Here is a 139,090-nt window from a genome sequence, read left to right as displayed (position 1 = left end):
TGCTGGACATCAGGCGAGGCAGGCACCAGGCTCCCCAAGGCTCCCTTCACCCTGCTTGCGTGCAGGGGATTGCCCTGGCTCGAGAATCCCTCCAAACAGCTCCCCTTGTGTGGAGAAGCCCGATGTGGTTCGGCAATGCACACGTTTCCCAAGGGCGATACAGCCACACGGTGCCGAGCCGGGGGCGATCTGGGACGTTAACTGGCCCACAACCTCCACAATGCCAGAGCCTGGAAGCGGCCTCCTGTCAAAGGATATGCTAATCCGTGGAGGAACACCTGCCCCGAGGCGGGTTTGCTCCGGAAAGCGGCCCTAGCCTAGTTCCCGCCTGGGCCTCTCCTATAAGGCGTGGGAAGCAGGCCCCGGGCTCCCGGACGCGCCCTTGGCCCTGGTTGTGACGCAGGGCAGGGCGTGTCCATCGCTTGAAAATCCCTCCAAAGGCGTCCTCGCGTGTGGAGAAGCCTGGTTTGGCTTGGAAAAAGCATACCTTTCCCGCGTGAGGTCGAGCCGCATACACTGCCCAAGGGTGCTCTTGGCCTGGGACCTGCCTCACGCTCATGGCCAAACAAGGGTCTGGACGCTGCCTCCTGGCCACTACCAGCCCCAATGTGGGACTCCTCCGGAAAGCAACCCTAGCCTTTGTCCCACAGGGCCTTTCTTATGCCTGGGGCGAGGCAGCCCCTCGGCTGACCAAAATTCCCTATGCCCTGGTGGTGTGCCGGCGGCCGCCGTGGCTTGGAACTCACGCCAAACGGACTCACCCGGGGGGAGCACCCCGGTTGGGCCCCCAAAGGCCTTCTTCCCAAAGTAGGAAACATCCTCTCTAAGCAAGGTAAGGGCCCTCAGTGCCTGGTGGCTGTCTCACAAACCCCACAACCACGGAGGCTGGAAGCTCCCTCCAGGCAAATTCCCTTCTCCTCATCGAGTGAACACCAGCCACACACTGCGCGCGTGCCTCGGAAGGCAAGCCTAGCCTCCTCCCCAGCTAGGCCTCTCCGAAGAGTCAGGCGGGGCAAGCAAGCCCCTGGCTGCCCAATGCGGCCTTGGCCCCAGTGGTGTGCAGGGGCTTTCCCCTGCTTTCCACTCATGCCAAAGGCGTCCTCGTGTGTGGAGGAGCCTGCTTTGGCATCCAAGGGCATCCGTTTCACAGGTGGGATCGAGCCACATATACATACTGAGCTTCGGCGCTCTTGGCCTGGGAGCTCTCGCTCACACACACGACAAGGCAAGGCTCTGGAAGCTGCCCCCCTGGCAAATGACGGTGTACCAGTGAACGAACGCCAGCCCCAACGTGGGTTTGCTCTGGACATCGCCTACAGCCTTTTGCCACCTCGGCCACTCCTCGGCCTCGGGCGGGGAGCCGCCTCGGCTCCCCCAGAGCTCCCTTGGCCCTGGTTGTGTGCAGGGGGTTGCCATTGCTTGAAAATCACTCCAAACGGACTCACCTGCGGGGAGCCCCCGGATGTGGCCCCCCAAAGGCCTTCTTTCGAAAGTCGGACGCATCATCGCTTAGCAAGGGAAGGGCGAGCCACACCTGGTGGCGGTCTCACAAACGCCACACACCCAGAGAGAGGGTGGAAGCGTCCTCTTGGCCAATTTTACATTCTGCTCAGCCAACGAACACCCGCCGCAGTGGGGGGCGTGCTTCCGAGCGCAAGCCTAGCCTTTGGCCCAGCCAGGCCTCTCCGAAGACTCAGGCGAAGCGGGCAGCCGGCTGCCCAATGCACCCTTTGCCCCGGTGGTGTGCCAGGGCCTCCCCGGGTTTGAAAATCCCTCCAAACCTGTCCTCTTGGGGGGGAGAAGCCTGATTTGGTGTGAAAACCCATACGTGTCCCAAGCGGCCTGCAGGGGCCTCTGCTGAGCCAGGGCAATCCTGGCCTGGGGGCACTCTGACACACTCGACCAAAGAAGAGGCGGACGGCTGTCTCCTGGCGAGCGCTGGCCTACTCAGGGAACCAACGCCAGCCCCAATGTGGTTGTGATGTGCCAAGCCACCCTAGCCGTGGTCGCACGTAGGCCTCTGGCAAGCTCAGGCCAGACAGGCCCCTGGCTCCCCAGGGCTCCCTTGGCCCCGGGTGTGTGCAAGGGATTTCCCACTGCGTGCAAGGCACTCCAAGCGCGGGCTCTTGTGTGGGGAAGCCTGGCTTGGTTTGAAAATGCTGACACTTCCCAGGCGGGATGCAGCAGGTTACACCGAGCCAGGGCCGTCTTGGCCTGCTACCCAGCTCACGCACTCAAGCGAAACAGGAGCCCGCACTCTGCCTCGTGGAAACCTATGTTCGGCTCGGAGGCCAAACACCAGCCTCAATGGGGCTTTGCTCCCGAAAGCCACCCTAGACTTTTTCCCAGCTAGGCTTCTCCTATAGCTGCGGCAACGACGGCGCCAGCCTGCCCAATGCGCCCTTGGCCGCGGTTGTCGGCCGGGGGTGGCCAGGGCTTGATCTGCACTCCAAACGTGCCCACGAGTGTGGCGAGGCCTGGTGTGGGCGGAAAAAGCATGCACTTCCCAAGCAGGGGACAACACCACACAGCAAGCTTGGGTGCTCTTGGCCTGGTCGATCCCCCACTCACTGGACCCCAGAAGAGACTGGCAGATGCCTCCGGGCCACGGGCAGTCTACTCCGTGAATGAACCCCAGCCTCCGTGTGGGGTTGCTCCGGACAGCGGCCCTGGCCTTTTCTCCAGCAAGGCCTCTGCTGGACATCAGGCGAGGCAGGCACCAGGCTCCCCAAGGCTCCCTTCACCCTGCTTGCGTGCAGGGGATTGCCCTGGCTCGAGAATCCCTCCAAACAGCTCCCCTTGTGTGGAGAAGCCCGATGTGGTTCGGCAATGCACACGTTTCCCAAGGGCGATACAGCCACACGGTGCCGAGCCGGGGGCGATCTGGGACGTTAACTGGCCCACAACCTCCACAATGCCAGAGCCTGGAAGCGGCCTCCTGTCAAAGGATATGCTAATCCGTGGAGGAACACCTGCCCCGAGGCGGGTTTGCTCCGGAAAGCGGCCCTAGCCTAGTTCCCGCCTGGGCCTCTCCTATAAGGCGTGGGAAGCAGGCCCCGGGCTCCCGGACGCGCCCTTGGCCCTGGTTGTGACGCAGGGCAGGGCGTGTCCATCGCTTGAAAATCCCTCCAAAGGCGTCCTCGCGTGTGGAGAAGCCTGGTTTGGCTTGGAAAAAGCATACCTTTCCCGCGTGAGGTCGAGCCGCATACACTGCCCAAGGGTGCTCTTGGCCTGGGACCTGCCTCACGCTCATGGCCAAACAAGGGTCTGGACGCTGCCTCCTGGCCACTACCAGCCCCAATGTGGGACTCCTCCGGAAAGCAACCCTAGCCTTTGTCCCACAGGGCCTTTCTTATGCCTGGGGCGAGGCAGCCCCTCGGCTGACCAAAATTCCCTATGCCCTGGTGGTGTGCCGGCGGCCGCCGTGGCTTGGAACTCACGCCAAACGGACTCACCCGGGGGGAGCACCCCGGTTGGGCCCCCAAAGGCCTTCTTCCCAAAGTAGGAAACATCCTCTCTAAGCAAGGTAAGGGCCCTCAGTGCCTGGTGGCTGTCTCACAAACCCCACAACCACGGAGGCTGGAAGCTCCCTCCAGGCAAATTCCCTTCTCCTCATCGAGTGAACACCAGCCACACACTGCGCGCGTGCCTCGGAAGGCAAGCCTAGCCTCCTCCCCAGCTAGGCCTCTCCGAAGAGTCAGGCGGGGCAAGCAAGCCCCTGGCTGCCCAATGCGGCCTTGGCCCCAGTGGTGTGCAGGGGCTTTCCCCTGCTTTCCACTCATGCCAAAGGCGTCCTCGTGTGTGGAGGAGCCTGCTTTGGCATCCAAGGGCATCCGTTTCACAGGTGGGATCGAGCCACATATACATACTGAGCTTCGGCGCTCTTGGCCTGGGAGCTCTCGCTCACACACACGACAAGGCAAGGCTCTGGAAGCTGCCCCCCTGGCAAATGACGGTGTACCAGTGAACGAACGCCAGCCCCAACGTGGGTTTGCTCTGGACATCGCCTACAGCCTTTTGCCACCTCGGCCACTCCTCGGCCTCGGGCGGGGAGCCGCCTCGGCTCCCCCAGAGCTCCCTTGGCCCTGGTTGTGTGCAGGGGGTTGCCATTGCTTGAAAATCACTCCAAACGGACTCACCTGCGGGGAGCCCCCGGATGTGGCCCCCCAAAGGCCTTCTTTCGAAAGTCGGACGCATCATCGCTTAGCAAGGGAAGGGCGAGCCACACCTGGTGGCGGTCTCACAAACGCCACACACCCAGAGAGAGGGTGGAAGCGTCCTCTTGGCCAATTTTACATTCTGCTCAGCCAACGAACACCCGCCGCAGTGGGGGGCGTGCTTCCGAGCGCAAGCCTAGCCTTTGGCCCAGCCAGGCCTCTCCGAAGACTCAGGCGAAGCGGGCAGCCGGCTGCCCAATGCACCCTTTGCCCCGGTGGTGTGCCAGGGCCTCCCCGGGTTTGAAAATCCCTCCAAACCTGTCCTCTTGGGGGGGAGAAGCCTGATTTGGTGTGAAAACCCATACGTGTCCCAAGCGGCCTGCAGGGGCCTCTGCTGAGCCAGGGCAATCCTGGCCTGGGGGCACTCTGACACACTCGACCAAAGAAGAGGCGGACGGCTGTCTCCTGGCGAGCGCTGGCCTACTCAGGGAACCAACGCCAGCCCCAATGTGGTTGTGATGTGCCAAGCCACCCTAGCCGTGGTCGCACGTAGGCCTCTGGCAAGCTCAGGCCAGACAGGCCCCTGGCTCCCCAGGGCTCCCTTGGCCCCGGGTGTGTGCAAGGGATTTCCCACTGCGTGCAAGGCACTCCAAGCGCGGGCTCTTGTGTGGGGAAGCCTGGCTTGGTTTGAAAATGCTGACACTTCCCAGGCGGGATGCAGCAGGTTACACCGAGCCAGGGCCGTCTTGGCCTGCTACCCAGCTCACGCACTCAAGCGAAACAGGAGCCCGCACTCTGCCTCGTGGAAACCTATGTTCGGCTCGGAGGCCAAACACCAGCCTCAATGGGGCTTTGCTCCCGAAAGCCACCCTAGACTTTTTCCCAGCTAGGCTTCTCCTATAGCTGTGGCAACGACGGCGCCAGCCTGCCCAATGCGCCCTTGGCCGCGGTTGTCGGCCGGGGGTGGCCAGGGCTTGATCTGCACTCCAAACGTGCCCACGAGTGTGGCGAGGCCTGGTGTGGGCGGAAAAAGCATGCACTTCCCAAGCAGGGGACAACACCACACAGCAAGCTTGGGTGCTCTTGGCCTGGTCGATCCCCCACTCACTGGACCCCAGAAGAGACTGGCAGATGCCTCCGGGCCACGGGCAGTCTACTCCGTGAATGAACCCCAGCCTCCGTGTGGGGTTGCTCCGGACAGCGGCCCTGGCCTTTTCTCCAGCAAGGCCTCTGCTGGACATCAGGCGAGGCAGGCACCAGGCTCCCCAAGGCTCCCTTCACCCTGCTTGCGTGCAGGGGATTGCCCTGGCTCGAGAATCCCTCCAAACAGCTCCCCTTGTGTGGAGAAGCCCGATGTGGTTCGGCAATGCACACGTTTCCCAAGGGCGATACAGCCACACGGTGCCGAGCCGGGGGCGATCTGGGACGTTAACTGGCCCACAACCTCCACAATGCCAGAGCCTGGAAGCGGCCTCCTGTCAAAGGATATGCTAATCCGTGGAGGAACACCTGCCCCGAGGCGGGTTTGCTCCGGAAAGCGGCCCTAGCCTAGTTCCCGCCTGGGCCTCTCCTATAAGGCGTGGGAAGCAGGCCCCGGGCTCCCGGACGCGCCCTTGGCCCTGGTTGTGACGCAGGGCAGGGCGTGTCCATCGCTTGAAAATCCCTCCAAAGGCGTCCTCGCGTGTGGAGAAGCCTGGTTTGGCTTGGAAAAAGCATACCTTTCCCGCGTGAGGTCGAGCCGCATACACTGCCCAAGGGTGCTCTTGGCCTGGGACCTGCCTCACGCTCATGGCCAAACAAGGGTCTGGACGCTGCCTCCTGGCCACTACCAGCCCCAATGTGGGACTCCTCCGGAAAGCAACCCTAGCCTTTGTCCCACAGGGCCTTTCTTATGCCTGGGGCGAGGCAGCCCCTCGGCTGACCAAAATTCCCTATGCCCTGGTGGTGTGCCGGCGGCCGCCGTGGCTTGGAACTCACGCCAAACGGACTCACCCGGGGGGAGCACCCCGGTTGGGCCCCCAAAGGCCTTCTTCCCAAAGTAGGAAACATCCTCTCTAAGCAAGGTAAGGGCCCTCAGTGCCTGGTGGCTGTCTCACAAACCCCACAACCACGGAGGCTGGAAGCTCCCTCCAGGCAAATTCCCTTCTCCTCATCGAGTGAACACCAGCCACACACTGCGCGCGTGCCTCGGAAGGCAAGCCTAGCCTCCTCCCCAGCTAGGCCTCTCCGAAGAGTCAGGCGGGGCAAGCAAGCCCCTGGCTGCCCAATGCGGCCTTGGCCCCAGTGGTGTGCAGGGGCTTTCCCCTGCTTTCCACTCATGCCAAAGGCGTCCTCGTGTGTGGAGGAGCCTGCTTTGGCATCCAAGGGCATCCGTTTCACAGGTGGGATCGAGCCACATATACATACTGAGCTTCGGCGCTCTTGGCCTGGGAGCTCTCGCTCACACACACGACAAGGCAAGGCTCTGGAAGCTGCCCCCCTGGCAAATGACGGTGTACCAGTGAACGAACGCCAGCCCCAACGTGGGTTTGCTCTGGACATCGCCTACAGCCTTTTGCCACCTCGGCCACTCCTCGGCCTCGGGCGGGGAGCCGCCTCGGCTCCCCCAGAGCTCCCTTGGCCCTGGTTGTGTGCAGGGGGTTGCCATTGCTTGAAAATCACTCCAAACGGACTCACCTGCGGGGAGCCCCCGGATGTGGCCCCCCAAAGGCCTTCTTTCGAAAGTCGGACGCATCATCGCTTAGCAAGGGAAGGGCGAGCCACACCTGGTGGCGGTCTCACAAACGCCACACACCCAGAGAGAGGGTGGAAGCGTCCTCTTGGCCAATTTTACATTCTGCTCAGCCAACGAACACCCGCCGCAGTGGGGGGCGTGCTTCCGAGCGCAAGCCTAGCCTTTGGCCCAGCCAGGCCTCTCCGAAGACTCAGGCGAAGCGGGCAGCCGGCTGCCCAATGCACCCTTTGCCCCGGTGGTGTGCCAGGGCCTCCCCGGGTTTGAAAATCCCTCCAAACCTGTCCTCTTGGGGGGGAGAAGCCTGATTTGGTGTGAAAACCCATACGTGTCCCAAGCGGCCTGCAGGGGCCTCTGCTGAGCCAGGGCAATCCTGGCCTGGGGGCACTCTGACACACTCGACCAAAGAAGAGGCGGACGGCTGTCTCCTGGCGAGCGCTGGCCTACTCAGGGAACCAACGCCAGCCCCAATGTGGTTGTGATGTGCCAAGCCACCCTAGCCGTGGTCGCACGTAGGCCTCTGGCAAGCTCAGGCCAGACAGGCCCCTGGCTCCCCAGGGCTCCCTTGGCCCCGGGTGTGTGCAAGGGATTTCCCACTGCGTGCAAGGCACTCCAAGCGCGGGCTCTTGTGTGGGGAAGCCTGGCTTGGTTTGAAAATGCTGACACTTCCCAGGCGGGATGCAGCAGGTTACACCGAGCCAGGGCCGTCTTGGCCTGCTACCCAGCTCACGCACTCAAGCGAAACAGGAGCCCGCACTCTGCCTCGTGGAAACCTATGTTCGGCTCGGAGGCCAAACACCAGCCTCAATGGGGCTTTGCTCCCGAAAGCCACCCTAGACTTTTTCCCAGCTAGGCTTCTCCTATAGCTGCGGCAACGACGGCGCCAGCCTGCCCAATGCGCCCTTGGCCGCGGTTGTCGGCCGGGGGTGGCCAGGGCTTGATCTGCACTCCAAACGTGCCCACGAGTGTGGCGAGGCCTGGTGTGGGCGGAAAAAGCATGCACTTCCCAAGCAGGGGACAACACCACACAGCAAGCTTGGGTGCTCTTGGCCTGGTCGATCCCCCACTCACTGGACCCCAGAAGAGACTGGCAGATGCCTCCGGGCCACGGGCAGTCTACTCCGTGAATGAACCCCAGCCTCCGTGTGGGGTTGCTCCGGACAGCGGCCCTGGCCTTTTCTCCAGCAAGGCCTCTGCTGGACATCAGGCGAGGCAGGCACCAGGCTCCCCAAGGCTCCCTTCACCCTGCTTGCGTGCAGGGGATTGCCCTGGCTCGAGAATCCCTCCAAACAGCTCCCCTTGTGTGGAGAAGCCCGATGTGGTTCGGCAATGCACACGTTTCCCAAGGGCGATACAGCCACACGGTGCCGAGCCGGGGGCGATCTGGGACGTTAACTGGCCCACAACCTCCACAATGCCAGAGCCTGGAAGCGGCCTCCTGTCAAAGGATATGCTAATCCGTGGAGGAACACCTGCCCCGAGGCGGGTTTGCTCCGGAAAGCGGCCCTAGCCTAGTTCCCGCCTGGGCCTCTCCTATAAGGCGTGGGAAGCAGGCCCCGGGCTCCCGGACGCGCCCTTGGCCCTGGTTGTGACGCAGGGCAGGGCGTGTCCATCGCTTGAAAATCCCTCCAAAGGCGTCCTCGCGTGTGGAGAAGCCTGGTTTGGCTTGGAAAAAGCATACCTTTCCCGCGTGAGGTCGAGCCGCATACACTGCCCAAGGGTGCTCTTGGCCTGGGACCTGCCTCACGCTCATGGCCAAACAAGGGTCTGGACGCTGCCTCCTGGCCACTACCAGCCCCAATGTGGGACTCCTCCGGAAAGCAACCCTAGCCTTTGTCCCACAGGGCCTTTCTTATGCCTGGGGCGAGGCAGCCCCTCGGCTGACCAAAATTCCCTATGCCCTGGTGGTGTGCCGGCGGCCGCCGTGGCTTGGAACTCACGCCAAACGGACTCACCCGGGGGGAGCACCCCGGTTGGGCCCCCAAAGGCCTTCTTCCCAAAGTAGGAAACATCCTCTCTAAGCAAGGTAAGGGCCCTCAGTGCCTGGTGGCTGTCTCACAAACCCCACAACCACGGAGGCTGGAAGCTCCCTCCAGGCAAATTCCCTTCTCCTCATCGAGTGAACACCAGCCACACACTGCGCGCGTGCCTCGGAAGGCAAGCCTAGCCTCCTCCCCAGCTAGGCCTCTCCGAAGAGTCAGGCGGGGCAAGCAAGCCCCTGGCTGCCCAATGCGGCCTTGGCCCCAGTGGTGTGCAGGGGCTTTCCCCTGCTTTCCACTCATGCCAAAGGCGTCCTCGTGTGTGGAGGAGCCTGCTTTGGCATCCAAGGGCATCCGTTTCACAGGTGGGATCGAGCCACATATACATACTGAGCTTCGGCGCTCTTGGCCTGGGAGCTCTCGCTCACACACACGACAAGGCAAGGCTCTGGAAGCTGCCCCCCTGGCAAATGACGGTGTACCAGTGAACGAACGCCAGCCCCAACGTGGGTTTGCTCTGGACATCGCCTACAGCCTTTTGCCACCTCGGCCACTCCTCGGCCTCGGGCGGGGAGCCGCCTCGGCTCCCCCAGAGCTCCCTTGGCCCTGGTTGTGTGCAGGGGGTTGCCATTGCTTGAAAATCACTCCAAACGGACTCACCTGCGGGGAGCCCCCGGATGTGGCCCCCCAAAGGCCTTCTTTCGAAAGTCGGACGCATCATCGCTTAGCAAGGGAAGGGCGAGCCACACCTGGTGGCGGTCTCACAAACGCCACACACCCAGAGAGAGGGTGGAAGCGTCCTCTTGGCCAATTTTACATTCTGCTCAGCCAACGAACACCCGCCGCAGTGGGGGGCGTGCTTCCGAGCGCAAGCCTAGCCTTTGGCCCAGCCAGGCCTCTCCGAAGACTCAGGCGAAGCGGGCAGCCGGCTGCCCAATGCACCCTTTGCCCCGGTGGTGTGCCAGGGCCTCCCCGGGTTTGAAAATCCCTCCAAACCTGTCCTCTTGGGGGGGAGAAGCCTGATTTGGTGTGAAAACCCATACGTGTCCCAAGCGGCCTGCAGGGGCCTCTGCTGAGCCAGGGCAATCCTGGCCTGGGGGCACTCTGACACACTCGACCAAAGAAGAGGCGGACGGCTGTCTCCTGGCGAGCGCTGGCCTACTCAGGGAACCAACGCCAGCCCCAATGTGGTTGTGATGTGCCAAGCCACCCTAGCCGTGGTCGCACGTAGGCCTCTGGCAAGCTCAGGCCAGACAGGCCCCTGGCTCCCCAGGGCTCCCTTGGCCCCGGGTGTGTGCAAGGGATTTCCCACTGCGTGCAAGGCACTCCAAGCGCGGGCTCTTGTGTGGGGAAGCCTGGCTTGGTTTGAAAATGCTGACACTTCCCAGGCGGGATGCAGCAGGTTACACCGAGCCAGGGCCGTCTTGGCCTGCTACCCAGCTCACGCACTCAAGCGAAACAGGAGCCCGCACTCTGCCTCGTGGAAACCTATGTTCGGCTCGGAGGCCAAACACCAGCCTCAATGGGGCTTTGCTCCCGAAAGCCACCCTAGACTTTTTCCCAGCTAGGCTTCTCCTATAGCTGCGGCAACGACGGCGCCAGCCTGCCCAATGCGCCCTTGGCCGCGGTTGTCGGCCGGGGGTGGCCAGGGCTTGATCTGCACTCCAAACGTGCCCACGAGTGTGGCGAGGCCTGGTGTGGGCGGAAAAAGCATGCACTTCCCAAGCAGGGGACAACACCACACAGCAAGCTTGGGTGCTCTTGGCCTGGTCGATCCCCCACTCACTGGACCCCAGAAGAGACTGGCAGATGCCTCCGGGCCACGGGCAGTCTACTCCGTGAATGAACCCCAGCCTCCGTGTGGGGTTGCTCCGGACAGCGGCCCTGGCCTTTTCTCCAGCAAGGCCTCTGCTGGACATCAGGCGAGGCAGGCACCAGGCTCCCCAAGGCTCCCTTCACCCTGCTTGCGTGCAGGGGATTGCCCTGGCTCGAGAATCCCTCCAAACAGCTCCCCTTGTGTGGAGAAGCCCGATGTGGTTCGGCAATGCACACGTTTCCCAAGGGCGATACAGCCACACGGTGCCGAGCCGGGGGCGATCTGGGACGTTAACTGGCCCACAACCTCCACAATGCCAGAGCCTGGAAGCGGCCTCCTGTCAAAGGATATGCTAATCCGTGGAGGAACACCTGCCCCGAGGCGGGTTTGCTCCGGAAAGCGGCCCTAGCCTAGTTCCCGCCTGGGCCTCTCCTATAAGGCGTGGGAAGCAGGCCCCGGGCTCCCGGACGCGCCCTTGGCCCTGGTTGTGACGCAGGGCAGGGCGTGTCCATCGCTTGAAAATCCCTCCAAAGGCGTCCTCGCGTGTGGAGAAGCCTGGTTTGGCTTGGAAAAAGCATACCTTTCCCGCGTGAGGTCGAGCCGCATACACTGCCCAAGGGTGCTCTTGGCCTGGGACCTGCCTCACGCTCATGGCCAAACAAGGGTCTGGACGCTGCCTCCTGGCCACTACCAGCCCCAATGTGGGACTCCTCCGGAAAGCAACCCTAGCCTTTGTCCCACAGGGCCTTTCTTATGCCTGGGGCGAGGCAGCCCCTCGGCTGACCAAAATTCCCTATGCCCTGGTGGTGTGCCGGCGGCCGCCGTGGCTTGGAACTCACGCCAAACGGACTCACCCGGGGGGAGCACCCCGGTTGGGCCCCCAAAGGCCTTCTTCCCAAAGTAGGAAACATCCTCTCTAAGCAAGGTAAGGGCCCTCAGTGCCTGGTGGCTGTCTCACAAACCCCACAACCACGGAGGCTGGAAGCTCCCTCCAGGCAAATTCCCTTCTCCTCATCGAGTGAACACCAGCCACACACTGCGCGCGTGCCTCGGAAGGCAAGCCTAGCCTCCTCCCCAGCTAGGCCTCTCCGAAGAGTCAGGCGGGGCAAGCAAGCCCCTGGCTGCCCAATGCGGCCTTGGCCCCAGTGGTGTGCAGGGGCTTTCCCCTGCTTTCCACTCATGCCAAAGGCGTCCTCGTGTGTGGAGGAGCCTGCTTTGGCATCCAAGGGCATCCGTTTCACAGGTGGGATCGAGCCACATATACATACTGAGCTTCGGCGCTCTTGGCCTGGGAGCTCTCGCTCACACACACGACAAGGCAAGGCTCTGGAAGCTGCCCCCCTGGCAAATGACGGTGTACCAGTGAACGAACGCCAGCCCCAACGTGGGTTTGCTCTGGACATCGCCTACAGCCTTTTGCCACCTCGGCCACTCCTCGGCCTCGGGCGGGGAGCCGCCTCGGCTCCCCCAGAGCTCCCTTGGCCCTGGTTGTGTGCAGGGGGTTGCCATTGCTTGAAAATCACTCCAAACGGACTCACCTGCGGGGAGCCCCCGGATGTGGCCCCCCAAAGGCCTTCTTTCGAAAGTCGGACGCATCATCGCTTAGCAAGGGAAGGGCGAGCCACACCTGGTGGCGGTCTCACAAACGCCACACACCCAGAGAGAGGGTGGAAGCGTCCTCTTGGCCAATTTTACATTCTGCTCAGCCAACGAACACCCGCCGCAGTGGGGGGCGTGCTTCCGAGCGCAAGCCTAGCCTTTGGCCCAGCCAGGCCTCTCCGAAGACTCAGGCGAAGCGGGCAGCCGGCTGCCCAATGCACCCTTTGCCCCGGTGGTGTGCCAGGGCCTCCCCGGGTTTGAAAATCCCTCCAAACCTGTCCTCTTGGGGGGGAGAAGCCTGATTTGGTCTGAAAACCCATACGTGTCCCAAGCGGCCTGCAGGGGCCTCTGCTGAGCCAGGGCAATCCTGGCCTGGGGGCACTCTGACACACTCGACCAAAGAAGAGGCGGACGGCTGTCTCCTGGCGAGCGCTGGCCTACTCAGGGAACCAACGCCAGCCCCAATGTGGTTGTGATGTGCCAAGCCACCCTAGCCGTGGTCGCACGTAGGCCTCTGGCAAGCTCAGGCCAGAGAGGCCCCTGGCTCCCCAGGGCTCCCTTGGCCCCGGGTGTGTGCAAGGGCTTTCCCACTGCGTGCAAGGCACTCCAAGCGCGGGCTCTTGTGTGGGGAAGCCTGGCTTGGTTTGAAAATGCTGACACTTCCCAGGCGGGATGCAGCAGGTTACACCGAGCCAGGGCCGTCTTGGCCTGCTACCCAGCTCACGCACTCAAGCGAAACAGGAGCCCGCACTCTGCCTCGTGGAAACCTATGTTCGGCTCGGAGGCCAAACACCAGCCTCAATGGGGCTTTGCTCCCGAAAGCCACCCTAGACTTTTTCCCAGCTAGGCTTCTCCTATAGCTGCGGCAACGACGGCGCCAGCCTGCCCAATGCGCCCTTGGCCGCGGTTGTCGGCCGGGGGTGGCCAGGGCTTGATCTGCACTCCAAACGTGCCCACGAGTGTGGCGAGGCCTGGTGTGGGCGGAAAAAGCATGCACTTCCCAAGCAGGGGACAACACCACACAGCAAGCTTGGGTGCTCTTGGCCTGGTCGATCCCCCACTCACTGGACCCCAGAAGAGACTGGCAGATGCCTCCGGGCCACGGGCAGTCTACTCCGTGAATGAACCCCAGCCTCCGTGTGGGGTTGCTCCGGACAGCGGCCCTGGCCTTTTCTCCAGCAAGGCCTCTGCTGGACATCAGGCGAGGCAGGCACCAGGCTCCCCAAGGCTCCCTTCACCCTGCTTGCGTGCAGGGGATTGCCCTGGCTCGAGAATCCCTCCAAACAGCTCCCCTTGTGTGGAGAAGCCCGATGTGGTTCGGCAATGCACACGTTTCCCAAGGGCGATACAGCCACACGGTGCCGAGCCGGGGGCGATCTGGGACGTTAACTGGCCCACAACCTCCACAATGCCAGAGCCTGGAAGCGGCCTCCTGTCAAAGGATATGCTAATCCGTGGAGGAACACCTGCCCCGAGGCGGGTTTGCTCCGGAAAGCGGCCCTAGCCTAGTTCCCGCCTGGGCCTCTCCTATAAGGCGTGGGAAGCAGGCCCCGGGCTCCCGGACGCGCCCTTGGCCCTGGTTGTGACGCAGGGCAGGGCGTGTCCATCGCTTGAAAATCCCTCCAAAGGCGTCCTCGCGTGTGGAGAAGCCTGGTTTGGCTTGGAAAAAGCATACCTTTCCCGCGTGAGGTCGAGCCGCATACACTGCCCAAGGGTGCTCTTGGCCTGGGACCTGCCTCACGCTCATGGCCAAACAAGGGTCTGGACGCTGCCTCCTGGCCACTACCAGCCCCAATGTGGGACTCCTCCGGAAAGCAACCCTAGCCTTTGTCCCACAGGGCCTTTCTTATGCCTGGGGCGAGGCAGCCCCTCGGCTGACCAAAATTCCCTATGCCCTGGTGGTGTGCCGGCGGCCGCCGTGGCTTGGAACTCACGCCAAACGGACTCACCCGGGGGGAGCACCCCGGTTGGGCCCCCAAAGGCCTTCTTCCCAAAGTAGGAAACATCCTCTCTAAGCAAGGTAAGGGCCCTCAGTGCCTGGTGGCTGTCTCACAAACCCCACAACCACGGAGGCTGGAAGCTCCCTCCAGGCAAATTCCCTTCTCCTCATCGAGTGAACACCAGCCACACACTGCGCGCGTGCCTCGGAAGGCAAGCCTAGCCTCCTCCCCAGCTAGGCCTCTCCGAAGAGTCAGGCGGGGCAAGCAAGCCCCTGGCTGCCCAATGCGGCCTTGGCCCCAGTGGTGTGCAGGGGCTTTCCCCTGCTTTCCACTCATGCCAAAGGCGTCCTCGTGTGTGGAGGAGCCTGCTTTGGCATCCAAGGGCATCCGTTTCACAGGTGGGATCGAGCCACATATACATACTGAGCTTCGGCGCTCTTGGCCTGGGAGCTCTCGCTCACACACACGACAAGGCAAGGCTCTGGAAGCTGCCCCCCTGGCAAATGACGGTGTACCAGTGAACGAACGCCAGCCCCAACGTGGGTTTGCTCTGGACATCGCCTACAGCCTTTTGCCACCTCGGCCACTCCTCGGCCTCGGGCGGGGAGCCGCCTCGGCTCCCCCAGAGCTCCCTTGGCCCTGGTTGTGTGCAGGGGGTTGCCATTGCTTGAAAATCACTCCAAACGGACTCACCTGCGGGGAGCCCCCGGATGTGGCCCCCCAAAGGCCTTCTTTCGAAAGTCGGACGCATCATCGCTTAGCAAGGGAAGGGCGAGCCACACCTGGTGGCGGTCTCACAAACGCCACACACCCAGAGAGAGGGTGGAAGCGTCCTCTTGGCCAATTTTACATTCTGCTCAGCCAACGAACACCCGCCGCAGTGGGGGGCGTGCTTCCGAGCGCAAGCCTAGCCTTTGGCCCAGCCAGGCCTCTCCGAAGACTCAGGCGAAGCGGGCAGCCGGCTGCCCAATGCACCCTTTGCCCCGGTGGTGTGCCAGGGCCTCCCCGGGTTTGAAAATCCCTCCAAACCTGTCCTCTTGGGGGGGAGAAGCCTGATTTGGTCTGAAAACCCATACGTGTCCCAAGCGGCCTGCAGGGGCCTCTGCTGAGCCAGGGCAATCCTGGCCTGGGGGCACTCTGACACACTCGACCAAAGAAGAGGCGGACGGCTGTCTCCTGGCGAGCGCTGGCCTACTCAGGGAACCAACGCCAGCCCCAATGTGGTTGTGATGTGCCAAGCCACCCTAGCCGTGGTCGCACGTAGGCCTCTGGCAAGCTCAGGCCAGACAGGCCCCTGGCTCCCCAGGGCTCCCTTGGCCCCGGGTGTGTGCAAGGGATTTCCCACTGCGTGCAAGGCACTCCAAGCGCGGGCTCTTGTGTGGGGAAGCCTGGCTTGGTTTGAAAATGCTGACACTTCCCAGGCGGGATGCAGCAGGTTACACCGAGCCAGGGCCGTCTTGGCCTGCTACCCAGCTCACGCACTCAAGCGAAACAGGAGCCCGCACTCTGCCTCGTGGAAACCTATGTTCGGCTCGGAGGCCAAACACCAGCCTCAATGGGGCTTTGCTCCCGAAAGCCACCCTAGACTTTTTCCCAGCTAGGCTTCTCCTATAGCTGCGGCAACGACGGCGCCAGCCTGCCCAATGCGCCCTTGGCCGCGGTTGTCGGCCGGGGGTGGCCAGGGCTTGATCTGCACTCCAAACGTGCCCACGAGTGTGGCGAGGCCTGGTGTGGGCGGAAAAAGCATGCACTTCCCAAGCAGGGGACAACACCACACAGCAAGCTTGGGTGCTCTTGGCCTGGTCGATCCCCCACTCACTGGACCCCAGAAGAGACTGGCAGATGCCTCCGGGCCACGGGCAGTCTACTCCGTGAATGAACCCCAGCCTCCGTGTGGGGTTGCTCCGGACAGCGGCCCTGGCCTTTTCTCCAGCAAGGCCTCTGCTGGACATCAGGCGAGGCAGGCACCAGGCTCCCCAAGGCTCCCTTCACCCTGCTTGCGTGCAGGGGATTGCCCTGGCTCGAGAATCCCTCCAAACAGCTCCCCTTGTGTGGAGAAGCCCGATGTGGTTCGGCAATGCACACGTTTCCCAAGGGCGATACAGCCACACGGTGCCGAGCCGGGGGCGATCTGGGACGTTAACTGGCCCACAACCTCCACAATGCCAGAGCCTGGAAGCGGCCTCCTGTCAAAGGATATGCTAATCCGTGGAGGAACACCTGCCCCGAGGCGGGTTTGCTCCGGAAAGCGGCCCTAGCCTAGTTCCCGCCTGGGCCTCTCCTATAAGGCGTGGGAAGCAGGCCCCGGGCTCCCGGACGCGCCCTTGGCCCTGGTTGTGACGCAGGGCAGGGCGTGTCCATCGCTTGAAAATCCCTCCAAAGGCGTCCTCGCGTGTGGAGAAGCCTGGTTTGGCTTGGAAAAAGCATACCTTTCCCGCGTGAGGTCGAGCCGCATACACTGCCCAAGGGTGCTCTTGGCCTGGGACCTGCCTCACGCTCATGGCCAAACAAGGGTCTGGACGCTGCCTCCTGGCCACTACCAGCCCCAATGTGGGACTCCTCCGGAAAGCAACCCTAGCCTTTGTCCCACAGGGCCTTTCTTATGCCTGGGGCGAGGCAGCCCCTCGGCTGACCAAAATTCCCTATGCCCTGGTGGTGTGCCGGCGGCCGCCGTGGCTTGGAACTCACGCCAAACGGACTCACCCGGGGGGAGCACCCCGGTTGGGCCCCCAAAGGCCTTCTTCCCAAAGTAGGAAACATCCTCTCTAAGCAAGGTAAGGGCCCTCAGTGCCTGGTGGCTGTCTCACAAACCCCACAACCACGGAGGCTGGAAGCTCCCTCCAGGCAAATTCCCTTCTCCTCATCGAGTGAACACCAGCCACACACTGCGCGCGTGCCTCGGAAGGCAAGCCTAGCCTCCTCCCCAGCTAGGCCTCTCCGAAGAGTCAGGCGGGGCAAGCAAGCCCCTGGCTGCCCAATGCGGCCTTGGCCCCAGTGGTGTGCAGGGGCTTTCCCCTGCTTTCCACTCATGCCAAAGGCGTCCTCGTGTGTGGAGGAGCCTGCTTTGGCATCCAAGGGCATCCGTTTCACAGGTGGGATCGAGCCACATATACATACTGAGCTTCGGCGCTCTTGGCCTGGGAGCTCTCGCTCACACACACGACAAGGCAAGGCTCTGGAAGCTGCCCCCCTGGCAAATGACGGTGTACCAGTGAACGAACGCCAGCCCCAACGTGGGTTTGCTCTGGACATCGCCTACAGCCTTTTGCCACCTCGGCCACTCCTCGGCCTCGGGCGGGGAGCCGCCTCGGCTCCCCCAGAGCTCCCTTGGCCCTGGTTGTGTGCAGGGGGTTGCCATTGCTTGAAAATCACTCCAAACGGACTCACCTGCGGGGAGCCCCCGGATGTGGCCCCCCAAAGGCCTTCTTTCGAAAGTCGGACGCATCATCGCTTAGCAAGGGAAGGGCGAGCCACACCTGGTGGCGGTCTCACAAACGCCACACACCCAGAGAGAGGGTGGAAGCGTCCTCTTGGCCAATTTTACATTCTGCTCAGCCAACGAACACCCGCCGCAGTGGGGGGCGTGCTTCCGAGCGCAAGCCTAGCCTTTGGCCCAGCCAGGCCTCTCCGAAGACTCAGGCGAAGCGGGCAGCCGGCTGCCCAATGCACCCTTTGCCCCGGTGGTGTGCCAGGGCCTCCCCGGGTTTGAAAATCCCTCCAAACCTGTCCTCTTGGGGGGGAGAAGCCTGATTTGGTGTGAAAACCCATACGTGTCCCAAGCGGCCTGCAGGGGCCTCTGCTGAGCCAGGGCAATCCTGGCCTGGGGGCACTCTGACACACTCGACCAAAGAAGAGGCGGACGGCTGTCTCCTGGCGAGCGCTGGCCTACTCAGGGAACCAACGCCAGCCCCAATGTGGTTGTGATGTGCCAAGCCACCCTAGCCGTGGTCGCACGTAGGCCTCTGGCAAGCTCAGGCCAGACAGGCCCCTGGCTCCCCAGGGCTCCCTTGGCCCCGGGTGTGTGCAAGGGCTTTCCCACTGCGTGCAAGGCACTCCAAGCGCGGGCTCTTGTGTGGGGAAGCCTGGCTTGGTTTGAAAATGCTGACACTTCCCAGGCGGGATGCAGCAGGTTACACCGAGCCAGGGCCGTCTTGGCCTGCTACCCAGCTCACGCACTCAAGCGAAACAGGAGCCCGCACTCTGCCTCGTGGAAACCTATGTTCGGCTCGGAGGCCAAACACCAGCCTCAATGGGGCTTTGCTCCCGAAAGCCACCCTAGACTTTTTCCCAGCTAGGCTTCTCCTATAGCTGCGGCAACGACGGCGCCAGCCTGCCCAATGCGCCCTTGGCCGCGGTTGTCGGCCGGGGGTGGCCAGGGCTTGATCTGCACTCCAAACGTGCCCACGAGTGTGGCGAGGCCTGGTGTGGGCGGAAAAAGCATGCACTTCCCAAGCAGGGGACAACACCACACAGCAAGCTTGGGTGCTCTTGGCCTGGTCGATCCCCCACTCACTGGACCCCAGAAGAGACTGGCAGATGCCTCCGGGCCACGGGCAGTCTACTCCGTGAATGAACCCCAGCCTCCGTGTGGGGTTGCTCCGGACAGCGGCCCTGGCCTTTTCTCCAGCAAGGCCTCTGCTGGACATCAGGCGAGGCAGGCACCAGGCTCCCCAAGGCTCCCTTCACCCTGCTTGCGTGCAGGGGATTGCCCTGGCTCGAGAATCCCTCCAAACAGCTCCCCTTGTGTGGAGAAGCCCGATGTGGTTCGGCAATGCACACGTTTCCCAAGGGCGATACAGCCACACGGTGCCGAGCCGGGGGCGATCTGGGACGTTAACTGGCCCACAACCTCCACAATGCCAGAGCCTGGAAGCGGCCTCCTGTCAAAGGATATGCTAATCCGTGGAGGAACACCTGCCCCGAGGCGGGTTTGCTCCGGAAAGCGGCCCTAGCCTAGTTCCCGCCTGGGCCTCTCCTATAAGGCGTGGGAAGCAGGCCCCGGGCTCCCGGACGCGCCCTTGGCCCTGGTTGTGACGCAGGGCAGGGCGTGTCCATCGCTTGAAAATCCCTCCAAAGGCGTCCTCGCGTGTGGAGAAGCCTGGTTTGGCTTGGAAAAAGCATACCTTTCCCGCGTGAGGTCGAGCCGCATACACTGCCCAAGGGTGCTCTTGGCCTGGGACCTGCCTCACGCTCATGGCCAAACAAGGGTCTGGACGCTGCCTCCTGGCCACTACCAGCCCCAATGTGGGACTCCTCCGGAAAGCAACCCTAGCCTTTGTCCCACAGGGCCTTTCTTATGCCTGGGGCGAGGCAGCCCCTCGGCTGACCAAAATTCCCTATGCCCTGGTGGTGTGCCGGCGGCCGCCGTGGCTTGGAACTCACGCCAAACGGACTCACCCGGGGGGAGCACCCCGGTTGGGCCCCCAAAGGCCTTCTTCCCAAAGTAGGAAACATCCTCTCTAAGCAAGGTAAGGGCCCTCAGTGCCTGGTGGCTGTCTCACAAACCCCACAACCACGGAGGCTGGAAGCTCCCTCCAGGCAAATTCCCTTCTCCTCATCGAGTGAACACCAGCCACACACTGCGCGCGTGCCTCGGAAGGCAAGCCTAGCCTCCTCCCCAGCTAGGCCTCTCCGAAGAGTCAGGCGGGGCAAGCAAGCCCCTGGCTGCCCAATGCGGCCTTGGCCCCAGTGGTGTGCAGGGGCTTTCCCCTGCTTTCCACTCATGCCAAAGGCGTCCTCGTGTGTGGAGGAGCCTGCTTTGGCATCCAAGGGCATCCGTTTCACAGGTGGGATCGAGCCACATATACATACTGAGCTTCGGCGCTCTTGGCCTGGGAGCTCTCGCTCACACACACGACAAGGCAAGGCTCTGGAAGCTGCCCCCCTGGCAAATGACGGTGTACCAGTGAACGAACGCCAGCCCCAACGTGGGTTTGCTCTGGACATCGCCTACAGCCTTTTGCCACCTCGGCCACTCCTCGGCCTCGGGCGGGGAGCCGCCTCGGCTCCCCCAGAGCTCCCTTGGCCCTGGTTGTGTGCAGGGGGTTGCCATTGCTTGAAAATCACTCCAAACGGACTCACCTGCGGGGAGCCCCCGGATGTGGCCCCCCAAAGGCCTTCTTTCGAAAGTCGGACGCATCATCGCTTAGCAAGGGAAGGGCGAGCCACACCTGGTGGCGGTCTCACAAACGCCACACACCCAGAGAGAGGGTGGAAGCGTCCTCTTGGCCAATTTTACATTCTGCTCAGCCAACGAACACCCGCCGCAGTGGGGGGCGTGCTTCCGAGCGCAAGCCTAGCCTTTGGCCCAGCCAGGCCTCTCCGAAGACTCAGGCGAAGCGGGCAGCCGGCTGCCCAATGCACCCTTTGCCCCGGTGGTGTGCCAGGGCCTCCCCGGGTTTGAAAATCCCTCCAAACCTGTCCTCTTGGGGGGGAGAAGCCTGATTTGGTGTGAAAACCCATACGTGTCCCAAGCGGCCTGCAGGGGCCTCTGCTGAGCCAGGGCAATCCTGGCCTGGGGGCACTCTGACACACTCGACCAAAGAAGAGGCGGACGGCTGTCTCCTGGCGAGCGCTGGCCTACTCAGGGAACCAACGCCAGCCCCAATGTGGTTGTGATGTGCCAAGCCACCCTAGCCGTGGTCGCACGTAGGCCTCTGGCAAGCTCAGGCCAGACAGGCCCCTGGCTCCCCAGGGCTCCCTTGGCCCCGGGTGTGTGCAAGGGATTTCCCACTGCGTGCAAGGCACTCCAAGCGCGGGCTCTTGTGTGGGGAAGCCTGGCTTGGTTTGAAAATGCTGACACTTCCCAGGCGGGATGCAGCAGGTTACACCGAGCCAGGGCCGTCTTGGCCTGCTACCCAGCTCACGCACTCAAGCGAAACAGGAGCCCGCACTCTGCCTCGTGGAAACCTATGTTCGGCTCGGAGGCCAAACACCAGCCTCAATGGGGCTTTGCTCCCGAAAGCCACCCTAGACTTTTTCCCAGCTAGGCTTCTCCTATAGCTGCGGCAACGACGGCGCCAGCCTGCCCAATGCGCCCTTGGCCGCGGTTGTCGGCCGGGGGTGGCCAGGGCTTGATCTGCACTCCAAACGTGCCCACGAGTGTGGCGAGGCCTGGTGTGGGCGGAAAAAGCATGCACTTCCCAAGCAGGGGACAACACCACACAGCAAGCTTGGGTGCTCTTGGCCTGGTCGATCCCCCACTCACTGGACCCCAGAAGAGACTGGCAGATGCCTCCGGGCCACGGGCAGTCTACTCCGTGAATGAACCCCAGCCTCCGTGTGGGGTTGCTCCGGACAGCGGCCCTGGCCTTTTCTCCAGCAAGGCCTCTGCTGGACATCAGGCGAGGCAGGCACCAGGCTCCCCAAGGCTCCCTTCACCCTGCTTGCGTGCAGGGGATTGCCCTGGCTCGAGAATCCCTCCAAACAGCTCCCCTTGTGTGGAGAAGCCCGATGTGGTTCGGCAATGCACACGTTTCCCAAGGGCGATACAGCCACACGGTGCCGAGCCGGGGGCGATCTGGGACGTTAACTGGCCCACAACCTCCACAATGCCAGAGCCTGGAAGCGGCCTCCTGTCAAAGGATATGCTAATCCGTGGAGGAACACCTGCCCCGAGGCGGGTTTGCTCCGGAAAGCGGCCCTAGCCTTGTTCCCGCCTGGGCCTCTCCTATAAGGCGTGGGAAGCAGGCCCCGGGCTCCCGGACGCGCCCTTGGCCCTGGTTGTGACGCAGGGCAGGGCGTGTCCATCGCTTGAAAATCCCTCCAAAGGCGTCCTCGCGTGTGGAGAAGCCTGGTTTGGCTTGGAAAAAGCATACCTTTCCCGCGTGAGGTCGAGCCGCATACACTGCCCAAGGGTGCTCTTGGCCTGGGACCTGCCTCACGCTCATGGCCAAACAAGGGTCTGGACGCTGCCTCCTGGCCACTACCAGCCCCAATGTGGGACTCCTCCGGAAAGCAACCCTAGCCTTTGTCCCACAGGGCCTTTCTTATGCCTGGGGCGAGGCAGCCCCTCGGCTGACCAAAATTCCCTATGCCCTGGTGGTGTGCCGGCGGCCGCCGTGGCTTGGAACTCACGCCAAACGGACTCACCCGGGGGGAGCACCCCGGTTGGGCCCCCAAAGGCCTTCTTCCCAAAGTAGGAAACATCCTCTCTAAGCAAGGTAAGGGCCCTCAGTGCCTGGTGGCTGTCTCACAAACCCCACAACCACGGAGGCTGGAAGCTCCCTCCAGGCAAATTCCCTTCTCCTCATCGAGTGAACACCAGCCACACACTGCGCGCGTGCCTCGGAAGGCAAGCCTAGCCTCCTCCCCAGCTAGGCCTCTCCGAAGAGTCAGGCGGGGCAAGCAAGCCCCTGGCTGCCCAATGCGGCCTTGGCCCCAGTGGTGTGCAGGGGCTTTCCCCTGCTTTCCACTCATGCCAAAGGCGTCCTCGTGTGTGGAGGAGCCTGCTTTGGCATCCAAGGGCATCCGTTTCACAGGTGGGATCGAGCCACATATACATACTGAGCTTCGGCGCTCTTGGCCTGGGAGCTCTCGCTCACACACACGACAAGGCAAGGCTCTGGAAGCTGCCCCCCTGGCAAATGACGGTGTACCAGTGAACGAACGCCAGCCCCAACGTGGGTTTGCTCTGGACATCGCCTACAGCCTTTTGCCACCTCGGCCACTCCTCGGCCTCGGGCGGGGAGCCGCCTCGGCTCCCCCAGAGCTCCCTTGGCCCTGGTTGTGTGCAGGGGGTTGCCATTGCTTGAAAATCACTCCAAACGGACTCACCTGCGGGGAGCCCCCGGATGTGGCCCCCCAAAGGCCTTCTTTCGAAAGTCGGACGCATCATCGCTTAGCAAGGGAAGGGCGAGCCACACCTGGTGGCGGTCTCACAAACGCCACACACCCAGAGAGAGGGTGGAAGCGTCCTCTTGGCCAATTTTACATTCTGCTCAGCCAACGAACACCCGCCGCAGTGGGGGGCGTGCTTCCGAGCGCAAGCCTAGCCTTTGGCCCAGCCAGGCCTCTCCGAAGACTCAGGCGAAGCGGGCAGCCGGCTGCCCAATGCACCCTTTGCCCCGGTGGTGTGCCAGGGCCTCCCCGGGTTTGAAAATCCCTCCAAACCTGTCCTCTTGGGGGGGAGAAGCCTGATTTGGTGTGAAAACCCATACGTGTCCCAAGCGGCCTGCAGGGGCCTCTGCTGAGCCAGGGCAATCCTGGCCTGGGGGCACTCTGACACACTCGACCAAAGAAGAGGCGGACGGCTGTCTCCTGGCGAGCGCTGGCCTACTCAGGGAACCAACGCCAGCCCCAATGTGGTTGTGATGTGCCAAGCCACCCTAGCCGTGGTCGCACGTAGGCCTCTGGCAAGCTCAGGCCAGACAGGCCCCTGGCTCCCCAGGGCTCCCTTGGCCCCGGGTGTGTGCAAGGGATTTCCCACTGCGTGCAAGGCACTCCAAGCGCGGGCTCTTGTGTGGGGAAGCCTGGCTTGGTTTGAAAATGCTGACACTTCCCAGGCGGGATGCAGCAGGTTACACCGAGCCAGGGCCGTCTTGGCCTGCTACCCAGCTCACGCACTCAAGCGAAACAGGAGCCCGCACTCTGCCTCGTGGAAACCTATGTTCGGCTCGGAGGCCAAACACCAGCCTCAATGGGGCTTTGCTCCCGAAAGCCACCCTAGACTTTTTCCCAGCTAGGCTTCTCCTATAGCTGCGGCAACGACGGCGCCAGCCTGCCCAATGCGCCCTTGGCCGCGGTTGTCGGCCGGGGGTGGCCAGGGCTTGATCTGCACTCCAAACGTGCCCACGAGTGTGGCGAGGCCTGGTGTGGGCGGAAAAAGCATGCACTTCCCAAGCAGGGGACAACACCACACAGCAAGCTTGGGTGCTCTTGGCCTGGTCGATCCCCCACTCACTGGACCCCAGAAGAGACTGGCAGATGCCTCCGGGCCACGGGCAGTCTACTCCGTGAATGAACCCCAGCCTCCGTGTGGGGTTGCTCCGGACAGCGGCCCTGGCCTTTTCTCCAGCAAGGCCTCTGCTGGACATCAGGCGAGGCAGGCACCAGGCTCCCCAAGGCTCCCTTCACCCTGCTTGCGTGCAGGGGATTGCCCTGGCTCGAGAATCCCTCCAAACAGCTCCCCTTGTGTGGAGAAGCCCGATGTGGTTCGGCAATGCACACGTTTCCCAAGGGCGATACAGCCACACGGTGCCGAGCCGGGGGCGATCTGGGACGTTAACTGGCCCACAACCTCCACAATGCCAGAGCCTGGAAGCGGCCTCCTGTCAAAGGATATGCTAATCCGTGGAGGAACACCTGCCCCGAGGCGGGTTTGCTCCGGAAAGCGGCCCTAGCCTAGTTCCCGCCTGGGCCTCTCCTATAAGGCGTGGGAAGCAGGCCCCGGGCTCCCGGACGCGCCCTTGGCCCTGGTTGTGACGCAGGGCAGGGCGTGTCCATCGCTTGAAAATCCCTCCAAAGGCGTCCTCGCGTGTGGAGAAGCCTGGTTTGGCTTGGAAAAAGCATACCTTTCCCGCGTGAGGTCGAGCCGCATACACTGCCCAAGGGTGCTCTTGGCCTGGGACCTGCCTCACGCTCATGGCCAAACAAGGGTCTGGACGCTGCCTCCTGGCCACTACCAGCCCCAATGTGGGACTCCTCCGGAAAGCAACCCTAGCCTTTGTCCCACAGGGCCTTTCTTATGCCTGGGGCGAGGCAGCCCCTCGGCTGACCAAAATTCCCTATGCCCTGGTGGTGTGCCGGCGGCCGCCGTGGCTTGGAACTCACGCCAAACGGACTCACCCGGGGGGAGCACCCCGGTTGGGCCCCCAAAGGCCTTCTTCCCAAAGTAGGAAACATCCTCTCTAAGCAAGGTAAGGGCCCTCAGTGCCTGGTGGCTGTCTCACAAACCCCACAACCACGGAGGCTGGAAGCTCCCTCCAGGCAAATTCCCTTCTCCTCATCGAGTGAACACCAGCCACACACTGCGCGCGTGCCTCGGAAGGCAAGCCTAGCCTCCTCCCCAGCTAGGCCTCTCCGAAGAGTCAGGCGGGGCAAGCAAGCCCCTGGCTGCCCAATGCGGCCTTGGCCCCAGTGGTGTGCAGGGGCTTTCCCCTGCTTTCCACTCATGCCAAAGGCGTCCTCGTGTGTGGAGGAGCCTGCTTTGGCATCCAAGGGCATCCGTTTCACAGGTGGGATCGAGCCACATATACATACTGAGCTTCGGCGCTCTTGGCCTGGGAGCTCTCGCTCACACACACGACAAGGCAAGGCTCTGGAAGCTGCCCCCCTGGCAAATGACGGTGTACCAGTGAACGAACGCCAGCCCCAACGTGGGTTTGCTCTGGACATCGCCTACAGCCTTTTGCCACCTCGGCCACTCCTCGGCCTCGGGCGGGGAGCCGCCTCGGCTCCCCCAGAGCTCCCTTGGCCCTGGTTGTGTGCAGGGGGTTGCCATTGCTTGAAAATCACTCCAAACGGACTCACCTGCGGGGAGCCCCCGGATGTGGCCCCCCAAAGGCCTTCTTTCGAAAGTCGGACGCATCATCGCTTAGCAAGGGAAGGGCGAGCCACACCTGGTGGCGGTCTCACAAACGCCACACACCCAGAGAGAGGGTGGAAGCGTCCTCTTGGCCAATTTTACATTCTGCTCAGCCAACGAACACCCGCCGCAGTGGGGGGCGTGCTTCCGAGCGCAAGCCTAGCCTTTGGCCCAGCCAGGCCTCTCCGAAGACTCAGGCGAAGCGGGCAGCCGGCTGCCCAATGCACCCTTTGCCCCGGTGGTGTGCCAGGGCCTCCCCGGGTTTGAAAATCCCTCCAAACCTGTCCTCTTGGGGGGGAGAAGCCTGATTTGGTGTGAAAACCCATACGTGTCCCAAGCGGCCTGCAGGGGCCTCTGCTGAGCCAGGGCAATCCTGGCCTGGGGGCACTCTGACACACTCGACCAAAGAAGAGGCGGACGGCTGTCTCCTGGCGAGCGCTGGCCTACTCAGGGAACCAACGCCAGCCCCAATGTGGTTGTGATGTGCCAAGCCACCCTAGCCGTGGTCGCACGTAGGCCTCTGGCAAGCTCAGGCCAGAGAGGCCCCTGGCTCCCCAGGGCTCCCTTGGCCCCGGGTGTGTGCAAGGGCTTTCCCACTGCGTGCAAGGCACTCCAAGCGCGGGCTCTTGTGTGGGGAAGCCTGGCTTGGTTTGAAAATGCTGACACTTCCCAGGCGGGATGCAGCAGGTTACACCGAGCCAGGGCCGTCTTGGCCTGCTACCCAGCTCACGCACTCAAGCGAAACAGGAGCCCGCACTCTGCCTCGTGGAAACCTATGTTCGGCTCGGAGGCCAAACACCAGCCTCAATGGGGCTTTGCTCCCGAAAGCCACCCTAGACTTTTTCCCAGCTAGGCTTCTCCTATAGCTGCGGCAACGACGGCGCCAGCCTGCCCAATGCGCCCTTGGCCGCGGTTGTCGGCCGGGGGTGGCCAGGGCTTGATCTGCACTCCAAACGTGCCCACGAGTGTGGCGAGGCCTGGTGTGGGCGGAAAAAGCATGCACTTCCCAAGCAGGGGACAACACCACACAGCAAGCTTGGGTGCTCTTGGCCTGGTCGATCCCCCACTCACTGGACCCCAGAAGAGACTGGCAGATGCCTCCGGGCCACGGGCAGTCTACTCCGTGAATGAACCCCAGCCTCCGTGTGGGGTTGCTCCGGACAGCGGCCCTGGCCTTTTCTCCAGCAAGGCCTCTGCTGGACATCAGGCGAGGCAGGCACCAGGCTCCCCAAGGCTCCCTTCACCCTGCTTGCGTGCAGGGGATTGCCCTGGCTCGAGAATCCCTCCAAACAGCTCCCCTTGTGTGGAGAAGCCCGATGTGGTTCGGCAATGCACACGTTTCCCAAGGGCGATACAGCCACACGGTGCCGAGCCGGGGGCGATCTGGGACGTTAACTGGCCCACAACCTCCACAATGCCAGAGCCTGGAAGCGGCCTCCTGTCAAAGGATATGCTAATCCGTGGAGGAACACCTGCCCCGAGGCGGGTTTGCTCCGGAAAGCGGCCCTAGCCTAGTTCCCGCCTGGGCCTCTCCTATAAGGCGTGGGAAGCAGGCCCCGGGCTCCCGGACGCGCCCTTGGCCCTGGTTGTGACGCAGGGCAGGGCGTGTCCATCGCTTGAAAATCCCTCCAAAGGCGTCCTCGCGTGTGGAGAAGCCTGGTTTGGCTTGGAAAAAGCATACCTTTCCCGCGTGAGGTCGAGCCGCATACACTGCCCAAGGGTGCTCTTGGCCTGGGACCTGCCTCACGCTCATGGCCAAACAAGGGTCTGGACGCTGCCTCCTGGCCACTACCAGCCCCAATGTGGGACTCCTCCGGAAAGCAACCCTAGCCTTTGTCCCACAGGGCCTTTCTTATGCCTGGGGCGAGGCAGCCCCTCGGCTGACCAAAATTCCCTATGCCCTGGTGGTGTGCCGGCGGCCGCCGTGGCTTGGAACTCACGCCAAACGGACTCACCCGGGGGGAGCACCCCGGTTGGGCCCCCAAAGGCCTTCTTCCCAAAGTAGGAAACATCCTCTCTAAGCAAGGTAAGGGCCCTCAGTGCCTGGTGGCTGTCTCACAAACCCCACAACCACGGAGGCTGGAAGCTCCCTCCAGGCAAATTCCCTTCTCCTCATCGAGTGAACACCAGCCACACACTGCGCGCGTGCCTCGGAAGGCAAGCCTAGCCTCCTCCCCAGCTAGGCCTCTCCGAAGAGTCAGGCGGGGCAAGCAAGCCCCTGGCTGCCCAATGCGGCCTTGGCCCCAGTGGTGTGCAGGGGCTTTCCCCTGCTTTCCACTCATGCCAAAGGCGTCCTCGTGTGTGGAGGAGCCTGCTTTGGCATCCAAGGGCATCCGTTTCACAGGTGGGATCGAGCCACATATACATACTGAGCTTCGGCGCTCTTGGCCTGGGAGCTCTCGCTCACACACACGACAAGGCAAGGCTCTGGAAGCTGCCCCCCTGGCAAATGACGGTGTACCAGTGAACGAACGCCAGCCCCAACGTGGGTTTGCTCTGGACATCGCCTACAGCCTTTTGCCACCTCGGCCACTCCTCGGCCTCGGGCGGGGAGCCGCCTCGGCTCCCCCAGAGCTCCCTTGGCCCTGGTTGTGTGCAGGGGGTTGCCATTGCTTGAAAATCACTCCAAACGGACTCACCTGCGGGGAGCCCCCGGATGTGGCCCCCCAAAGGCCTTCTTTCGAAAGTCGGACGCATCATCGCTTAGCAAGGGAAGGGCGAGCCACACCTGGTGGCGGTCTCACAAACGCCACACACCCAGAGAGAGGGTGGAAGCGTCCTCTTGGCCAATTTTACATTCTGCTCAGCCAACGAACACCCGCCGCAGTGGGGGGCGTGCTTCCGAGCGCAAGCCTAGCCTTTGGCCCAGCCAGGCCTCTCCGAAGACTCAGGCGAAGCGGGCAGCCGGCTGCCCAATGCACCCTTTGCCCCGGTGGTGTGCCAGGGCCTCCCCGGGTTTGAAAATCCCTCCAAACCTGTCCTCTTGGGGGGGAGAAGCCTGATTTGGTCTGAAAACCCATACGTGTCCCAAGCGGCCTGCAGGGGCCTCTGCTGAGCCAGGGCAATCCTGGCCTGGGGGCACTCTGACACACTCGACCAAAGAAGAGGCGGACGGCTGTCTCCTGGCGAGCGCTGGCCTACTCAGGGAACCAACGCCAGCCCCAATGTGGTTGTGATGTGCCAAGCCACCCTAGCCGTGGTCGCACGTAGGCCTCTGGCAAGCTCAGGCCAGAGAGGCCCCTGGCTCCCCAGGGCTCCCTTGGCCCCGGGTGTGTGCAAGGGCTTTCCCACTGCGTGCAAGGCACTCCAAGCGTGGGCTCTTGTGTGGGGAAGCCTGGCTTGGTTTGAAAATGCTGACACTTCCCAGGCGGGATGCAGCAGGTTACACCGAGCCAGGGCCGTCTTGGCCTGCTACCCAGCTCACGCACTCAAGCGAAACAGGAGCCCGCACTCTGCCTCGTGGAAACCTATGTTCGGCTCGGAGGCCAAACACCAGCCTCAATGGGGCTTTGCTCCCGAAAGCCACCCTAGACTTTTTCCCAGCTAGGCTTCTCCTATAGCTGCGGCAACGACGGCGCCAGCCTGCCCAATGCGCCCTTGGCCGCGGTTGTCGGCCGGGGGTGGCCAGGGCTTGATCTGCACTCCAAACGTGCCCACGAGTGTGGCGAGGCCTGGTGTGGGCGGAAAAAGCATGCACTTCCCAAGCAGGGGACAACACCACACAGCAAGCTTGGGTGCTCTTGGCCTGGTCGATCCCCCACTCACTGGACCCCAGAAGAGACTGGCAGATGCCTCCGGGCCACGGGCAGTCTACTCCGTGAATGAACCCCAGCCTCCGTGTGGGGTTGCTCCGGACAGCGGCCCTGGCCTTTTCTCCAGCAAGGCCTCTGCTGGACATCAGGCGAGGCAGGCACCAGGCTCCCCAAGGCTCCCTTCACCCTGCTTGCGTGCAGGGGATTGCCCTGGCTCGAGAATCCCTCCAAACAGCTCCCCTTGTGTGGAGAAGCCCGATGTGGTTCGGCAATGCACACGTTTCCCAAGGGCGATACAGCCACACGGTGCCGAGCCGGGGGCGATCTGGGACGTTAACTGGCCCACAACCTCCACAATGCCAGAGCCTGGAAGCGGCCTCCTGTCAAAGGATATGCTAATCCGTGGAGGAACACCTGCCCCGAGGCGGGTTTGCTCCGGAAAGCGGCCCTAGCCTAGTTCCCGCCTGGGCCTCTCCTATAAGGTGTGGGAAGCAGGCCCCGGGCTCCCGGACGCGCCCTTGGCCCTGGTTGTGACGCAGGGCAGGGCGTGTCCATCGCTTGAAAATCCCTCCAAAGGCGTCCTCGCGTGTGGAGAAGCCTGGTTTGGCTTGGAAAAAGCATACCTTTCCCGCGTGAGGTCGAGCCGCATACACTGCCCAAGGGTGCTCTTGGCCTGGGACCTGCCTCACGCTCATGGCCAAACAAGGGTCTGGACGCTGCCTCCTGGCCACTACCAGCCCCAATGTGGGACTCCTCCGGAAAGCAACCCTAGCCTTTGTCCCACAGGGCCTTTCTTATGCCTGGGGCGAGGCAGCCCCTCGGCTGACCAAAATTCCCTATGCCCTGGTGGTGTGCCGGCGGCCGCCGTGGCTTGGAACTCACGCCAAACGGACTCACCCGGGGGGAGCACCCCGGTTGGGCCCCCAAAGGCCTTCTTCCCAAAGTAGGAAACATCCTCTCTAAGCAAGGTAAGGGCCCTCAGTGCCTGGTGGCTGTCTCACAAACCCCACAACCACGGAGGCTGGAAGCTCCCTCCAGGCAAATTCCCTTCTCCTCATCGAGTGAACACCAGCCACACACTGCGCGCGTGCCTCGGAAGGCAAGCCTAGCCTCCTCCCCAGCTAGGCCTCTCCGAAGAGTCAGGCGGGGCAAGCAAGCCCCTGGCTGCCCAATGCGGCCTTGGCCCCAGTGGTGTGCAGGGGCTTTCCCCTGCTTTCCACTCATGCCAAAGGCGTCCTCGTGTGTGGAGGAGCCTGCTTTGGCATCCAAGGGCATCCGTTTCACAGGTGGGATCGAGCCACATATACATACTGAGCTTCGGCGCTCTTGGCCTGGGAGCTCTCGCTCACACACACGACAAGGCAAGGCTCTGGAAGCTGCCCCCCTGGCAAATGACGGTGTACCAGTGAACGAACGCCAGCCCCAACGTGGGTTTGCTCTGGACATCGCCTACAGCCTTTTGCCACCTCGGCCACTCCTCGGCCTCGGGCGGGGAGCCGCCTCGGCTCCCCCAGAGCTCCCTTGGCCCTGGTTGTGTGCAGGGGGTTGCCATTGCTTGAAAATCACTCCAAACGGACTCACCTGCGGGGAGCCCCCGGATGTGGCCCCCCAAAGGCCTTCTTTCGAAAGTCGGACGCATCATCGCTTAGCAAGGGAAGGGCGAGCCACACCTGGTGGCGGTCTCACAAACGCCACACACCCAGAGAGAGGGTGGAAGCGTCCTCTTGGCCAATTTTACATTCTGCTCAGCCAACGAACACCCGCCGCAGTGGGGGGCGTGCTTCCGAGCGCAAGCCTAGCCTTTGGCCCAGCCAGGCCTCTCCGAAGACTCAGGCGAAGCGGGCAGCCGGCTGCCCAATGCACCCTTTGCCCCGGTGGTGTGCCAGGGCCTCCCCGGGTTTGAAAATCCCTCCAAACCTGTCCTCTTGGGGGGGAGAAGCCTGATTTGGTCTGAAAACCCATACGTGTCCCAAGCGGCCTGCAGGGGCCTCTGCTGAGCCAGGGCAATCCTGGCCTGGGGGCACTCTGACACACTCGACCAAAGAAGAGGCGGACGGCTGTCTCCTGGCGAGCGCTGGCCTACTCAGGGAACCAACGCCAGCCCCAATGTGGTTGTGATGTGCCAAGCCACCCTAGCCGTGGTCGCACGTAGGCCTCTGGCAAGCTCAGGCCAGAGAGGCCCCTGGCTCCCCAGGGCTCCCTTGGCCCCGGGTGTGTGCAAGGGCTTTCCCACTGCGTGCAAGGCACTCCAAGCGCGGGCTCTTGTGTGGGGAAGCCTGGCTTGGTTTGAAAATGCTGACACTTCCCAGGCGGGATGCAGCAGGTTACACCGAGCCAGGGCCGTCTTGGCCTGCTACCCAGCTCACGCACTCAAGCGAAACAGGAGCCCGCACTCTGCCTCGTGGAAACCTATGTTCGGCTCGGAGGCCAAACACCAGCCTCAATGGGGCTTTGCTCCCGAAAGCCACCCTAGACTTTTTCCCAGCTAGGCTTCTCCTATAGCTGCGGCAACGACGGCGCCAGCCTGCCCAATGCGCCCTTGGCCGCGGTTGTCGGCCGGGGGTGGCCAGGGCTTGATCTGCACTCCAAACGTGCCCACGAGTGTGGCGAGGCCTGGTGTGGGCGGAAAAAGCATGCACTTCCCAAGCAGGGGACAACACCACACAGCAAGCTTGGGTGCTCTTGGCCTGGTCGATCCCCCACTCACTGGACCCCAGAAGAGACTGGCAGATGCCTCCGGGCCACGGGCAGTCTACTCCGTGAATGAACCCCAGCCTCCGTGTGGGGTTGCTCCGGACAGCGGCCCTGGCCTTTTCTCCAGCAAGGCCTCTGCTGGACATCAGGCGAGGCAGGCACCAGGCTCCCCAAGGCTCCCTTCACCCTGCTTGCGTGCAGGGGATTGCCCTGGCTCGAGAATCCCTCCAAACAGCTCCCCTTGTGTGGAGAAGCCCGATGTGGTTCGGCAATGCACACGTTTCCCAAGGGCGATACAGCCACACGGTGCCGAGCCGGGGGCGATCTGGGACGTTAACTGGCCCACAACCTCCACAATGCCAGAGCCTGGAAGCGGCCTCCTGTCAAAGGATATGCTAATCCGTGGAGGAACACCTGCCCCGAGGCGGGTTTGCTCCGGAAAGCGGCCCTAGCCTAGTTCCCGCCTGGGCCTCTCCTATAAGGCGTGGGAAGCAGGCCCCGGGCTCCCGGACGCGCCCTTGGCCCTGGTTGTGACGCAGGGCAGGGCGTGTCCATCGCTTGAAAATCCCTCCAAAGGCGTCCTCGCGTGTGGAGAAGCCTGGTTTGGCTTGGAAAAAGCATACCTTTCCCGCGTGAGGTCGAGCCGCATACACTGCCCAAGGGTGCTCTTGGCCTGGGACCTGCCTCACGCTCATGGCCAAACAAGGGTCTGGACGCTGCCTCCTGGCCACTACCAGCCCCAATGTGGGACTCCTCCGGAAAGCAACCCTAGCCTTTGTCCCACAGGGCCTTTCTTATGCCTGGGGCGAGGCAGCCCCTCGGCTGACCAAAATTCCCTATGCCCTGGTGGTGTGCCGGCGGCCGCCGTGGCTTGGAACTCACGCCAAACGGACTCACCCGGGGGGAGCACCCCGGTTGGGCCCCCAAAGGCCTTCTTCCCAAAGTAGGAAACATCCTCTCTAAGCAAGGTAAGGGCCCTCAGTGCCTGGTGGCTGTCTCACAAACCCCACAACCACGGAGGCTGGAAGCTCCCTCCAGGCAAATTCCCTTCTCCTCATCGAGTGAACACCAGCCACACACTGCGCGCGTGCCTCGGAAGGCAAGCCTAGCCTCCTCCCCAGCTAGGCCTCTCCGAAGAGTCAGGCGGGGCAAGCAAGCCCCTGGCTGCCCAATGCGGCCTTGGCCCCAGTGGTGTGCAGGGGCTTTCCCCTGCTTTCCACTCATGCCAAAGGCGTCCTCGTGTGTGGAGGAGCCTGCTTTGGCATCCAAGGGCATCCGTTTCACAGGTGGGATCGAGCCACATATACATACTGAGCTTCGGCGCTCTTGGCCTGGGAGCTCTCGCTCACACACACGACAAGGCAAGGCTCTGGAAGCTGCCCCCCTGGCAAATGACGGTGTACCAGTGAACGAACGCCAGCCCCAACGTGGGTTTGCTCTGGACATCGCCTACAGCCTTTTGCCACCTCGGCCACTCCTCGGCCTCGGGCGGGGAGCCGCCTCGGCTCCCCCAGAGCTCCCTTGGCCCTGGTTGTGTGCAGGGGGTTGCCATTGCTTGAAAATCACTCCAAACGGACTCACCTGCGGGGAGCCCCCGGATGTGGCCCCCCAAAGGCCTTCTTTCGAAAGTCGGACGCATCATCGCTTAGCAAGGGAAGGGCGAGCCACACCTGGTGGCGGTCTCACAAACGCCACACACCCAGAGAGAGGGTGGAAGCGTCCTCTTGGCCAATTTTACATTCTGCTCAGCCAACGAACACCCGCCGCAGTGGGGGGCGTGCTTCCGAGCGCAAGCCTAGCCTTTGGCCCAGCCAGGCCTCTCCGAAGACTCAGGCGAAGCGGGCAGCCGGCTGCCCAATGCACCCTTTGCCCCGGTGGTGTGCCAGGGCCTCCCCGGGTTTGAAAATCCCTCCAAACCTGTCCTCTTGGGGGGGAGAAGCCTGATTTGGTCTGAAAACCCATACGTGTCCCAAGCGGCCTGCAGGGGCCTCTGCTGAGCCAGGGCAATCCTGGCCTGGGGGCACTCTGACACACTCGACCAAAGAAGAGGCGGACGGCTGTCTCCTGGCGAGCGCTGGCCTACTCAGGGAACCAACGCCAGCCCCAATGTGGTTGTGATGTGCCAAGCCACCCTAGCCGTGGTCGCACGTAGGCCTCTGGCAAGCTCAGGCCAGAGAGGCCCCTGGCTCCCCAGGGCTCCCTTGGCCCCGGGTGTGTGCAAGGGCTTTCCCACTGCGTGCAAGGCACTCCAAGCGCGGGCTCTTGTGTGGGGAAGCCTGGCTTGGTTTGAAAATGCTGACACTTCCCAGGCGGGATGCAGCAGGTTACACCGAGCCAGGGCCGTCTTGGCCTGCTACCCAGCTCACGCACTCAAGCGAAACAGGAGCCCGCACTCTGCCTCGTGGAAACCTATGTTCGGCTCGGAGGCCAAACACCAGCCTCAATGGGGCTTTGCTCCCGAAAGCCACCCTAGACTTTTTCCCAGCTAGGCTTCTCCTATAGCTGCGGCAACGACGGCGCCAGCCTGCCCAATGCGCCCTTGGCCGCGGTTGTCGGCCGGGGGTGGCCAGGGCTTGATCTGCACTCCAAACGTGCCCACGAGTGTGGCGAGGCCTGGTGTGGGCGGAAAAAGCATGCACTTCCCAAGCAGGGGACAACACCACACAGCAAGCTTGGGTGCTCTTGGCCTGGTCGATCCCCCACTCACTGGACCCCAGAAGAGACTGGCAGATGCCTCCGGGCCACGGGCAGTCTACTCCGTGAATGAACCCCAGCCTCCGTGTGGGGTTGCTCCGGACAGCGGCCCTGGCCTTTTCTCCAGCAAGGCCTCTGCTGGACATCAGGCGAGGCAGGCACCAGGCTCCCCAAGGCTCCCTTCACCCTGCTTGCGTGCAGGGGATTGCCCTGGCTCGAGAATCCCTCCAAACAGCTCCCCTTGTGTGGAGAAGCCCGATGTGGTTCGGCAATGCACACGTTTCCCAAGGGCGATACAGCCACACGGTGCCGAGCCGGGGGCGATCTGGGACGTTAACTGGCCCACAACCTCCACAATGCCAGAGCCTGGAAGCGGCCTCCTGTCAAAGGATATGCTAATCCGTGGAGGAACACCTGCCCCGAGGCGGGTTTGCTCCGGAAAGCGGCCCTAGCCTAGTTCCCGCCTGGGCCTCTCCTATAAGGCGTGGGAAGCAGGCCCCGGGCTCCCGGACGCGCCCTTGGCCCTGGTTGTGACGCAGGGCAGGGCGTGTCCATCGCTTGAAAATCCCTCCAAAGGCGTCCTCGCGTGTGGAGAAGCCTGGTTTGGCTTGGAAAAAGCATACCTTTCCCGCGTGAGGTCGAGCCGCATACACTGCCCAAGGGTGCTCTTGGCCTGGGACCTGCCTCACGCTCATGGCCAAACAAGGGTCTGGACGCTGCCTCCTGGCCACTACCAGCCCCAATGTGGGACTCCTCCGGAAAGCAACCCTAGCCTTTGTCCCACAGGGCCTTTCTTATGCCTGGGGCGAGGCAGCCCCTCGGCTGACCAAAATTCCCTATGCCCTGGTGGTGTGCCGGCGGCCGCCGTGGCTTGGAACTCACGCCAAACGGACTCACCCGGGGGGAGCACCCCGGTTGGGCCCCCAAAGGCCTTCTTCCCAAAGTAGGAAACATCCTCTCTAAGCAAGGTAAGGGCCCTCAGTGCCTGGTGGCTGTCTCACAAACCCCACAACCACGGAGGCTGGAAGCTCCCTCCAGGCAAATTCCCTTCTCCTCATCGAGTGAACACCAGCCACACACTGCGCGCGTGCCTCGGAAGGCAAGCCTAGCCTCCTCCCCAGCTAGGCCTCTCCGAAGAGTCAGGCGGGGCAAGCAAGCCCCTGGCTGCCCAATGCGGCCTTGGCCCCAGTGGTGTGCAGGGGCTTTCCCCTGCTTTCCACTCATGCCAAAGGCGTCCTCGTGTGTGGAGGAGCCTGCTTTGGCATCCAAGGGCATCCGTTTCACAGGTGGGATCGAGCCACATATACATACTGAGCTTCGGCGCTCTTGGCCTGGGAGCTCTCGCTCACACACACGACAAGGCAAGGCTCTGGAAGCTGCCCCCCTGGCAAATGACGGTGTACCAGTGAACGAACGCCAGCCCCAACGTGGGTTTGCTCTGGACATCGCCTACAGCCTTTTGCCACCTCGGCCACTCCTCGGCCTCGGGCGGGGAGCCGCCTCGGCTCCCCCAGAGCTCCCTTGGCCCTGGTTGTGTGCAGGGGGTTGCCATTGCTTGAAAATCACTCCAAACGGACTCACCTGCGGGGAGCCCCCGGATGTGGCCCCCCAAAGGCCTTCTTTCGAAAGTCGGACGCATCATCGCTTAGCAAGGGAAGGGCGAGCCACACCTGGTGGCGGTCTCACAAACGCCACACACCCAGAGAGAGGGTGGAAGCGTCCTCTTGGCCAATTTTACATTCTGCTCAGCCAACGAACACCCGCCGCAGTGGGGGGCGTGCTTCCGAGCGCAAGCCTAGCCTTTGGCCCAGCCAGGCCTCTCCGAAGACTCAGGCGAAGCGGGCAGCCGGCTGCCCAATGCACCCTTTGCCCCGGTGGTGTGCCAGGGCCTCCCCGGGTTTGAAAATCCCTCCAAACCTGTCCTCTTGGGGGGGAGAAGCCTGATTTGGTGTGAAAACCCATACGTGTCCCAAGCGGCCTGCAGGGGCCTCTGCTGAGCCAGGGCAATCCTGGCCTGGGGGCACTCTGACACACTCGACCAAAGAAGAGGCGGACGGCTGTCTCCTGGCGAGCGCTGGCCTACTCAGGGAACCAACGCCAGCCCCAATGTGGTTGTGATGTGCCAAGCCACCCTAGCCGTGGTCGCACGTAGGCCTCTGGCAAGCTCAGGCCAGACAGGCCCCTGGCTCCCCAGGGCTCCCTTGGCCCCGGGTGTGTGCAAGGGATTTCCCACTGCGTGCAAGGCACTCCAAGCGCGGGCTCTTGTGTGGGGAAGCCTGGCTTGGTTTGAAAATGCTGACACTTCCCAGGCGGGATGCAGCAGGTTACACCGAGCCAGGGCCGTCTTGGCCTGCTACCCAGCTCACGCACTCAAGCGAAACAGGAGCCCGCACTCTGCCTCGTGGAAACCTATGTTCGGCTCGGAGGCCAAACACCAGCCTCAATGGGGCTTTGCTCCCGAAAGCCACCCTAGACTTTTTCCCAGCTAGGCTTCTCCTATAGCTGCGGCAACGACGGCGCCAGCCTGCCCAATGCGCCCTTGGCCGCGGTTGTCGGCCGGGGGTGGCCAGGGCTTGATCTGCACTCCAAACGTGCCCACGAGTGTGGCGAGGCCTGGTGTGGGCGGAAAAAGCATGCACTTCCCAAGCAGGGGACAACACCACACAGCAAGCTTGGGTGCTCTTGGCCTGGTCGATCCCCCACTCACTGGACCCCAGAAGAGACTGGCAGATGCCTCCGGGCCACGGGCAGTCTACTCCGTGAATGAACCCCAGCCTCCGTGTGGGGTTGCTCCGGACAGCGGCCCTGGCCTTTTCTCCAGCAAGGCCTCTGCTGGACATCAGGCGAGGCAGGCACCAGGCTCCCCAAGGCTCCCTTCACCCTGCTTGCGTGCAGGGGATTGCCCTGGCTCGAGAATCCCTCCAAACAGCTCCCCTTGTGTGGAGAAGCCCGATGTGGTTCGGCAATGCACACGTTTCCCAAGGGCGATACAGCCACACGGTGCCGAGCCGGGGGCGATCTGGGACGTTAACTGGCCCACAACCTCCACAATGCCAGAGCCTGGAAGCGGCCTCCTGTCAAAGGATATGCTAATCCGTGGAGGAACACCTGCCCCGAGGCGGGTTTGCTCCGGAAAGCGGCCCTAGCCTAGTTCCCGCCTGGGCCTCTCCTATAAGGCGTGGGAAGCAGGCCCCGGGCTCCCGGACGCGCCCTTGGCCCTGGTTGTGACGCAGGGCAGGGCGTGTCCATCGCTTGAAAATCCCTCCAAAGGCGTCCTCGCGTGTGGAGAAGCCTGGTTTGGCTTGGAAAAAGCATACCTTTCCCGCGTGAGGTCGAGCCGCATACACTGCCCAAGGGTGCTCTTGGCCTGGGACCTGCCTCACGCTCATGGCCAAACAAGGGTCTGGACGCTGCCTCCTGGCCACTACCAGCCCCAATGTGGGACTCCTCCGGAAAGCAACCCTAGCCTTTGTCCCACAGGGCCTTTCTTATGCCTGGGGCGAGGCAGCCCCTCGGCTGACCAAAATTCCCTATGCCCTGGTGGTGTGCCGGCGGCCGCCGTGGCTTGGAACTCACGCCAAACGGACTCACCCGGGGGGAGCACCCCGGTTGGGCCCCCAAAGGCCTTCTTCCCAAAGTAGGAAACATCCTCTCTAAGCAAGGTAAGGGCCCTCAGTGCCTGGTGGCTGTCTCACAAACCCCACAACCACGGAGGCTGGAAGCTCCCTCCAGGCAAATTCCCTTCTCCTCATCGAGTGAACACCAGCCACACACTGCGCGCGTGCCTCGGAAGGCAAGCCTAGCCTCCTCCCCAGCTAGGCCTCTCCGAAGAGTCAGGCGGGGCAAGCAAGCCCCTGGCTGCCCAATGCGGCCTTGGCCCCAGTGGTGTGCAGGGGCTTTCCCCTGCTTTCCACTCATGCCAAAGGCGTCCTCGTGTGTGGAGGAGCCTGCTTTGGCATCCAAGGGCATCCGTTTCACAGGTGGGATCGAGCCACATATACATACTGAGCTTCGGCGCTCTTGGCCTGGGAGCTCTCGCTCACACACACGACAAGGCAAGGCTCTGGAAGCTGCCCCCCTGGCAAATGACGGTGTACCAGTGAACGAACGCCAGCCCCAACGTGGGTTTGCTCTGGACATCGCCTACAGCCTTTTGCCACCTCGGCCACTCCTCGGCCTCGGGCGGGGAGCCGCCTCGGCTCCCCCAGAGCTCCCTTGGCCCTGGTTGTGTGCAGGGGGTTGCCATTGCTTGAAAATCACTCCAAACGGACTCACCTGCGGGGAGCCCCCGGATGTGGCCCCCCAAAGGCCTTCTTTCGAAAGTCGGACGCATCATCGCTTAGCAAGGGAAGGGCGAGCCACACCTGGTGGCGGTCTCACAAACGCCACACACCCAGAGAGAGGGTGGAAGCGTCCTCTTGGCCAATTTTACATTCTGCTCAGCCAACGAACACCCGCCGCAGTGGGGGGCGTGCTTCCGAGCGCAAGCCTAGCCTTTGGCCCAGCCAGGCCTCTCCGAAGACTCAGGCGAAGCGGGCAGCCGGCTGCCCAATGCACCCTTTGCCCCGGTGGTGTGCCAGGGCCTCCCCGGGTTTGAAAATCCCTCCAAACCTGTCCTCTTGGGGGGGAGAAGCCTGATTTGGTGTGAAAACCCATACGTGTCCCAAGCGGCCTGCAGGGGCCTCTGCTGAGCCAGGGCAATCCTGGCCTGGGGGCACTCTGACACACTCGACCAAAGAAGAGGCGGACGGCTGTCTCCTGGCGAGCGCTGGCCTACTCAGGGAACCAACGCCAGCCCCAATGTGGTTGTGATGTGCCAAGCCACCCTAGCCGTGGTCGCACGTAGGCCTCTGGCAAGCTCAGGCCAGACAGGCCCCTGGCTCCCCAGGGCTCCCTTGGCCCCGGGTGTGTGCAAGGGCTTTCCCACTGCGTGCAAGGCACTCCAAGCGCGGGCTCTTGTGTGGGGAAGCCTGGCTTGGTTTGAAAATGCTGACACTTCCCAGGCGGGATGCAGCAGGTTACACCGAGCCAGGGCCGTCTTGGCCTGCTACCCAGCTCACGCACTCAAGCGAAACAGGAGCCCGCACTCTGCCTCGTGGAAACCTATGTTCGGCTCGGAGGCCAAACACCAGCCTCAATGGGGCTTTGCTCCCGAAAGCCACCCTAGACTTTTTCCCAGCTAGGCTTCTCCTATAGCTGCGGCAACGACGGCGCCAGCCTGCCCAATGCGCCCTTGGCCGCGGTTGTCGGCCGGGGGTGGCCAGGGCTTGATCTGCACTCCAAACGTGCCCACGAGTGTGGCGAGGCCTGGTGTGGGCGGAAAAAGCATGCACTTCCCAAGCAGGGGACAACACCACACAGCAAGCTTGGGTGCTCTTGGCCTGGTCGATCCCCCACTCACTGGACCCCAGAAGAGACTGGCAGATGCCTCCGGGCCACGGGCAGTCTACTCCGTGAATGAACCCCAGCCTCCGTGTGGGGTTGCTCCGGACAGCGGCCCTGGCCTTTTCTCCAGCAAGGCCTCTGCTGGACATCAGGCGAGGCAGGCACCAGGCTCCCCAAGGCTCCCTTCACCCTGCTTGCGTGCAGGGGATTGCCCTGGCTCGAGAATCCCTCCAAACAGCTCCCCTTGTGTGGAGAAGCCCGATGTGGTTCGGCAATGCACACGTTTCCCAAGGGCGATACAGCCACACGGTGCCGAGCCGGGGGCGATCTGGGACGTTAACTGGCCCACAACCTCCACAATGCCAGAGCCTGGAAGCGGCCTCCTGTCAAAGGATATGCTAATCCGTGGAGGAACACCTGCCCCGAGGCGGGTTTGCTCCGGAAAGCGGCCCTAGCCTAGTTCCCGCCTGGGCCTCTCCTATAAGGCGTGGGAAGCAGGCCCCGGGCTCCCGGACGCGCCCTTGGCCCTGGTTGTGACGCAGGGCAGGGCGTGTCCATCGCTTGAAAATCCCTCCAAAGGCGTCCTCGCGTGTGGAGAAGCCTGGTTTGGCTTGGAAAAAGCATACCTTTCCCGCGTGAGGTCGAGCCGCATACACTGCCCAAGGGTGCTCTTGGCCTGGGACCTGCCTCACGCTCATGGCCAAACAAGGGTCTGGACGCTGCCTCCTGGCCACTACCAGCCCCAATGTGGGACTCCTCCGGAAAGCAACCCTAGCCTTTGTCCCACAGGGCCTTTCTTATGCCTGGGGCGAGGCAGCCCCTCGGCTGACCAAAATTCCCTATGCCCTGGTGGTGTGCCGGCGGCCGCCGTGGCTTGGAACTCACGCCAAACGGACTCACCCGGGGGGAGCACCCCGGTTGGGCCCCCAAAGGCCTTCTTCCCAAAGTAGGAAACATCCTCTCTAAGCAAGGTAAGGGCCCTCAGTGCCTGGTGGCTGTCTCACAAACCCCACAACCACGGAGGCTGGAAGCTCCCTCCAGGCAAATTCCCTTCTCCTCATCGAGTGAACACCAGCCACACACTGCGCGCGTGCCTCGGAAGGCAAGCCTAGCCTCCTCCCCAGCTAGGCCTCTCCGAAGAGTCAGGCGGGGCAAGCAAGCCCCTGGCTGCCCAATGCGGCCTTGGCCCCAGTGGTGTGCAGGGGCTTTCCCCTGCTTTCCACTCATGCCAAAGGCGTCCTCGTGTGTGGAGGAGCCTGCTTTGGCATCCAAGGGCATCCGTTTCACAGGTGGGATCGAGCCACATATACATACTGAGCTTCGGCGCTCTTGGCCTGGGAGCTCTCGCTCACACACACGACAAGGCAAGGCTCTGGAAGCTGCCCCCCTGGCAAATGACGGTGTACCAGTGAACGAACGCCAGCCCCAACGTGGGTTTGCTCTGGACATCGCCTACAGCCTTTTGCCACCTCGGCCACTCCTCGGCCTCGGGCGGGGAGCCGCCTCGGCTCCCCCAGAGCTCCCTTGGCCCTGGTTGTGTGCAGGGGGTTGCCATTGCTTGAAAATCACTCCAAACGGACTCACCTGCGGGGAGCCCCCGGATGTGGCCCCCCAAAGGCCTTCTTTCGAAAGTCGGACGCATCATCGCTTAGCAAGGGAAGGGCGAGCCACACCTGGTGGCGGTCTCACAAACGCCACACACCCAGAGAGAGGGTGGAAGCGTCCTCTTGGCCAATTTTACATTCTGCTCAGCCAACGAACACCCGCCGCAGTGGGGGGCGTGCTTCCGAGCGCAAGCCTAGCCTTTGGCCCAGCCAGGCCTCTCCGAAGACTCAGGCGAAGCGGGCAGCCGGCTGCCCAATGCACCCTTTGCCCCGGTGGTGTGCCAGGGCCTCCCCGGGTTTGAAAATCCCTCCAAACCTGTCCTCTTGGGGGGGAGAAGCCTGATTTGGTGTGAAAACCCATACGTGTCCCAAGCGGCCTGCAGGGGCCTCTGCTGAGCCAGGGCAATCCTGGCCTGGGGGCACTCTGACACACTCGACCAAAGAAGAGGCGGACGGCTGTCTCCTGGCGAGCGCTGGCCTACTCAGGGAACCAACGCCAGCCCCAATGTGGTTGTGATGTGCCAAGCCACCCTAGCCGTGGTCGCACGTAGGCCTCTGGCAAGCTCAGGCCAGACAGGCCCCTGGCTCCCCAGGGCTCCCTTGGCCCCGGGTGTGTGCAAGGGCTTTCCCACTGCGTGCAAGGCACTCCAAGCGCGGGCTCTTGTGTGGGGAAGCCTGGCTTGGTTTGAAAATGCTGACACTTCCCAGGCGGGATGCAGCAGGTTACACCGAGCCAGGGCCGTCTTGGCCTGCTACCCAGCTCACGCACTCAAGCGAAACAGGAGCCCGCACTCTGCCTCGTGGAAACCTATGTTCGGCTCGGAGGCCAAACACCAGCCTCAATGGGGCTTTGCTCCCGAAAGCCACCCTAGACTTTTTCCCAGCTAGGCTTCTCCTATAGCTGCGGCAACGACGGCGCCAGCCTGCCCAATGCGCCCTTGGCCGCGGTTGTCGGCCGGGGGTGGCCAGGGCTTGATCTGCACTCCAAACGTGCCCACGAGTGTGGCGAGGCCTGGTGTGGGCGGAAAAAGCATGCACTTCCCAAGCAGGGGACAACACCACACAGCAAGCTTGGGTGCTCTTGGCCTGGTCGATCCCCCACTCACTGGACCCCAGAAGAGACTGGCAGATGCCTCCGGGCCACGGGCAGTCTACTCCGTGAATGAACCCCAGCCTCCGTGTGGGGTTGCTCCGGACAGCGGCCCTGGCCTTTTCTCCAGCAAGGCCTCTGCTGGACATCAGGCGAGGCAGGCACCAGGCTCCCCAAGGCTCCCTTCACCCTGCTTGCGTGCAGGGGATTGCCCTGGCTCGAGAATCCCTCCAAACAGCTCCCCTTGTGTGGAGAAGCCCGATGTGGTTCGGCAATGCACACGTTTCCCAAGGGCGATACAGCCACACGGTGCCGAGCCGGGGGCGATCTGGGACGTTAACTGGCCCACAACCTCCACAATGCCAGAGCCTGGAAGCGGCCTCCTGTCAAAGGATATGCTAATCCGTGGAGGAACACCTGCCCCGAGGCGGGTTTGCTCCGGAAAGCGGCCCTAGCCTAGTTCCCGCCTGGGCCTCTCCTATAAGGCGTGGGAAGCAGGCCCCGGGCTCCCGGACGCGCCCTTGGCCCTGGTTGTGACGCAGGGCAGGGCGTGTCCATCGCTTGAAAATCCCTCCAAAGGCGTCCTCGCGTGTGGAGAAGCCTGGTTTGGCTTGGAAAAAGCATACCTTTCCCGCGTGAGGTCGAGCCGCATACACTGCCCAAGGGTGCTCTTGGCCTGGGACCTGCCTCACGCTCATGGCCAAACAAGGGTCTGGACGCTGCCTCCTGGCCACTACCAGCCCCAATGTGGGACTCCTCCGGAAAGCAACCCTAGCCTTTGTCCCACAGGGCCTTTCTTATGCCTGGGGCGAGGCAGCCCCTCGGCTGACCAAAATTCCCTATGCCCTGGTGGTGTGCCGGCGGCCGCCGTGGCTTGGAACTCACGCCAAACGGACTCACCCGGGGGGAGCACCCCGGTTGGGCCCCCAAAGGCCTTCTTCCCAAAGTAGGAAACATCCTCTCTAAGCAAGGTAAGGGCCCTCAGTGCCTGGTGGCTGTCTCACAAACCCCACAACCACGGAGGCTGGAAGCTCCCTCCAGGCAAATTCCCTTCTCCTCATCGAGTGAACACCAGCCACACACTGCGCGCGTGCCTCGGAAGGCAAGCCTAGCCTCCTCCCCAGCTAGGCCTCTCCGAAGAGTCAGGCGGGGCAAGCAAGCCCCTGGCTGCCCAATGCGGCCTTGGCCCCAGTGGTGTGCAGGGGCTTTCCCCTGCTTTCCACTCATGCCAAAGGCGTCCTCGTGTGTGGAGGAGCCTGCTTTGGCATCCAAGGGCATCCGTTTCACAGGTGGGATCGAGCCACATATACATACTGAGCTTCGGCGCTCTTGGCCTGGGAGCTCTCGCTCACACACACGACAAGGCAAGGCTCTGGAAGCTGCCCCCCTGGCAAATGACAGTGTACCAGTGAACGAACGCCAGCCCCAACGTGGGTTTGCTCTGGACATCGCCTACAGCCTTTTGCCACCTCGGCCACTCCTCGGCCTCGGGCGGGGAGCCGCCTCGGCTCCCCCAGAGCTCCCTTGGCCCTGGTTGTGTGCAGGGGGTTGCCATTGCTTGAAAATCACTCCAAACGGACTCACCTGCGGGGAGCCCCCGGATGTGGCCCCCCAAAGGCCTTCTTTCGAAAGTCGGACGCATCATCGCTTAGCAAGGGAAGGGCGAGCCACACCTGGTGGCGGTCTCACAAACGCCACACACCCAGAGAGAGGGTGGAAGCGTCCTCTTGGCCAATTTTACATTCTGCTCAGCCAACGAACACCCGCCGCAGTGGGGGGCGTGCTTCCGAGCGCAAGCCTAGCCTTTGGCCCAGCCAGGCCTCTCCGAAGACTCAGGCGAAGCGGGCAGCCGGCTGCCCAATGCACCCTTTGCCCCGGTGGTGTGCCAGGGCCTCCCCGGGTTTGAAAATCCCTCCAAACCTGTCCTCTTGGGGGGGAGAAGCCTGATTTGGTGTGAAAACCCATACGTGTCCCAAGCGGCCTGCAGGGGCCTCTGCTGAGCCAGGGCAATCCTGGCCTGGGGGCACTCTGACACACTCGACCAAAGAAGAGGCGGACGGCTGTCTCCTGGCGAGCGCTGGCCTACTCAGGGAACCAACGCCAGCCCCAATGTGGTTGTGATGTGCCAAGCCACCCTAGCCGTGGTCGCACGTAGGCCTCTGGCAAGCTCAGGCCAGACAGGCCCCTGGCTCCCCAGGGCTCCCTTGGCCCCGGGTGTGTGCAAGGGCTTTCCCACTGCGTGCAAGGCACTCCAAGCGCGGGCTCTTGTGTGGGGAAGCCTGGCTTGGTTTGAAAATGCTGACACTTCCCAGGCGGGATGCAGCAGGTTACACCGAGCCAGGGCCGTCTTGGCCTGCTACCCAGCTCACGCACTCAAGCGAAACAGGAGCCCGCACTCTGCCTCGTGGAAACCTATGTTCGGCTCGGAGGCCAAACACCAGCCTCAATGGGGCTTTGCTCCCGAAAGCCACCCTAGACTTTTTCCCAGCTAGGCTTCTCCTATAGCTGCGGCAACGACGGCGCCAGCCTGCCCAATGCGCCCTTGGCCGCGGTTGTCGGCCGGGGGTGGCCAGGGCTTGATCTGCACTCCAAACGTGCCCACGAGTGTGGCGAGGCCTGGTGTGGGCGGAAAAAGCATGCACTTCCCAAGCAGGGGACAACACCACACAGCAAGCTTGGGTGCTCTTGGCCTGGTCGATCCCCCACTCACTGGACCCCAGAAGAGACTGGCAGATGCCTCCGGGCCACGGGCAGTCTACTCCGTGAATGAACCCCAGCCTCCGTGTGGGGTTGCTCCGGACAGCGGCCCTGGCCTTTTCTCCAGCAAGGCCTCTGCTGGACATCAGGCGAGGCAGGCACCAGGCTCCCCAAGGCTCCCTTCACCCTGCTTGCGTGCAGGGGATTGCCCTGGCTCGAGAATCCCTCCAAACAGCTCCCCTTGTGTGGAGAAGCCCGATGTGGTTCGGCAATGCACACGTTTCCCAAGGGCGATACAGCCACACGGTGCCGAGCCGGGGGCGATCTGGGACGTTAACTGGCCCACAACCTCCACAATGCCAGAGCCTGGAAGCGGCCTCCTGTCAAAGGATATGCTAATCCGTGGAGGAACACCTGCCCCGAGGCGGGTTTGCTCCGGAAAGCGGCCCTAGCCTAGTTCCCGCCTGGGCCTCTCCTATAAGGCGTGGGAAGCAGGCCCCGGGCTCCCGGACGCGCCCTTGGCCCTGGTTGTGACGCAGGGCAGGGCGTGTCCATCGCTTGAAAATCCCTCCAAAGGCGTCCTCGCGTGTGGAGAAGCCTGGTTTGGCTTGGAAAAAGCATACCTTTCCCGCGTGAGGTCGAGCCGCATACACTGCCCAAGGGTGCTCTTGGCCTGGGACCTGCCTCACGCTCATGGCCAAACAAGGGTCTGGACGCTGCCTCCTGGCCACTACCAGCCCCAATGTGGGACTCCTCCGGAAAGCAACCCTAGCCTTTGTCCCACAGGGCCTTTCTTATGCCTGGGGCGAGGCAGCCCCTCGGCTGACCAAAATTCCCTATGCCCTGGTGGTGTGCCGGCGGCCGCCGTGGCTTGGAACTCACGCCAAACGGACTCACCCGGGGGGAGCACCCCGGTTGGGCCCCCAAAGGCCTTCTTCCCAAAGTAGGAAACATCCTCTCTAAGCAAGGTAAGGGCCCTCAGTGCCTGGTGGCTGTCTCACAAACCCCACAACCACGGAGGCTGGAAGCTCCCTCCAGGCAAATTCCCTTCTCCTCATCGAGTGAACACCAGCCACACACTGCGCGCGTGCCTCGGAAGGCAAGCCTAGCCTCCTCCCCAGCTAGGCCTCTCCGAAGAGTCAGGCGGGGCAAGCAAGCCCCTGGCTGCCCAATGCGGCCTTGGCCCCAGTGGTGTGCAGGGGCTTTCCCCTGCTTTCCACTCATGCCAAAGGCGTCCTCGTGTGTGGAGGAGCCTGCTTTGGCATCCAAGGGCATCCGTTTCACAGGTGGGATCGAGCCACATATACATACTGAGCTTCGGCGCTCTTGGCCTGGGAGCTCTCGCTCACACACACGACAAGGCAAGGCTCTGGAAGCTGCCCCCCTGGCAAATGACGGTGTACCAGTGAACGAACGCCAGCCCCAACGTGGGTTTGCTCTGGACATCGCCTACAGCCTTTTGCCACCTCGGCCACTCCTCGGCCTCGGGCGGGGAGCCGCCTCGGCTCCCCCAGAGCTCCCTTGGCCCTGGTTGTGTGCAGGGGGTTGCCATTGCTTGAAAATCACTCCAAACGGACTCACCTGCGGGGAGCCCCCGGATGTGGCCCCCCAAAGGCCTTCTTTCGAAAGTCGGACGCATCATCGCTTAGCAAGGGAAGGGCGAGCCACACCTGGTGGCGGTCTCACAAACGCCACACACCCAGAGAGAGGGTGGAAGCGTCCTCTTGGCCAATTTTACATTCTGCTCAGCCAACGAACACCCGCCGCAGTGGGGGGCGTGCTTCCGAGCGCAAGCCTAGCCTTTGGCCCAGCCAGGCCTCTCCGAAGACTCAGGCGAAGCGGGCAGCCGGCTGCCCAATGCACCCTTTGCCCCGGTGGTGTGCCAGGGCCTCCCCGGGTTTGAAAATCCCTCCAAACCTGTCCTCTTGGGGGGGAGAAGCCTGATTTGGTGTGAAAACCCATACGTGTCCCAAGCGGCCTGCAGGGGCCTCTGCTGAGCCAGGGCAATCCTGGCCTGGGGGCACTCTGACACACTCGACCAAAGAAGAGGCGGACGGCTGTCTCCTGGCGAGCGCTGGCCTACTCAGGGAACCAACGCCAGCCCCAATGTGGTTGTGATGTGCCAAGCCACCCTAGCCGTGGTCGCACGTAGGCCTCTGGGAAGCTCAGGCCAGACAGGCCCCTGGCTCCCCAGGGCTCCCTTGGCCCCGGGTGTGTGCAAGGGCTTTCCCACTGCGTGCAAGGCACTCCAAGTGCGGGCTCTTGTGTGGGGAAGCCTGGCTTGGTTTGAAAATGCTGACACTTCCCAGGCGGGATGCAGCAGGTTACACCGAGCCAGGGCCGTCTTGGCCTGCTACCCAGCTCACGCACTCAAGCGAAACAGGAGCCCGCACTCTGCCTCGTGGAAACCTATGTTCGGCTCGGAGGCCAAACACCAGCCTCAATGGGGCTTTGCTCCCGAAAGCCACCCTAGACTTTTTCCCAGCTAGGCTTCTCCTATAGCTGCGGCAACGACGGCGCCAGCCTGCCCAATGCGCCCTTGGCCGCGGTTGTCGGCCGGGGGTGGCCAGGGCTTGATCTGCACTCCAAACGTGCCCACGAGTGTGGCGAGGCCTGGTGTGGGCGGAAAAAGCATGCACTTCCCAAGCAGGGGACAACACCACACAGCAAGCTTGGGTGCTCTTGGCCTGGTCGATCCCCCACTCACTGGACCCCAGAAGAGACTGGCAGATGCCTCCGGGCCACGGGCAGTCTACTCCGTGAATGAACCCCAGCCTCCGTGTGGGGTTGCTCCGGACAGCGGCCCTGGCCTTTTCTCCAGCAAGGCCTCTGCTGGACATCAGGCGAGGCAGGCACCAGGCTCCCCAAGGCTCCCTTCACCCTGCTTGCGTGCAGGGGATTGCCCTGGCTCGAGAATCCCTCCAAACAGCTCCCCTTGTGTGGAGAAGCCCGATGTGGTTCGGCAATGCACACGTTTCCCAAGGGCGATACAGCCACACGGTGCCGAGCCGGGGGCGATCTGGGACGTTAACTGGCCCACAACCTCCACAATGCCAGAGCCTGGAAGCGGCCTCCTGTCAAAGGATATGCTAATCCGTGGAGGAACACCTGCCCCGAGGCGGGTTTGCTCCGGAAAGCGGCCCTAGCCTAGTTCCCGCCTGGGCCTCTCCTATAAGGCGTGGGAAGCAGGCCCCGGGCTCCCGGACGCGCCCTTGGCCCTGGTTGTGACGCAGGGCAGGGCGTGTCCATCGCTTGAAAATCCCTCCAAAGGCGTCCTCGCGTGTGGAGAAGCCTGGTTTGGCTTGGAAAAAGCATACCTTTCCCGCGTGAGGTCGAGCCGCATACACTGCCCAAGGGTGCTCTTGGCCTGGGACCTGCCTCACGCTCATGGCCAAACAAGGGTCTGGACGCTGCCTCCTGGCCACTACCAGCCCCAATGTGGGACTCCTCCGGAAAGCAACCCTAGCCTTTGTCCCACAGGGCCTTTCTTATGCCTGGGGCGAGGCAGCCCCTCGGCTGACCAAAATTCCCTATGCCCTGGTGGTGTGCCGGCGGCCGCCGTGGCTTGGAACTCACGCCAAACGGACTCACCCGGGGGGAGCACCCCGGTTGGGCCCCCAAAGGCCTTCTTCCCAAAGTAGGAAACATCCTCTCTAAGCAAGGTAAGGGCCCTCAGTGCCTGGTGGCTGTCTCACAAACCCCACAACCACGGAGGCTGGAAGCTCCCTCCAGGCAAATTCCCTTCTCCTCATCGAGTGAACACCAGCCACACACTGCGCGCGTGCCTCGGAAGGCAAGCCTAGCCTCCTCCCCAGCTAGGCCTCTCCGAAGAGTCAGGCGGGGCAAGCAAGCCCCTGGCTGCCCAATGCGGCCTTGGCCCCAGTGGTGTGCAGGGGCTTTCCCCTGCTTTCCACTCATGCCAAAGGCGTCCTCGTGTGTGGAGGAGCCTGCTTTGGCATCCAAGGGCATCCGTTTCACAGGTGGGATCGAGCCACATATACATACTGAGCTTCGGCGCTCTTGGCCTGGGAGCTCTCGCTCACACACACGACAAGGCAAGGCTCTGGAAGCTGCCCCCCTGGCAAATGACGGTGTACCAGTGAACGAACGCCAGCCCCAACGTGGGTTTGCTCTGGACATCGCCTACAGCCTTTTGCCACCTCGGCCACTCCTCGGCCTCGGGCGGGGAGCCGCCTCGGCTCCCCCAGAGCTCCCTTGGCCCTGGTTGTGTGCAGGGGGTTGCCATTGCTTGAAAATCACTCCAAACGGACTCACCTGCGGGGAGCCCCCGGATGTGGCCCCCCAAAGGCCTTCTTTCGAAAGTCGGACGCATCATTGCTTAGCAAGGGAAGGGCGAGCCACACCTGGTGGCGGTCTCACAAACGCCACACACCCAGAGAGAGGGTGGAAGCGTCCTCTTGGCCAATTTTACATTCTGCTCAGCCAACGAACACCCGCCGCAGTGGGGGGCGTGCTTCCGAGCGCAAGCCTAGCCTTTGGCCCAGCCAGGCCTCTCCGAAGACTCAGGCGAAGCGGGCAGCCGGCTGCCCAATGCACCCTTTGCCCCGGTGGTGTGCCAGGGCCTCCCCGGGTTTGAAAATCCCTCCAAACCTGTCCTCTTGGGGGGGAGAAGCCTGATTTGGTGTGAAAACCCATACGTGTCCCAAGCGGCCTGCAGGGGCCTCTGCTGAGCCAGGGCAATCCTGGCCTGGGGGCACTCTGACACACTCGACCAAAGAAGAGGCGGACGGCTGTCTCCTGGCGAGCGCTGGCCTACTCAGGGAACCAACGCCAGCCCCAATGTGGTTGTGATGTGCCAAGCCACCCTAGCCGTGGTCGCACGTAGGCCTCTGGCAAGCTCAGGCCAGACAGGCCCCTGGCTCCCCAGGGCTCCCTTGGCCCCGGGTGTGTGCAAGGGCTTTCCCACTGCGTGCAAGGCACTCCAAGCGCGGGCTCTTGTGTGGGGAAGCCTGGCTTGGTTTGAAAATGCTGACACTTCCCAGGCGGGATGCAGCAGGTTACACCGAGCCAGGGCCGTCTTGGCCTGCTACCCAGCTCACGCACTCAAGCGAAACAGGAGCCCGCACTCTGCCTCGTGGAAACCTATGTTCGGCTCGGAGGCCAAACACCAGCCTCAATGGGGCTTTGCTCCCGAAAGCCACCCTAGACTTTTTCCCAGCTAGGCTTCTCCTATAGCTGCGGCAACGACGGCGCCAGCCTGCCCAATGCGCCCTTGGCCGCGGTTGTCGGCCGGGGGTGGCCAGGGCTTGATCTGCACTCCAAACGTGCCCACGAGTGTGGCGAGGCCTGGTGTGGGCGGAAAAAGCATGCACTTCCCAAGCAGGGGACAACACCACACAGCAAGCTTGGGTGCTCTTGGCCTGGTCGATCCCCCACTCACTGGACCCCAGAAGAGACTGGCAGATGCCTCCGGGCCACGGGCAGTCTACTCCGTGAATGAACCCCAGCCTCCGTGTGGGGTTGCTCCGGACAGCGGCCCTGGCCTTTTCTCCAGCAAGGCCTCTGCTGGACATCAGGCGAGGCAGGCACCAGGCTCCCCAAGGCTCCCTTCACCCTGCTTGCGTGCAGGGGATTGCCCTGGCTCGAGAATCCCTCCAAACAGCTCCCCTTGTGTGGAGAAGCCCGATGTGGTTCGGCAATGCACACGTTTCCCAAGGGCGATACAGCCACACGGTGCCGAGCCGGGGGCGATCTGGGACGTTAACTGGCCCACAACCTCCACAATGCCAGAGCCTGGAAGCGGCCTCCTGTCAAAGGATATGCTAATCCGTGGAGGAACACCTGCCCCGAGGCGGGTTTGCTCCGGAAAGCGGCCCTAGCCTAGTTCCCGCCTGGGCCTCTCCTATAAGGCGTGGGAAGCAGGCCCCGGGCTCCCGGACGCGCCCTTGGCCCTGGTTGTGACGCAGGGCAGGGCGTGTCCATCGCTTGAAAATCCCTCCAAAGGCGTCCTCGCGTGTGGAGAAGCCTGGTTTGGCTTGGAAAAAGCATACCTTTCCCGCGTGAGGTCGAGCCGCATACACTGCCCAAGGGTGCTCTTGGCCTGGGACCTGCCTCACGCTCATGGCCAAACAAGGGTCTGGACGCTGCCTCCTGGCCACTACCAGCCCCAATGTGGGACTCCTCCGGAAAGCAACCCTAGCCTTTGTCCCACAGGGCCTTTCTTATGCCTGGGGCGAGGCAGCCCCTCGGCTGACCAAAATTCCCTATGCCCTGGTGGTGTGCCGGCGGCCGCCGTGGCTTGGAACTCACGCCAAACGGACTCACCCGGGGGGAGCACCCCGGTTGGGCCCCCAAAGGCCTTCTTCCCAAAGTAGGAAACATCCTCTCTAAGCAAGGTAAGGGCCCTCAGTGCCTGGTGGCTGTCTCACAAACCCCACAACCACGGAGGCTGGAAGCTCCCTCCAGGCAAATTCCCTTCTCCTCATCGAGTGAACACCAGCCACACACTGCGCGCGTGCCTCGGAAGGCAAGCCTAGCCTCCTCCCCAGCTAGGCCTCTCCGAAGAGTCAGGCGGGGCAAGCAAGCCCCTGGCTGCCCAATGCGGCCTTGGCCCCAGTGGTGTGCAGGGGCTTTCCCCTGCTTTCCACTCATGCCAAAGGCGTCCTCGTGTGTGGAGGAGCCTGCTTTGGCATCCAAGGGCATCCGTTTCACAGGTGGGATCGAGCCACATATACATACTGAGCTTCGGCGCTCTTGGCCTGGGAGCTCTCGCTCACACACACGACAAGGCAAGGCTCTGGAAGCTGCCCCCCTGGCAAATGACGGTGTACCAGTGAACGAACGCCAGCCCCAACGTGGGTTTGCTCTGGACATCGCCTACAGCCTTTTGCCACCTCGGCCACTCCTCGGCCTCGGGCGGGGAGCCGCCTCGGCTCCCCCAGAGCTCCCTTGGCCCTGGTTGTGTGCAGGGGGTTGCCATTGCTTGAAAATCACTCCAAACGGACTCACCTGCGGGGAGCCCCCGGATGTGGCCCCCCAAAGGCCTTCTTTCGAAAGTCGGACGCATCATCGCTTAGCAAGGGAAGGGCGAGCCACACCTGGTGGCGGTCTCACAAACGCCACACACCCAGAGAGAGGGTGGAAGCGTCCTCTTGGCCAATTTTACATTCTGCTCAGCCAACGAACACCCGCCGCAGTGGGGGGCGTGCTTCCGAGCGCAAGCCTAGCCTTTGGCCCAGCCAGGCCTCTCCGAAGACTCAGGCGAAGCGGGCAGCCGGCTGCCCAATGCACCCTTTGCCCCGGTGGTGTGCCAGGGCCTCCCCGGGTTTGAAAATCCCTCCAAACCTGTCCTCTTGGGGGGGAGAAGCCTGATTTGGTGTGAAAACCCATACGTGTCCCAAGCGGCCTGCAGGGGCCTCTGCTGAGCCAGGGCAATCCTGGCCTGGGGGCACTCTGACACACTCGACCAAAGAAGAGGCGGACGGCTGTCTCCTGGCGAGCGCTGGCCTACTCAGGGAACCAACGCCAGCCCCAATGTGGTTGTGATGTGCCAAGCCACCCTAGCCGTGGTCGCACGTAGGCCTCTGGCAAGCTCAGGCCAGACAGGCCCCTGGCTCCCCAGGGCTCCCTTGGCCCCGGGTGTGTGCAAGGGCTTTCCCACTGCGTGCAAGGCACTCCAAGCGCGGGCTCTTGTGTGGGGAAGCCTGGCTTGGTTTGAAAATGCTGACACTTCCCAGGCGGGATGCAGCAGGTTACACCGAGCCAGGGCCGTCTTGGCCTGCTACCCAGCTCACGCACTCAAGCGAAACAGGAGCCCGCACTCTGCCTCGTGGAAACCTATGTTCGGCTCGGAGGCCAAACACCAGCCTCAATGGGGCTTTGCTCCCGAAAGCCACCCTAGACTTTTTCCCAGCTAGGCTTCTCCTATAGCTGCGGCAACGACGGCGCCAGCCTGCCCAATGCGCCCTTGGCCGCGGTTGTCGGCCGGGGGTGGCCAGGGCTTGATCTGCACTCCAAACGTGCCCACGAGTGTGGCGAGGCCTGGTGTGGGCGGAAAAAGCATGCACTTCCCAAGCAGGGGACAACACCACACAGCAAGCTTGGGTGCTCTTGGCCTGGTCGATCCCCCACTCACTGGACCCCAGAAGAGACTGGCAGATGCCTCCGGGCCACGGGCAGTCTACTCCGTGAATGAACCCCAGCCTCCGTGTGGGGTTGCTCCGGACAGCGGCCCTGGCCTTTTCTCCAGCAAGGCCTCTGCTGGACATCAGGCGAGGCAGGCACCAGGCTCCCCAAGGCTCCCTTCACCCTGCTTGCGTGCAGGGGATTGCCCTGGCTCGAGAATCCCTCCAAACAGCTCCCCTTGTGTGGAGAAGCCCGATGTGGTTCGGCAATGCACACGTTTCCCAAGGGCGATACAGCCACACGGTGCCGAGCCGGGGGCGATCTGGGACGTTAACTGGCCCACAACCTCCACAATGCCAGAGCCTGGAAGCGGCCTCCTGTCAAAGGATATGCTAATCCGTGGAGGAACACCTGCCCCGAGGCGGGTTTGCTCCGGAAAGCGGCCCTAGCCTAGTTCCCGCCTGGGCCTCTCCTATAAGGCGTGGGAAGCAGGCCCCGGGCTCCCGGACGCGCCCTTGGCCCTGGTTGTGACGCAGGGCAGGGCGTGTCCATCGCTTGAAAATCCCTCCAAAGGCGTCCTCGCGTGTGGAGAAGCCTGGTTTGGCTTGGAAAAAGCATACCTTTCCCGCGTGAGGTCGAGCCGCATACACTGCCCAAGGGTGCTCTTGGCCTGGGACCTGCCTCACGCTCATGGCCAAACAAGGGTCTGGACGCTGCCTCCTGGCCACTACCAGCCCCAATGTGGGACTCCTCCGGAAAGCAACCCTAGCCTTTGTCCCACAGGGCCTTTCTTATGCCTGGGGCGAGGCAGCCCCTCGGCTGACCAAAATTCCCTATGCCCTGGTGGTGTGCCGGCGGCCGCCGTGGCTTGGAACTCACGCCAAACGGACTCACCCGGGGGGAGCACCCCGGTTGGGCCCCCAAAGGCCTTCTTCCCAAAGTAGGAAACATCCTCTCTAAGCAAGGTAAGGGCCCTCAGTGCCTGGTGGCTGTCTCACAAACCCCACAACCACGGAGGCTGGAAGCTCCCTCCAGGCAAATTCCCTTCTCCTCATCGAGTGAACACCAGCCACACACTGCGCGCGTGCCTCGGAAGGCAAGCCTAGCCTCCTCCCCAGCTAGGCCTCTCCGAAGAGTCAGGCGGGGCAAGCAAGCCCCTGGCTGCCCAATGCGGCCTTGGCCCCAGTGGTGTGCAGGGGCTTTCCCCTGCTTTCCACTCATGCCAAAGGCGTCCTCGTGTGTGGAGGAGCCTGCTTTGGCATCCAAGGGCATCCGTTTCACAGGTGGGATCGAGCCACATATACATACTGAGCTTCGGCGCTCTTGGCCTGGGAGCTCTCGCTCACACACACGACAAGGCAAGGCTCTGGAAGCTGCCCCCCTGGCAAATGACGGTGTACCAGTGAACGAACGCCAGCCCCAACGTGGGTTTGCTCTGGACATCGCCTACAGCCTTTTGCCACCTCGGCCACTCCTCGGCCTCGGGCGGGGAGCCGCCTCGGCTCCCCCAGAGCTCCCTTGGCCCTGGTTGTGTGCAGGGGGTTGCCATTGCTTGAAAATCACTCCAAACGGACTCACCTGCGGGGAGCCCCCGGATGTGGCCCCCCAAAGGCCTTCTTTCGAAAGTCGGACGCATCATCGCTTAGCAAGGGAAGGGCGAGCCACACCTGGTGGCGGTCTCACAAACGCCACACACCCAGAGAGAGGGTGGAAGCGTCCTCTTGGCCAATTTTACATTCTGCTCAGCCAACGAACACCCGCCGCAGTGGGGGGCGTGCTTCCGAGCGCAAGCCTAGCCTTTGGCCCAGCCAGGCCTCTCCGAAGACTCAGGCGAAGCGGGCAGCCGGCTGCCCAATGCACCCTTTGCCCCGGTGGTGTGCCAGGGCCTCCCCGGGTTTGAAAATCCCTCCAAACCTGTCCTCTTGGGGGGGAGAAGCCTGATTTGGTGTGAAAACCCATACGTGTCCCAAGCGGCCTGCAGGGGCCTCTGCTGAGCCAGGGCAATCCTGGCCTGGGGGCACTCTGACACACTCGACCAAAGAAGAGGCGGACGGCTGTCTCCTGGCGAGCGCTGGCCTACTCAGGGAACCAACGCCAGCCCCAATGTGGTTGTGATGTGCCAAGCCACCCTAGCCGTGGTCGCACGTAGGCCTCTGGCAAGCTCAGGCCAGACAGGCCCCTGGCTCCCCAGGGCTCCCTTGGCCCCGGGTGTGTGCAAGGGCTTTCCCACTGCGTGCAAGGCACTCCAAGCGCGGGCTCTTGTGTGGGGAAGCCTGGCTTGGTTTGAAAATGCTGACACTTCCCAGGCGGGATGCAGCAGGTTACACCGAGCCAGGGCCGTCTTGGCCTGCTACCCAGCTCACGCACTCAAGCGAAACAGGAGCCCGCACTCTGCCTCGTGGAAACCTATGTTCGGCTCGGAGGCCAAACACCAGCCTCAATGGGGCTTTGCTCCCGAAAGCCACCCTAGACTTTTTCCCAGCTAGGCTTCTCCTATAGCTGCGGCAACGACGGCGCCAGCCTGCCCAATGCGCCCTTGGCCGCGGTTGTCGGCCGGGGGTGGCCAGGGCTTGATCTGCACTCCAAACGTGCCCACGAGTGTGGCGAGGCCTGGTGTGGGCGGAAAAAGCATGCACTTCCCAAGCAGGGGACAACACCACACAGCAAGCTTGGGTGCTCTTGGCCTGGTCGATCCCCCACTCACTGGACCCCAGAAGAGACTGGCAGATGCCTCCGGGCCACGGGCAGTCTACTCCGTGAATGAACCCCAGCCTCCGTGTGGGGTTGCTCCGGACAGCGGCCCTGGCCTTTTCTCCAGCAAGGCCTCTGCTGGACATCAGGCGAGGCAGGCACCAGGCTCCCCAAGGCTCCCTTCACCCTGCTTGCGTGCAGGGGATTGCCCTGGCTCGAGAATCCCTCCAAACAGCTCCCCTTGTGTGGAGAAGCCCGATGTGGTTCGGCAATGCACACGTTTCCCAAGGGCGATACAGCCACACGGTGCCGAGCCGGGGGCGATCTGGGACGTTAACTGGCCCACAACCTCCACAATGCCAGAGCCTGGAAGCGGCCTCCTGTCAAAGGATATGCTAATCCGTGGAGGAACACCTGCCCCGAGGCGGGTTTGCTCCGGAAAGCGGCCCTAGCCTAGTTCCCGCCTGGGCCTCTCCTATAAGGCGTGGGAAGCAGGCCCCGGGCTCCCGGACGCGCCCTTGGCCCTGGTTGTGACGCAGGGCAGGGCGTGTCCATCGCTTGAAAATCCCTCCAAAGGCGTCCTCGCGTGTGGAGAAGCCTGGTTTGGCTTGGAAAAAGCATACCTTTCCCGCGTGAGGTCGAGCCGCATACACTGCCCAAGGGTGCTCTTGGCCTGGGACCTGCCTCACGCTCATGGCCAAACAAGGGTCTGGACGCTGCCTCCTGGCCACTACCAGCCCCAATGTGGGACTCCTCCGGAAAGCAACCCTAGCCTTTGTCCCACAGGGCCTTTCTTATGCCTGGGGCGAGGCAGCCCCTCGGCTGACCAAAATTCCCTATGCCCTGGTGGTGTGCCGGCGGCCGCCGTGGCTTGGAACTCACGCCAAACGGACTCACCCGGGGGGAGCACCCCGGTTGGGCCCCCAAAGGCCTTCTTCCCAAAGTAGGAAACATCCTCTCTAAGCAAGGTAAGGGCCCTCAGTGCCTGGTGGCTGTCTCACAAACCCCACAACCACGGAGGCTGGAAGCTCCCTCCAGGCAAATTCCCTTCTCCTCATCGAGTGAACACCAGCCACACACTGCGCGCGTGCCTCGGAAGGCAAGCCTAGCCTCCTCCCCAGCTAGGCCTCTCCGAAGAGTCAGGCGGGGCAAGCAAGCCCCTGGCTGCCCAATGCGGCCTTGGCCCCAGTGGTGTGCAGGGGCTTTCCCCTGCTTTCCACTCATGCCAAAGGCGTCCTCGTGTGTGGAGGAGCCTGCTTTGGCATCCAAGGGCATCCGTTTCACAGGTGGGATCGAGCCACATATACATACTGAGCTTCGGCGCTCTTGGCCTGGGAGCTCTCGCTCACACACACGACAAGGCAAGGCTCTGGAAGCTGCCCCCCTGGCAAATGACGGTGTACCAGTGAACGAACGCCAGCCCCAACGTGGGTTTGCTCTGGACATCGCCTACAGCCTTTTGCCACCTCGGCCACTCCTCGGCCTCGGGCGGGGAGCCGCCTCGGCTCCCCCAGAGCTCCCTTGGCCCTGGTTGTGTGCAGGGGGTTGCCATTGCTTGAAAATCACTCCAAACGGACTCACCTGCGGGGAGCCCCCGGATGTGGCCCCCCAAAGGCCTTCTTTCGAAAGTCGGACGCATCATCGCTTAGCAAGGGAAGGGCGAGCCACACCTGGTGGCGGTCTCACAAACGCCACACACCCAGAGAGAGGGTGGAAGCGTCCTCTTGGCCAATTTTACATTCTGCTCAGCCAACGAACACCCGCCGCAGTGGGGGGCGTGCTTCCGAGCGCAAGCCTAGCCTTTGGCCCAGCCAGGCCTCTCCGAAGACTCAGGCGAAGCGGGCAGCCGGCTGCCCAATGCACCCTTTGCCCCGGTGGTGTGCCAGGGCCTCCCCGGGTTTGAAAATCCCTCCAAACCTGTCCTCTTGGGGGGGAGAAGCCTGATTTGGTCTGAAAACCCATACGTGTCCCAAGCGGCCTGCAGGGGCCTCTGCTGAGCCAGGGCAATCCTGGCCTGGGGGCACTCTGACACACTCGACCAAAGAAGAGGCGGACGGCTGTCTCCTGGCGAGCGCTGGCCTACTCAGGGAACCAACGCCAGCCCCAATGTGGTTGTGATGTGCCAAGCCACCCTAGCCGTGGTCGCACGTAGGCCTCTGGCAAGCTCAGGCCAGACAGGCCCCTGGCTCCCCAGGGCTCCCTTGGCCCCGGGTGTGTGCAAGGGCTTTCCCACTGCGTGCAAGGCACTCCAAGCGCGGGCTCTTGTGTGGGGAAGCCTGGCTTGGTTTGAAAATGCTGACACTTCCCAGGCGGGATGCAGCAGGTTACACCGAGCCAGGGCCGTCTTGGCCTGCTACCCAGCTCACGCACTCAAGCGAAACAGGAGCCCGCACTCTGCCTCGTGGAAACCTATGTTCGGCTCGGAGGCCAAACACCAGCCTCAATGGGGCTTTGCTCCCGAAAGCCACCCTAGACTTTTTCCCAGCTAGGCTTCTCCTATAGCTGCGGCAACGACGGCGCCAGCCTGCCCAATGCGCCCTTGGCCGCGGTTGTCGGCCGGGGGTGGCCAGGGCTTGATCTGCACTCCAAACGTGCCCACGAGTGTGGCGAGGCCTGGTGTGGGCGGAAAAAGCATGCACTTCCCCAGCAGGGGACAACACCACACAGCAAGCTTGGGTGCTCTTGGCCTGGTCGATCCCCCACTCACTGGACCCCAGAAGAGACTGGCAGATGCCTCCGGGCCACGGGCAGTCTACTCCGTGAATGAACCCCAGCCTCCGTGTGGGGTTGCTCCGGACAGCGGCCCTGGCCTTTTCTCCAGCAAGGCCTCTGCTGGACATCAGGCGAGGCAGGCACCAGGCTCCCCAAGGCTCCCTTCACCCTGCTTGCGTGCAGGGGATTGCCCTGGCTCGAGAATCCCTCCAAACAGCTCCCCTTGTGTGGAGAAGCCCGATGTGGTTCGGCAATGCACACGTTTCCCAAGGGCGATACAGCCACACGGTGCCGAGCCGGGGGCGATCTGGGACGTTAACTGGCCCACAACCTCCACAATGCCAGAGCCTGGAAGCGGCCTCCTGTCAAAGGATATGCTAATCCGTGGAGGAACACCTGCCCCGAGGCGGGTTTGCTCCGGAAAGCGGCCCTAGCCTAGTTCCCGCCTGGGCCTCTCCTATAAGGCGTGGGAAGCAGGCCCCGGGCTCCCGGACGCGCCCTTGGCCCTGGTTGTGACGCAGGGCAGGGCGTGTCCATCGCTTGAAAATCCCTCCAAAGGCGTCCTCGCGTGTGGAGAAGCCTGGTTTGGCTTGGAAAAAGCATACCTTTCCCGCGTGAGGTCGAGCCGCATACACTGCCCAAGGGTGCTCTTGGCCTGGGACCTGCCTCACGCTCATGGCCAAACAAGGGTCTGGACGCTGCCTCCTGGCCACTACCAGCCCCAATGTGGGACTCCTCCGGAAAGCAACCCTAGCCTTTGTCCCACAGGGCCTTTCTTATGCCTGGGGCGAGGCAGCCCCTCGGCTGACCAAAATTCCCTATGCCCTGGTGGTGTGCCGGCGGCCGCCGTGGCTTGGAACTCACGCCAAACGGACTCACCCGGGGGGAGCACCCCGGTTGGGCCCCCAAAGGCCTTCTTCCCAAAGTAGGAAACATCCTCTCTAAGCAAGGTAAGGGCCCTCAGTGCCTGGTGGCTGTCTCACAAACCCCACAACCACGGAGGCTGGAAGCTCCCTCCAGGCAAATTCCCTTCTCCTCATCGAGTGAACACCAGCCACACACTGCGCGCGTGCCTCGGAAGGCAAGCCTAGCCTCCTCCCCAGCTAGGCCTCTCCGAAGAGTCAGGCGGGGCAAGCAAGCCCCTGGCTGCCCAATGCGGCCTTGGCCCCAGTGGTGTGCAGGGGCTTTCCCCTGCTTTCCACTCATGCCAAAGGCGTCCTCGTGTGTGGAGGAGCCTGCTTTGGCATCCAAGGGCATCCGTTTCACAGGTGGGATCGAGCCACATATACATACTGAGCTTCGGCGCTCTTGGCCTGGGAGCTCTCGCTCACACACACGACAAGGCAAGGCTCTGGAAGCTGCCCCCCTGGCAAATGACGGTGTACCAGTGAACGAACGCCAGCCCCAACGTGGGTTTGCTCTGGACATCGCCTACAGCCTTTTGCCACCTCGGCCACTCCTCGGCCTCGGGCGGGGAGCCGCCTCGGCTCCCCCAGAGCTCCCTTGGCCCTGGTTGTGTGCAGGGGGTTGCCATTGCTTGAAAATCACTCCAAACGGACTCACCTGCGGGGAGCCCCCGGATGTGGCCCCCCAAAGGCCTTCTTTCGAAAGTCGGACGCATCATCGCTTAGCAAGGGAAGGGCGAGCCACACCTGGTGGCGGTCTCACAAACGCCACACACCCAGAGAGAGGGTGGAAGCGTCCTCTTGGCCAATTTTACATTCTGCTCAGCCAACGAACACCCGCCGCAGTGGGGGGCGTGCTTCCGAGCGCAAGCCTAGCCTTTGGCCCAGCCAGGCCTCTCCGAAGACTCAGGCGAAGCGGGCAGCCGGCTGCCCAATGCACCCTTTGCCCCGGTGGTGTGCCAGGGCCTCCCCGGGTTTGAAAATCCCTCCAAACCTGTCCTCTTGGGGGGGAGAAGCCTGATTTGGTCTGAAAACCCATACGTGTCCCAAGCGGCCTGCAGGGGCCTCTGCTGAGCCAGGGCAATCCTGGCCTGGGGGCACTCTGACACACTCGACCAAAGAAGAGGCGGACGGCTGTCTCCTGGCGAGCGCTGGCCTACTCAGGGAACCAACGCCAGCCCCAATGTGGTTGTGATGTGCCAAGCCACCCTAGCCGTGGTCGCACGTAGGCCTCTGGCAAGCTCAGGCCAGAGAGGCCCCTGGCTCCCCAGGGCTCCCTTGGCCCCGGGTGTGTGCAAGGGCTTTCCCACTGCGTGCAAGGCACTCCAAGCGCGGGCTCTTGTGTGGGGAAGCCTGGCTTGGTTTGAAAATGCTGACACTTCCCAGGCGGGATGCAGCAGGTTACACCGAGCCAGGGCCGTCTTGGCCTGCTACCCAGCTCACGCACTCAAGCGAAACAGGAGCCCGCACTCTGCCTCGTGGAAACCTATGTTCGGCTCGGAGGCCAAACACCAGCCTCAATGGGGCTTTGCTCCCGAAAGCCACCCTAGACTTTTTCCCAGCTAGGCTTCTCCTATAGCTGCGGCAACGACGGCGCCAGCCTGCCCAATGCGCCCTTGGCCGCGGTTGTCGGCCGGGGGTGGCCAGGGCTTGATCTGCACTCCAAACGTGCCCACGAGTGTGGCGAGGCCTGGTGTGGGCGGAAAAAGCATGCACTTCCCAAGCAGGGGACAACACCACACAGCAAGCTTGGGTGCTCTTGGCCTGGTCGATCCCCCACTCACTGGACCCCAGAAGAGACTGGCAGATGCCTCCGGGCCACGGGCAGTCTACTCCGTGAATGAACCCCAGCCTCCGTGTGGGGTTGCTCCAGACAGCGGCCCTGGCCTTTTCTCCAGCAAGGCCTCTGCTGGACATCAGGCGAGGCAGGCACCAGGCTCCCCAAGGCTCCCTTCACCCTGCTTGCGTGCAGGGGATTGCCCTGGCTCGAGAATCCCTCCAAACAGCTCCCCTTGTGTGGAGAAGCCCGATGTGGTTCGGCAATGCACACGTTTCCCAAGGGCGATACAGCCACACGGTGCCGAGCCGGGGGCGATCTGGGACGTTAACTGGCCCACAACCTCCACAATGCCAGAGCCTGGAAGCGGCCTCCTGTCAAAGGATATGCTAATCCGTGGAGGAACACCTGCCCCGAGGCGGGTTTGCTCCGGAAAGCGGCCCTAGCCTAGTTCCCGCCTGGGCCTCTCCTATAAGGCGTGGGAAGCAGGCCCCGGGCTCCCGGACGCGCCCTTGGCCCTGGTTGTGACGCAGGGCAGGGCGTGTCCATCGCTTGAAAATCCCTCCAAAGGCGTCCTCGCGTGTGGAGAAGCCTGGTTTGGCTTGGAAAAAGCATACCTTTCCCGCGTGAGGTCGAGCCGCATACACTGCCCAAGGGTGCTCTTGGCCTGGGACCTGCCTCACGCTCATGGCCAAACAAGGGTCTGGACGCTGCCTCCTGGCCACTACCAGCCCCAATGTGGGACTCCTCCGGAAAGCAACCCTAGCCTTTGTCCCACAGGGCCTTTCTTATGCCTGGGGCGAGGCAGCCCCTCGGCTGACCAAAATTCCCTATGCCCTGGTGGTGTGCCGGCGGCCGCCGTGGCTTGGAACTCACGCCAAACGGACTCACCCGGGGGGAGCACCCCGGTTGGGCCCCCAAAGGCCTTCTTCCCAAAGTAGGAAACATCCTCTCTAAGCAAGGTAAGGGCCCTCAGTGCCTGGTGGCTGTCTCACAAACCCCACAACCACGGAGGCTGGAAGCTCCCTCCAGGCAAATTCCCTTCTCCTCATCGAGTGAACACCAGCCACACACTGCGCGCGTGCCTCGGAAGGCAAGCCTAGCCTCCTCCCCAGCTAGGCCTCTCCGAAGAGTCAGGCGGGGCAAGCAAGCCCCTGGCTGCCCAATGCGGCCTTGGCCCCAGTGGTGTGCAGGGGCTTTCCCCTGCTTTCCACTCATGCCAAAGGCGTCCTCGTGTGTGGAGGAGCCTGCTTTGGCATCCAAGGGCATCCGTTTCACAGGTGGGATCGAGCCACATATACATACTGAGCTTCGGCGCTCTTGGCCTGGGAGCTCTCGCTCACACACACGACAAGGCAAGGCTCTGGAAGCTGCCCCCCTGGCAAATGACGGTGTACCAGTGAACGAACGCCAGCCCCAACGTGGGTTTGCTCTGGACATCGCCTACAGCCTTTTGCCACCTCGGCCACTCCTCGGCCTCGGGCGGGGAGCCGCCTCGGCTCCCCCAGAGCTCCCTTGGCCCTGGTTGTGTGCAGGGGGTTGCCATTGCTTGAAAATCACTCCAAACGGACTCACCTGCGGGGAGCCCCCGGATGTGGCCCCCCAAAGGCCTTCTTTCGAAAGTCGGACGCATCATCGCTTAGCAAGGGAAGGGCGAGCCACACCTGGTGGCGGTCTCACAAACGCCACACACCCAGAGAGAGGGTGGAAGCGTCCTCTTGGCCAATTTTACATTCTGCTCAGCCAACGAACACCCGCCGCAGTGGGGGGCGTGCTTCCGAGCGCAAGCCTAGCCTTTGGCCCAGCCAGGCCTCTCCGAAGACTCAGGCGAAGCGGGCAGCCGGCTGCCCAATGCACCCTTTGCCCCGGTGGTGTGCCAGGGCCTCCCCGGGTTTGAAAATCCCTCCAAACCTGTCCTCTTGGGGGGGAGAAGCCTGATTTGGTGTGAAAACCCATACGTGTCCCAAGCGGCCTGCAGGGGCCTCTGCTGAGCCAGGGCAATCCTGGCCTGGGGGCACTCTGACACACTCGACCAAAGAAGAGGCGGACGGCTGTCTCCTGGCGAGCGCTGGCCTACTCAGGGAACCAACGCCAGCCCCAATGTGGTTGTGATGTGCCAAGCCACCCTAGCCGTGGTCGCACGTAGGCCTCTGGCAAGCTCAGGCCAGACAGGCCCCTGGCTCCCCAGGGCTCCCTTGGCCCCGGGTGTGTGCAAGGGCTTTCCCACTGCGTGCAAGGCACTCCAAGCGCGGGCTCTTGTGTGGGGAAGCCTGGCTTGGTTTGAAAATGCTGACACTTCCCAGGCGGGATGCAGCAGGTTACACCGAGCCAGGGCCGTCTTGGCCTGCTACCCAGCTCACGCACTCAAGCGAAACAGGAGCCCGCACTCTGCCTCGTGGAAACCTATGTTCGGCTCGGAGGCCAAACACCAGCCTCAATGGGGCTTTGCTCCCGAAAGCCACCCTAGACTTTTTCCCAGCTAGGCTTCTCCTATAGCTGCGGCAACGACGGCGCCAGCCTGCCCAATGCGCCCTTGGCCGCGGTTGTCGGCCGGGGGTGGCCAGGGCTTGATCTGCACTCCAAACGTGCCCACGAGTGTGGCGAGGCCTGGTGTGGGCGGAAAAAGCATGCACTTCCCAAGCAGGGGACAACACCACACAGCAAGCTTGGGTGCTCTTGGCCTGGTCGATCCCCCACTCACTGGACCCCAGAAGAGACTGGCAGATGCCTCCGGGCCACGGGCAGTCTACTCCGTGAATGAACCCCAGCCTCCGTGTGGGGTTGCTCCGGACAGCGGCCCTGGCCTTTTCTCCAGCAAGGCCTCTGCTGGACATCAGGCGAGGCAGGCACCAGGCTCCCCAAGGCTCCCTTCACCCTGCTTGCGTGCAGGGGATTGCCCTGGCTCGAGAATCCCTCCAAACAGCTCCCCTTGTGTGGAGAAGCCCGATGTGGTTCGGCAATGCACACGTTTCCCAAGGGCGATACAGCCACACGGTGCCGAGCCGGGGGCGATCTGGGACGTTAACTGGCCCACAACCTCCACAATGCCAGAGCCTGGAAGCGGCCTCCTGTCAAAGGATATGCTAATCCGTGGAGGAACACCTGCCCCGAGGCGGGTTTGCTCCGGAAAGCGGCCCTAGCCTAGTTCCCGCCTGGGCCTCTCCTATAAGGCGTGGGAAGCAGGCCCCGGGCTCCCGGACGCGCCCTTGGCCCTGGTTGTGACGCAGGGCAGGGCGTGTCCATCGCTTGAAAATCCCTCCAAAGGCGTCCTCGCGTGTGGAGAAGCCTGGTTTGGCTTGGAAAAAGCATACCTTTCCCGCGTGAGGTCGAGCCGCATACACTGCCCAAGGGTGCTCTTGGCCTGGGACCTGCCTCACGCTCATGGCCAAACAAGGGTCTGGACGCTGCCTCCTGGCCACTACCAGCCCCAATGTGGGACTCCTCCGGAAAGCAACCCTAGCCTTTGTCCCACAGGGCCTTTCTTATGCCTGGGGCGAGGCAGCCCCTCGGCTGACCAAAATTCCCTATGCCCTGGTGGTGTGCCGGCGGCCGCCGTGGCTTGGAACTCACGCCAAACGGACTCACCCGGGGGGAGCACCCCGGTTGGGCCCCCAAAGGCCTTCTTCCCAAAGTAGGAAACATCCTCTCTAAGCAAGGTAAGGGCCCTCAGTGCCTGGTGGCTGTCTCACAAACCCCACAACCACGGAGGCTGGAAGCTCCCTCCAGGCAAATTCCCTTCTCCTCATCGAGTGAACACCAGCCACACACTGCGCGCGTGCCTCGGAAGGCAAGCCTAGCCTCCTCCCCAGCTAGGCCTCTCCGAAGAGTCAGGCGGGGCAAGCAAGCCCCTGGCTGCCCAATGCGGCCTTGGCCCCAGTGGTGTGCAGGGGCTTTCCCCTGCTTTCCACTCATGCCAAAGGCGTCCTCGTGTGTGGAGGAGCCTGCTTTGGCATCCAAGGGCATCCGTTTCACAGGTGGGATCGAGCCACATATACATACTGAGCTTCGGCGCTCTTGGCCTGGGAGCTCTCGCTCACACACACGACAAGGCAAGGCTCTGGAAGCTGCCCCCCTGGCAAATGACGGTGTACCAGTGAACGAACGCCAGCCCCAACGTGGGTTTGCTCTGGACATCGCCTACAGCCTTTTGCCACCTCGGCCACTCCTCGGCCTCGGGCGGGGAGCCGCCTCGGCTCCCCCAGAGCTCCCTTGGCCCTGGTTGTGTGCAGGGGGTTGCCATTGCTTGAAAATCACTCCAAACGGACTCACCTGCGGGGAGCCCCCGGATGTGGCCCCCCAAAGGCCTTCTTTCGAAAGTCGGACGCATCATCGCTTAGCAAGGGAAGGGCGAGCCACACCTGGTGGCGGTCTCACAAACGCCACACACCCAGAGAGAGGGTGGAAGCGTCCTCTTGGCCAATTTTACATTCTGCTCAGCCAACGAACACCCGCCGCAGTGGGGGGCGTGCTTCCGAGCGCAAGCCTAGCCTTTGGCCCAGCCAGGCCTCTCCGAAGACTCAGGCGAAGCGGGCAGCCGGCTGCCCAATGCACCCTTTGCCCCGGTGGTGTGCCAGGGCCTCCCCGGGTTTGAAAATCCCTCCAAACCTGTCCTCTTGGGGGGGAGAAGCCTGATTTGGTCTGAAAACCCATACGTGTCCCAAGCGGCCTGCAGGGGCCTCTGCTGAGCCAGGGCAATCCTGGCCTGGGGGCACTCTGACACACTCGACCAAAGAAGAGGCGGACGGCTGTCTCCTGGCGAGCGCTGGCCTACTCAGGGAACCAACGCCAGCCCCAATGTGGTTGTGATGTGCCAAGCCACCCTAGCCGTGGTCGCACGTAGGCCTCTGGCAAGCTCAGGCCAGACAGGCCCCTGGCTCCCCAGGGCTCCCTTGGCCCCGGGTGTGTGCAAGGGCTTTCCCACTGCGTGCAAGGCACTCCAAGCGCGGGCTCTTGTGTGGGGAAGCCTGGCTTGGTTTGAAAATGCTGACACTTCCCAGGCGGGATGCAGCAGGTTACACCGAGCCAGGGCCGTCTTGGCCTGCTACCCAGCTCACGCACTCAAGCGAAACAGGAGCCCGCACTCTGCCTCGTGGAAACCTATGTTCGGCTCGGAGGCCAAACACCAGCCTCAATGGGGCTTTGCTCCCGAAAGCCACCCTAGACTTTTTCCCAGCTAGGCTTCTCCTATAGCTGCGGCAACGACGGCGCCAGCCTGCCCAATGCGCCCTTGGCCGCGGTTGTCGGCCGGGGGTGGCCAGGGCTTGATCTGCACTCCAAACGTGCCCACGAGTGTGGCGAGGCCTGGTGTGGGCGGAAAAAGCATGCACTTCCCCAGCAGGGGACAACACCACACAGCAAGCTTGGGTGCTCTTGGCCTGGTCGATCCCCCACTCACTGGACCCCAGAAGAGACTGGCAGATGCCTCCGGGCCACGGGCAGTCTACTCCGTGAATGAACCCCAGCCTCCGTGTGGGGTTGCTCCGGACAGCGGCCCTGGCCTTTTCTCCAGCAAGGCCTCTGCTGGACATCAGGCGAGGCAGGCACCAGGCTCCCCAAGGCTCCCTTCACCCTGCTTGCGTGCAGGGGATTGCCCTGGCTCGAGAATCCCTCCAAACAGCTCCCCTTGTGTGGAGAAGCCCGATGTGGTTCGGCAATGCACACGTTTCCCAAGGGCGATACAGCCACACGGTGCCGAGCCGGGGGCGATCTGGGACGTTAACTGGCCCACAACCTCCACAATGCCAGAGCCTGGAAGCGGCCTCCTGTCAAAGGATATGCTAATCCGTGGAGGAACACCTGCCCCGAGGCGGGTTTGCTCCGGAAAGCGGCCCTAGCCTAGTTCCCGCCTGGGCCTCTCCTATAAGGCGTGGGAAGCAGGCCCCGGGCTCCCGGACGCGCCCTTGGCCCTGGTTGTGACGCAGGGCAGGGCGTGTCCATCGCTTGAAAATCCCTCCAAAGGCGTCCTCGCGTGTGGAGAAGCCTGGTTTGGCTTGGAAAAAGCATACCTTTCCCGCGTGAGGTCGAGCCGCATACACTGCCCAAGGGTGCTCTTGGCCTGGGACCTGCCTCACGCTCATGGCCAAACAAGGGTCTGGACGCTGCCTCCTGGCCACTACCAGCCCCAATGTGGGACTCCTCCGGAAAGCAACCCTAGCCTTTGTCCCACAGGGCCTTTCTTATGCCTGGGGCGAGGCAGCCCCTCGGCTGACCAAAATTCCCTATGCCCTGGTGGTGTGCCGGCAGCCGCCGTGGCTTGGAACTCACGCCAAACGGACTCACCCGGGGGGAGCACCCCGGTTGGGCCCCCAAAGGCCTTCTTCCCAAAGTAGGAAACATCCTCTCTAAGCAAGGTAAGGGCCCTCAGTGCCTGGTGGCTGTCTCACAAACCCCACAACCACGGAGGCTGGAAGCTCCCTCCAGGCAAATTCCCTTCTCCTCATCGAGTGAACACCAGCCACACACTGCGCGCGTGCCTCGGAAGGCAAGCCTAGCCTCCTCCCCAGCTAGGCCTCTCCGAAGAGTCAGGCGGGGCAAGCAAGCCCCTGGCTGCCCAATGCGGCCTTGGCCCCAGTGGTGTGCAGGGGCTTTCCCCTGCTTTCCACTCATGCCAAAGGCGTCCTCGTGTGTGGAGGAGCCTGCTTTGGCATCCAAGGGCATCCGTTTCACAGGTGGGATCGAGCCACATATACATACTGAGCTTCGGCGCTCTTGGCCTGGGAGCTCTCGCTCACACACACGACAAGGCAAGGCTCTGGAAGCTGCCCCCCTGGCAAATGACGGTGTACCAGTGAACGAACGCCAGCCCCAACGTGGGTTTGCTCTGGACATCGCCTACAGCCTTTTGCCACCTCGGCCACTCCTCGGCCTCGGGCGGGGAGCCGCCTCGGCTCCCCCAGAGCTCCCTTGGCCCTGGTTGTGTGCAGGGGGTTGCCATTGCTTGAAAATCACTCCAAACGGACTCACCTGCGGGGAGCCCCCGGATGTGGCCCCCCAAAGGCCTTCTTTCGAAAGTCGGACGCATCATCGCTTAGCAAGGGAAGGGCGAGCCACACCTGGTGGCGGTCTCACAAACGCCACACACCCAGAGAGAGGGTGGAAGCGTCCTCTTGGCCAATTTTACATTCTGCTCAGCCAACGAACACCCGCCGCAGTGGGGGGCGTGCTTCCGAGCGCAAGCCTAGCCTTTGGCCCAGCCAGGCCTCTCCGAAGACTCAGGCGAAGCGGGCAGCCGGCTGCCCAATGCACCCTTTGCCCCGGTGGTGTGCCAGGGCCTCCCCGGGTTTGAAAATCCCTCCAAACCTGTCCTCTTGGGGGGGAGAAGCCTGATTTGGTGTGAAAACCCATACGTGTCCCAAGCGGCCTGCAGGGGCCTCTGCTGAGCCAGGGCAATCCTGGCCTGGGGGCACTCTGACACACTCGACCAAAGAAGAGGCGGACGGCTGTCTCCTGGCGAGCGCTGGCCTACTCAGGGAACCAACGCCAGCCCCAATGTGGTTGTGATGTGCCAAGCCACCCTAGCCGTGGTCGCACGTAGGCCTCTGGCAAGCTCAGGCCAGACAGGCCCCTGGCTCCCCAGGGCTCCCTTGGCCCCAGGTGTGTGCAAGGGCTTTCCCACTGCGTGCAAGGCACTCCAAGCGCGGGCTCTTGTGTGGGGAAGCCTGGCTTGGTTTGAAAATGCTGACACTTCCCAGGCGGGATGCAGCAGGTTACACCGAGCCAGGGCCGTCTTGGCCTGCTACCCAGCTCACGCACTCAAGCGAAACAGGAGCCCGCACTCTGCCTCGTGGAAACCTATGTTCGGCTCGGAGGCCAAACACCAGCCTCAATGGGGCTTTGCTCCCGAAAGCCACCCTAGACTTTTTCCCAGCTAGGCTTCTCCTATAGCTGCGGCAACGACGGCGCCAGCCTGCCCAATGCGCCCTTGGCCGCGGTTGTCGGCCGGGGGTGGCCAGGGCTTGATCTGCACTCCAAACGTGCCCACGAGTGTGGCGAGGCCTGGTGTGGGCGGAAAAAGCATGCACTTCCCAAGCAGGGGACAACACCACACAGCAAGCTTGGGTGCTCTTGGCCTGGTCGATCCCCCACTCACTGGACCCCAGAAGAGACTGGCAGATGCCTCCGGGCCACGGGCAGTCTACTCCGTGAATGAACCCCAGCCTCCGTGTGGGGTTGCTCCGGACAGCGGCCCTGGCCTTTTCTCCAGCAAGGCCTCTGCTGGACATCAGGCGAGGCAGGCACCAGGCTCCCCAAGGCTCCCTTCACCCTGCTTGCGTGCAGGGGATTGCCCTGGCTCGAGAATCCCTCCAAACAGCTCCCCTTGTGTGGAGAAGCCCGATGTGGTTCGGCAATGCACACGTTTCCCAAGGGCGATACAGCCACACGGTGCCGAGCCGGGGGCGATCTGGGACGTTAACTGGCCCACAACCTCCACAATGCCAGAGCCTGGAAGCGGCCTCCTGTCAAAGGATATGCTAATCCGTGGAGGAACACCTGCCCCGAGGCGGGTTTGCTCCGGAAAGCGGCCCTAGCCTAGTTCCCGCCTGGGCCTCTCCTATAAGGCGTGGGAAGCAGGCCCCGGGCTCCCGGACGCGCCCTTGGCCCTGGTTGTGACGCAGGGCAGGGCGTGTCCATCGCTTGAAAATCCCTCCAAAGGCGTCCTCGCGTGTGGAGAAGCCTGGTTTGGCTTGGAAAAAGCATACCTTTCCCGCGTGAGGTCGAGCCGCATACACTGCCCAAGGGTGCTCTTGGCCTGGGACCTGCCTCACGCTCATGGCCAAACAAGGGTCTGGACGCTGCCTCCTGGCCACTACCAGCCCCAATGTGGGACTCCTCCGGAAAGCAACCCTAGCCTTTGTCCCACAGGGCCTTTCTTATGCCTGGGGCGAGGCAGCCCCTCGGCTGACCAAAATTCCCTATGCCCTGGTGGTGTGCCGGCGGCCGCCGTGGCTTGGAACTCACGCCAAACGGACTCACCCGGGGGGAGCACCCCGGTTGGGCCCCCAAAGGCCTTCTTCCCAAAGTAGGAAACATCCTCTCTAAGCAAGGTAAGGGCCCTCAGTGCCTGGTGGCTGTCTCACAAACCCCACAACCACGGAGGCTGGAAGCTCCCTCCAGGCAAATTCCCTTCTCCTCATCGAGTGAACACCAGCCACACACTGCGCGCGTGCCTCGGAAGGCAAGCCTAGCCTCCTCCCCAGCTAGGCCTCTCCGAAGAGTCAGGCGGGGCAAGCAAGCCCCTGGCTGCCCAATGCGGCCTTGGCCCCAGTGGTGTGCAGGGGCTTTCCCCTGCTTTCCACTCATGCCAAAGGCGTCCTCGTGTGTGGAGGAGCCTGCTTTGGCATCCAAGGGCATCCGTTTCACAGGTGGGATCGAGCCACATATACATACTGAGCTTCGGCGCTCTTGGCCTGGGAGCTCTCGCTCACACACACGACAAGGCAAGGCTCTGGAAGCTGCCCCCCTGGCAAATGACGGTGTACCAGTGAACGAACGCCAGCCCCAACGTGGGTTTGCTCTGGACATCGCCTACAGCCTTTTGCCACCTCGGCCACTCCTCGGCCTCGGGCGGGGAGCCGCCTCGGCTCCCCCAGAGCTCCCTTGGCCCTGGTTGTGTGCAGGGGGTTGCCATTGCTTGAAAATCACTCCAAACGGACTCACCTGCGGGGAGCCCCCGGATGTGGCCCCCCAAAGGCCTTCTTTCGAAAGTCGGACGCATCATCGCTTAGCAAGGGAAGGGCGAGCCACACCTGGTGGCGGTCTCACAAACGCCACACACCCAGAGAGAGGGTGGAAGCGTCCTCTTGGCCAATTTTACATTCTGCTCAGCCAACGAACACCCGCCGCAGTGGGGGGCGTGCTTCCGAGCGCAAGCCTAGCCTTTGGCCCAGCCAGGCCTCTCCGAAGACTCAGGCGAAGCGGGCAGCCGGCTGCCCAATGCACCCTTTGCCCCGGTGGTGTGCCAGGGCCTCCCCGGGTTTGAAAATCCCTCCAAACCTGTCCTCTTGGGGGGGAGAAGCCTGATTTGGTGTGAAAACCCATACGTGTCCCAAGCGGCCTGCAGGGGCCTCTGCTGAGCCAGGGCAATCCTGGCCTGGGGGCACTCTGACACACTCGACCAAAGAAGAGGCGGACGGCTGTCTCCTGGCGAGCGCTGGCCTACTCAGGGAACCAACGCCAGCCCCAATGTGGTTGTGATGTGCCAAGCCACCCTAGCCGTGGTCGCACGTAGGCCTCTGGCAAGCTCAGGCCAGACAGGCCCCTGGCTCCCCAGGGCTCCCTTGGCCCCGGGTGTGTGCAAGGGCTTTCCCACTGCGTGCAAGGCACTCCAAGCGCGGGCTCTTGTGTGGGGAAGCCTGGCTTGGTTTGAAAATGCTGACACTTCCCAGGCGGGATGCAGCAGGTTACACCGAGCCAGGGCCGTCTTGGCCTGCTACCCAGCTCACGCACTCAAGCGAAACAGGAGCCCGCACTCTGCCTCGTGGAAACCTATGTTCGGCTCGGAGGCCAAACACCAGCCTCAATGGGGCTTTGCTCCCGAAAGCCACCCTAGACTTTTTCCCAGCTAGGCTTCTCCTATAGCTGCGGCAACGACGGCGCCAGCCTGCCCAATGCGCCCTTGGCCGCGGTTGTCGGCCGGGGGTGGCCAGGGCTTGATCTGCACTCCAAACGTGCCCACGAGTGTGGCGAGGCCTGGTGTGGGCGGAAAAAGCATGCACTTCCCAAGCAGGGGACAACACCACACAGCAAGCTTGGGTGCTCTTGGCCTGGTCGATCCCCCACTCACTGGACCCCAGAAGAGACTGGCAGATGCCTCCGGGCCACGGGCAGTCTACTCCGTGAATGAACCCCAGCCTCCGTGTGGGGTTGCTCCGGACAGCGGCCCTGGCCTTTTCTCCAGCAAGGCCTCTGCTGGACATCAGGCGAGGCAGGCACCAGGCTCCCCAAGGCTCCCTTCACCCTGCTTGCGTGCAGGGGATTGCCCTGGCTCGAGAATCCCTCCAAACAGCTCCCCTTGTGTGGAGAAGCCCGATGTGGTTCGGCAATGCACACGTTTCCCAAGGGCGATACAGCCACACGGTGCCGAGCCGGGGGCGATCTGGGACGTTAACTGGCCCACAACCTCCACAATGCCAGAGCCTGGAAGCGGCCTCCTGTCAAAGGATATGCTAATCCGTGGAGGAACACCTGCCCCGAGGCGGGTTTGCTCCGGAAAGCGGCCCTAGCCTAGTTCCCGCCTGGGCCTCTCCTATAAGGCGTGGGAAGCAGGCCCCGGGCTCCCGGACGCGCCCTTGGCCCTGGTTGTGACGCAGGGCAGGGCGTGTCCATCGCTTGAAAATCCCTCCAAAGGCGTCCTCGCGTGTGGAGAAGCCTGGTTTGGCTTGGAAAAAGCATACCTTTCCCGCGTGAGGTCGAGCCGCATACACTGCCCAAGGGTGCTCTTGGCCTGGGACCTGCCTCACGCTCATGGCCAAACAAGGGTCTGGACGCTGCCTCCTGGCCACTACCAGCCCCAATGTGGGACTCCTCCGGAAAGCAACCCTAGCCTTTGTCCCACAGGGCCTTTCTTATGCCTGGGGCGAGGCAGCCCCTCGGCTGACCAAAATTCCCTATGCCCTGGTGGTGTGCCGGCGGCCGCCGTGGCTTGGAACTCACGCCAAACGGACTCACCCGGGGGGAGCACCCCGGTTGGGCCCCCAAAGGCCTTCTTCCCAAAGTAGGAAACATCCTCTCTAAGCAAGGTAAGGGCCCTCAGTGCCTGGTGGCTGTCTCACAAACCCCACAACCACGGAGGCTGGAAGCTCCCTCCAGGCAAATTCCCTTCTCCTCATCGAGTGAACACCAGCCACACACTGCGCGCGTGCCTCGGAAGGCAAGCCTAGCCTCCTCCCCAGCTAGGCCTCTCCGAAGAGTCAGGCGGGGCAAGCAAGCCCCTGGCTGCCCAATGCGGCCTTGGCCCCAGTGGTGTGCAGGGGCTTTCCCCTGCTTTCCACTCATGCCAAAGGCGTCCTCGTGTGTGGAGGAGCCTGCTTTGGCATCCAAGGGCATCCGTTTCACAGGTGGGATCGAGCCACATATACATACTGAGCTTCGGCGCTCTTGGCCTGGGAGCTCTCGCTCACACACACGACAAGGCAAGGCTCTGGAAGCTGCCCCCCTGGCAAATGACGGTGTACCAGTGAACGAACGCCAGCCCCAACGTGGGTTTGCTCTGGACATCGCCTACAGCCTTTTGCCACCTCGGCCACTCCTCGGCCTCGGGCGGGGAGCCGCCTCGGCTCCCCCAGAGCTCCCTTGGCCCTGGTTGTGTGCAGGGGGTTGCCATTGCTTGAAAATCACTCCAAACGGACTCACCTGCGGGGAGCCCCCGGATGTGGCCCCCCAAAGGCCTTCTTTCGAAAGTCGGACGCATCATCGCTTAGCAAGGGAAGGGCGAGCCACACCTGGTGGCGGTCTCACAAACGCCACACACCCAGAGAGAGGGTGGAAGCGTCCTCTTGGCCAATTTTACATTCTGCTCAGCCAACGAACACCCGCCGCAGTGGGGGGCGTGCTTCCGAGCGCAAGCCTAGCCTTTGGCCCAGCCAGGCCTCTCCGAAGACTCAGGCGAAGCGGGCAGCCGGCTGCCCAATGCACCCTTTGCCCCGGTGGTGTGCCAGGGCCTCCCCGGGTTTGAAAATCCCTCCAAACCTGTCCTCTTGGGGGGGAGAAGCCTGATTTGGTGTGAAAACCCATACGTGTCCCAAGCGGCCTGCAGGGGCCTCTGCTGAGCCAGGGCAATCCTGGCCTGGGGGCACTCTGACACACTCGACCAAAGAAGAGGCGGACGGCTGTCTCCTGGCGAGCGCTGGCCTACTCAGGGAACCAACGCCAGCCCCAATGTGGTTGTGATGTGCCAAGCCACCCTAGCCGTGGTCGCACGTAGGCCTCTGGCAAGCTCAGGCCAGACAGGCCCCTGGCTCCCCAGGGCTCCCTTGGCCCCGGGTGTGTGCAAGGGCTTTCCCACTGCGTGCAAGGCACTCCAAGCGCGGGCTCTTGTGTGGGGAAGCCTGGCTTGGTTTGAAAATGCTGACACTTCCCAGGCGGGATGCAGCAGGTTACACCGAGCCAGGGCCGTCTTGGCCTGCTACCCAGCTCACGCACTCAAGCGAAACAGGAGCCCGCACTCTGCCTCGTGGAAACCTATGTTCGGCTCGGAGGCCAAACACCAGCCTCAATGGGGCTTTGCTCCCGAAAGCCACCCTAGACTTTTTCCCAGCTAGGCTTCTCCTATAGCTGCGGCAACGACGGCGCCAGCCTGCCCAATGCGCCCTTGGCCGCGGTTGTCGGCCGGGGGTGGCCAGGGCTTGATCTGCACTCCAAACGTGCCCACGAGTGTGGCGAGGCCTGGTGTGGGCGGAAAAAGCATGCACTTCCCAAGCAGGGGACAACACCACACAGCAAGCTTGGGTGCTCTTGGCCTGGTCGATCCCCCACTCACTGGACCCCAGAAGAGACTGGCAGATGCCTCCGGGCCACGGGCAGTCTACTCCGTGAATGAACCCCAGCCTCCGTGTGGGGTTGCTCCGGACAGCGGCCCTGGCCTTTTCTCCAGCAAGGCCTCTGCTGGACATCAGGCGAGGCAGGCACCAGGCTCCCCAAGGCTCCCTTCACCCTGCTTGCGTGCAGGGGATTGCCCTGGCTCGAGAATCCCTCCAAACAGCTCCCCTTGTGTGGAGAAGCCCGATGTGGTTCGGCAATGCACACGTTTCCCAAGGGCGATACAGCCACACGGTGCCGAGCCGGGGGCGATCTGGGACGTTAACTGGCCCACAACCTCCACAATGCCAGAGCCTGGAAGCGGCCTCCTGTCAAAGGATATGCTAATCCGTGGAGGAACACCTGCCCCGAGGCGGGTTTGCTCCGGAAAGCGGCCCTAGCCTAGTTCCCGCCTGGGCCTCTCCTATAAGGCGTGGGAAGCAGGCCCCGGGCTCCCGGACGCGCCCTTGGCCCTGGTTGTGACGCAGGGCAGGGCGTGTCCATCGCTTGAAAATCCCTCCAAAGGCGTCCTCGCGTGTGGAGAAGCCTGGTTTGGCTTGGAAAAAGCATACCTTTCCCGCGTGAGGTCGAGCCGCATACACTGCCCAAGGGTGCTCTTGGCCTGGGACCTGCCTCACGCTCATGGCCAAACAAGGGTCTGGACGCTGCCTCCTGGCCACTACCAGCCCCAATGTGGGACTCCTCCGGAAAGCAACCCTAGCCTTTGTCCCACAGGGCCTTTCTTATGCCTGGGGCGAGGCAGCCCCTCGGCTGACCAAAATTCCCTATGCCCTGGTGGTGTGCCGGCGGCCGCCGTGGCTTGGAACTCACGCCAAACGGACTCACCCGGGGGGAGCACCCCGGTTGGGCCCCCAAAGGCCTTCTTCCCAAAGTAGGAAACATCCTCTCTAAGCAAGGTAAGGGCCCTCAGTGCCTGGTGGCTGTCTCACAAACCCCACAACCACGGAGGCTGGAAGCTCCCTCCAGGCAAATTCCCTTCTCCTCATCGAGTGAACACCAGCCACACACTGCGCGCGTGCCTCGGAAGGCAAGCCTAGCCTCCTCCCCAGCTAGGCCTCTCCGAAGAGTCAGGCGGGGCAAGCAAGCCCCTGGCTGCCCAATGCGGCCTTGGCCCCAGTGGTGTGCAGGGGCTTTCCCCTGCTTTCCACTCATGCCAAAGGCGTCCTCGTGTGTGGAGGAGCCTGCTTTGGCATCCAAGGGCATCCGTTTCACAGGTGGGATCGAGCCACATATACATACTGAGCTTCGGCGCTCTTGGCCTGGGAGCTCTCGCTCACACACACGACAAGGCAAGGCTCTGGAAGCTGCCCCCCTGGCAAATGACGGTGTACCAGTGAACGAACGCCAGCCCCAACGTGGGTTTGCTCTGGACATCGCCTACAGCCTTTTGCCACCTCGGCCACTCCTCGGCCTCGGGCGGGGAGCCGCCTCGGCTCCCCCAGAGCTCCCTTGGCCCTGGTTGTGTGCAGGGGGTTGCCATTGCTTGAAAATCACTCCAAACGGACTCACCTGCGGGGAGCCCCCGGATGTGGCCCCCCAAAGGCCTTCTTTCGAAAGTCGGACGCATCATCGCTTAGCAAGGGAAGGGCGAGCCACACCTGGTGGCGGTCTCACAAACGCCACACACCCAGAGAGAGGGTGGAAGCGTCCTCTTGGCCAATTTTACATTCTGCTCAGCCAACGAACACCCGCCGCAGTGGGGGGCGTGCTTCCGAGCGCAAGCCTAGCCTTTGGCCCAGCCAGGCCTCTCCGAAGACTCAGGCGAAGCGGGCAGCCGGCTGCCCAATGCACCCTTTGCCCCGGTGGTGTGCCAGGGCCTCCCCGGGTTTGAAAATCCCTCCAAACCTGTCCTCTTGGGGGGGAGAAGCCTGATTTGGTGTGAAAACCCATACGTGTCCCAAGCGGCCTGCAGGGGCCTCTGCTGAGCCAGGGCAATCCTGGCCTGGGGGCACTCTGACACACTCGACCAAAGAAGAGGCGGACGGCTGTCTCCTGGCGAGCGCTGGCCTACTCAGGGAACCAACGCCAGCCCCAATGTGGTTGTGATGTGCCAAGCCACCCTAGCCGTGGTCGCACGTAGGCCTCTGGCAAGCTCAGGCCAGAGAGGCCCCTGGCTCCCCAGGGCTCCCTTGGCCCCGGGTGTGTGCAAGGGCTTTCCCACTGCGTGCAAGGCACTCCAAGCGCGGGCTCTTGTGTGGGGAAGCCTGGCTTGGTTTGAAAATGCTGACACTTCCCAGGCGGGATGCAGCAGGTTACACCGAGCCAGGGCCGTCTTGGCCTGCTACCCAGCTCACGCACTCAAGCGAAACAGGAGCCCGCACTCTGCCTCGTGGAAACCTATGTTCGGCTCGGAGGCCAAACACCAGCCTCAATGGGGCTTTGCTCCCGAAAGCCACCCTAGACTTTTTCCCAGCTAGGCTTCTCCTATAGCTGCGGCAACGACGGCGCCAGCCTGCCCAATGCGCCCTTGGCCGCGGTTGTCGGCCGGGGGTGGCCAGGGCTTGATCTGCACTCCAAACGTGCCCACGAGTGTGGCGAGGCCTGGTGTGGGCGGAAAAAGCATGCACTTCCCAAGCAGGGGACAACACCACACAGCAAGCTTGGGTGCTCTTGGCCTGGTCGATCCCCCACTCACTGGACCCCAGAAGAGACTGGCAGATGCCTCCGGGCCACGGGCAGTCTACTCCGTGAATGAACCCCAGCCTCCGTGTGGGGTTGCTCCGGACAGCGGCCCTGGCCTTTTCTCCAGCAAGGCCTCTGCTGGACATCAGGCGAGGCAGGCACCAGGCTCCCCAAGGCTCCCTTCACCCTGCTTGCGTGCAGGGGATTGCCCTGGCTCGAGAATCCCTCCAAACAGCTCCCCTTGTGTGGAGAAGCCCGATGTGGTTCGGCAATGCACACGTTTCCCAAGGGCGATACAGCCACACGGTGCCGAGCCGGGGGCGATCTGGGACGTTAACTGGCCCACAACCTCCACAATGCCAGAGCCTGGAAGCGGCCTCCTGTCAAAGGATATGCTAATCCGTGGAGGAACACCTGCCCCGAGGCGGGTTTGCTCCGGAAAGCGGCCCTAGCCTAGTTCCCGCCTGGGCCTCTCCTATAAGGCGTGGGAAGCAGGCCCCGGGCTCCCGGACGCGCCCTTGGCCCTGGTTGTGACGCAGGGCAGGGCGTGTCCATCGCTTGAAAATCCCTCCAAAGGCGTCCTCGCGTGTGGAGAAGCCTGGTTTGGCTTGGAAAAAGCATACCTTTCCCGCGTGAGGTCGAGCCGCATACACTGCCCAAGGGTGCTCTTGGCCTGGGACCTGCCTCACGCTCATGGCCAAACAAGGGTCTGGACGCTGCCTCCTGGCCACTACCAGCCCCAATGTGGGACTCCTCCGGAAAGCAACCCTAGCCTTTGTCCCACAGGGCCTTTCTTATGCCTGGGGCGAGGCAGCCCCTCGGCTGACCAAAATTCCCTATGCCCTGGTGGTGTGCCGGCGGCCGCCGTGGCTTGGAACTCACGCCAAACGGACTCACCCGGGGGGAGCACCCCGGTTGGGCCCCCAAAGGCCTTCTTCCCAAAGTAGGAAACATCCTCTCTAAGCAAGGTAAGGGCCCTCAGTGCCTGGTGGCTGTCTCACAAACCCCACAACCACGGAGGCTGGAAGCTCCCTCCAGGCAAATTCCCTTCTCCTCATCGAGTGAACACCAGCCACACACTGCGCGCGTGCCTCGGAAGGCAAGCCTAGCCTCCTCCCCAGCTAGGCCTCTCCGAAGAGTCAGGCGGGGCAAGCAAGCCCCTGGCTGCCCAATGCGGCCTTGGCCCCAGTGGTGTGCAGGGGCTTTCCCCTGCTTTCCACTCATGCCAAAGGCGTCCTCGTGTGTGGAGGAGCCTGCTTTGGCATCCAAGGGCATCCGTTTCACAGGTGGGATCGAGCCACATATACATACTGAGCTTCGGCGCTCTTGGCCTGGGAGCTCTCGCTCACACACACGACAAGGCAAGGCTCTGGAAGCTGCCCCCCTGGCAAATGACGGTGTACCAGTGAACGAACGCCAGCCCCAACGTGGGTTTGCTCTGGACATCGCCTACAGCCTTTTGCCACCTCGGCCACTCCTCGGCCTCGGGCGGGGAGCCGCCTCGGCTCCCCCAGAGCTCCCTTGGCCCTGGTTGTGTGCAGGGGGTTGCCATTGCTTGAAAATCACTCCAAACGGACTCACCTGCGGGGAGCCCCCGGATGTGGCCCCCCAAAGGCCTTCTTTCGAAAGTCGGACGCATCATCGCTTAGCAAGGGAAGGGCGAGCCACACCTGGTGGCGGTCTCACAAACGCCACACACCCAGAGAGAGGGTGGAAGCGTCCTCTTGGCCAATTTTACATTCTGCTCAGCCAACGAACACCCGCCGCAGTGGGGGGCGTGCTTCCGAGCGCAAGCCTAGCCTTTGGCCCAGCCAGGCCTCTCCGAAGACTCAGGCGAAGCGGGCAGCCGGCTGCCCAATGCACCCTTTGCCCCGGTGGTGTGCCAGGGCCTCCCCGGGTTTGAAAATCCCTCCAAACCTGTCCTCTTGGGGGGGAGAAGCCTGATTTGGTGTGAAAACCCATACGTGTCCCAAGCGGCCTGCAGGGGCCTCTGCTGAGCCAGGGCAATCCTGGCCTGGGGGCACTCTGACACACTCGACCAAAGAAGAGGCGGACGGCTGTCTCCTGGCGAGCGCTGGCCTACTCAGGGAACCAACGCCAGCCCCAATGTGGTTGTGATGTGCCAAGCCACCCTAGCCGTGGTCGCACGTAGGCCTCTGGCAAGCTCAGGCCAGACAGGCCCCTGGCTCCCCAGGGCTCCCTTGGCCCCGGGTGTGTGCAAGGGCTTTCCCACTGCGTGCAAGGCACTCCAAGCGCGGGCTCTTGTGTGGGGAAGCCTGGCTTGGTTTGAAAATGCTGACACTTCCCAGGCGGGATGCAGCAGGTTACACCGAGCCAGGGCCGTCTTGGCCTGCTACCCAGCTCACGCACTCAAGCGAAACAGGAGCCCGCACTCTGCCTCGTGGAAACCTATGTTCGGCTCGGAGGCCAAACACCAGCCTCAATGGGGCTTTGCTCCCGAAAGCCACCCTAGACTTTTTCCCAGCTAGGCTTCTCCTATAGCTGCGGCAACGACGGCGCCAGCCTGCCCAATGCGCCCTTGGCCGCGGTTGTCGGCCGGGGGTGGCCAGGGCTTGATCTGCACTCCAAACGTGCCCACGAGTGTGGCGAGGCCTGGTGTGGGCGGAAAAAGCATGCACTTCCCAAGCAGGGGACAACACCACACAGCAAGCTTGGGTGCTCTTGGCCTGGTCGATCCCCCACTCACTGGACCCCAGAAGAGACTGGCAGATGCCTCCGGGCCACGGGCAGTCTACTCCGTGAATGAACCCCAGCCTCCGTGTGGGGTTGCTCCGGACAGCGGCCCTGGCCTTTTCTCCAGCAAGGCCTCTGCTGGACATCAGGCGAGGCAGGCACCAGGCTCCCCAAGGCTCCCTTCACCCTGCTTGCGTGCAGGGGATTGCCCTGGCTCGAGAATCCCTCCAAACAGCTCCCCTTGTGTGGAGAAGCCCGATGTGGTTCGGCAATGCACACGTTTCCCAAGGGCGATACAGCCACACGGTGCCGAGCCGGGGGCGATCTGGGACGTTAACTGGCCCACAACCTCCACAATGCCAGAGCCTGGAAGCGGCCTCCTGTCAAAGGATATGCTAATCCGTGGAGGAACACCTGCCCCGAGGCGGGTTTGCTCCGGAAAGCGGCCCTAGCCTAGTTCCCGCCTGGGCCTCTCCTATAAGGCGTGGGAAGCAGGCCCCGGGCTCCCGGACGCGCCCTTGGCCCTGGTTGTGACGCAGGGCAGGGCGTGTCCATCGCTTGAAAATCCCTCCAAAGGCGTCCTCGCGTGTGGAGAAGCCTGGTTTGGCTTGGAAAAAGCATACCTTTCCCGCGTGAGGTCGAGCCGCATACACTGCCCAAGGGTGCTCTTGGCCTGGGACCTGCCTCACGCTCATGGCCAAACAAGGGTCTGGACGCTGCCTCCTGGCCACTACCAGCCCCAATGTGGGACTCCTCCGGAAAGCAACCCTAGCCTTTGTCCCACAGGGCCTTTCTTATGCCTGGGGCGAGGCAGCCCCTCGGCTGACCAAAATTCCCTATGCCCTGGTGGTGTGCCGGCGGCCGCCGTGGCTTGGAACTCACGCCAAACGGACTCACCCGGGGGGAGCACCCCGGTTGGGCCCCCAAAGGCCTTCTTCCCAAAGTAGGAAACATCCTCTCTAAGCAAGGTAAGGGCCCTCAGTGCCTGGTGGCTGTCTCACAAACCCCACAACCACGGAGGCTGGAAGCTCCCTCCAGGCAAATTCCCTTCTCCTCATCGAGTGAACACCAGCCACACACTGCGCGCGTGCCTCGGAAGGCAAGCCTAGCCTCCTCCCCAGCTAGGCCTCTCCGAAGAGTCAGGCGGGGCAAGCAAGCCCCTGGCTGCCCAATGCGGCCTTGGCCCCAGTGGTGTGCAGGGGCTTTCCCCTGCTTTCCACTCATGCCAAAGGCGTCCTCGTGTGTGGAGGAGCCTGCTTTGGCATCCAAGGGCATCCGTTTCACAGGTGGGATCGAGCCACATATACATACTGAGCTTCGGCGCTCTTGGCCTGGGAGCTCTCGCTCACACACACGACAAGGCAAGGCTCTGGAAGCTGCCCCCCTGGCAAATGACGGTGTACCAGTGAACGAACGCCAGCCCCAACGTGGGTTTGCTCTGGACATCGCCTACAGCCTTTTGCCACCTCGGCCACTCCTCGGCCTCGGGCGGGGAGCCGCCTCGGCTCCCCCAGAGCTCCCTTGGCCCTGGTTGTGTGCAGGGGGTTGCCATTGCTTGAAAATCACTCCAAACGGACTCACCTGCGGGGAGCCCCCGGATGTGGCCCCCCAAAGGCCTTCTTTCGAAAGTCGGACGCATCATCGCTTAGCAAGGGAAGGGCGAGCCACACCTGGTGGCGGTCTCACAAACGCCACACACCCAGAGAGAGGGTGGAAGCGTCCTCTTGGCCAATTTTACATTCTGCTCAGCCAACGAACACCCGCCGCAGTGGGGGGCGTGCTTCCGAGCGCAAGCCTAGCCTTTGGCCCAGCCAGGCCTCTCCGAAGACTCAGGCGAAGCGGGCAGCCGGCTGCCCAATGCACCCTTTGCCCCGGTGGTGTGCCAGGGCCTCCCCGGGTTTGAAAATCCCTCCAAACCTGTCCTCTTGGGGGGGAGAAGCCTGATTTGGTCTGAAAACCCATACGTGTCCCAAGCGGCCTGCAGGGGCCTCTGCTGAGCCAGGGCAATCCTGGCCTGGGGGCACTCTGACACACTCGACCAAAGAAGAGGCGGACGGCTGTCTCCTGGCGAGCGCTGGCCTACTCAGGGAACCAACGCCAGCCCCAATGTGGTTGTGATGTGCCAAGCCACCCTAGCCGTGGTCGCACGTAGGCCTCTGGCAAGCTCAGGCCAGACAGGCCCCTGGCTCCCCAGGGCTCCCTTGGCCCCGGGTGTGTGCAAGGGCTTTCCCACTGCGTGCAAGGCACTCCAAGCGCGGGCTCTTGTGTGGGGAAGCCTGGCTTGGTTTGAAAATGCTGACACTTCCCAGGCGGGATGCAGCAGGTTACACCGAGCCAGGGCCATCTTGGCCTGCTACCCAGCTCACGCACTCAAGCGAAACAGGAGCCCGCACTCTGCCTCGTGGAAACCTATGTTCGGCTCGGAGGCCAAACACCAGCCTCAATGGGGCTTTGCTCCCGAAAGCCACCCTAGACTTTTTCCCAGCTAGGCTTCTCCTATAGCTGCGGCAACGACGGCGCCAGCCTGCCCAATGCGCCCTTGGCCGCGGTTGTCGGCCGGGGGTGGCCAGGGCTTGATCTGCACTCCAAACGTGCCCACGAGTGTGGCGAGGCCTGGTGTGGGCGGAAAAAGCATGCACTTCCCAAGCAGGGGACAACACCACACAGCAAGCTTGGGTGCTCTTGGCCTGGTCGATCCCCCACTCACTGGACCCCAGAAGAGACTGGCAGATGCCTCCGGGCCACGGGCAGTCTACTCCGTGAATGAACCCCAGCCTCCGTGTGGGGTTGCTCCGGACAGCGGCCCTGGCCTTTTCTCCAGCAAGGCCTCTGCTGGACATCAGGCGAGGCAGGCACCAGGCTCCCCAAGGCTCCCTTCACCCTGCTTGCGTGCAGGGGATTGCCCTGGCTCGAGAATCCCTCCAAACAGCTCCCCTTGTGTGGAGAAGCCCGATGTGGTTCGGCAATGCACACGTTTCCCAAGGGCGATACAGCCACACGGTGCCGAGCCGGGGGCGATCTGGGACGTTAACTGGCCCACAACCTCCACAATGCCAGAGCCTGGAAGCGGCCTCCTGTCAAAGGATATGCTAATCCGTGGAGGAACACCTGCCCCGAGGCGGGTTTGCTCCGGAAAGCGGCCCTAGCCTAGTTCCCGCCTGGGCCTCTCCTATAAGGCGTGGGAAGCAGGCCCCGGGCTCCCGGACGCGCCCTTGGCCCTGGTTGTGACGCAGGGCAGGGCGTGTCCATCGCTTGAAAATCCCTCCAAAGGCGTCCTCGCGTGTGGAGAAGCCTGGTTTGGCTTGGAAAAAGCATACCTTTCCCGCGTGAGGTCGAGCCGCATACACTGCCCAAGGGTGCTCTTGGCCTGGGACCTGCCTCACGCTCATGGCCAAACAAGGGTCTGGACGCTGCCTCCTGGCCACTACCAGCCCCAATGTGGGACTCCTCCGGAAAGCAACCCTAGCCTTTGTCCCACAGGGCCTTTCTTATGCCTGGGGCGAGGCAGCCCCTCGGCTGACCAAAATTCCCTATGCCCTGGTGGTGTGCCGGCGGCCGCCGTGGCTTGGAACTCACGCCAAACGGACTCACCCGGGGGGAGCACCCCGGTTGGGCCCCCAAAGGCCTTCTTCCCAAAGTAGGAAACATCCTCTCTAAGCAAGGTAAGGGCCCTCAGTGCCTGGTGGCTGTCTCACAAACCCCACAACCACGGAGGCTGGAAGCTCCCTCCAGGCAAATTCCCTTCTCCTCATCGAGTGAACACCAGCCACACACTGCGCGCGTGCCTCGGAAGGCAAGCCTAGCCTCCTCCCCAGCTAGGCCTCTCCGAAGAGTCAGGCGGGGCAAGCAAGCCCCTGGCTGCCCAATGCGGCCTTGGCCCCAGTGGTGTGCAGGGGCTTTCCCCTGCTTTCCACTCATGCCAAAGGCGTCCTCGTGTGTGGAGGAGCCTGCTTTGGCATCCAAGGGCATCCGTTTCACAGGTGGGATCGAGCCACATATACATACTGAGCTTCGGCGCTCTTGGCCTGGGAGCTCTCGCTCACACACACGACAAGGCAAGGCTCTGGAAGCTGCCCCCCTGGCAAATGACGGTGTACCAGTGAACGAACGCCAGCCCCAACGTGGGTTTGCTCTGGACATCGCCTACAGCCTTTTGCCACCTCGGCCACTCCTCGGCCTCGGGCGGGGAGCCGCCTCGGCTCCCCCAGAGCTCCCTTGGCCCTGGTTGTGTGCAGGGGGTTGCCATTGCTTGAAAATCACTCCAAACGGACTCACCTGCGGGGAGCCCCCGGATGTGGCCCCCCAAAGGCCTTCTTTCGAAAGTCGGACGCATCATCGCTTAGCAAGGGAAGGGCGAGCCACACCTGGTGGCGGTCTCACAAACGCCACACACCCAGAGAGAGGGTGGAAGCGTCCTCTTGGCCAATTTTACATTCTGCTCAGCCAACGAACACCCGCCGCAGTGGGGGGCGTGCTTCCGAGCGCAAGCCTAGCCTTTGGCCCAGCCAGGCCTCTCCGAAGACTCAGGCGAAGCGGGCAGCCGGCTGCCCAATGCACCCTTTGCCCCGGTGGTGTGCCAGGGCCTCCCCGGGTTTGAAAATCCCTCCAAACCTGTCCTCTTGGGGGGGAGAAGCCTGATTTGGTGTGAAAACCCATACGTGTCCCAAGCGGCCTGCAGGGGCCTCTGCTGAGCCAGGGCAATCCTGGCCTGGGGGCACTCTGACACACTCGACCAAAGAAGAGGCGGACGGCTGTCTCCTGGCGAGCGCTGGCCTACTCAGGGAACCAACGCCAGCCCCAATGTGGTTGTGATGTGCCAAGCCACCCTAGCCGTGGTCGCACGTAGGCCTCTGGCAAGCTCAGGCCAGACAGGCCCCTGGCTCCCCAGGGCTCCCTTGGCCCCGGGTGTGTGCAAGGGCTTTCCCACTGCGTGCAAGGCACTCCAAGCGCGGGCTCTTGTGTGGGGAAGCCTGGCTTGGTTTGAAAATGCTGACACTTCCCAGGCGGGATGCAGCAGGTTACACCGAGCCAGGGCCGTCTTGGCCTGCTACCCAGCTCACGCACTCAAGCGAAACAGGAGCCCGCACTCTGCCTCGTGGAAACCTATGTTCGGCTCGGAGGCCAAACACCAGCCTCAATGGGGCTTTGCTCCCGAAAGCCACCCTAGACTTTTTCCCAGCTAGGCTTCTCCTATAGCTGCGGCAACGACGGCGCCAGCCTGCCCAATGCGCCCTTGGCCGCGGTTGTCGGCCGGGGGTGGCCAGGGCTTGATCTGCACTCCAAACGTGCCCACGAGTGTGGCGAGGCCTGGTGTGGGCGGAAAAAGCATGCACTTCCCAAGCAGGGGACAACACCACACAGCAAGCTTGGGTGCTCTTGGCCTGGTCGATCCCCCACTCACTGGACCCCAGAAGAGACTGGCAGATGCCTCCGGGCCACGGGCAGTCTACTCCGTGAATGAACCCCAGCCTCCGTGTGGGGTTGCTCCGGACAGCGGCCCTGGCCTTTTCTCCAGCAAGGCCTCTGCTGGACATCAGGCGAGGCAGGCACCAGGCTCCCCAAGGCTCCCTTCACCCTGCTTGCGTGCAGGGGATTGCCCTGGCTCGAGAATCCCTCCAAACAGCTCCCCTTGTGTGGAGAAGCCCGATGTGGTTCGGCAATGCACACGTTTCCCAAGGGCGATACAGCCACACGGTGCCGAGCCGGGGGCGATCTGGGACGTTAACTGGCCCACAACCTCCACAATGCCAGAGCCTGGAAGCGGCCTCCTGTCAAAGGATATGCTAATCCGTGGAGGAACACCTGCCCCGAGGCGGGTTTGCTCCGGAAAGCGGCCCTAGCCTAGTTCCCGCCTGGGCCTCTCCTATAAGGCGTGGGAAGCAGGCCCCGGGCTCCCGGACGCGCCCTTGGCCCTGGTTGTGACGCAGGGCAGGGCGTGTCCATCGCTTGAAAATCCCTCCAAAGGCGTCCTCGCGTGTGGAGAAGCCTGGTTTGGCTTGGAAAAAGCATACCTTTCCCGCGTGAGGTCGAGCCGCATACACTGCCCAAGGGTGCTCTTGGCCTGGGACCTGCCTCACGCTCATGGCCAAACAAGGGTCTGGACGCTGCCTCCTGGCCACTACCAGCCCCAATGTGGGACTCCTCCGGAAAGCAACCCTAGCCTTTGTCCCACAGGGCCTTTCTTATGCCTGGGGCGAGGCAGCCCCTCGGCTGACCAAAATTCCCTATGCCCTGGTGGTGTGCCGGCGGCCGCCGTGGCTTGGAACTCACGCCAAACGGACTCACCCGGGGGGAGCACCCCGGTTGGGCCCCCAAAGGCCTTCTTCCCAAAGTAGGAAACATCCTCTCTAAGCAAGGTAAGGGCCCTCAGTGCCTGGTGGCTGTCTCACAAACCCCACAACCACGGAGGCTGGAAGCTCCCTCCAGGCAAATTCCCTTCTCCTCATCGAGTGAACACCAGCCACACACTGCGCGCGTGCCTCGGAAGGCAAGCCTAGCCTCCTCCCCAGCTAGGCCTCTCCGAAGAGTCAGGCGGGGCAAGCAAGCCCCTGGCTGCCCAATGCGGCCTTGGCCCCAGTGGTGTGCAGGGGCTTTCCCCTGCTTTCCACTCATGCCAAAGGCGTCCTCGTGTGTGGAGGAGCCTGCTTTGGCATCCAAGGGCATCCGTTTCACAGGTGGGATCGAGCCACATATACATACTGAGCTTCGGCGCTCTTGGCCTGGGAGCTCTCGCTCACACACACGACAAGGCAAGGCTCTGGAAGCTGCCCCCCTGGCAAATGACGGTGTACCAGTGAACGAACGCCAGCCCCAACGTGGGTTTGCTCTGGACATCGCCTACAGCCTTTTGCCACCTCGGCCACTCCTCGGCCTCGGGCGGGGAGCCGCCTCGGCTCCCCCAGAGCTCCCTTGGCCCTGGTTGTGTGCAGGGGGTTGCCATTGCTTGAAAATCACTCCAAACGGACTCACCTGCGGGGAGCCCCCGGATGTGGCCCCCCAAAGGCCTTCTTTCGAAAGTCGGACGCATCATCGCTTAGCAAGGGAAGGGCGAGCCACACCTGGTGGCGGTCTCACAAACGCCACACACCCAGAGAGAGGGTGGAAGCGTCCTCTTGGCCAATTTTACATTCTGCTCAGCCAACGAACACCCGCCGCAGTGGGGGGCGTGCTTCCGAGCGCAAGCCTAGCCTTTGGCCCAGCCAGGCCTCTCCGAAGACTCAGGCGAAGCGGGCAGCCGGCTGCCCAATGCACCCTTTGCCCCGGTGGTGTGCCAGGGCCTCCCCGGGTTTGAAAATCCCTCCAAACCTGTCCTCTTGGGGGGGAGAAGCCTGATTTGGTCTGAAAACCCATACGTGTCCCAAGCGGCCTGCAGGGGCCTCTGCTGAGCCAGGGCAATCCTGGCCTGGGGGCACTCTGACACACTCGACCAAAGAAGAGGCGGACGGCTGTCTCCTGGCGAGCGCTGGCCTACTCAGGGAACCAACGCCAGCCCCAATGTGGTTGTGATGTGCCAAGCCACCCTAGCCGTGGTCGCACGTAGGCCTCTGGCAAGCTCAGGCCAGACAGGCCCCTGGCTCCCCAGGGCTCCCTTGGCCCCGGGTGTGTGCAAGGGCTTTCCCACTGCGTGCAAGGCACTCCAAGCGCGGGCTCTTGTGTGGGGAAGCCTGGCTTGGTTTGAAAATGCTGACACTTCCCAGGCGGGATGCAGCAGGTTACACCGAGCCAGGGCCGTCTTGGCCTGCTACCCAGCTCACGCACTCAAGCGAAACAGGAGCCCGCACTCTGCCTCGTGGAAACCTATGTTCGGCTCGGAGGCCAAACACCAGCCTCAATGGGGCTTTGCTCCCGAAAGCCACCCTAGACTTTTTCCCAGCTAGGCTTCTCCTATAGCTGCGGCAACGACGGCGCCAGCCTGCCCAATGCGCCCTTGGCCGCGGTTGTCGGCCGGGGGTGGCCAGGGCTTGATCTGCACTCCAAACGTGCCCACGAGTGTGGCGAGGCCTGGTGTGGGCGGAAAAAGCATGCACTTCCCAAGCAGGGGACAACACCACACAGCAAGCTTGGGTGCTCTTGGCCTGGTCGATCCCCCACTCACTGGACCCCAGAAGAGACTGGCAGATGCCTCCGGGCCACGGGCAGTCTACTCCGTGAATGAACCCCAGCCTCCGTGTGGGGTTGCTCCGGACAGCGGCCCTGGCCTTTTCTCCAGCAAGGCCTCTGCTGGACATCAGGCGAGGCAGGCACCAGGCTCCCCAAGGCTCCCTTCACCCTGCTTGCGTGCAGGGGATTGCCCTGGCTCGAGAATCCCTCCAAACAGCTCCCCTTGTGTGGAGAAGCCCGATGTGGTTCGGCAATGCACACGTTTCCCAAGGGCGATACAGCCACACGGTGCCGAGCCGGGGGCGATCTGGGACGTTAACTGGCCCACAACCTCCACAATGCCAGAGCCTGGAAGCGGCCTCCTGTCAAAGGATATGCTAATCCGTGGAGGAACACCTGCCCCGAGGCGGGTTTGCTCCGGAAAGCGGCCCTAGCCTAGTTCCCGCCTGGGCCTCTCCTATAAGGCGTGGGAAGCAGGCCCCGGGCTCCCGGACGCGCCCTTGGCCCTGGTTGTGACGCAGGGCAGGGCGTGTCCATCGCTTGAAAATCCCTCCAAAGGCGTCCTCGCGTGTGGAGAAGCCTGGTTTGGCTTGGAAAAAGCATACCTTTCCCGCGTGAGGTCGAGCCGCATACACTGCCCAAGGGTGCTCTTGGCCTGGGACCTGCCTCACGCTCATGGCCAAACAAGGGTCTGGACGCTGCCTCCTGGCCACTACCAGCCCCAATGTGGGACTCCTCCGGAAAGCAACCCTAGCCTTTGTCCCACAGGGCCTTTCTTATGCCTGGGGCGAGGCAGCCCCTCGGCTGACCAAAATTCCCTATGCCCTGGTGGTGTGCCGGCGGCCGCCGTGGCTTGGAACTCACGCCAAACGGACTCACCCGGGGGGAGCACCCCGGTTGGGCCCCCAAAGGCCTTCTTCCCAAAGTAGGAAACATCCTCTCTAAGCAAGGTAAGGGCCCTCAGTGCCTGGTGGCTGTCTCACAAACCCCACAACCACGGAGGCTGGAAGCTCCCTCCAGGCAAATTCCCTTCTCCTCATCGAGTGAACACCAGCCACACACTGCGCGCGTGCCTCGGAAGGCAAGCCTAGCCTCCTCCCCAGCTAGGCCTCTCCGAAGAGTCAGGCGGGGCAAGCAAGCCCCTGGCTGCCCAATGCGGCCTTGGCCCCAGTGGTGTGCAGGGGCTTTCCCCTGCTTTCCACTCATGCCAAAGGCGTCCTCGTGTGTGGAGGAGCCTGCTTTGGCATCCAAGGGCATCCGTTTCACAGGTGGGATCGAGCCACATATACATACTGAGCTTCGGCGCTCTTGGCCTGGGAGCTCTCGCTCACACACACGACAAGGCAAGGCTCTGGAAGCTGCCCCCCTGGCAAATGACGGTGTACCAGTGAACGAACGCCAGCCCCAACGTGGGTTTGCTCTGGACATCGCCTACAGCCTTTTGCCACCTCGGCCACTCCTCGGCCTCGGGCGGGGAGCCGCCTCGGCTCCCCCAGAGCTCCCTTGGCCCTGGTTGTGTGCAGGGGGTTGCCATTGCTTGAAAATCACTCCAAACGGACTCACCTGCGGGGAGCCCCCGGATGTGGCCCCCCAAAGGCCTTCTTTCGAAAGTCGGACGCATCATCGCTTAGCAAGGGAAGGGCGAGCCACACCTGGTGGCGGTCTCACAAACGCCACACACCCAGAGAGAGGGTGGAAGCGTCCTCTTGGCCAATTTTACATTCTGCTCAGCCAACGAACACCCGCCGCAGTGGGGGGCGTGCTTCCGAGCGCAAGCCTAGCCTTTGGCCCAGCCAGGCCTCTCCGAAGACTCAGGCGAAGCGGGCAGCCGGCTGCCCAATGCACCCTTTGCCCCGGTGGTGTGCCAGGGCCTCCCCGGGTTTGAAAATCCCTCCAAACCTGTCCTCTTGGGGGGGAGAAGCCTGATTTGGTGTGAAAACCCATACGTGTCCCAAGCGGCCTGCAGGGGCCTCTGCTGAGCCAGGGCAATCCTGGCCTGGGGGCACTCTGACACACTCGACCAAAGAAGAGGCGGACGGCTGTCTCCTGGCGAGCGCTGGCCTACTCAGGGAACCAACGCCAGCCCCAATGTGGTTGTGATGTGCCAAGCCACCCTAGCCGTGGTCGCACGTAGGCCTCTGGCAAGCTCAGGCCAGACAGGCCCCTGGCTCCCCAGGGCTCCCTTGGCCCCGGGTGTGTGCAAGGGCTTTCCCACTGCGTGCAAGGCACTCCAAGCGCGGGCTCTTGTGTGGGGAAGCCTGGCTTGGTTTGAAAATGCTGACACTTCCCAGGCGGGATGCAGCAGGTTACACCGAGCCAGGGCCGTCTTGGCCTGCTACCCAGCTCACGCACTCAAGCGAAACAGGAGCCGGCACTCTGCCTCGTGGAAACCTATGTTCGGCTCGGAGGCCAAACACCAGCCTCAATGGGGCTTTGCTCCCGAAAGCCACCCTAGACTTTTTCCCAGCTAGGCTTCTCCTATAGCTGCGGCAACGACGGCGCCAGCCTGCCCAATGCGCCCTTGGCCGCGGTTGTCGGCCGGGGGTGGCCAGGGCTTGATCTGCACTCCAAACGTGCCCACGAGTGTGGCGAGGCCTGGTGTGGGCGGAAAAAGCATGCACTTCCCAAGCAGGGGACAACACCACACAGCAAGCTTGGGTGCTCTTGGCCTGGTCGATCCCCCACTCACTGGACCCCAGAAGAGACTGGCAGATGCCTCCGGGCCACGGGCAGTCTACTCCGTGAATGAACCCCAGCCTCCGTGTGGGGTTGCTCCGGACAGCGGCCCTGGCCTTTTCTCCAGCAAGGCCTCTGCTGGACATCAGGCGAGGCAGGCACCAGGCTCCCCAAGGCTCCCTTCACCCTGCTTGCGTGCAGGGGATTGCCCTGGCTCGAGAATCCCTCCAAACAGCTCCCCTTGTGTGGAGAAGCCCGATGTGGTTCGGCAATGCACACGTTTCCCAAGGGCGATACAGCCACACGGTGCCGAGCCGGGGGCGATCTGGGACGTTAACTGGCCCACAACCTCCACAATGCCAGAGCCTGGAAGCGGCCTCCTGTCAAAGGATATGCTAATCCGTGGAGGAACACCTGCCCCGAGGCGGGTTTGCTCCGGAAAGCGGCCCTAGCCTAGTTCCCGCCTGGGCCTCTCCTATAAGGCGTGGGAAGCAGGCCCCGGGCTCCCGGACGCGCCCTTGGCCCTGGTTGTGACGCAGGGCAGGGCGTGTCCATCGCTTGAAAATCCCTCCAAAGGCGTCCTCGCGTGTGGAGAAGCCTGGTTTGGCTTGGAAAAAGCATACCTTTCCCGCGTGAGGTCGAGCCGCATACACTGCCCAAGGGTGCTCTTGGCCTGGGACCTGCCTCACGCTCATGGCCAAACAAGGGTCTGGACGCTGCCTCCTGGCCACTACCAGCCCCAATGTGGGACTCCTCCGGAAAGCAACCCTAGCCTTTGTCCCACAGGGCCTTTCTTATGCCTGGGGCGAGGCAGCCCCTCGGCTGACCAAAATTCCCTATGCCCTGGTGGTGTGCCGGCGGCCGCCGTGGCTTGGAACTCACGCCAAACGGACTCACCCGGGGGGAGCACCCCGGTTGGGCCCCCAAAGGCCTTCTTCCCAAAGTAGGAAACATCCTCTCTAAGCAAGGTAAGGGCCCTCAGTGCCTGGTGGCTGTCTCACAAACCCCACAACCACGGAGGCTGGAAGCTCCCTCCAGGCAAATTCCCTTCTCCTCATCGAGTGAACACCAGCCACACACTGCGCGCGTGCCTCGGAAGGCAAGCCTAGCCTCCTCCCCAGCTAGGCCTCTCCGAAGAGTCAGGCGGGGCAAGCAAGCCCCTGGCTGCCCAATGCGGCCTTGGCCCCAGTGGTGTGCAGGGGCTTTCCCCTGCTTTCCACTCATGCCAAAGGCGTCCTCGTGTGTGGAGGAGCCTGCTTTGGCATCCAAGGGCATCCGTTTCACAGGTGGGATCGAGCCACATATACATACTGAGCTTCGGCGCTCTTGGCCTGGGAGCTCTCGCTCACACACACGACAAGGCAAGGCTCTGGAAGCTGCCCCCCTGGCAAATGACGGTGTACCAGTGAACGAACGCCAGCCCCAACGTGGGTTTGCTCTGGACATCGCCTACAGCCTTTTGCCACCTCGGCCACTCCTCGGCCTCGGGCGGGGAGCCGCCTCGGCTCCCCCAGAGCTCCCTTGGCCCTGGTTGTGTGCAGGGGGTTGCCATTGCTTGAAAATCACTCCAAACGGACTCACCTGCGGGGAGCCCCCGGATGTGGCCCCCCAAAGGCCTTCTTTCGAAAGTCGGACGCATCATCGCTTAGCAAGGGAAGGGCGAGCCACACCTGGTGGCGGTCTCACAAACGCCACACACCCAGAGAGAGGGTGGAAGCGTCCTCTTGGCCAATTTTACATTCTGCTCAGCCAACGAACACCCGCCGCAGTGGGGGGCGTGCTTCCGAGCGCAAGCCTAGCCTTTGGCCCAGCCAGGCCTCTCCGAAGACTCAGGCGAAGCGGGCAGCCGGCTGCCCAATGCACCCTTTGCCCCGGTGGTGTGCCAGGGCCTCCCCGGGTTTGAAAATCCCTCCAAACCTGTCCTCTTGGGGGGGAGAAGCCTGATTTGGTCTGAAAACCCATACGTGTCCCAAGCGGCCTGCAGGGGCCTCTGCTGAGCCAGGGCAATCCTGGCCTGGGGGCACTCTGACACACTCGACCAAAGAAGAGGCGGACGGCTGTCTCCTGGCGAGCGCTGGCCTACTCAGGGAACCAACGCCAGCCCCAATGTGGTTGTGATGTGCCAAGCCACCCTAGCCGTGGTCGCACGTAGGCCTCTGGCAAGCTCAGGCCAGAGAGGCCCCTGGCTCCCCAGGGCTCCCTTGGCCCCGGGTGTGTGCAAGGGCTTTCCCACTGCGTGCAAGGCACTCCAAGCGCGGGCTCTTGTGTGGGGAAGCCTGGCTTGGTTTGAAAATGCTGACACTTCCCAGGCGGGATGCAGCAGGTTACACCGAGCCAGGGCCGTCTTGGCCTGCTACCCAGCTCACGCACTCAAGCGAAACAGGAGCCCGCACTCTGCCTCGTGGAAACCTATGTTCGGCTCGGAGGCCAAACACCAGCCTCAATGGGGCTTTGCTCCCGAAAGCCACCCTAGACTTTTTCCCAGCTAGGCTTCTCCTATAGCTGCGGCAACGACGGCGCCAGCCTGCCCAATGCGCCCTTGGCCGCGGTTGTCGGCCGGGGGTGGCCAGGGCTTGATCTGCACTCCAAACGTGCCCACGAGTGTGGCGAGGCCTGGTGTGGGCGGAAAAAGCATGCACTTCCCAAGCAGGGGACAACACCACACAGCAAGCTTGGGTGCTCTTGGCCTGGTCGATCCCCCACTCACTGGACCCCAGAAGAGACTGGCAGATGCCTCCGGGCCACGGGCAGTCTACTCCGTGAATGAACCCCAGCCTCCGTGTGGGGTTGCTCCGGACAGCGGCCCTGGCCTTTTCTCCAGCAAGGCCTCTGCTGGACATCAGGCGAGGCAGGCACCAGGCTCCCCAAGGCTCCCTTCACCCTGCTTGCGTGCAGGGGATTGCCCTGGCTCGAGAATCCCTCCAAACAGCTCCCCTTGTGTGGAGAAGCCCGATGTGGTTCGGCAATGCACACGTTTCCCAAGGGCGATACAGCCACACGGTGCCGAGCCGGGGGCGATCTGGGACGTTAACTGGCCCACAACCTCCACAATGCCAGAGCCTGGAAGCGGCCTCCTGTCAAAGGATATGCTAATCCGTGGAGGAACACCTGCCCCGAGGCGGGTTTGCTCCGGAAAGCGGCCCTAGCCTTGTTCCCGCCTGGGCCTCTCCTATAAGGCGTGGGAAGCAGGCCCCGGGCTCCCGGACGCGCCCTTGGCCCTGGTTGTGACGCAGGGCAGGGCGTGTCCATCGCTTGAAAATCCCTCCAAAGGCGTCCTCGCGTGTGGAGAAGCCTGGTTTGGCTTGGAAAAAGCATACCTTTCCCGCGTGAGGTCGAGCCGCATACACTGCCCAAGGGTGCTCTTGGCCTGGGACCTGCCTCACGCTCATGGCCAAACAAGGGTCTGGACGCTGCCTCCTGGCCACTACCAGCCCCAATGTGGGACTCCTCCGGAAAGCAACCCTAGCCTTTGTCCCACAGGGCCTTTCTTATGCCTGGGGCGAGGCAGCCCCTCGGCTGACCAAAATTCCCTATGCCCTGGTGGTGTGCCGGCGGCCGCCGTGGCTTGGAACTCACGCCAAACGGACTCACCCGGGGGGAGCACCCCGGTTGGGCCCCCAAAGGCCTTCTTCCCAAAGTAGGAAACATCCTCTCTAAGCAAGGTAAGGGCCCTCAGTGCCTGGTGGCTGTCTCACAAACCCCACAACCACGGAGGCTGGAAGCTCCCTCCAGGCAAATTCCCTTCTCCTCATCGAGTGAACACCAGCCACACACTGCGCGCGTGCCTCGGAAGGCAAGCCTAGCCTCCTCCCCAGCTAGGCCTCTCCGAAGAGTCAGGCGGGGCAAGCAAGCCCCTGGCTGCCCAATGCGGCCTTGGCCCCAGTGGTGTGCAGGGGCTTTCCCCTGCTTTCCACTCATGCCAAAGGCGTCCTCGTGTGTGGAGGAGCCTGCTTTGGCATCCAAGGGCATCCGTTTCACAGGTGGGATCGAGCCACATATACATACTGAGCTTCGGCGCTCTTGGCCTGGGAGCTCTCGCTCACACACACGACAAGGCAAGGCTCTGGAAGCTGCCCCCCTGGCAAATGACGGTGTACCAGTGAACGAACGCCAGCCCCAACGTGGGTTTGCTCTGGACATCGCCTACAGCCTTTTGCCACCTCGGCCACTCCTCGGCCTCGGGCGGGGAGCCGCCTCGGCTCCCCCAGAGCTCCCTTGGCCCTGGTTGTGTGCAGGGGGTTGCCATTGCTTGAAAATCACTCCAAACGGACTCACCTGCGGGGAGCCCCCGGATGTGGCCCCCCAAAGGCCTTCTTTCGAAAGTCGGACGCATCATCGCTTAGCAAGGGAAGGGCGAGCCACACCTGGTGGCGGTCTCACAAACGCCACACACCCAGAGAGAGGGTGGAAGCGTCCTCTTGGCCAATTTTACATTCTGCTCAGCCAACGAACACCCGCCGCAGTGGGGGGCGTGCTTCCGAGCGCAAGCCTAGCCTTTGGCCCAGCCAGGCCTCTCCGAAGACTCAGGCGAAGCGGGCAGCCGGCTGCCCAATGCACCCTTTGCCCCGGTGGTGTGCCAGGGCCTCCCCGGGTTTGAAAATCCCTCCAAACCTGTCCTCTTGGGGGGGAGAAGCCTGATTTGGTGTGAAAACCCATACGTGTCCCAAGCGGCCTGCAGGGGCCTCTGCTGAGCCAGGGCAATCCTGGCCTGGGGGCACTCTGACACACTCGACCAAAGAAGAGGCGGACGGCTGTCTCCTGGCGAGCGCTGGCCTACTCAGGGAACCAACGCCAGCCCCAATGTGGTTGTGATGTGCCAAGCCACCCTAGCCGTGGTCGCACGTAGGCCTCTGGCAAGCTCAGGCCAGACAGGCCCCTGGCTCCCCAGGGCTCCCTTGGCCCCGGGTGTGTGCAAGGGATTTCCCACTGCGTGCAAGGCACTCCAAGCGCGGGCTCTTGTGTGGGGAAGCCTGGCTTGGTTTGAAAATGCTGACACTTCCCAGGCGGGATGCAGCAGGTTACACCGAGCCAGGGCCGTCTTGGCCTGCTACCCAGCTCACGCACTCAAGCGAAACAGGAGCCCGCACTCTGCCTCGTGGAAACCTATGTTCGGCTCGGAGGCCAAACACCAGCCTCAATGGGGCTTTGCTCCCGAAAGCCACCCTAGACTTTTTCCCAGCTAGGCTTCTCCTATAGCTGCGGCAACGACGGCGCCAGCCTGCCCAATGCGCCCTTGGCCGCGGTTGTCGGCCGGGGGTGGCCAGGGCTTGATCTGCACTCCAAACGTGCCCACGAGTGTGGCGAGGCCTGGTGTGGGCGGAAAAAGCATGCACTTCCCAAGCAGGGGACAACACCACACAGCAAGCTTGGGTGCTCTTGGCCTGGTCGATCCCCCACTCACTGGACCCCAGAAGAGACTGGCAGATGCCTCCGGGCCACGGGCAGTCTACTCCGTGAATGAACCCCAGCCTCCGTGTGGGGTTGCTCCGGACAGCGGCCCTGGCCTTTTCTCCAGCAAGGCCTCTGCTGGACATCAGGCGAGGCAGGCACCAGGCTCCCCAAGGCTCCCTTCACCCTGCTTGCGTGCAGGGGATTGCCCTGGCTCGAGAATCCCTCCAAACAGCTCCCCTTGTGTGGAGAAGCCCGATGTGGTTCGGCAATGCACACGTTTCCCAAGGGCGATACAGCCACACGGTGCCGAGCCGGGGGCGATCTGGGACGTTAACTGGCCCACAACCTCCACAATGCCAGAGCCTGGAAGCGGCCTCCTGTCAAAGGATATGCTAATCCGTGGAGGAACACCTGCCCCGAGGCGGGTTTGCTCCGGAAAGCGGCCCTAGCCTAGTTCCCGCCTGGGCCTCTCCTATAAGGCGTGGGAAGCAGGCCCCGGGCTCCCGGACGCGCCCTTGGCCCTGGTTGTGACGCAGGGCAGGGCGTGTCCATCGCTTGAAAATCCCTCCAAAGGCGTCCTCGCGTGTGGAGAAGCCTGGTTTGGCTTGGAAAAAGCATACCTTTCCCGCGTGAGGTCGAGCCGCATACACTGCCCAAGGGTGCTCTTGGCCTGGGACCTGCCTCACGCTCATGGCCAAACAAGGGTCTGGACGCTGCCTCCTGGCCACTACCAGCCCCAATGTGGGACTCCTCCGGAAAGCAACCCTAGCCTTTGTCCCACAGGGCCTTTCTTATGCCTGGGGCGAGGCAGCCCCTCGGCTGACCAAAATTCCCTATGCCCTGGTGGTGTGCCGGCGGCCGCCGTGGCTTGGAACTCACGCCAAACGGACTCACCCGGGGGGAGCACCCCGGTTGGGCCCCCAAAGGCCTTCTTCCCAAAGTAGGAAACATCCTCTCTAAGCAAGGTAAGGGCCCTCAGTGCCTGGTGGCTGTCTCACAAACCCCACAACCACGGAGGCTGGAAGCTCCCTCCAGGCAAATTCCCTTCTCCTCATCGAGTGAACACCAGCCACACACTGCGCGCGTGCCTCGGAAGGCAAGCCTAGCCTCCTCCCCAGCTAGGCCTCTCCGAAGAGTCAGGCGGGGCAAGCAAGCCCCTGGCTGCCCAATGCGGCCTTGGCCCCAGTGGTGTGCAGGGGCTTTCCCCTGCTTTCCACTCATGCCAAAGGCGTCCTCGTGTGTGGAGGAGCCTGCTTTGGCATCCAAGGGCATCCGTTTCACAGGTGGGATCGAGCCACATATACATACTGAGCTTCGGCGCTCTTGGCCTGGGAGCTCTCGCTCACACACACGACAAGGCAAGGCTCTGGAAGCTGCCCCCCTGGCAAATGACGGTGTACCAGTGAACGAACGCCAGCCCCAACGTGGGTTTGCTCTGGACATCGCCTACAGCCTTTTGCCACCTCGGCCACTCCTCGGCCTCGGGCGGGGAGCCGCCTCGGCTCCCCCAGAGCTCCCTTGGCCCTGGTTGTGTGCAGGGGGTTGCCATTGCTTGAAAATCACTCCAAACGGACTCACCTGCGGGGAGCCCCCGGATGTGGCCCCCCAAAGGCCTTCTTTCGAAAGTCGGACGCATCATCGCTTAGCAAGGGAAGGGCGAGCCACACCTGGTGGCGGTCTCACAAACGCCACACACCCAGAGAGAGGGTGGAAGCGTCCTCTTGGCCAATTTTACATTCTGCTCAGCCAACGAACACCCGCCGCAGTGGGGGGCGTGCTTCCGAGCGCAAGCCTAGCCTTTGGCCCAGCCAGGCCTCTCCGAAGACTCAGGCGAAGCGGGCAGCCGGCTGCCCAATGCACCCTTTGCCCCGGTGGTGTGCCAGGGCCTCCCCGGGTTTGAAAATCCCTCCAAACCTGTCCTCTTGGGGGGGAGAAGCCTGATTTGGTGTGAAAACCCATACGTGTCCCAAGCGGCCTGCAGGGGCCTCTGCTGAGCCAGGGCAATCCTGGCCTGGGGGCACTCTGACACACTCGACCAAAGAAGAGGCGGACGGCTGTCTCCTGGCGAGCGCTGGCCTACTCAGGGAACCAACGCCAGCCCCAATGTGGTTGTGATGTGCCAAGCCACCCTAGCCGTGGTCGCACGTAGGCCTCTGGCAAGCTCAGGCCAGAGAGGCCCCTGGCTCCCCAGGGCTCCCTTGGCCCCGGGTGTGTGCAAGGGCTTTCCCACTGCGTGCAAGGCACTCCAAGCGCGGGCTCTTGTGTGGGGAAGCCTGGCTTGGTTTGAAAATGCTGACACTTCCCAGGCGGGATGCAGCAGGTTACACCGAGCCAGGGCCGTCTTGGCCTGCTACCCAGCTCACGCACTCAAGCGAAACAGGAGCCCGCACTCTGCCTCGTGGAAACCTATGTTCGGCTCGGAGGCCAAACACCAGCCTCAATGGGGCTTTGCTCCCGAAAGCCACCCTAGACTTTTTCCCAGCTAGGCTTCTCCTATAGCTGCGGCAACGACGGCGCCAGCCTGCCCAATGCGCCCTTGGCCGCGGTTGTCGGCCGGGGGTGGCCAGGGCTTGATCTGCACTCCAAACGTGCCCACGAGTGTGGCGAGGCCTGGTGTGGGCGGAAAAAGCATGCACTTCCCAAGCAGGGGACAACACCACACAGCAAGCTTGGGTGCTCTTGGCCTGGTCGATCCCCCACTCACTGGACCCCAGAAGAGACTGGCAGATGCCTCCGGGCCACGGGCAGTCTACTCCGTGAATGAACCCCAGCCTCCGTGTGGGGTTGCTCCGGACAGCGGCCCTGGCCTTTTCTCCAGCAAGGCCTCTGCTGGACATCAGGCGAGGCAGGCACCAGGCTCCCCAAGGCTCCCTTCACCCTGCTTGCGTGCAGGGGATTGCCCTGGCTCGAGAATCCCTCCAAACAGCTCCCCTTGTGTGGAGAAGCCCGATGTGGTTCGGCAATGCACACGTTTCCCAAGGGCGATACAGCCACACGGTGCCGAGCCGGGGGCGATCTGGGACGTTAACTGGCCCACAACCTCCACAATGCCAGAGCCTGGAAGCGGCCTCCTGTCAAAGGATATGCTAATCCGTGGAGGAACACCTGCCCCGAGGCGGGTTTGCTCCGGAAAGCGGCCCTAGCCTAGTTCCCGCCTGGGCCTCTCCTATAAGGCGTGGGAAGCAGGCCCCGGGCTCCCGGACGCGCCCTTGGCCCTGGTTGTGACGCAGGGCAGGGCGTGTCCATCGCTTGAAAATCCCTCCAAAGGCGTCCTCGCGTGTGGAGAAGCCTGGTTTGGCTTGGAAAAAGCATACCTTTCCCGCGTGAGGTCGAGCCGCATACACTGCCCAAGGGTGCTCTTGGCCTGGGACCTGCCTCACGCTCATGGCCAAACAAGGGTCTGGACGCTGCCTCCTGGCCACTACCAGCCCCAATGTGGGACTCCTCCGGAAAGCAACCCTAGCCTTTGTCCCACAGGGCCTTTCTTATGCCTGGGGCGAGGCAGCCCCTCGGCTGACCAAAATTCCCTATGCCCTGGTGGTGTGCCGGCGGCCGCCGTGGCTTGGAACTCACGCCAAACGGACTCACCCGGGGGGAGCACCCCGGTTGGGCCCCCAAAGGCCTTCTTCCCAAAGTAGGAAACATCCTCTCTAAGCAAGGTAAGGGCCCTCAGTGCCTGGTGGCTGTCTCACAAACCCCACAACCACGGAGGCTGGAAGCTCCCTCCAGGCAAATTCCCTTCTCCTCATCGAGTGAACACCAGCCACACACTGCGCGCGTGCCTCGGAAGGCAAGCCTAGCCTCCTCCCCAGCTAGGCCTCTCCGAAGAGTCAGGCGGGGCAAGCAAGCCCCTGGCTGCCCAATGCGGCCTTGGCCCCAGTGGTGTGCAGGGGCTTTCCCCTGCTTTCCACTCATGCCAAAGGCGTCCTCGTGTGTGGAGGAGCCTGCTTTGGCATCCAAGGGCATCCGTTTCACAGGTGGGATCGAGCCACATATACATACTGAGCTTCGGCGCTCTTGGCCTGGGAGCTCTCGCTCACACACACGACAAGGCAAGGCTCTGGAAGCTGCCCCCCTGGCAAATGACGGTGTACCAGTGAACGAACGCCAGCCCCAACGTGGGTTTGCTCTGGACATCGCCTACAGCCTTTTGCCACCTCGGCCACTCCTCGGCCTCGGGCGGGGAGCCGCCTCGGCTCCCCCAGAGCTCCCTTGGCCCTGGTTGTGTGCAGGGGGTTGCCATTGCTTGAAAATCACTCCAAACGGACTCACCTGCGGGGAGCCCCCGGATGTGGCCCCCCAAAGGCCTTCTTTCGAAAGTCGGACGCATCATCGCTTAGCAAGGGAAGGGCGAGCCACACCTGGTGGCGGTCTCACAAACGCCACACACCCAGAGAGAGGGTGGAAGCGTCCTCTTGGCCAATTTTACATTCTGCTCAGCCAACGAACACCCGCCGCAGTGGGGGGCGTGCTTCCGAGCGCAAGCCTAGCCTTTGGCCCAGCCAGGCCTCTCCGAAGACTCAGGCGAAGCGGGCAGCCGGCTGCCCAATGCACCCTTTGCCCCGGTGGTGTGCCAGGGCCTCCCCGGGTTTGAAAATCCCTCCAAACCTGTCCTCTTGGGGGGGAGAAGCCTGATTTGGTCTGAAAACCCATACGTGTCCCAAGCGGCCTGCAGGGGCCTCTGCTGAGCCAGGGCAATCCTGGCCTGGGGGCACTCTGACACACTCGACCAAAGAAGAGGCGGACGGCTGTCTCCTGGCGAGCGCTGGCCTACTCAGGGAACCAACGCCAGCCCCAATGTGGTTGTGATGTGCCAAGCCACCCTAGCCGTGGTCGCACGTAGGCCTCTGGCAAGCTCAGGCCAGAGAGGCCCCTGGCTCCCCAGGGCTCCCTTGGCCCCGGGTGTGTGCAAGGGCTTTCCCACTGCGTGCAAGGCACTCCAAGCGTGGGCTCTTGTGTGGGGAAGCCTGGCTTGGTTTGAAAATGCTGACACTTCCCAGGCGGGATGCAGCAGGTTACACCGAGCCAGGGCCGTCTTGGCCTGCTACCCAGCTCACGCACTCAAGCGAAACAGGAGCCCGCACTCTGCCTCGTGGAAACCTATGTTCGGCTCGGAGGCCAAACACCAGCCTCAATGGGGCTTTGCTCCCGAAAGCCACCCTAGACTTTTTCCCAGCTAGGCTTCTCCTATAGCTGCGGCAACGACGGCGCCAGCCTGCCCAATGCGCCCTTGGCCGCGGTTGTCGGCCGGGGGTGGCCAGGGCTTGATCTGCACTCCAAACGTGCCCACGAGTGTGGCGAGGCCTGGTGTGGGCGGAAAAAGCATGCACTTCCCAAGCAGGGGACAACACCACACAGCAAGCTTGGGTGCTCTTGGCCTGGTCGATCCCCCACTCACTGGACCCCAGAAGAGACTGGCAGATGCCTCCGGGCCACGGGCAGTCTACTCCGTGAATGAACCCCAGCCTCCGTGTGGGGTTGCTCCGGACAGCGGCCCTGGCCTTTTCTCCAGCAAGGCCTCTGCTGGACATCAGGCGAGGCAGGCACCAGGCTCCCCAAGGCTCCCTTCACCCTGCTTGCGTGCAGGGGATTGCCCTGGCTCGAGAATCCCTCCAAACAGCTCCCCTTGTGTGGAGAAGCCCGATGTGGTTCGGCAATGCACACGTTTCCCAAGGGCGATACAGCCACACGGTGCCGAGCCGGGGGCGATCTGGGACGTTAACTGGCCCACAACCTCCACAATGCCAGAGCCTGGAAGCGGCCTCCTGTCAAAGGATATGCTAATCCGTGGAGGAACACCTGCCCCGAGGCGGGTTTGCTCCGGAAAGCGGCCCTAGCCTAGTTCCCGCCTGGGCCTCTCCTATAAGGTGTGGGAAGCAGGCCCCGGGCTCCCGGACGCGCCCTTGGCCCTGGTTGTGACGCAGGGCAGGGCGTGTCCATCGCTTGAAAATCCCTCCAAAGGCGTCCTCGCGTGTGGAGAAGCCTGGTTTGGCTTGGAAAAAGCATACCTTTCCCGCGTGAGGTCGAGCCGCATACACTGCCCAAGGGTGCTCTTGGCCTGGGACCTGCCTCACGCTCATGGCCAAACAAGGGTCTGGACGCTGCCTCCTGGCCACTACCAGCCCCAATGTGGGACTCCTCCGGAAAGCAACCCTAGCCTTTGTCCCACAGGGCCTTTCTTATGCCTGGGGCGAGGCAGCCCCTCGGCTGACCAAAATTCCCTATGCCCTGGTGGTGTGCCGGCGGCCGCCGTGGCTTGGAACTCACGCCAAACGGACTCACCCGGGGGGAGCACCCCGGTTGGGCCCCCAAAGGCCTTCTTCCCAAAGTAGGAAACATCCTCTCTAAGCAAGGTAAGGGCCCTCAGTGCCTGGTGGCTGTCTCACAAACCCCACAACCACGGAGGCTGGAAGCTCCCTCCAGGCAAATTCCCTTCTCCTCATCGAGTGAACACCAGCCACACACTGCGCGCGTGCCTCGGAAGGCAAGCCTAGCCTCCTCCCCAGCTAGGCCTCTCCGAAGAGTCAGGCGGGGCAAGCAAGCCCCTGGCTGCCCAATGCGGCCTTGGCCCCAGTGGTGTGCAGGGGCTTTCCCCTGCTTTCCACTCATGCCAAAGGCGTCCTCGTGTGTGGAGGAGCCTGCTTTGGCATCCAAGGGCATCCGTTTCACAGGTGGGATCGAGCCACATATACATACTGAGCTTCGGCGCTCTTGGCCTGGGAGCTCTCGCTCACACACACGACAAGGCAAGGCTCTGGAAGCTGCCCCCCTGGCAAATGACGGTGTACCAGTGAACGAACGCCAGCCCCAACGTGGGTTTGCTCTGGACATCGCCTACAGCCTTTTGCCACCTCGGCCACTCCTCGGCCTCGGGCGGGGAGCCGCCTCGGCTCCCCCAGAGCTCCCTTGGCCCTGGTTGTGTGCAGGGGGTTGCCATTGCTTGAAAATCACTCCAAACGGACTCACCTGCGGGGAGCCCCCGGATGTGGCCCCCCAAAGGCCTTCTTTCGAAAGTCGGACGCATCATCGCTTAGCAAGGGAAGGGCGAGCCACACCTGGTGGCGGTCTCACAAACGCCACACACCCAGAGAGAGGGTGGAAGCGTCCTCTTGGCCAATTTTACATTCTGCTCAGCCAACGAACACCCGCCGCAGTGGGGGGCGTGCTTCCGAGCGCAAGCCTAGCCTTTGGCCCAGCCAGGCCTCTCCGAAGACTCAGGCGAAGCGGGCAGCCGGCTGCCCAATGCACCCTTTGCCCCGGTGGTGTGCCAGGGCCTCCCCGGGTTTGAAAATCCCTCCAAACCTGTCCTCTTGGGGGGGAGAAGCCTGATTTGGTCTGAAAACCCATACGTGTCCCAAGCGGCCTGCAGGGGCCTCTGCTGAGCCAGGGCAATCCTGGCCTGGGGGCACTCTGACACACTCGACCAAAGAAGAGGCGGACGGCTGTCTCCTGGCGAGCGCTGGCCTACTCAGGGAACCAACGCCAGCCCCAATGTGGTTGTGATGTGCCAAGCCACCCTAGCCGTGGTCGCACGTAGGCCTCTGGCAAGCTCAGGCCAGAGAGGCCCCTGGCTCCCCAGGGCTCCCTTGGCCCCGGGTGTGTGCAAGGGCTTTCCCACTGCGTGCAAGGCACTCCAAGCGCGGGCTCTTGTGTGGGGAAGCCTGGCTTGGTTTGAAAATGCTGACACTTCCCAGGCGGGATGCAGCAGGTTACACCGAGCCAGGGCCGTCTTGGCCTGCTACCCAGCTCACGCACTCAAGCGAAACAGGAGCCCGCACTCTGCCTCGTGGAAACCTATGTTCGGCTCGGAGGCCAAACACCAGCCTCAATGGGGCTTTGCTCCCGAAAGCCACCCTAGACTTTTTCCCAGCTAGGCTTCTCCTATAGCTGCGGCAACGACGGCGCCAGCCTGCCCAATGCGCCCTTGGCCGCGGTTGTCGGCCGGGGGTGGCCAGGGCTTGATCTGCACTCCAAACGTGCCCACGAGTGTGGCGAGGCCTGGTGTGGGCGGAAAAAGCATGCACTTCCCAAGCAGGGGACAACACCACACAGCAAGCTTGGGTGCTCTTGGCCTGGTCGATCCCCCACTCACTGGACCCCAGAAGAGACTGGCAGATGCCTCCGGGCCACGGGCAGTCTACTCCGTGAATGAACCCCAGCCTCCGTGTGGGGTTGCTCCGGACAGCGGCCCTGGCCTTTTCTCCAGCAAGGCCTCTGCTGGACATCAGGCGAGGCAGGCACCAGGCTCCCCAAGGCTCCCTTCACCCTGCTTGCGTGCAGGGGATTGCCCTGGCTCGAGAATCCCTCCAAACAGCTCCCCTTGTGTGGAGAAGCCCGATGTGGTTCGGCAATGCACACGTTTCCCAAGGGCGATACAGCCACACGGTGCCGAGCCGGGGGCGATCTGGGACGTTAACTGGCCCACAACCTCCACAATGCCAGAGCCTGGAAGCGGCCTCCTGTCAAAGGATATGCTAATCCGTGGAGGAACACCTGCCCCGAGGCGGGTTTGCTCCGGAAAGCGGCCCTAGCCTAGTTCCCGCCTGGGCCTCTCCTATAAGGCGTGGGAAGCAGGCCCCGGGCTCCCGGACGCGCCCTTGGCCCTGGTTGTGACGCAGGGCAGGGCGTGTCCATCGCTTGAAAATCCCTCCAAAGGCGTCCTCGCGTGTGGAGAAGCCTGGTTTGGCTTGGAAAAAGCATACCTTTCCCGCGTGAGGTCGAGCCGCATACACTGCCCAAGGGTGCTCTTGGCCTGGGACCTGCCTCACGCTCATGGCCAAACAAGGGTCTGGACGCTGCCTCCTGGCCACTACCAGCCCCAATGTGGGACTCCTCCGGAAAGCAACCCTAGCCTTTGTCCCACAGGGCCTTTCTTATGCCTGGGGCGAGGCAGCCCCTCGGCTGACCAAAATTCCCTATGCCCTGGTGGTGTGCCGGCGGCCGCCGTGGCTTGGAACTCACGCCAAACGGACTCACCCGGGGGGAGCACCCCGGTTGGGCCCCCAAAGGCCTTCTTCCCAAAGTAGGAAACATCCTCTCTAAGCAAGGTAAGGGCCCTCAGTGCCTGGTGGCTGTCTCACAAACCCCACAACCACGGAGGCTGGAAGCTCCCTCCAGGCAAATTCCCTTCTCCTCATCGAGTGAACACCAGCCACACACTGCGCGCGTGCCTCGGAAGGCAAGCCTAGCCTCCTCCCCAGCTAGGCCTCTCCGAAGAGTCAGGCGGGGCAAGCAAGCCCCTGGCTGCCCAATGCGGCCTTGGCCCCAGTGGTGTGCAGGGGCTTTCCCCTGCTTTCCACTCATGCCAAAGGCGTCCTCGTGTGTGGAGGAGCCTGCTTTGGCATCCAAGGGCATCCGTTTCACAGGTGGGATCGAGCCACATATACATACTGAGCTTCGGCGCTCTTGGCCTGGGAGCTCTCGCTCACACACACGACAAGGCAAGGCTCTGGAAGCTGCCCCCCTGGCAAATGACGGTGTACCAGTGAACGAACGCCAGCCCCAACGTGGGTTTGCTCTGGACATCGCCTACAGCCTTTTGCCACCTCGGCCACTCCTCGGCCTCGGGCGGGGAGCCGCCTCGGCTCCCCCAGAGCTCCCTTGGCCCTGGTTGTGTGCAGGGGGTTGCCATTGCTTGAAAATCACTCCAAACGGACTCACCTGCGGGGAGCCCCCGGATGTGGCCCCCCAAAGGCCTTCTTTCGAAAGTCGGACGCATCATCGCTTAGCAAGGGAAGGGCGAGCCACACCTGGTGGCGGTCTCACAAACGCCACACACCCAGAGAGAGGGTGGAAGCGTCCTCTTGGCCAATTTTACATTCTGCTCAGCCAACGAACACCCGCCGCAGTGGGGGGCGTGCTTCCGAGCGCAAGCCTAGCCTTTGGCCCAGCCAGGCCTCTCCGAAGACTCAGGCGAAGCGGGCAGCCGGCTGCCCAATGCACCCTTTGCCCCGGTGGTGTGCCAGGGCCTCCCCGGGTTTGAAAATCCCTCCAAACCTGTCCTCTTGGGGGGGAGAAGCCTGATTTGGTCTGAAAACCCATACGTGTCCCAAGCGGCCTGCAGGGGCCTCTGCTGAGCCAGGGCAATCCTGGCCTGGGGGCACTCTGACACACTCGACCAAAGAAGAGGCGGACGGCTGTCTCCTGGCGAGCGCTGGCCTACTCAGGGAACCAACGCCAGCCCCAATGTGGTTGTGATGTGCCAAGCCACCCTAGCCGTGGTCGCACGTAGGCCTCTGGCAAGCTCAGGCCAGAGAGGCCCCTGGCTCCCCAGGGCTCCCTTGGCCCCGGGTGTGTGCAAGGGCTTTCCCACTGCGTGCAAGGCACTCCAAGCGCGGGCTCTTGTGTGGGGAAGCCTGGCTTGGTTTGAAAATGCTGACACTTCCCAGGCGGGATGCAGCAGGTTACACCGAGCCAGGGCCGTCTTGGCCTGCTACCCAGCTCACGCACTCAAGCGAAACAGGAGCCCGCACTCTGCCTCGTGGAAACCTATGTTCGGCTCGGAGGCCAAACACCAGCCTCAATGGGGCTTTGCTCCCGAAAGCCACCCTAGACTTTTTCCCAGCTAGGCTTCTCCTATAGCTGCGGCAACGACGGCGCCAGCCTGCCCAATGCGCCCTTGGCCGCGGTTGTCGGCCGGGGGTGGCCAGGGCTTGATCTGCACTCCAAACGTGCCCACGAGTGTGGCGAGGCCTGGTGTGGGCGGAAAAAGCATGCACTTCCCAAGCAGGGGACAACACCACACAGCAAGCTTGGGTGCTCTTGGCCTGGTCGATCCCCCACTCACTGGACCCCAGAAGAGACTGGCAGATGCCTCCGGGCCACGGGCAGTCTACTCCGTGAATGAACCCCAGCCTCCGTGTGGGGTTGCTCCGGACAGCGGCCCTGGCCTTTTCTCCAGCAAGGCCTCTGCTGGACATCAGGCGAGGCAGGCACCAGGCTCCCCAAGGCTCCCTTCACCCTGCTTGCGTGCAGGGGATTGCCCTGGCTCGAGAATCCCTCCAAACAGCTCCCCTTGTGTGGAGAAGCCCGATGTGGTTCGGCAATGCACACGTTTCCCAAGGGCGATACAGCCACACGGTGCCGAGCCGGGGGCGATCTGGGACGTTAACTGGCCCACAACCTCCACAATGCCAGAGCCTGGAAGCGGCCTCCTGTCAAAGGATATGCTAATCCGTGGAGGAACACCTGCCCCGAGGCGGGTTTGCTCCGGAAAGCGGCCCTAGCCTAGTTCCCGCCTGGGCCTCTCCTATAAGGCGTGGGAAGCAGGCCCCGGGCTCCCGGACGCGCCCTTGGCCCTGGTTGTGACGCAGGGCAGGGCGTGTCCATCGCTTGAAAATCCCTCCAAAGGCGTCCTCGCGTGTGGAGAAGCCTGGTTTGGCTTGGAAAAAGCATACCTTTCCCGCGTGAGGTCGAGCCGCATACACTGCCCAAGGGTGCTCTTGGCCTGGGACCTGCCTCACGCTCATGGCCAAACAAGGGTCTGGACGCTGCCTCCTGGCCACTACCAGCCCCAATGTGGGACTCCTCCGGAAAGCAACCCTAGCCTTTGTCCCACAGGGCCTTTCTTATGCCTGGGGCGAGGCAGCCCCTCGGCTGACCAAAATTCCCTATGCCCTGGTGGTGTGCCGGCGGCCGCCGTGGCTTGGAACTCACGCCAAACGGACTCACCCGGGGGGAGCACCCCGGTTGGGCCCCCAAAGGCCTTCTTCCCAAAGTAGGAAACATCCTCTCTAAGCAAGGTAAGGGCCCTCAGTGCCTGGTGGCTGTCTCACAAACCCCACAACCACGGAGGCTGGAAGCTCCCTCCAGGCAAATTCCCTTCTCCTCATCGAGTGAACACCAGCCACACACTGCGCGCGTGCCTCGGAAGGCAAGCCTAGCCTCCTCCCCAGCTAGGCCTCTCCGAAGAGTCAGGCGGGGCAAGCAAGCCCCTGGCTGCCCAATGCGGCCTTGGCCCCAGTGGTGTGCAGGGGCTTTCCCCTGCTTTCCACTCATGCCAAAGGCGTCCTCGTGTGTGGAGGAGCCTGCTTTGGCATCCAAGGGCATCCGTTTCACAGGTGGGATCGAGCCACATATACATACTGAGCTTCGGCGCTCTTGGCCTGGGAGCTCTCGCTCACACACACGACAAGGCAAGGCTCTGGAAGCTGCCCCCCTGGCAAATGACGGTGTACCAGTGAACGAACGCCAGCCCCAACGTGGGTTTGCTCTGGACATCGCCTACAGCCTTTTGCCACCTCGGCCACTCCTCGGCCTCGGGCGGGGAGCCGCCTCGGCTCCCCCAGAGCTCCCTTGGCCCTGGTTGTGTGCAGGGGGTTGCCATTGCTTGAAAATCACTCCAAACGGACTCACCTGCGGGGAGCCCCCGGATGTGGCCCCCCAAAGGCCTTCTTTCGAAAGTCGGACGCATCATCGCTTAGCAAGGGAAGGGCGAGCCACACCTGGTGGCGGTCTCACAAACGCCACACACCCAGAGAGAGGGTGGAAGCGTCCTCTTGGCCAATTTTACATTCTGCTCAGCCAACGAACACCCGCCGCAGTGGGGGGCGTGCTTCCGAGCGCAAGCCTAGCCTTTGGCCCAGCCAGGCCTCTCCGAAGACTCAGGCGAAGCGGGCAGCCGGCTGCCCAATGCACCCTTTGCCCCGGTGGTGTGCCAGGGCCTCCCCGGGTTTGAAAATCCCTCCAAACCTGTCCTCTTGGGGGGGAGAAGCCTGATTTGGTCTGAAAACCCATACGTGTCCCAAGCGGCCTGCAGGGGCCTCTGCTGAGCCAGGGCAATCCTGGCCTGGGGGCACTCTGACACACTCGACCAAAGAAGAGGCGGACGGCTGTCTCCTGGCGAGCGCTGGCCTACTCAGGGAACCAACGCCAGCCCCAATGTGGTTGTGATGTGCCAAGCCACCCTAGCCGTGGTCGCACGTAGGCCTCTGGCAAGCTCAGGCCAGACAGGCCCCTGGCTCCCCAGGGCTCCCTTGGCCCCGGGTGTGTGCAAGGGCTTTCCCACTGCGTGCAAGGCACTCCAAGCGCGGGCTCTTGTGTGGGGAAGCCTGGCTTGGTTTGAAAATGCTGACACTTCCCAGGCGGGATGCAGCAGGTTACACCGAGCCAGGGCCGTCTTGGCCTGCTACCCAGCTCACGCACTCAAGCGAAACAGGAGCCCGCACTCTGCCTCGTGGAAACCTATGTTCGGCTCGGAGGCCAAACACCAGCCTCAATGGGGCTTTGCTCCCGAAAGCCACCCTAGACTTTTTCCCAGCTAGGCTTCTCCTATAGCTGCGGCAACGACGGCGCCAGCCTGCCCAATGCGCCCTTGGCCGCGGTTGTCGGCCGGGGGTGGCCAGGGCTTGATCTGCACTCCAAACGTGCCCACGAGTGTGGCGAGGCCTGGTGTGGGCGGAAAAAGCATGCACTTCCCAAGCAGGGGACAACACCACACAGCAAGCTTGGGTGCTCTTGGCCTGGTCGATCCCCCACTCACTGGACCCCAGAAGAGACTGGCAGATGCCTCCGGGCCACGGGCAGTCTACTCCGTGAATGAACCCCAGCCTCCGTGTGGGGTTGCTCCGGACAGCGGCCCTGGCCTTTTCTCCAGCAAGGCCTCTGCTGGACATCAGGCGAGGCAGGCACCAGGCTCCCCAAGGCTCCCTTCACCCTGCTTGCGTGCAGGGGATTGCCCTGGCTCGAGAATCCCTCCAAACAGCTCCCCTTGTGTGGAGAAGCCCGATGTGGTTCGGCAATGCACACGTTTCCCAAGGGCGATACAGCCACACGGTGCCGAGCCGGGGGCGATCTGGGACGTTAACTGGCCCACAACCTCCACAATGCCAGAGCCTGGAAGCGGCCTCCTGTCAAAGGATATGCTAATCCGTGGAGGAACACCTGCCCCGAGGCGGGTTTGCTCCGGAAAGCGGCCCTAGCCTAGTTCCCGCCTGGGCCTCTCCTATAAGGCGTGGGAAGCAGGCCCCGGGCTCCCGGACGCGCCCTTGGCCCTGGTTGTGACGCAGGGCAGGGCGTGTCCATCGCTTGAAAATCCCTCCAAAGGCGTCCTCGCGTGTGGAGAAGCCTGGTTTGGCTTGGAAAAAGCATACCTTTCCCGCGTGAGGTCGAGCCGCATACACTGCCCAAGGGTGCTCTTGGCCTGGGACCTGCCTCACGCTCATGGCCAAACAAGGGTCTGGACGCTGCCTCCTGGCCACTACCAGCCCCAATGTGGGACTCCTCCGGAAAGCAACCCTAGCCTTTGTCCCACAGGGCCTTTCTTATGCCTGGGGCGAGGCAGCCCCTCGGCTGACCAAAATTCCCTATGCCCTGGTGGTGTGCCGGCGGCCGCCGTGGCTTGGAACTCACGCCAAACGGACTCACCCGGGGGGAGCACCCCGGTTGGGCCCCCAAAGGCCTTCTTCCCAAAGTAGGAAACATCCTCTCTAAGCAAGGTAAGGGCCCTCAGTGCCTGGTGGCTGTCTCACAAACCCCACAACCACGGAGGCTGGAAGCTCCCTCCAGGCAAATTCCCTTCTCCTCATCGAGTGAACACCAGCCACACACTGCGCGCGTGCCTCGGAAGGCAAGCCTAGCCTCCTCCCCAGCTAGGCCTCTCCGAAGAGTCAGGCGGGGCAAGCAAGCCCCTGGCTGCCCAATGCGGCCTTGGCCCCAGTGGTGTGCAGGGGCTTTCCCCTGCTTTCCACTCATGCCAAAGGCGTCCTCGTGTGTGGAGGAGCCTGCTTTGGCATCCAAGGGCATCCGTTTCACAGGTGGGATCGAGCCACATATACATACTGAGCTTCGGCGCTCTTGGCCTGGGAGCTCTCGCTCACACACACGACAAGGCAAGGCTCTGGAAGCTGCCCCCCTGGCAAATGACGGTGTACCAGTGAACGAACGCCAGCCCCAACGTGGGTTTGCTCTGGACATCGCCTACAGCCTTTTGCCACCTCGGCCACTCCTCGGCCTCGGGCGGGGAGCCGCCTCGGCTCCCCCAGAGCTCCCTTGGCCCTGGTTGTGTGCAGGGGGTTGCCATTGCTTGAAAATCACTCCAAACGGACTCACCTGCGGGGAGCCCCCGGATGTGGCCCCCCAAAGGCCTTCTTTCGAAAGTCGGACGCATCATCGCTTAGCAAGGGAAGGGCGAGCCACACCTGGTGGCGGTCTCACAAACGCCACACACCCAGAGAGAGGGTGGAAGCGTCCTCTTGGCCAATTTTACATTCTGCTCAGCCAACGAACACCCGCCGCAGTGGGGGGCGTGCTTCCGAGCGCAAGCCTAGCCTTTGGCCCAGCCAGGCCTCTCCGAAGACTCAGGCGAAGCGGGCAGCCGGCTGCCCAATGCACCCTTTGCCCCGGTGGTGTGCCAGGGCCTCCCCGGGTTTGAAAATCCCTCCAAACCTGTCCTCTTGGGGGGGAGAAGCCTGATTTGGTGTGAAAACCCATACGTGTCCCAAGCGGCCTGCAGGGGCCTCTGCTGAGCCAGGGCAATCCTGGCCTGGGGGCACTCTGACACACTCGACCAAAGAAGAGGCGGACGGCTGTCTCCTGGCGAGCGCTGGCCTACTCAGGGAACCAACGCCAGCCCCAATGTGGTTGTGATGTGCCAAGCCACCCTAGCCGTGGTCGCACGTAGGCCTCTGGCAAGCTCAGGCCAGACAGGCCCCTGGCTCCCCAGGGCTCCCTTGGCCCCGGGTGTGTGCAAGGGCTTTCCCACTGCGTGCAAGGCACTCCAAGCGCGGGCTCTTGTGTGGGGAAGCCTGGCTTGGTTTGAAAATGCTGACACTTCCCAGGCGGGATGCAGCAGGTTACACCGAGCCAGGGCCGTCTTGGCCTGCTACCCAGCTCACGCACTCAAGCGAAACAGGAGCCCGCACTCTGCCTCGTGGAAACCTATGTTCGGCTCGGAGGCCAAACACCAGCCTCAATGGGGCTTTGCTCCCGAAAGCCACCCTAGACTTTTTCCCAGCTAGGCTTCTCCTATAGCTGCGGCAACGACGGCGCCAGCCTGCCCAATGCGCCCTTGGCCGCGGTTGTCGGCCGGGGGTGGCCAGGGCTTGATCTGCACTCCAAACGTGCCCACGAGTGTGGCGAGGCCTGGTGTGGGCGGAAAAAGCATGCACTTCCCAAGCAGGGGACAACACCACACAGCAAGCTTGGGTGCTCTTGGCCTGGTCGATCCCCCACTCACTGGACCCCAGAAGAGACTGGCAGATGCCTCCGGGCCACGGGCAGTCTACTCCGTGAATGAACCCCAGCCTCCGTGTGGGGTTGCTCCGGACAGCGGCCCTGGCCTTTTCTCCAGCAAGGCCTCTGCTGGACATCAGGCGAGGCAGGCACCAGGCTCCCCAAGGCTCCCTTCACCCTGCTTGCGTGCAGGGGATTGCCCTGGCTCGAGAATCCCTCCAAACAGCTCCCCTTGTGTGGAGAAGCCCGATGTGGTTCGGCAATGCACACGTTTCCCAAGGGCGATACAGCCACACGGTGCCGAGCCGGGGGCGATCTGGGACGTTAACTGGCCCACAACCTCCACAATGCCAGAGCCTGGAAGCGGCCTCCTGTCAAAGGATATGCTAATCCGTGGAGGAACACCTGCCCCGAGGCGGGTTTGCTCCGGAAAGCGGCCCTAGCCTAGTTCCCGCCTGGGCCTCTCCTATAAGGCGTGGGAAGCAGGCCCCGGGCTCCCGGACGCGCCCTTGGCCCTGGTTGTGACGCAGGGCAGGGCGTGTCCATCGCTTGAAAATCCCTCCAAAGGCGTCCTCGCGTGTGGAGAAGCCTGGTTTGGCTTGGAAAAAGCATACCTTTCCCGCGTGAGGTCGAGCCGCATACACTGCCCAAGGGTGCTCTTGGCCTGGGACCTGCCTCACGCTCATGGCCAAACAAGGGTCTGGACGCTGCCTCCTGGCCACTACCAGCCCCAATGTGGGACTCCTCCGGAAAGCAACCCTAGCCTTTGTCCCACAGGGCCTTTCTTATGCCTGGGGCGAGGCAGCCCCTCGGCTGACCAAAATTCCCTATGCCCTGGTGGTGTGCCGGCGGCCGCCGTGGCTTGGAACTCACGCCAAACGGACTCACCCGGGGGGAGCACCCCGGTTGGGCCCCCAAAGGCCTTCTTCCCAAAGTAGGAAACATCCTCTCTAAGCAAGGTAAGGGCCCTCAGTGCCTGGTGGCTGTCTCACAAACCCCACAACCACGGAGGCTGGAAGCTCCCTCCAGGCAAATTCCCTTCTCCTCATCGAGTGAACACCAGCCACACACTGCGCGCGTGCCTCGGAAGGCAAGCCTAGCCTCCTCCCCAGCTAGGCCTCTCCGAAGAGTCAGGCGGGGCAAGCAAGCCCCTGGCTGCCCAATGCGGCCTTGGCCCCAGTGGTGTGCAGGGGCTTTCCCCTGCTTTCCACTCATGCCAAAGGCGTCCTCGTGTGTGGAGGAGCCTGCTTTGGCATCCAAGGGCATCCGTTTCACAGGTGGGATCGAGCCACATATACATACTGAGCTTCGGCGCTCTTGGCCTGGGAGCTCTCGCTCACACACACGACAAGGCAAGGCTCTGGAAGCTGCCCCCCTGGCAAATGACGGTGTACCAGTGAACGAACGCCAGCCCCAACGTGGGTTTGCTCTGGACATCGCCTACAGCCTTTTGCCACCTCGGCCACTCCTCGGCCTCGGGCGGGGAGCCGCCTCGGCTCCCCCAGAGCTCCCTTGGCCCTGGTTGTGTGCAGGGGGTTGCCATTGCTTGAAAATCACTCCAAACGGACTCACCTGCGGGGAGCCCCCGGATGTGGCCCCCCAAAGGCCTTCTTTCGAAAGTCGGACGCATCATCGCTTAGCAAGGGAAGGGCGAGCCACACCTGGTGGCGGTCTCACAAACGCCACACACCCAGAGAGAGGGTGGAAGCGTCCTCTTGGCCAATTTTACATTCTGCTCAGCCAACGAACACCCGCCGCAGTGGGGGGCGTGCTTCCGAGCGCAAGCCTAGCCTTTGGCCCAGCCAGGCCTCTCCGAAGACTCAGGCGAAGCGGGCAGCCGGCTGCCCAATGCACCCTTTGCCCCGGTGGTGTGCCAGGGCCTCCCCGGGTTTGAAAATCCCTCCAAACCTGTCCTCTTGGGGGGGAGAAGCCTGATTTGGTGTGAAAACCCATACGTGTCCCAAGCGGCCTGCAGGGGCCTCTGCTGAGCCAGGGCAATCCTGGCCTGGGGGCACTCTGACACACTCGACCAAAGAAGAGGCGGACGGCTGTCTCCTGGCGAGCGCTGGCCTACTCAGGGAACCAACGCCAGCCCCAATGTGGTTGTGATGTGCCAAGCCACCCTAGCCGTGGTCGCACGTAGGCCTCTGGCAAGCTCAGGCCAGACAGGCCCCTGGCTCCCCAGGGCTCCCTTGGCCCCGGGTGTGTGCAAGGGCTTTCCCACTGCGTGCAAGGCACTCCAAGCGCGGGCTCTTGTGTGGGGAAGCCTGGCTTGGTTTGAAAATGCTGACACTTCCCAGGCGGGATGCAGCAGGTTACACCGAGCCAGGGCCGTCTTGGCCTGCTACCCAGCTCACGCACTCAAGCGAAACAGGAGCCCGCACTCTGCCTCGTGGAAACCTATGTTCGGCTCGGAGGCCAAACACCAGCCTCAATGGGGCTTTGCTCCCGAAAGCCACCCTAGACTTTTTCCCAGCTAGGCTTCTCCTATAGCTGCGGCAACGACGGCGCCAGCCTGCCCAATGCGCCCTTGGCCGCGGTTGTCGGCCGGGGGTGGCCAGGGCTTGATCTGCACTCCAAACGTGCCCACGAGTGTGGCGAGGCCTGGTGTGGGCGGAAAAAGCATGCACTTCCCAAGCAGGGGACAACACCACACAGCAAGCTTGGGTGCTCTTGGCCTGGTCGATCCCCCACTCACTGGACCCCAGAAGAGACTGGCAGATGCCTCCGGGCCACGGGCAGTCTACTCCGTGAATGAACCCCAGCCTCCGTGTGGGGTTGCTCCGGACAGCGGCCCTGGCCTTTTCTCCAGCAAGGCCTCTGCTGGACATCAGGCGAGGCAGGCACCAGGCTCCCCAAGGCTCCCTTCACCCTGCTTGCGTGCAGGGGATTGCCCTGGCTCGAGAATCCCTCCAAACAGCTCCCCTTGTGTGGAGAAGCCCGATGTGGTTCGGCAATGCACACGTTTCCCAAGGGCGATACAGCCACACGGTGCCGAGCCGGGGGCGATCTGGGACGTTAACTGGCCCACAACCTCCACAATGCCAGAGCCTGGAAGCGGCCTCCTGTCAAAGGATATGCTAATCCGTGGAGGAACACCTGCCCCGAGGCGGGTTTGCTCCGGAAAGCGGCCCTAGCCTAGTTCCCGCCTGGGCCTCTCCTATAAGGCGTGGGAAGCAGGCCCCGGGCTCCCGGACGCGCCCTTGGCCCTGGTTGTGACGCAGGGCAGGGCGTGTCCATCGCTTGAAAATCCCTCCAAAGGCGTCCTCGCGTGTGGAGAAGCCTGGTTTGGCTTGGAAAAAGCATACCTTTCCCGCGTGAGGTCGAGCCGCATACACTGCCCAAGGGTGCTCTTGGCCTGGGACCTGCCTCACGCTCATGGCCAAACAAGGGTCTGGACGCTGCCTCCTGGCCACTACCAGCCCCAATGTGGGACTCCTCCGGAAAGCAACCCTAGCCTTTGTCCCACAGGGCCTTTCTTATGCCTGGGGCGAGGCAGCCCCTCGGCTGACCAAAATTCCCTATGCCCTGGTGGTGTGCCGGCGGCCGCCGTGGCTTGGAACTCACGCCAAACGGACTCACCCGGGGGGAGCACCCCGGTTGGGCCCCCAAAGGCCTTCTTCCCAAAGTAGGAAACATCCTCTCTAAGCAAGGTAAGGGCCCTCAGTGCCTGGTGGCTGTCTCACAAACCCCACAACCACGGAGGCTGGAAGCTCCCTCCAGGCAAATTCCCTTCTCCTCATCGAGTGAACACCAGCCACACACTGCGCGCGTGCCTCGGAAGGCAAGCCTAGCCTCCTCCCCAGCTAGGCCTCTCCGAAGAGTCAGGCGGGGCAAGCAAGCCCCTGGCTGCCCAATGCGGCCTTGGCCCCAGTGGTGTGCAGGGGCTTTCCCCTGCTTTCCACTCATGCCAAAGGCGTCCTCGTGTGTGGAGGAGCCTGCTTTGGCATCCAAGGGCATCCGTTTCACAGGTGGGATCGAGCCACATATACATACTGAGCTTCGGCGCTCTTGGCCTGGGAGCTCTCGCTCACACACACGACAAGGCAAGGCTCTGGAAGCTGCCCCCCTGGCAAATGACAGTGTACCAGTGAACGAACGCCAGCCCCAACGTGGGTTTGCTCTGGACATCGCCTACAGCCTTTTGCCACCTCGGCCACTCCTCGGCCTCGGGCGGGGAGCCGCCTCGGCTCCCCCAGAGCTCCCTTGGCCCTGGTTGTGTGCAGGGGGTTGCCATTGCTTGAAAATCACTCCAAACGGACTCACCTGCGGGGAGCCCCCGGATGTGGCCCCCCAAAGGCCTTCTTTCGAAAGTCGGACGCATCATCGCTTAGCAAGGGAAGGGCGAGCCACACCTGGTGGCGGTCTCACAAACGCCACACACCCAGAGAGAGGGTGGAAGCGTCCTCTTGGCCAATTTTACATTCTGCTCAGCCAACGAACACCCGCCGCAGTGGGGGGCGTGCTTCCGAGCGCAAGCCTAGCCTTTGGCCCAGCCAGGCCTCTCCGAAGACTCAGGCGAAGCGGGCAGCCGGCTGCCCAATGCACCCTTTGCCCCGGTGGTGTGCCAGGGCCTCCCCGGGTTTGAAAATCCCTCCAAACCTGTCCTCTTGGGGGGGAGAAGCCTGATTTGGTGTGAAAACCCATACGTGTCCCAAGCGGCCTGCAGGGGCCTCTGCTGAGCCAGGGCAATCCTGGCCTGGGGGCACTCTGACACACTCGACCAAAGAAGAGGCGGACGGCTGTCTCCTGGCGAGCGCTGGCCTACTCAGGGAACCAACGCCAGCCCCAATGTGGTTGTGATGTGCCAAGCCACCCTAGCCGTGGTCGCACGTAGGCCTCTGGCAAGCTCAGGCCAGACAGGCCCCTGGCTCCCCAGGGCTCCCTTGGCCCCGGGTGTGTGCAAGGGCTTTCCCACTGCGTGCAAGGCACTCCAAGCGCGGGCTCTTGTGTGGGGAAGCCTGGCTTGGTTTGAAAATGCTGACACTTCCCAGGCGGGATGCAGCAGGTTACACCGAGCCAGGGCCGTCTTGGCCTGCTACCCAGCTCACGCACTCAAGCGAAACAGGAGCCCGCACTCTGCCTCGTGGAAACCTATGTTCGGCTCGGAGGCCAAACACCAGCCTCAATGGGGCTTTGCTCCCGAAAGCCACCCTAGACTTTTTCCCAGCTAGGCTTCTCCTATAGCTGCGGCAACGACGGCGCCAGCCTGCCCAATGCGCCCTTGGCCGCGGTTGTCGGCCGGGGGTGGCCAGGGCTTGATCTGCACTCCAAACGTGCCCACGAGTGTGGCGAGGCCTGGTGTGGGCGGAAAAAGCATGCACTTCCCAAGCAGGGGACAACACCACACAGCAAGCTTGGGTGCTCTTGGCCTGGTCGATCCCCCACTCACTGGACCCCAGAAGAGACTGGCAGATGCCTCCGGGCCACGGGCAGTCTACTCCGTGAATGAACCCCAGCCTCCGTGTGGGGTTGCTCCGGACAGCGGCCCTGGCCTTTTCTCCAGCAAGGCCTCTGCTGGACATCAGGCGAGGCAGGCACCAGGCTCCCCAAGGCTCCCTTCACCCTGCTTGCGTGCAGGGGATTGCCCTGGCTCGAGAATCCCTCCAAACAGCTCCCCTTGTGTGGAGAAGCCCGATGTGGTTCGGCAATGCACACGTTTCCCAAGGGCGATACAGCCACACGGTGCCGAGCCGGGGGCGATCTGGGACGTTAACTGGCCCACAACCTCCACAATGCCAGAGCCTGGAAGCGGCCTCCTGTCAAAGGATATGCTAATCCGTGGAGGAACACCTGCCCCGAGGCGGGTTTGCTCCGGAAAGCGGCCCTAGCCTAGTTCCCGCCTGGGCCTCTCCTATAAGGCGTGGGAAGCAGGCCCCGGGCTCCCGGACGCGCCCTTGGCCCTGGTTGTGACGCAGGGCAGGGCGTGTCCATCGCTTGAAAATCCCTCCAAAGGCGTCCTCGCGTGTGGAGAAGCCTGGTTTGGCTTGGAAAAAGCATACCTTTCCCGCGTGAGGTCGAGCCGCATACACTGCCCAAGGGTGCTCTTGGCCTGGGACCTGCCTCACGCTCATGGCCAAACAAGGGTCTGGACGCTGCCTCCTGGCCACTACCAGCCCCAATGTGGGACTCCTCCGGAAAGCAACCCTAGCCTTTGTCCCACAGGGCCTTTCTTATGCCTGGGGCGAGGCAGCCCCTCGGCTGACCAAAATTCCCTATGCCCTGGTGGTGTGCCGGCGGCCGCCGTGGCTTGGAACTCACGCCAAACGGACTCACCCGGGGGGAGCACCCCGGTTGGGCCCCCAAAGGCCTTCTTCCCAAAGTAGGAAACATCCTCTCTAAGCAAGGTAAGGGCCCTCAGTGCCTGGTGGCTGTCTCACAAACCCCACAACCACGGAGGCTGGAAGCTCCCTCCAGGCAAATTCCCTTCTCCTCATCGAGTGAACACCAGCCACACACTGCGCGCGTGCCTCGGAAGGCAAGCCTAGCCTCCTCCCCAGCTAGGCCTCTCCGAAGAGTCAGGCGGGGCAAGCAAGCCCCTGGCTGCCCAATGCGGCCTTGGCCCCAGTGGTGTGCAGGGGCTTTCCCCTGCTTTCCACTCATGCCAAAGGCGTCCTCGTGTGTGGAGGAGCCTGCTTTGGCATCCAAGGGCATCCGTTTCACAGGTGGGATCGAGCCACATATACATACTGAGCTTCGGCGCTCTTGGCCTGGGAGCTCTCGCTCACACACACGACAAGGCAAGGCTCTGGAAGCTGCCCCCCTGGCAAATGACGGTGTACCAGTGAACGAACGCCAGCCCCAACGTGGGTTTGCTCTGGACATCGCCTACAGCCTTTTGCCACCTCGGCCACTCCTCGGCCTCGGGCGGGGAGCCGCCTCGGCTCCCCCAGAGCTCCCTTGGCCCTGGTTGTGTGCAGGGGGTTGCCATTGCTTGAAAATCACTCCAAACGGACTCACCTGCGGGGAGCCCCCGGATGTGGCCCCCCAAAGGCCTTCTTTCGAAAGTCGGACGCATCATCGCTTAGCAAGGGAAGGGCGAGCCACACCTGGTGGCGGTCTCACAAACGCCACACACCCAGAGAGAGGGTGGAAGCGTCCTCTTGGCCAATTTTACATTCTGCTCAGCCAACGAACACCCGCCGCAGTGGGGGGCGTGCTTCCGAGCGCAAGCCTAGCCTTTGGCCCAGCCAGGCCTCTCCGAAGACTCAGGCGAAGCGGGCAGCCGGCTGCCCAATGCACCCTTTGCCCCGGTGGTGTGCCAGGGCCTCCCCGGGTTTGAAAATCCCTCCAAACCTGTCCTCTTGGGGGGGAGAAGCCTGATTTGGTGTGAAAACCCATACGTGTCCCAAGCGGCCTGCAGGGGCCTCTGCTGAGCCAGGGCAATCCTGGCCTGGGGGCACTCTGACACACTCGACCAAAGAAGAGGCGGACGGCTGTCTCCTGGCGAGCGCTGGCCTACTCAGGGAACCAACGCCAGCCCCAATGTGGTTGTGATGTGCCAAGCCACCCTAGCCGTGGTCGCACGTAGGCCTCTGGCAAGCTCAGGCCAGACAGGCCCCTGGCTCCCCAGGGCTCCCTTGGCCCCGGGTGTGTGCAAGGGCTTTCCCACTGCGTGCAAGGCACTCCAAGTGCGGGCTCTTGTGTGGGGAAGCCTGGCTTGGTTTGAAAATGCTGACACTTCCCAGGCGGGATGCAGCAGGTTACACCGAGCCAGGGCCGTCTTGGCCTGCTACCCAGCTCACGCACTCAAGCGAAACAGGAGCCCGCACTCTGCCTCGTGGAAACCTATGTTCGGCTCGGAGGCCAAACACCAGCCTCAATGGGGCTTTGCTCCCGAAAGCCACCCTAGACTTTTTCCCAGCTAGGCTTCTCCTATAGCTGCGGCAACGACGGCGCCAGCCTGCCCAATGCGCCCTTGGCCGCGGTTGTCGGCCGGGGGTGGCCAGGGCTTGATCTGCACTCCAAACGTGCCCACGAGTGTGGCGAGGCCTGGTGTGGGCGGAAAAAGCATGCACTTCCCAAGCAGGGGACAACACCACACAGCAAGCTTGGGTGCTCTTGGCCTGGTCGATCCCCCACTCACTGGACCCCAGAAGAGACTGGCAGATGCCTCCGGGCCACGGGCAGTCTACTCCGTGAATGAACCCCAGCCTCCGTGTGGGGTTGCTCCGGACAGCGGCCCTGGCCTTTTCTCCAGCAAGGCCTCTGCTGGACATCAGGCGAGGCAGGCACCAGGCTCCCCAAGGCTCCCTTCACCCTGCTTGCGTGCAGGGGATTGCCCTGGCTCGAGAATCCCTCCAAACAGCTCCCCTTGTGTGGAGAAGCCCGATGTGGTTCGGCAATGCACACGTTTCCCAAGGGCGATACAGCCACACGGTGCCGAGCCGGGGGCGATCTGGGACGTTAACTGGCCCACAACCTCCACAATGCCAGAGCCTGGAAGCGGCCTCCTGTCAAAGGATATGCTAATCCGTGGAGGAACACCTGCCCCGAGGCGGGTTTGCTCCGGAAAGCGGCCCTAGCCTAGTTCCCGCCTGGGCCTCTCCTATAAGGCGTGGGAAGCAGGCCCCGGGCTCCCGGACGCGCCCTTGGCCCTGGTTGTGACGCAGGGCAGGGCGTGTCCATCGCTTGAAAATCCCTCCAAAGGCGTCCTCGCGTGTGGAGAAGCCTGGTTTGGCTTGGAAAAAGCATACCTTTCCCGCGTGAGGTCGAGCCGCATACACTGCCCAAGGGTGCTCTTGGCCTGGGACCTGCCTCACGCTCATGGCCAAACAAGGGTCTGGACGCTGCCTCCTGGCCACTACCAGCCCCAATGTGGGACTCCTCCGGAAAGCAACCCTAGCCTTTGTCCCACAGGGCCTTTCTTATGCCTGGGGCGAGGCAGCCCCTCGGCTGACCAAAATTCCCTATGCCCTGGTGGTGTGCCGGCGGCCGCCGTGGCTTGGAACTCACGCCAAACGGACTCACCCGGGGGGAGCACCCCGGTTGGGCCCCCAAAGGCCTTCTTCCCAAAGTAGGAAACATCCTCTCTAAGCAAGGTAAGGGCCCTCAGTGCCTGGTGGCTGTCTCACAAACCCCACAACCACGGAGGCTGGAAGCTCCCTCCAGGCAAATTCCCTTCTCCTCATCGAGTGAACACCAGCCACACACTGCGCGCGTGCCTCGGAAGGCAAGCCTAGCCTCCTCCCCAGCTAGGCCTCTCCGAAGAGTCAGGCGGGGCAAGCAAGCCCCTGGCTGCCCAATGCGGCCTTGGCCCCAGTGGTGTGCAGGGGCTTTCCCCTGCTTTCCACTCATGCCAAAGGCGTCCTCGTGTGTGGAGGAGCCTGCTTTGGCATCCAAGGGCATCCGTTTCACAGGTGGGATCGAGCCACATATACATACTGAGCTTCGGCGCTCTTGGCCTGGGAGCTCTCGCTCACACACACGACAAGGCAAGGCTCTGGAAGCTGCCCCCCTGGCAAATGACGGTGTACCAGTGAACGAACGCCAGCCCCAACGTGGGTTTGCTCTGGACATCGCCTACAGCCTTTTGCCACCTCGGCCACTCCTCGGCCTCGGGCGGGGAGCCGCCTCGGCTCCCCCAGAGCTCCCTTGGCCCTGGTTGTGTGCAGGGGGTTGCCATTGCTTGAAAATCACTCCAAACGGACTCACCTGCGGGGAGCCCCCGGATGTGGCCCCCCAAAGGCCTTCTTTCGAAAGTCGGACGCATCATTGCTTAGCAAGGGAAGGGCGAGCCACACCTGGTGGCGGTCTCACAAACGCCACACACCCAGAGAGAGGGTGGAAGCGTCCTCTTGGCCAATTTTACATTCTGCTCAGCCAACGAACACCCGCCGCAGTGGGGGGCGTGCTTCCGAGCGCAAGCCTAGCCTTTGGCCCAGCCAGGCCTCTCCGAAGACTCAGGCGAAGCGGGCAGCCGGCTGCCCAATGCACCCTTTGCCCCGGTGGTGTGCCAGGGCCTCCCCGGGTTTGAAAATCCCTCCAAACCTGTCCTCTTGGGGGGGAGAAGCCTGATTTGGTGTGAAAACCCATACGTGTCCCAAGCGGCCTGCAGGGGCCTCTGCTGAGCCAGGGCAATCCTGGCCTGGGGGCACTCTGACACACTCGACCAAAGAAGAGGCGGACGGCTGTCTCCTGGCGAGCGCTGGCCTACTCAGGGAACCAACGCCAGCCCCAATGTGGTTGTGATGTGCCAAGCCACCCTAGCCGTGGTCGCACGTAGGCCTCTGGCAAGCTCAGGCCAGACAGGCCCCTGGCTCCCCAGGGCTCCCTTGGCCCCGGGTGTGTGCAAGGGCTTTCCCACTGCGTGCAAGGCACTCCAAGCGCGGGCTCTTGTGTGGGGAAGCCTGGCTTGGTTTGAAAATGCTGACACTTCCCAGGCGGGATGCAGCAGGTTACACCGAGCCAGGGCCGTCTTGGCCTGCTACCCAGCTCACGCACTCAAGCGAAACAGGAGCCCGCACTCTGCCTCGTGGAAACCTATGTTCGGCTCGGAGGCCAAACACCAGCCTCAATGGGGCTTTGCTCCCGAAAGCCACCCTAGACTTTTTCCCAGCTAGGCTTCTCCTATAGCTGCGGCAACGACGGCGCCAGCCTGCCCAATGCGCCCTTGGCCGCGGTTGTCGGCCGGGGGTGGCCAGGGCTTGATCTGCACTCCAAACGTGCCCACGAGTGTGGCGAGGCCTGGTGTGGGCGGAAAAAGCATGCACTTCCCAAGCAGGGGACAACACCACACAGCAAGCTTGGGTGCTCTTGGCCTGGTCGATCCCCCACTCACTGGACCCCAGAAGAGACTGGCAGATGCCTCCGGGCCACGGGCAGTCTACTCCGTGAATGAACCCCAGCCTCCGTGTGGGGTTGCTCCGGACAGCGGCCCTGGCCTTTTCTCCAGCAAGGCCTCTGCTGGACATCAGGCGAGGCAGGCACCAGGCTCCCCAAGGCTCCCTTCACCCTGCTTGCGTGCAGGGGATTGCCCTGGCTCGAGAATCCCTCCAAACAGCTCCCCTTGTGTGGAGAAGCCCGATGTGGTTCGGCAATGCACACGTTTCCCAAGGGCGATACAGCCACACGGTGCCGAGCCGGGGGCGATCTGGGACGTTAACTGGCCCACAACCTCCACAATGCCAGAGCCTGGAAGCGGCCTCCTGTCAAAGGATATGCTAATCCGTGGAGGAACACCTGCCCCGAGGCGGGTTTGCTCCGGAAAGCGGCCCTAGCCTAGTTCCCGCCTGGGCCTCTCCTATAAGGCGTGGGAAGCAGGCCCCGGGCTCCCGGACGCGCCCTTGGCCCTGGTTGTGACGCAGGGCAGGGCGTGTCCATCGCTTGAAAATCCCTCCAAAGGCGTCCTCGCGTGTGGAGAAGCCTGGTTTGGCTTGGAAAAAGCATACCTTTCCCGCGTGAGGTCGAGCCGCATACACTGCCCAAGGGTGCTCTTGGCCTGGGACCTGCCTCACGCTCATGGCCAAACAAGGGTCTGGACGCTGCCTCCTGGCCACTACCAGCCCCAATGTGGGACTCCTCCGGAAAGCAACCCTAGCCTTTGTCCCACAGGGCCTTTCTTATGCCTGGGGCGAGGCAGCCCCTCGGCTGACCAAAATTCCCTATGCCCTGGTGGTGTGCCGGCGGCCGCCGTGGCTTGGAACTCACGCCAAACGGACTCACCCGGGGGGAGCACCCCGGTTGGGCCCCCAAAGGCCTTCTTCCCAAAGTAGGAAACATCCTCTCTAAGCAAGGTAAGGGCCCTCAGTGCCTGGTGGCTGTCTCACAAACCCCACAACCACGGAGGCTGGAAGCTCCCTCCAGGCAAATTCCCTTCTCCTCATCGAGTGAACACCAGCCACACACTGCGCGCGTGCCTCGGAAGGCAAGCCTAGCCTCCTCCCCAGCTAGGCCTCTCCGAAGAGTCAGGCGGGGCAAGCAAGCCCCTGGCTGCCCAATGCGGCCTTGGCCCCAGTGGTGTGCAGGGGCTTTCCCCTGCTTTCCACTCATGCCAAAGGCGTCCTCGTGTGTGGAGGAGCCTGCTTTGGCATCCAAGGGCATCCGTTTCACAGGTGGGATCGAGCCACATATACATACTGAGCTTCGGCGCTCTTGGCCTGGGAGCTCTCGCTCACACACACGACAAGGCAAGGCTCTGGAAGCTGCCCCCCTGGCAAATGACGGTGTACCAGTGAACGAACGCCAGCCCCAACGTGGGTTTGCTCTGGACATCGCCTACAGCCTTTTGCCACCTCGGCCACTCCTCGGCCTCGGGCGGGGAGCCGCCTCGGCTCCCCCAGAGCTCCCTTGGCCCTGGTTGTGTGCAGGGGGTTGCCATTGCTTGAAAATCACTCCAAACGGACTCACCTGCGGGGAGCCCCCGGATGTGGCCCCCCAAAGGCCTTCTTTCGAAAGTCGGACGCATCATCGCTTAGCAAGGGAAGGGCGAGCCACACCTGGTGGCGGTCTCACAAACGCCACACACCCAGAGAGAGGGTGGAAGCGTCCTCTTGGCCAATTTTACATTCTGCTCAGCCAACGAACACCCGCCGCAGTGGGGGGCGTGCTTCCGAGCGCAAGCCTAGCCTTTGGCCCAGCCAGGCCTCTCCGAAGACTCAGGCGAAGCGGGCAGCCGGCTGCCCAATGCACCCTTTGCCCCGGTGGTGTGCCAGGGCCTCCCCGGGTTTGAAAATCCCTCCAAACCTGTCCTCTTGGGGGGGAGAAGCCTGATTTGGTGTGAAAACCCATACGTGTCCCAAGCGGCCTGCAGGGGCCTCTGCTGAGCCAGGGCAATCCTGGCCTGGGGGCACTCTGACACACTCGACCAAAGAAGAGGCGGACGGCTGTCTCCTGGCGAGCGCTGGCCTACTCAGGGAACCAACGCCAGCCCCAATGTGGTTGTGATGTGCCAAGCCACCCTAGCCGTGGTCGCACGTAGGCCTCTGGCAAGCTCAGGCCAGACAGGCCCCTGGCTCCCCAGGGCTCCCTTGGCCCCGGGTGTGTGCAAGGGCTTTCCCACTGCGTGCAAGGCACTCCAAGCGCGGGCTCTTGTGTGGGGAAGCCTGGCTTGGTTTGAAAATGCTGACACTTCCCAGGCGGGATGCAGCAGGTTACACCGAGCCAGGGCCGTCTTGGCCTGCTACCCAGCTCACGCACTCAAGCGAAACAGGAGCCCGCACTCTGCCTCGTGGAAACCTATGTTCGGCTCGGAGGCCAAACACCAGCCTCAATGGGGCTTTGCTCCCGAAAGCCACCCTAGACTTTTTCCCAGCTAGGCTTCTCCTATAGCTGCGGCAACGACGGCGCCAGCCTGCCCAATGCGCCCTTGGCCGCGGTTGTCGGCCGGGGGTGGCCAGGGCTTGATCTGCACTCCAAACGTGCCCACGAGTGTGGCGAGGCCTGGTGTGGGCGGAAAAAGCATGCACTTCCCAAGCAGGGGACAACACCACACAGCAAGCTTGGGTGCTCTTGGCCTGGTCGATCCCCCACTCACTGGACCCCAGAAGAGACTGGCAGATGCCTCCGGGCCACGGGCAGTCTACTCCGTGAATGAACCCCAGCCTCCGTGTGGGGTTGCTCCGGACAGCGGCCCTGGCCTTTTCTCCAGCAAGGCCTCTGCTGGACATCAGGCGAGGCAGGCACCAGGCTCCCCAAGGCTCCCTTCACCCTGCTTGCGTGCAGGGGATTGCCCTGGCTCGAGAATCCCTCCAAACAGCTCCCCTTGTGTGGAGAAGCCCGATGTGGTTCGGCAATGCACACGTTTCCCAAGGGCGATACAGCCACACGGTGCCGAGCCGGGGGCGATCTGGGACGTTAACTGGCCCACAACCTCCACAATGCCAGAGCCTGGAAGCGGCCTCCTGTCAAAGGATATGCTAATCCGTGGAGGAACACCTGCCCCGAGGCGGGTTTGCTCCGGAAAGCGGCCCTAGCCTAGTTCCCGCCTGGGCCTCTCCTATAAGGCGTGGGAAGCAGGCCCCGGGCTCCCGGACGCGCCCTTGGCCCTGGTTGTGACGCAGGGCAGGGCGTGTCCATCGCTTGAAAATCCCTCCAAAGGCGTCCTCGCGTGTGGAGAAGCCTGGTTTGGCTTGGAAAAAGCATACCTTTCCCGCGTGAGGTCGAGCCGCATACACTGCCCAAGGGTGCTCTTGGCCTGGGACCTGCCTCACGCTCATGGCCAAACAAGGGTCTGGACGCTGCCTCCTGGCCACTACCAGCCCCAATGTGGGACTCCTCCGGAAAGCAACCCTAGCCTTTGTCCCACAGGGCCTTTCTTATGCCTGGGGCGAGGCAGCCCCTCGGCTGACCAAAATTCCCTATGCCCTGGTGGTGTGCCGGCGGCCGCCGTGGCTTGGAACTCACGCCAAACGGACTCACCCGGGGGGAGCACCCCGGTTGGGCCCCCAAAGGCCTTCTTCCCAAAGTAGGAAACATCCTCTCTAAGCAAGGTAAGGGCCCTCAGTGCCTGGTGGCTGTCTCACAAACCCCACAACCACGGAGGCTGGAAGCTCCCTCCAGGCAAATTCCCTTCTCCTCATCGAGTGAACACCAGCCACACACTGCGCGCGTGCCTCGGAAGGCAAGCCTAGCCTCCTCCCCAGCTAGGCCTCTCCGAAGAGTCAGGCGGGGCAAGCAAGCCCCTGGCTGCCCAATGCGGCCTTGGCCCCAGTGGTGTGCAGGGGCTTTCCCCTGCTTTCCACTCATGCCAAAGGCGTCCTCGTGTGTGGAGGAGCCTGCTTTGGCATCCAAGGGCATCCGTTTCACAGGTGGGATCGAGCCACATATACATACTGAGCTTCGGCGCTCTTGGCCTGGGAGCTCTCGCTCACACACACGACAAGGCAAGGCTCTGGAAGCTGCCCCCCTGGCAAATGACGGTGTACCAGTGAACGAACGCCAGCCCCAACGTGGGTTTGCTCTGGACATCGCCTACAGCCTTTTGCCACCTCGGCCACTCCTCGGCCTCGGGCGGGGAGCCGCCTCGGCTCCCCCAGAGCTCCCTTGGCCCTGGTTGTGTGCAGGGGGTTGCCATTGCTTGAAAATCACTCCAAACGGACTCACCTGCGGGGAGCCCCCGGATGTGGCCCCCCAAAGGCCTTCTTTCGAAAGTCGGACGCATCATCGCTTAGCAAGGGAAGGGCGAGCCACACCTGGTGGCGGTCTCACAAACGCCACACACCCAGAGAGAGGGTGGAAGCGTCCTCTTGGCCAATTTTACATTCTGCTCAGCCAACGAACACCCGCCGCAGTGGGGGGCGTGCTTCCGAGCGCAAGCCTAGCCTTTGGCCCAGCCAGGCCTCTCCGAAGACTCAGGCGAAGCGGGCAGCCGGCTGCCCAATGCACCCTTTGCCCCGGTGGTGTGCCAGGGCCTCCCCGGGTTTGAAAATCCCTCCAAACCTGTCCTCTTGGGGGGGAGAAGCCTGATTTGGTGTGAAAACCCATACGTGTCCCAAGCGGCCTGCAGGGGCCTCTGCTGAGCCAGGGCAATCCTGGCCTGGGGGCACTCTGACACACTCGACCAAAGAAGAGGCGGACGGCTGTCTCCTGGCGAGCGCTGGCCTACTCAGGGAACCAACGCCAGCCCCAATGTGGTTGTGATGTGCCAAGCCACCCTAGCCGTGGTCGCACGTAGGCCTCTGGCAAGCTCAGGCCAGACAGGCCCCTGGCTCCCCAGGGCTCCCTTGGCCCCGGGTGTGTGCAAGGGCTTTCCCACTGCGTGCAAGGCACTCCAAGCGCGGGCTCTTGTGTGGGGAAGCCTGGCTTGGTTTGAAAATGCTGACACTTCCCAGGCGGGATGCAGCAGGTTACACCGAGCCAGGGCCGTCTTGGCCTGCTACCCAGCTCACGCACTCAAGCGAAACAGGAGCCCGCACTCTGCCTCGTGGAAACCTATGTTCGGCTCGGAGGCCAAACACCAGCCTCAATGGGGCTTTGCTCCCGAAAGCCACCCTAGACTTTTTCCCAGCTAGGCTTCTCCTATAGCTGCGGCAACGACGGCGCCAGCCTGCCCAATGCGCCCTTGGCCGCGGTTGTCGGCCGGGGGTGGCCAGGGCTTGATCTGCACTCCAAACGTGCCCACGAGTGTGGCGAGGCCTGGTGTGGGCGGAAAAAGCATGCACTTCCCAAGCAGGGGACAACACCACACAGCAAGCTTGGGTGCTCTTGGCCTGGTCGATCCCCCACTCACTGGACCCCAGAAGAGACTGGCAGATGCCTCCGGGCCACGGGCAGTCTACTCCGTGAATGAACCCCAGCCTCCGTGTGGGGTTGCTCCGGACAGCGGCCCTGGCCTTTTCTCCAGCAAGGCCTCTGCTGGACATCAGGCGAGGCAGGCACCAGGCTCCCCAAGGCTCCCTTCACCCTGCTTGCGTGCAGGGGATTGCCCTGGCTCGAGAATCCCTCCAAACAGCTCCCCTTGTGTGGAGAAGCCCGATGTGGTTCGGCAATGCACACGTTTCCCAAGGGCGATACAGCCACACGGTGCCGAGCCGGGGGCGATCTGGGACGTTAACTGGCCCACAACCTCCACAATGCCAGAGCCTGGAAGCGGCCTCCTGTCAAAGGATATGCTAATCCGTGGAGGAACACCTGCCCCGAGGCGGGTTTGCTCCGGAAAGCGGCCCTAGCCTAGTTCCCGCCTGGGCCTCTCCTATAAGGCGTGGGAAGCAGGCCCCGGGCTCCCGGACGCGCCCTTGGCCCTGGTTGTGACGCAGGGCAGGGCGTGTCCATCGCTTGAAAATCCCTCCAAAGGCGTCCTCGCGTGTGGAGAAGCCTGGTTTGGCTTGGAAAAAGCATACCTTTCCCGCGTGAGGTCGAGCCGCATACACTGCCCAAGGGTGCTCTTGGCCTGGGACCTGCCTCACGCTCATGGCCAAACAAGGGTCTGGACGCTGCCTCCTGGCCACTACCAGCCCCAATGTGGGACTCCTCCGGAAAGCAACCCTAGCCTTTGTCCCACAGGGCCTTTCTTATGCCTGGGGCGAGGCAGCCCCTCGGCTGACCAAAATTCCCTATGCCCTGGTGGTGTGCCGGCGGCCGCCGTGGCTTGGAACTCACGCCAAACGGACTCACCCGGGGGGAGCACCCCGGTTGGGCCCCCAAAGGCCTTCTTCCCAAAGTAGGAAACATCCTCTCTAAGCAAGGTAAGGGCCCTCAGTGCCTGGTGGCTGTCTCACAAACCCCACAACCACGGAGGCTGGAAGCTCCCTCCAGGCAAATTCCCTTCTCCTCATCGAGTGAACACCAGCCACACACTGCGCGCGTGCCTCGGAAGGCAAGCCTAGCCTCCTCCCCAGCTAGGCCTCTCCGAAGAGTCAGGCGGGGCAAGCAAGCCCCTGGCTGCCCAATGCGGCCTTGGCCCCAGTGGTGTGCAGGGGCTTTCCCCTGCTTTCCACTCATGCCAAAGGCGTCCTCGTGTGTGGAGGAGCCTGCTTTGGCATCCAAGGGCATCCGTTTCACAGGTGGGATCGAGCCACATATACATACTGAGCTTCGGCGCTCTTGGCCTGGGAGCTCTCGCTCACACACACGACAAGGCAAGGCTCTGGAAGCTGCCCCCCTGGCAAATGACGGTGTACCAGTGAACGAACGCCAGCCCCAACGTGGGTTTGCTCTGGACATCGCCTACAGCCTTTTGCCACCTCGGCCACTCCTCGGCCTCGGGCGGGGAGCCGCCTCGGCTCCCCCAGAGCTCCCTTGGCCCTGGTTGTGTGCAGGGGGTTGCCATTGCTTGAAAATCACTCCAAACGGACTCACCTGCGGGGAGCCCCCGGATGTGGCCCCCCAAAGGCCTTCTTTCGAAAGTCGGACGCATCATCGCTTAGCAAGGGAAGGGCGAGCCACACCTGGTGGCGGTCTCACAAACGCCACACACCCAGAGAGAGGGTGGAAGCGTCCTCTTGGCCAATTTTACATTCTGCTCAGCCAACGAACACCCGCCGCAGTGGGGGGCGTGCTTCCGAGCGCAAGCCTAGCCTTTGGCCCAGCCAGGCCTCTCCGAAGACTCAGGCGAAGCGGGCAGCCGGCTGCCCAATGCACCCTTTGCCCCGGTGGTGTGCCAGGGCCTCCCCGGGTTTGAAAATCCCTCCAAACCTGTCCTCTTGGGGGGGAGAAGCCTGATTTGGTCTGAAAACCCATACGTGTCCCAAGCGGCCTGCAGGGGCCTCTGCTGAGCCAGGGCAATCCTGGCCTGGGGGCACTCTGACACACTCGACCAAAGAAGAGGCGGACGGCTGTCTCCTGGCGAGCGCTGGCCTACTCAGGGAACCAACGCCAGCCCCAATGTGGTTGTGATGTGCCAAGCCACCCTAGCCGTGGTCGCACGTAGGCCTCTGGCAAGCTCAGGCCAGACAGGCCCCTGGCTCCCCAGGGCTCCCTTGGCCCCGGGTGTGTGCAAGGGCTTTCCCACTGCGTGCAAGGCACTCCAAGCGCGGGCTCTTGTGTGGGGAAGCCTGGCTTGGTTTGAAAATGCTGACACTTCCCAGGCGGGATGCAGCAGGTTACACCGAGCCAGGGCCGTCTTGGCCTGCTACCCAGCTCACGCACTCAAGCGAAACAGGAGCCCGCACTCTGCCTCGTGGAAACCTATGTTCGGCTCGGAGGCCAAACACCAGCCTCAATGGGGCTTTGCTCCCGAAAGCCACCCTAGACTTTTTCCCAGCTAGGCTTCTCCTATAGCTGCGGCAACGACGGCGCCAGCCTGCCCAATGCGCCCTTGGCCGCGGTTGTCGGCCGGGGGTGGCCAGGGCTTGATCTGCACTCCAAACGTGCCCACGAGTGTGGCGAGGCCTGGTGTGGGCGGAAAAAGCATGCACTTCCCCAGCAGGGGACAACACCACACAGCAAGCTTGGGTGCTCTTGGCCTGGTCGATCCCCCACTCACTGGACCCCAGAAGAGACTGGCAGATGCCTCCGGGCCACGGGCAGTCTACTCCGTGAATGAACCCCAGCCTCCGTGTGGGGTTGCTCCGGACAGCGGCCCTGGCCTTTTCTCCAGCAAGGCCTCTGCTGGACATCAGGCGAGGCAGGCACCAGGCTCCCCAAGGCTCCCTTCACCCTGCTTGCGTGCAGGGGATTGCCCTGGCTCGAGAATCCCTCCAAACAGCTCCCCTTGTGTGGAGAAGCCCGATGTGGTTCGGCAATGCACACGTTTCCCAAGGGCGATACAGCCACACGGTGCCGAGCCGGGGGCGATCTGGGACGTTAACTGGCCCACAACCTCCACAATGCCAGAGCCTGGAAGCGGCCTCCTGTCAAAGGATATGCTAATCCGTGGAGGAACACCTGCCCCGAGGCGGGTTTGCTCCGGAAAGCGGCCCTAGCCTAGTTCCCGCCTGGGCCTCTCCTATAAGGCGTGGGAAGCAGGCCCCGGGCTCCCGGACGCGCCCTTGGCCCTGGTTGTGACGCAGGGCAGGGCGTGTCCATCGCTTGAAAATCCCTCCAAAGGCGTCCTCGCGTGTGGAGAAGCCTGGTTTGGCTTGGAAAAAGCATACCTTTCCCGCGTGAGGTCGAGCCGCATACACTGCCCAAGGGTGCTCTTGGCCTGGGACCTGCCTCACGCTCATGGCCAAACAAGGGTCTGGACGCTGCCTCCTGGCCACTACCAGCCCCAATGTGGGACTCCTCCGGAAAGCAACCCTAGCCTTTGTCCCACAGGGCCTTTCTTATGCCTGGGGCGAGGCAGCCCCTCGGCTGACCAAAATTCCCTATGCCCTGGTGGTGTGCCGGCGGCCGCCGTGGCTTGGAACTCACGCCAAACGGACTCACCCGGGGGGAGCACCCCGGTTGGGCCCCCAAAGGCCTTCTTCCCAAAGTAGGAAACATCCTCTCTAAGCAAGGTAAGGGCCCTCAGTGCCTGGTGGCTGTCTCACAAACCCCACAACCACGGAGGCTGGAAGCTCCCTCCAGGCAAATTCCCTTCTCCTCATCGAGTGAACACCAGCCACACACTGCGCGCGTGCCTCGGAAGGCAAGCCTAGCCTCCTCCCCAGCTAGGCCTCTCCGAAGAGTCAGGCGGGGCAAGCAAGCCCCTGGCTGCCCAATGCGGCCTTGGCCCCAGTGGTGTGCAGGGGCTTTCCCCTGCTTTCCACTCATGCCAAAGGCGTCCTCGTGTGTGGAGGAGCCTGCTTTGGCATCCAAGGGCATCCGTTTCACAGGTGGGATCGAGCCACATATACATACTGAGCTTCGGCGCTCTTGGCCTGGGAGCTCTCGCTCACACACACGACAAGGCAAGGCTCTGGAAGCTGCCCCCCTGGCAAATGACGGTGTACCAGTGAACGAACGCCAGCCCCAACGTGGGTTTGCTCTGGACATCGCCTACAGCCTTTTGCCACCTCGGCCACTCCTCGGCCTCGGGCGGGGAGCCGCCTCGGCTCCCCCAGAGCTCCCTTGGCCCTGGTTGTGTGCAGGGGGTTGCCATTGCTTGAAAATCACTCCAAACGGACTCACCTGCGGGGAGCCCCCGGATGTGGCCCCCCAAAGGCCTTCTTTCGAAAGTCGGACGCATCATCGCTTAGCAAGGGAAGGGCGAGCCACACCTGGTGGCGGTCTCACAAACGCCACACACCCAGAGAGAGGGTGGAAGCGTCCTCTTGGCCAATTTTACATTCTGCTCAGCCAACGAACACCCGCCGCAGTGGGGGGCGTGCTTCCGAGCGCAAGCCTAGCCTTTGGCCCAGCCAGGCCTCTCCGAAGACTCAGGCGAAGCGGGCAGCCGGCTGCCCAATGCACCCTTTGCCCCGGTGGTGTGCCAGGGCCTCCCCGGGTTTGAAAATCCCTCCAAACCTGTCCTCTTGGGGGGGAGAAGCCTGATTTGGTCTGAAAACCCATACGTGTCCCAAGCGGCCTGCAGGGGCCTCTGCTGAGCCAGGGCAATCCTGGCCTGGGGGCACTCTGACACACTCGACCAAAGAAGAGGCGGACGGCTGTCTCCTGGCGAGCGCTGGCCTACTCAGGGAACCAACGCCAGCCCCAATGTGGTTGTGATGTGCCAAGCCACCCTAGCCGTGGTCGCACGTAGGCCTCTGGCAAGCTCAGGCCAGAGAGGCCCCTGGCTCCCCAGGGCTCCCTTGGCCCCGGGTGTGTGCAAGGGCTTTCCCACTGCGTGCAAGGCACTCCAAGCGCGGGCTCTTGTGTGGGGAAGCCTGGCTTGGTTTGAAAATGCTGACACTTCCCAGGCGGGATGCAGCAGGTTACACCGAGCCAGGGCCGTCTTGGCCTGCTACCCAGCTCACGCACTCAAGCGAAACAGGAGCCCGCACTCTGCCTCGTGGAAACCTATGTTCGGCTCGGAGGCCAAACACCAGCCTCAATGGGGCTTTGCTCCCGAAAGCCACCCTAGACTTTTTCCCAGCTAGGCTTCTCCTATAGCTGCGGCAACGACGGCGCCAGCCTGCCCAATGCGCCCTTGGCCGCGGTTGTCGGCCGGGGGTGGCCAGGGCTTGATCTGCACTCCAAACGTGCCCACGAGTGTGGCGAGGCCTGGTGTGGGCGGAAAAAGCATGCACTTCCCAAGCAGGGGACAACACCACACAGCAAGCTTGGGTGCTCTTGGCCTGGTCGATCCCCCACTCACTGGACCCCAGAAGAGACTGGCAGATGCCTCCGGGCCACGGGCAGTCTACTCCGTGAATGAACCCCAGCCTCCGTGTGGGGTTGCTCCAGACAGCGGCCCTGGCCTTTTCTCCAGCAAGGCCTCTGCTGGACATCAGGCGAGGCAGGCACCAGGCTCCCCAAGGCTCCCTTCACCCTGCTTGCGTGCAGGGGATTGCCCTGGCTCGAGAATCCCTCCAAACAGCTCCCCTTGTGTGGAGAAGCCCGATGTGGTTCGGCAATGCACACGTTTCCCAAGGGCGATACAGCCACACGGTGCCGAGCCGGGGGCGATCTGGGACGTTAACTGGCCCACAACCTCCACAATGCCAGAGCCTGGAAGCGGCCTCCTGTCAAAGGATATGCTAATCCGTGGAGGAACACCTGCCCCGAGGCGGGTTTGCTCCGGAAAGCGGCCCTAGCCTAGTTCCCGCCTGGGCCTCTCCTATAAGGCGTGGGAAGCAGGCCCCGGGCTCCCGGACGCGCCCTTGGCCCTGGTTGTGACGCAGGGCAGGGCGTGTCCATCGCTTGAAAATCCCTCCAAAGGCGTCCTCGCGTGTGGAGAAGCCTGGTTTGGCTTGGAAAAAGCATACCTTTCCCGCGTGAGGTCGAGCCGCATACACTGCCCAAGGGTGCTCTTGGCCTGGGACCTGCCTCACGCTCATGGCCAAACAAGGGTCTGGACGCTGCCTCCTGGCCACTACCAGCCCCAATGTGGGACTCCTCCGGAAAGCAACCCTAGCCTTTGTCCCACAGGGCCTTTCTTATGCCTGGGGCGAGGCAGCCCCTCGGCTGACCAAAATTCCCTATGCCCTGGTGGTGTGCCGGCGGCCGCCGTGGCTTGGAACTCACGCCAAACGGACTCACCCGGGGGGAGCACCCCGGTTGGGCCCCCAAAGGCCTTCTTCCCAAAGTAGGAAACATCCTCTCTAAGCAAGGTAAGGGCCCTCAGTGCCTGGTGGCTGTCTCACAAACCCCACAACCACGGAGGCTGGAAGCTCCCTCCAGGCAAATTCCCTTCTCCTCATCGAGTGAACACCAGCCACACACTGCGCGCGTGCCTCGGAAGGCAAGCCTAGCCTCCTCCCCAGCTAGGCCTCTCCGAAGAGTCAGGCGGGGCAAGCAAGCCCCTGGCTGCCCAATGCGGCCTTGGCCCCAGTGGTGTGCAGGGGCTTTCCCCTGCTTTCCACTCATGCCAAAGGCGTCCTCGTGTGTGGAGGAGCCTGCTTTGGCATCCAAGGGCATCCGTTTCACAGGTGGGATCGAGCCACATATACATACTGAGCTTCGGCGCTCTTGGCCTGGGAGCTCTCGCTCACACACACGACAAGGCAAGGCTCTGGAAGCTGCCCCCCTGGCAAATGACGGTGTACCAGTGAACGAACGCCAGCCCCAACGTGGGTTTGCTCTGGACATCGCCTACAGCCTTTTGCCACCTCGGCCACTCCTCGGCCTCGGGCGGGGAGCCGCCTCGGCTCCCCCAGAGCTCCCTTGGCCCTGGTTGTGTGCAGGGGGTTGCCATTGCTTGAAAATCACTCCAAACGGACTCACCTGCGGGGAGCCCCCGGATGTGGCCCCCCAAAGGCCTTCTTTCGAAAGTCGGACGCATCATCGCTTAGCAAGGGAAGGGCGAGCCACACCTGGTGGCGGTCTCACAAACGCCACACACCCAGAGAGAGGGTGGAAGCGTCCTCTTGGCCAATTTTACATTCTGCTCAGCCAACGAACACCCGCCGCAGTGGGGGGCGTGCTTCCGAGCGCAAGCCTAGCCTTTGGCCCAGCCAGGCCTCTCCGAAGACTCAGGCGAAGCGGGCAGCCGGCTGCCCAATGCACCCTTTGCCCCGGTGGTGTGCCAGGGCCTCCCCGGGTTTGAAAATCCCTCCAAACCTGTCCTCTTGGGGGGGAGAAGCCTGATTTGGTGTGAAAACCCATACGTGTCCCAAGCGGCCTGCAGGGGCCTCTGCTGAGCCAGGGCAATCCTGGCCTGGGGGCACTCTGACACACTCGACCAAAGAAGAGGCGGACGGCTGTCTCCTGGCGAGCGCTGGCCTACTCAGGGAACCAACGCCAGCCCCAATGTGGTTGTGATGTGCCAAGCCACCCTAGCCGTGGTCGCACGTAGGCCTCTGGCAAGCTCAGGCCAGACAGGCCCCTGGCTCCCCAGGGCTCCCTTGGCCCCGGGTGTGTGCAAGGGCTTTCCCACTGCGTGCAAGGCACTCCAAGCGCGGGCTCTTGTGTGGGGAAGCCTGGCTTGGTTTGAAAATGCTGACACTTCCCAGGCGGGATGCAGCAGGTTACACCGAGCCAGGGCCGTCTTGGCCTGCTACCCAGCTCACGCACTCAAGCGAAACAGGAGCCCGCACTCTGCCTCGTGGAAACCTATGTTCGGCTCGGAGGCCAAACACCAGCCTCAATGGGGCTTTGCTCCCGAAAGCCACCCTAGACTTTTTCCCAGCTAGGCTTCTCCTATAGCTGCGGCAACGACGGCGCCAGCCTGCCCAATGCGCCCTTGGCCGCGGTTGTCGGCCGGGGGTGGCCAGGGCTTGATCTGCACTCCAAACGTGCCCACGAGTGTGGCGAGGCCTGGTGTGGGCGGAAAAAGCATGCACTTCCCAAGCAGGGGACAACACCACACAGCAAGCTTGGGTGCTCTTGGCCTGGTCGATCCCCCACTCACTGGACCCCAGAAGAGACTGGCAGATGCCTCCGGGCCACGGGCAGTCTACTCCGTGAATGAACCCCAGCCTCCGTGTGGGGTTGCTCCGGACAGCGGCCCTGGCCTTTTCTCCAGCAAGGCCTCTGCTGGACATCAGGCGAGGCAGGCACCAGGCTCCCCAAGGCTCCCTTCACCCTGCTTGCGTGCAGGGGATTGCCCTGGCTCGAGAATCCCTCCAAACAGCTCCCCTTGTGTGGAGAAGCCCGATGTGGTTCGGCAATGCACACGTTTCCCAAGGGCGATACAGCCACACGGTGCCGAGCCGGGGGCGATCTGGGACGTTAACTGGCCCACAACCTCCACAATGCCAGAGCCTGGAAGCGGCCTCCTGTCAAAGGATATGCTAATCCGTGGAGGAACACCTGCCCCGAGGCGGGTTTGCTCCGGAAAGCGGCCCTAGCCTAGTTCCCGCCTGGGCCTCTCCTATAAGGCGTGGGAAGCAGGCCCCGGGCTCCCGGACGCGCCCTTGGCCCTGGTTGTGACGCAGGGCAGGGCGTGTCCATCGCTTGAAAATCCCTCCAAAGGCGTCCTCGCGTGTGGAGAAGCCTGGTTTGGCTTGGAAAAAGCATACCTTTCCCGCGTGAGGTCGAGCCGCATACACTGCCCAAGGGTGCTCTTGGCCTGGGACCTGCCTCACGCTCATGGCCAAACAAGGGTCTGGACGCTGCCTCCTGGCCACTACCAGCCCCAATGTGGGACTCCTCCGGAAAGCAACCCTAGCCTTTGTCCCACAGGGCCTTTCTTATGCCTGGGGCGAGGCAGCCCCTCGGCTGACCAAAATTCCCTATGCCCTGGTGGTGTGCCGGCGGCCGCCGTGGCTTGGAACTCACGCCAAACGGACTCACCCGGGGGGAGCACCCCGGTTGGGCCCCCAAAGGCCTTCTTCCCAAAGTAGGAAACATCCTCTCTAAGCAAGGTAAGGGCCCTCAGTGCCTGGTGGCTGTCTCACAAACCCCACAACCACGGAGGCTGGAAGCTCCCTCCAGGCAAATTCCCTTCTCCTCATCGAGTGAACACCAGCCACACACTGCGCGCGTGCCTCGGAAGGCAAGCCTAGCCTCCTCCCCAGCTAGGCCTCTCCGAAGAGTCAGGCGGGGCAAGCAAGCCCCTGGCTGCCCAATGCGGCCTTGGCCCCAGTGGTGTGCAGGGGCTTTCCCCTGCTTTCCACTCATGCCAAAGGCGTCCTCGTGTGTGGAGGAGCCTGCTTTGGCATCCAAGGGCATCCGTTTCACAGGTGGGATCGAGCCACATATACATACTGAGCTTCGGCGCTCTTGGCCTGGGAGCTCTCGCTCACACACACGACAAGGCAAGGCTCTGGAAGCTGCCCCCCTGGCAAATGACGGTGTACCAGTGAACGAACGCCAGCCCCAACGTGGGTTTGCTCTGGACATCGCCTACAGCCTTTTGCCACCTCGGCCACTCCTCGGCCTCGGGCGGGGAGCCGCCTCGGCTCCCCCAGAGCTCCCTTGGCCCTGGTTGTGTGCAGGGGGTTGCCATTGCTTGAAAATCACTCCAAACGGACTCACCTGCGGGGAGCCCCCGGATGTGGCCCCCCAAAGGCCTTCTTTCGAAAGTCGGACGCATCATCGCTTAGCAAGGGAAGGGCGAGCCACACCTGGTGGCGGTCTCACAAACGCCACACACCCAGAGAGAGGGTGGAAGCGTCCTCTTGGCCAATTTTACATTCTGCTCAGCCAACGAACACCCGCCGCAGTGGGGGGCGTGCTTCCGAGCGCAAGCCTAGCCTTTGGCCCAGCCAGGCCTCTCCGAAGACTCA

Source organism: Sus scrofa, chromosome 12 (assembly GCF_054392235.1).
Source record: "Sus scrofa isolate SSC_HxYL_T2T_F1_AM1 chromosome 12, Sscrofa_HxYL_maternal_Yorkshire_Landrace_v2.0, whole genome shotgun sequence".
Taxonomy (NCBI): Eukaryota; Metazoa; Chordata; class Mammalia; order Artiodactyla; family Suidae; genus Sus; species Sus scrofa.
Note: the sequence above shows the minus strand (reverse complement) of the source record.